Source organism: Leucopleurus acutus, assembly GCF_964270905.1.
Source record: "Leucopleurus acutus genome assembly, chromosome: 1".
Lineage (NCBI taxonomy): Eukaryota > Metazoa > Chordata > Mammalia > Artiodactyla > Delphinidae > Leucopleurus > Leucopleurus acutus.
Genome location: NC_139142.1, coordinates 200,314,609 through 200,424,032, shown reverse-complemented (window position 1 = coordinate 200,424,032; position 109,424 = coordinate 200,314,609). Strand labels below are relative to the sequence as shown.

Genomic DNA, 109,424 nt, shown 5'->3' with positions numbered 1-109,424 from the left:
TCAGTTCCCTTATCCCTGCCCCCATCACTGGGAATAGTTCCATCGTTGAATCTGCTTCCATTAAATTCATTTAGCTGGACCTTTTCCTGAGACTCTGGCTGATACATTTGGTTGTTTTCCTCACCAGCAACAGTTTAGAAATATAACAGGCCTGGGAGTTCCCTGGTGGCCTAGTGGTTAGGATTCTGGGCTTTCACTCCCGGGTTCGGTTCCTGGTCGGGGAACTGGGATCCCTCAAGCCGTGTGGGACAGCCAAAAAAAAAGAAGACAAAAACAAATATAACAGGCCTTTGGTAATACGTTGTGCCATTGAAATTAGGGTTCCAAAGAATACTTAAGCGAAAATAATAATAACCAACATCCTGAGGGCGAGTGAAATGAAAGGAGAAAACACTATATAAAAAGCATGCGTTGTGCCATTGAAATTAGGGTTCCAAAGAATACTTAAGCGAAAATAATAATAACCAACATCCTGAGGGCGAGTGAAATGAAAGGAGAAAACACTATATAAAAAGCAGGGGAATAAAAAAACAACTAGTGCTCAAGCTGTTTGGAAAACATTTAGTAAAGGCTTTTTGAGAACCCTCGAGGTCACTGATGTTTTATGATGTTTATTTGGAGGACTCTAAGTGCTCCTGAGTAGTTGAAGCTTGACAGCAATCCTCCTAAAAGATATTGTAAACCTCCCCAAAGGGAGGTTTTTTTAATAAAAATACAGGTTCGCTAGGAAGCTCTACAGCTGCTTCTCTGCTCTCAGGAATGGCTCTAATTATCGGAATGGAGGAAGGAGATGGACAGAACTTCTTCCTACAGAAAACACAGTCTCAGGACTTCCCTGGTGGTCCGGTGGTTAAGAATCCGCCTTCCAATGCACGGGACACGGGTTCGAGCCCTGGTCGGGGAACTAAGATCCCACATGCTGCGGAGCAACTAAGCCTGCACACCACAACTAGAGAGAAGCCCACAACCGCAACAAACACCCGATGCAGCCAAATAAATAAATAAACGTTAAAAACACAAGACAAAGAAACCCCACAAAAGCACATCTCCACCATCAGGTCCTTACATGTAACAATTTACATCATCAGCTCTGGCACAGGTAAAACCCATTCCCACAAGATGCTAGCTAATGCTCTAGGTATTCAGATTTGTTCTCTCAAATTTCAGTTTCTATAACTTTAAGAAAATTGATTACACTTTTCATTTTTATTTCTACTCAGATACTACTCATTTTCATTTCCAAAAATACAACAAGCACCATCATATGTCAATCACCATTCGCTAGAAGGAACACGTTTTAAGTAAAGAGATGAGTTGTATCCGAATACAGCTAGTTAAGAAAAAGGACATTACCAATTCTTTAGATCAACTCGGCCTAGTTATTGAAGCACTTGCAATGATTGAATTATTGAGGTTTTGAAAGGGGGAAAAAATTCAACTCCCAGGGAACACTGCACTACATCTGTTGATATTATCATGACAGCATTTAGGTAGCTGTCATGGTAACCGGAATTTAATCTTCCATTAGTGTCTAGGAACACCCAGGCGCCCCAGGGAGCAAGGAGGATGATCAGCGGGTGGCACACTCCTGTCCTTGTGAGTCAGGAAAATACCAAAGCCCTCACTCAGCGTTGTGCAGGCACCCTTATATGAGACATAAAATGCAGCCACTGTGTTATCTGTGACACTTTACACAAGAGCAGGGTGTTGGCTTCATTACATATTCCGGTAAAGTGTATTGTCATTGATTCTGAAGCAAATTCTCACACTGTGCCAACGGGCAGATTTTACTTTTCTTTTTGTCTTTTAGGCAAACATGTATTTTTTAACGACGCGCTGCAGTTGTGTTTTCTGTGGTTGTTTGTTTTCGGCTGTGCCTCCTAGCTTGCAGGATCTTAGTTCCCCGACCGGGGATTGAACCCGGGCCTCAGCAGTGAAAGCGCCGAGTCCTAAGTGCTGGACCTCCAGGGAATTCCTTCTTTTCTTTTTTTTCTTTTTTTTTTTTTTACATATTTACGACATATTCTTCATTTTCATCTTTTGGGTGCAAGGTCAATAAGAGAGTAAAACAGCTCTTTTTGCTGCCTTACCAGTTTTGTTTGAAAGCAAGAGACAAGATTGAAACTAATGGCTAAAATGAGGTCTTTTTTGTCTTCATTTCCTGGTATAACATCACAGAATCTAAAATGGTCAGGACTACCAAATTCAAATCCAGAGTCGTGGTAAAGTCGCCATGCTTTGCAGAGTATTCTGCGAAGTCTGTGAGATCAGAGTGAACCATCTAGTGGATCCACACTGTGCAAAATTCAAAAGATTTATTTTAACAAAAGCAATAAAAATAGGCAAATAATATGGTTCCTTTGAAAAATCACCAGAAAAGTTCTTGCCACGTAGGACTTTCTCACCATTTTTTTCAGTTTGATTGACACATTCATACTATTGCACGTGTGTGTATGCCTGCACAGACCAAGAGAGGAGAGAATTTTGTATATCTAAATATATATTGGACTTCCCCGGTGGTCCAGTGGTTAAGAATCCACCTTCCAATGCAGGGGATGTGGGTTCGAGCCCTGGTCGGGGAACTAACGTCCCACATGCCACGGGGTGACTAAGCCCACACACCACAACTACTGAACCCACGTGCCACAACTAGAGAGAAGCCCGCGTGCCACAATGAAGAGCCTGTGCAGACAAATATATATATATATATATAAAATCTTACTTAGGATGGAGAAAACATGTATGATAGAAAGCACAAGTTACTTAATAGTTGAATGGACCTAGAGATTATCATAGTAAGTGAAGTTAAGTGAGAAAGAGAAAGACAAATACCATATGACATCACTTATATGTGGAATCTAAAATACGGCACAAAAGAACCTATCTACAAAACAGAAACAGACTCATAGACATAGAGAACAGACTTGTGGTTGCCAAGGGGGAGGGGGGGAAGGAGAGGGATGGACTGGGAGTTTGGGGTTAGTAGGTGCAAACTATTACATTTAGAATGCATAAACAACAAGGTCCTACTGTAGAGCACAGGGAACTATATCCAATCTTCTGGGATAAACCATAATGGAAAAGAATATATATATATATATATATATATATATAAAACTGAATCACTTGGCTGTACGGCAGAAATTAACACAACACTGTAAACCAACTACACTTCAATAAAAATTTTTTAAAGACCATAATGGATAAGAATATTAAAAAGAATGTATATATATGTATAAATGAATCACTTTGCTGTACAGCAGAAATTAACCCAACATTGTAAATCACCTGTACTTCAATTTAAAAAAATAATAAAATAAAATTTTAAAGTTCTTTAATAGTTAAAGAAATTGGGAGAGAAAAAGAAAAAAACTTGATTTGACAGATGGTCTCGGCTCCCCATCTGAGCACGTGGCTCCATTGGCACCACGTGTCTGAACTCTTGACCGTCTGAGTGGATCTGCTAATACAATGTCCCATAGCGTCACACAAATAAACCGGCTTGCTGCCTGTTCACCCAGTCTTTGATGAAGAAGATTCTCCGATGTACTGACACTCAGTTTCCTTATGGCAATCCGCATCATTCCTGTAGAGAGTCCACACACTTCTCCTTAAACAATGAGCTGAAAAGAAGGAGGTATTTTCTTAAATCACAAAGATTCCAGAGCCCTCTTCCGGAGTAGCTAACAAATTTATTCCTTCTTGTCCTAGTCAACCTGGTGGCATGAGAGTGCATTACCCTCTGCCAAACTGGTTCCACTTCATTTCGGTGACCTTCGTTCTCCTGGGTGTTTCCAGTCCCGCACAGGCTGATAGGGAAGGCTAGTGCCTTGCCAGTGGGAGTCTCAAAAGAAGCTTCAGTTTGATTAAACTCTGCTCTTTGATGCTTGTTTCTTAAAGTTAGACTTATAATGTTTTACATTTACATAAATTCACATTGTTATCAGAAATCTTTATATCCATAGTTTAGCCTGTGTGAAGTCATTATTTTTACTATGAACAAAAATTTAGCTCTGGTAGAATAAAAAGGGAGCTGGAAACAGTGTCTATCAAAGATGATAAGGAAATCAAATTGAATTCTTTACTTGACGCTTAGTAACTTTCTACACACTGGGGGAGGGGAAGGCAGTAGAAAGATTTCTTGAGGGAATTTAGGACTCCTAGATTAACATTCCAGCTCTGTTATTAATTAGCAGTGTCATTTTATACAAGTGTCATCTTGGATAATTCCTCTCACAGCCTCAGTTTCTTCCTCAGTCAACTGAGAGAGTTGGCTGGGATGATTCTAAGATCCGATTCATCCCCAATATTCCTTGATTCTCTTTATGACCTCAAGGTATTTGACAAAGAAAATCATTTTGGGGTCTTGACCTAAGTTTTAAAATAACATTACAATATAATAACATTTACTCTTCCTTTCAACCTCAAAATATTTTTCTTGTATAATGTAATCTTTAAAATACCCCTTGGATAAGAAGAGGAACTATTATTATCCCCATTTCCCAGATGGGGTAATTTGGGGAGTTCAGAGTCATTATCAACACTTGAGTCCCTTCTACTGGTCTTAAAGCGCTGTCATTGCCGATCGGAGGCTTTTCTTTTTTTTTTTTTTTAATAAATTTATTTATTTATTTTTGGCTGCGTTGGGTCTTCGTTGCTGCACGCGGGCTTTCTCTAGCTGCGGCGAGCGGGGGCTACTCTTCATTGCGGTACACGGACTTATTGCGGTGGCTTCTCTTGTTGTGGAGCACGGGCTCTAGGCGCACGGGCTTCAGTAGTTGTGGCATGTGGGCTCAGTAGTTGTGGCTCACAGGCTCTAGAGCGCAGGCTTAGTAGTTGTGGCACACAGGCTTAGTTGCTCCGTGGCATGTGGGATCTTCCCGGACCAGGACTCAAACCCATGTCCCCTGCATTGGCAGGCGGATTCTTAACCACTGAGCCATCAGGGAAGCCCAGAGGCATATTTTTTGAGCCTGGCTCTCAGTAGTCACCAGGTCAAGGTGAGAATAAATAGTTTAGCTCCTGGCCCATCACTGCAAAGCCAAGGAGTCTGTATTTAAATCCCTGTCTTGTACTTGCTCTAGTTGCATCCAGGGAAGAAAAATACAAGGAAATGCCAGGCTTTCAGGAAGTGGTTACAAAATAAAGGATGCTACTCCAAGTTAAATTAAATTAAATAACATCTAAGTCATTTAAAGATCTACTTGGAATGGTGACACTGTGGAACCACCATGGCTTCACAGTGACTCACGCTGAGACATGTTCCTGGTGTTATTACAATATATATAACATGATATTTGAAAATGTGTAGAATGCAGTATTAAAAAGGGAACTGGGTTTAGTGAAGGAAAAGAGCCTTTGTATCACGGTAACATGAACTTTCATTTCCCTGGTATAGCAAAGAAAATGTATCATTTATCTTTCCTACTCTTCCCAGTTTCCCCTTCACTCACTGTTCAGATGCTGAGTCTGAAATGACTTAGAAGGGGAGGAATTCACAGTGTTGCAGACAGAAGGCCTTTCTCTGGGCAGTGCTTGTAAGTCTTCTTTGTAAGTAGGGATAACAAAGACCTCCAAGATATGAACAGACAAAGGACATAAGTAAACAGTTCACAAAAGAGGAAATTCAGCTGTTTGACAAACAGTGGAAAAGATTCCATCTCACTAGTAATCAAAGATATGCAAATTAAAACACTAATGAGAAAGCATTTAGCGAAGCGTTTGGTTGTTTGTTGTTTATGATAATACTCACACTGGCATCAGTGTGAAAGATGCTTTCTGGCCCATGGCTAGGAGCAGTGGAAACAGATTTAACTCTGTTAAAAAGAAAATTGGCAGTGATGCAAATCAAAATTAAAGCATTAAAATATTTTATGATTTTTGAACTAGTAACTTCACTCTTGGGAATCCATTCTAAGAAAGTCCAAATATGGAAACCATTTTGTCTATAGCAATGCGTTCATCATAGGGCTGTTTGCTAAACCAAGAAGGAGATACTAAATAAATGTCCAATGATAGGTTAATTAGGTATGACTTGTCCCGACCAAAATATTGTGAAGCAATTAAAATTGTTTCTAATCACATAGGAAAATACATATGTTATCATGTAATGTGAGAAATTAGGTCATAAAAACCATGAAAACAAATAGCTTTTTCTTAAAGACGAAAAAAAATTATTTCTAGAAAACAATAAAAGAAATCTCTAATGTTAATAGGAGTTGTCTTCAGATTAGTAACTCTTCTTTTTACTTTTCTGTATTTTCAATCATTTCATATGGATCACTTAGGACTTTTTATAATGATAAAAGCATTTTTAAAAAAAAGATAAAAGCTTGGGACTTCCCTGGCAGTCCAGTGGTTAAGACTCCGGGCTTCCAATGCAGTGGGCGTGGGTTTGATCCCTGGCTGGGGAACTAAGATCCCACACGCTGTGTGGCACGGCCAAAAAAGAAAAAAAAAAAAGATAAAAGCTTAACATTTTTCATCATATAGTCCCCTTTAAAATATATTGTCTGAAAGAAAAACTGAATTCCCTGGATCTCATCTCTCATAACTATTACTTTTTTCTTTTTGATTTCTATACTATCCTAACCTCTATTAAATAGATAGATAATTGATCTATTAACCAAAACAAAAAGAAATGTCCCTAACAGTTTCCTCAGAAGTTTTGTATGAATGTGCCCTAAAACACAGCTTTGTTTTGATTCTTTCCAGTTTACTTTGAACTCTCAAATTCTCATCTCCCTCAAAGCTAGAACTTCTTTTTCAATTTTAATTGTGACCATATTGTTATTTTTCAAAAAGAAAAAAAGGAAAATGGTAAAAACAATGATAAAAGATGGTACTATTTAGTCTTCAAAAAAGAACAGCATGGCCTTTATCAGAGGCCTATCCAGTACTTAGAAACAAAGAACCCGGAGGAGGAGAAAATGACAGATATTCAGTGGGAGGGGGAAAGTCCCTCCACATAAGGCCTGTCAAGGAATAGAATTGTACCATGATTTTTTTTTTTAACAGCTTTTTTGGATTATAATTGCTTTGCAATGTTGTGTTAGCTTCTGCTGTATGACAAAGTGAATCAGCTATACTTATACACATAGCCCCGTATCCCCTCCTTCTTGTGTCTCCCTCCCATCTTCCCTATCCCACCGTGTACCATGATTTTGGATGATAGCACATCACGGATATATTTGCGTGAGACTGTGTAGTGTTGGCTTGGATTTTTGTGATGCCACCTAAAATCGAAACCAAGTAGATATACTAGCTGCCCAGATTTTGAAAGACCAACAAAGACGTATCAGCCAGACAGAGAACTGGCTCACAGGTTGCATCAGCCGTTCCTGCAAGTTCCTTTCCTCCTCCTTTTTTTTTTTTTTTTTTTCCTCCTCCTTTTTCTTAAAGTACCCTTTCTGAATTTGTAACTTCTGTTAGGAAAAATGCAACATCTTTTGGGCCCTGAATGTGATTAATTCTACATAAATATCAACAACCTCTCCACTCTGTCAGCTTTCCTTTACTATGTGATTCTGGAAACAAAAAAAAGAAATGGTGCAGATTGTTTCCTTCTATAATTTGACGCTAATAAGTTAAAGATGAATGACGGATCCCTTTTACGATGGTTGTGTGAGCCCCCAGTGGGCCAGACGTCGCAACCCGTTATTTATCCTCTTCTCCTGGGGCTTATCATTTTTCTTACATTACGCGTTGAGAGCTCACAGCCCTTTTAATGCTCACGCCCTCGTGTACATTCCATTCATCGTACTCAGCCATTATGGATTATTGCCATCTGGTGGAAAAACAGGGTTGGCTACCAGATGGTAGTTTTGAAATTTCCGGAAGTAAAGTAAAGTAGTTTTCATCGGAAGAAAAATGCATTCATTTCTCTCAGGCATATCCTGGGGTTCTAAAACAACAAGCGATTGACATGTATACACTGCTATATTTATTTACTTATTCATTTAAGAGATTTTTTGATGTGGACCATTTTTGAAGTCTTTATTGAATTTGTTACAATACTGCTTCTGTTCCGTTTTGGTTTTTTGGCCCCGAGGCATGTGGGATCCCACCTCCCCGACCAAGTGTCACACCCACACCCCCTGCACTGGAAGGCAAAGTCTTAACCACTGGACCAAATGGATAACTAATAGGGACCTACTGTATAGCACAGAAAACTCTGCGTAATATTATGTAGCAACATAGATGGGAAAAGAATTTGAAAAAGAATAGATACATGTATAGGTATAACTGAATCCCTTTGCTATACAACTGAAACTAACACAATATTGGTAATCAACTCTACTCCAATATAAGGTAAAAAGTTAAAAAAAATAATAAAATGACAAGCACTTTTCTATTCCATTTCACTTGGTGGGGGGGGGTGGAGTAAGCAACAAGTTCAGCTACTCAAGAGATGAAAGTGTTGATTTTCCATAATGATCACAAGAACAGTGCTTGTGAAAAAGTTGCACCACATTTTTAAGTAACCTTGTGACTGTAAGACAGAAAAATGACAAAACAAAACAGCTAAAATGTCTCAATTGCCTTTCCCTTCACCAGGGAGAAACACAGTATTAGATAGCTTCCCCTTCTAGGTCTGTAACAGCACACTTGAGTCACTGAGCGATTTTCAGATACATTAGTTCTTAACGTGAGATTTATTCACAGGCAACATTCAACATAGTCTTCAAAGTGACAGGATGAATATCATTCCAAAATAATGAGGCGTTTCTTTTTCCCAAGTTGTCATAAAATTTACTAACACAATTATAATTTCTAAAAAATCTAAATTCAACAAGATGTCAGGCCTGAGCCCCTCAAAACCGTCAACAGTATAAAAGACAAAAATGGCAGGGGGATTGTTTCAGAGAAAAAGAGCTTCATGAGACATAATTACCAAAGGCAGTGAATGATTCTTGACTGGACTGTGATTCTGGAAAAAGGAAGCGTAATTAGAGAAATTTGAATACGAACTATATCGGAGCCGATATTATTGTATCAGTGTTAAGTTTCTTAGGGAGGATAACGCTACTGTTATGTAAGAGAATGTCCTTTTCTTGAGTGATGCAGGATAAATATTTAGGTGTAACACTTACTTTTAATTGGTTGAAAAATAGAGAGACATGAAGTATACGCAGCAAAATATTAATCATTTGTGACCCTAGATGAAGGGCTATGGACTCCATTGTTCAAGGTTTTCAAATTTTCCATAGGTTCACATTTTTTAAAATAAAAAGTTGAAAAAAAAAAAAAAGGTGGCATCAAAACAACTGAAGAGACTAGTCTTTACAAAAACTTTACAGGGAGCTTCTTTGTCAGCCCATGAAACAGAATGTCCCTGATACACAGTAGATAATTGACTGAGTGTATCCGTCTAATTATAGGCCTGTTTTTCTCGTTCTTTGGGTTTTGTTTTCTTTTTCTTTTTTTCTTTTTTATGTGGCTATGCCGTGTAGGATCTTAGTTCCCCAGCCAGGGATCAAACCCGGGCCCTTAGCGGTGAAAGCACCGAGTCCTAGAGTCCTAACCACTGGACCACCAGGGAATTCCCTGGGCCTGTTTGTCTTGTTACTAGATATCACACCATGAGTAAGGTCACTTCATGGGATCAAAAAGCATCAAGTGGTTTATGCTTCCAGCCGTGATGGAATAGGAATTGGATTTACCCTCTTACCTTAACGAAGAAACTGGACAAAATATATGGGACACTGGTTCACAGATATTGGCCCACAAGAATCTTAAGACAATGTTCCTGGGACTTCTCTGGCAGTCCCGTGGTTAGGATTTCACTGCCGGGGCCCGGGGTTGCATCCCTGGTCTGGGAACTAAGATCCTGCAAGCCAGGCAGTGTGGCAAAAAAAAAAAAAAAAGACAGTGTTTCCTCAGAGAAGGAAACACGTGAGGGGAGCTCTACCATCGTCCCAGCTCACTGTCTGCACTTTCCAGGCTGTAGCTCAAGGAGGAGAAACACAAATGGCGCCCAAGGGCTTCTTTGAGTCCAGGAAACAGAGTTGAAAATGATAGAGTGAGATGAAAGTGGTTAGAATTTGCAGGAAGGAGTACTGGAGAGCAAAGAAGACTACAAAAGAGAGCTTTTGGGAATTGCAGAGGGTTCCCCTCAGGTCTTCATGTGTGTGATCAGCACATTCGTGTGAGGAAACGGCCTGAGGCTAGAGAAAGTTGAGAACACTCAAAGGTGCGAACGTGCGTTCCATCAATGTCTGGCCTGAGTGAAATGGCAGCTTGCCCTCGTCTCCTGTTGCTGAGGACCCTTCACCTCTACCATCGCCCACCTCCTCTCCCTCCTCCAGTCAGTATCTCTTCTTGCCTGTTCACTCGATGCCAGCCCCTGGACGCCAGCTGTTGTAATGGACTGCTGCGCTTTTTCAAGGTACAGTACTGTAAGATTAAAAATGTTTTCTTTATTTTTGTGTTTGTTTGTTTTTTATGTTCAATTTGTGTGAAAATTATTCTAAACCTATTACAGTACAGTACTACAGAGCTGATTGTGTTAGCTGGGTACCGAGGCTAACTTTGTTGGACTTAAACGAACACGCTCTCGGATCAGAACTCGTTCAAATGTAGGGGACTTACTGCAGAGTTCCCTGTGCTATACAGTGGGTCCTAGTTGATTATCCATTTTATATATAGTAGTGTGTACATGTTAATCCCAAACTCCTAATTTATCCCTGCCCCCCTTCCCCTTTGGTAACTAAGCATAAGTTTGTTTCTATAGTTTGTGAGAGTATTTCTCTGTTGTAAATAAGTTCATTTGTATCCTTTTTTTAGATTCCACATGTAAGTGATATCATATGATATTTGTCCTTGTCTGACTTACTTCACTTAATATGATAATCTCTAGGTCCATCCATGTTGCTGCAAATGAAGAGTTTTTAATTAAAATGCAGATACTCCAGAGAGAAAGAGAGAGGGCGCATAACAAAAAGTAATGTTTGTAGAAGACTCTGTTTTAAATTTTACTGCTTTGGAGAATTAGAAAAGATATTAGTTGACTTGGAAAGATGCAGGGTGGGAGGAGATTACAATTTACAAAATAGCAGGTACGATGTAAGATACATATTATAGGGCTTCCCCGGTGGCGCAGTGGTTGAGAATCCGCCTGCCAATGCAGGGGACATGGGTTCGATCCCTGGCCCGGGAAGATCCCACATGCCGCGGAGCAACTAAGCTCGTGTGCCACAACTACTGAGCCTGTGCTCTAGAGCCCGTGAGCCACAACTACTGAGCCCGCGTGCTGCAACTACTGAAGCCCGTGTGCCTAGAGCCTGTGCTCCACAATGAGGGAAGCCACTGAAATGAGAAGCCCGTGCACCGCAACAAAGAGTAGCCCCCGCTCGCCGCAACTAGAGAAAGCACGTGTGCAGCAATGAAGACGCAACACAGCCAAAAATAAATAAATAAATAAAATTAAAAAAAAACACATATTATGCACTTTGTGATTGATATATAATACACTCTGAGTGGTGTGATGATAGGTGATTATTATTTACTTGCTCATACACATATTTTGTTTCTTTTACAGTTAACATGTCCTATTTATGTCAGTTGTTTTTCAGGTAAATTTTGTTTTGTTTGGTTTTGTGGCCACGCTGTGCAGCATGTGGGATCTTAGTTCCCCCACCAGGGATTGAACCGTCGCCCCCTGCAGTGGAAGCACGAGGTCTTAACCATCGGACCGCCAGAGAAGTCCCAGTAATTTTTTTTTTTAATTTATTTTTGGCTGCGTTGGGTCTTTCTTGCTGCGCACGGGCTTTCTCTAGTTGTGGTGAGCGGGGGCTACTCTTTGTTGAAGTGCGCAGGGTTCTCACAACGGTGGCTTTTCTTGTTGTGGAGCACGGGCTGTAGGCGCACGGGCTTCAGTAGTTGTGGCGCGTGGGCTCAGTAGTTGTGGCCCACAGGCTTAGTTACTCCGTGGCATGTGGGATCTTCCCGGACCAGGGATCGAACCTGTGTCCCCCTGCATTGGCAGGCGGATTCTTAACCACTGCGCCACCAGGGAAGTTCCCCCGGTAAATTTTTTATTTAGGTTAAAAAAGAAAGCACTGAGGCCTCAAGTAGGTTTAAGCTCAAACTACACAGTGTGCTAGAGGTCTGGGAAGGGAGATGTGGGGCATTTTACCATACAAGAACATGTGTAGTCCAGGAAGGACACATGATGGAATCTCAGAGGTCTAACTCCCAACAAATCTAATGTCAAACTTTAGCATCTATTTCCACTGAGTGTCCATTGCACCTCCATAGGCTCTAAAGCACTGCTAGAGATGGTGGTGTGACTTTGATTTGAGTCAAGGAAGTGTTTCACCACATGAAGAAGCAAATGATGAGGTTGTTCGCTTGGAGTTTGCGGTTGCAGTCTGCTCAGCGTGGGCTGTAAATACACAAGCCGTTTTTCAAAATCTGTGACACACTGAAAATATCTCATGTTCAACAAAAGCAACAAACCAAACGCACAGACATATGCCAGCCGTCTGCCACCCTCCTCAGTAGGAGGGCTTGAGAGATACGCTTCTAAGTAAACTACTCTGTTTGAGAACCGCCTCAGTCTGATGGCTGAGAATTTTGCTAATGACACACTTGACTCAAAGACATGTAATATCAGAACTTCAGAATAGAGGAATGTTTAAGTGATAGCCCATTTTTGCAGGTAACAGCTTATAAAATACTGTGAAATAAACAGCGAAGATTGTTCTCTGTTTGGGTGTAATTATATACAGTTTTCAATTCCTTTCACCAAGCATATGTTGAGCACCTGTTGTGTTAAATTCCAAGCTACAAAGATGAATTAGCTCTGATCTGTGCACACAGGGCTTGGAGTTCATTGAGGGGACCAGCCTGCATGGTGTGTGAATGGTGTCGTGGAGCACAGAGGAAGGATGCTCGTGCAGGCGTCAGGGCACTCGGAAGGTTTGGGAGGAGCTAATGCCAGAACTGAGTCTTGCCAGGCAGACAGGGTGGAAAGGAAGGACATTTCAAGTGGACATAAAAGTGCACAGACATTCAAGAGCCCAGAGTTTTATCTTTTATTTTTTTACTTGTTTGGGCTGCGCTGCACAGCATGTGGGATCTCAGTTCCCCGACCAGGGATTGAACCTGTGCCACCTGAAGTGGAAGTGTGGAGTCTTAACCACTGGACCACCAGGGAAGCCCCAAGAGCCCAGAGTTTTTAGAAGCTGCAAATAGTTCCCAAAGGTTCAACTGGATTTCTACTTCTGGCCAAGATGGAGTGACAGCGACTGGCTTTACCCTCCTCCCTCTGAAACAATTTCCAAAGGAGGAAGAATGCAGAAAACAAGTGTTTTCAGACACTGCATACCAGGCAGCAGAGGACAATGGTCCCTGAGAGGGGGCAGACAAATGAGATGAGCGCCGTGATTGTCTCAGCTTCCTGCCCGGAGAGTCTCCAGGGGGCACCTTAGAGAACGGGAGCCAGTGTGGAGCCTGGGTGTCTGGGGAGGCCCTGGCATGGAGAGCTCAGGCAGCATCACAGGGCGGGGAGCACGGCCCAGGGACAGAGCCCCAGAGACCTGCACAGGGTCCCCGAAAGTCTTCAGTGAGTACTGATCTGCACCTGAGTGTGGGGAAGCTACTCAAGGGTAGGGTCAGAGGGAATAATCTTGGAAGGAAGAACCTTGTAATTCACAGGGCATCAGGTAGAGTATGCGTAAGAGCATTGCCTCAGTGGAATGGCAGAATGAGCTCCAGAATAAAGGCTGTTCTCATCCTGCCTGACAAAGTTTAAGAGAAGCGTTGAAACGATTGAACTGTTTCCAAGTCATTTAACTGCTTCCCAGAATAAAGCTCAAGAAGACATTTATGGGAGTAGAAAGATATCCAGCACCTAAGACGGTAAAATTCACAACATCTGGCATCCAGTGGCAAATGACCAGGCATGGAAACAAGCGGGAAAGTACACTGAATAATGATGAGAAAAAGCAAAATCCATAGAAGCAGACCCAGAGATGACAGAGACATCAAGTTAGACCAAGATGGAATCAGTGGACAAAGACGTTAAAACAGCTGTTACATTAATAATTGTATATGGTTATATATTCCATACGCTTACGGAGCTAAACAAAAGATTAAGCTCATTAAGTAGAGAAATGGAATAAAGTAAAAAACCAAGCAGCTTCTAGACACAAAAAATATTATATCTCCAGTGAAAAATATACTGGATGGGATTAGTAGCAGATTAAGACACAAGTGAAGAAAAGAGTAGAAATGCATAGTAATAGAAACTTTCCAGAATGAAACACAGAGAAAAAAGGTTGAACGCAAAATGAGCAGAGCATCAGTGAACTACAGCACAGCTTCAAGTTGTGTACATTGTAACCCTGTATGTGAGGCCAAAGTTGATTGATTGATGGGTGGATACCTTGGCCCTGGCCAGGCCAATGACTTTCTTCTTTGGGATTTTGAACTGAAGACCCAGAAAGAATCAGGTCAGTCTTGCTCTGTATGACTGAAGCAGGCAAAATGGAAATCTTCTCTGTTTCCCACCAGGTAGATGGAGAAGCAGAAGAATTTAGTCTGCATCAAGGGGAGCTATGAAACAGATAAATGGGGGAATGTAGAGGTATAATTTGGAGAGAGAAATCATCAGGATTTTAGGTCCTGGTTCCAGGTCTTTCTGATCCTAGCTGTACTGCTATCCTGTTCAGATTCTCCTGAGACTCCATGAAATATGGTGGGTTTCTTTTTGTTGTTGTTGTTTGTTTGTTTGTTTTTGGTCACCTATAATGAAAAAGGCCTCAGGAATTCCCTGGTGGTCCAGTGGTTAGGACTCCACACTTCTACTGCAGGGGCATGGGTTCAATCCTCGGTCAGGGAACTAAGATCCCACAAGCCGTGCAGTGTGGCCAAGGGGAACAAAAAAGGCCTTAAATTATATAGAGATAATGCATTTGATTTTGGGCCTGTTAAGATGTTCTTTGGTTTTTGACACAGGTTTGGAGCCTCTATGGGCTATCGACATGGAAATGTCCACTAGGCAGGTGAATAGACTTACCTGAAGCTCAGAGAAGAAGTGCGTGCCTGAAATTTACACATCTATGTATTGTTGTTATGACTTACATTTCTATCAGTCTATGGAATGAATAGACAACCTAACTCCAAGGGAGGACATGACATTGACAATGGAGAACATTAGAGGGAGGCACAATAAAACCAAGGACAGAACCTGGAGAACAACCACATTAAAGAGACAAAAAGAGCCTCCAGGGAATGACTGAGAAGGAACATTTTCCAAGGCAGGATGGAAGCATGAAGAAAGGGGAAACCAACGACACTATCAAATTCCTAAAGGACCTGAGACATTCCTGACCCTCGACTGGCAACCACCAACTTCCTATATTTCTAACCTAACTTCCTTTTTTCTGCCCATATTGACCACACCTGAGTCCCTATATCCCTGTTTCTGACCTCAACATGCTAACTTAACCATAGTTATTCATCCCTTTTTAGGAGAGTGTGATTTTGACATTCTCCACCTTATATGATTCTACAATACCTGACAAGGATCAATGACCCGTCAAAGCAGACCCACAGAGAAGATCTGAGCCCTTCTCCCCCAAAGACAATTGTACACCAATTCACCTGGGGGAGGCAAGGAAGGAGCTGGAGGGGAACGTATGGTTTTCCAAGAGGAAATCAGGCCTCATCGATCTAATAAAGCTCTTGTAGGAGGTGCATATGCGTATGGACAAAAGCTCATGAATGGCATCTATTAAGATTTTCAAAAAGCCTTTCACAAAGTTCCACACAAAAGCCTATTTTAAAAATTGAGTCATCGTGGTATAATGGAGACTGGGGTGATGCAGAGGGAGGTTGCCTAGAGATGAGAAACAATGGTTTAGGATTTAGGGCATTTCTTGCGGGAAGAAGTGTAAACATTGGCATTCTCCTGTGATTAGTCTTGCTTAATGCTTTCGTGAATTATTTGGAGCAGTGATTATGAAAAGCCTAAGTATATAGGAATAACCTGAAGTTAACGTGAAAATGCTGAACGGGTCTTCATATGGGCAAAAGTTAAGTCTTGAACTTAGGGAACAGTAACCTCAAGGATACTTAAAAGATTCGTTTACTCATTCATTCATTAAACACTTACTGAGGATCTGCTATGTGGCCAGCTATTACGCTACAAGTTGGACAGGAAATAATAATTAAGAAGGCATTCTCCCTGCTCTTAGGGAACTTAAATGGAACAAGAAGACATTTCCTGAATCCTGAGAAAAGTAAATTTAAGGTGAATAAAGGAAACGGTTCACACAATAGGAAAAACATGGAGCTTGACTTTCCAAGCATTATGCTGATAAGGTTGAAAATTTTAAATATACTATAAGTAGTTAGATAATTCCACAAAAGGTACTGCTATGATGGTTTTATTAAGGGGAGATAGAGTATTTGGGACCCCCTCCATGTTATTGATGGGGTCCCAAATGGTTCTAACATATGTTAGAACCATTTTTCTACTGCTGTTGTAAGTGATGAAAACCCAATTCAAAACTAACTTCAAAAAGAAAAGTTAAGCCTGACTTGAGGCAAAGCTGGGCACGGAGGAGCGGAGATGTTACGAGGATTTGGTGTGTTTCACTCACCCTGCTCCTCTCAGCTCTGTTTTACTAAGAATTTTCTCACATGGAGCAAAGGAGTCCTATATATAGACATAGAAGCCAGAAGAATTCCAGTTTTCCATGTTTCACAGCACCTGTGAGCTTAGGAGACCCTGTTTCTCCCAGCACCCCTGTCAGTTCCTGAAAAAGGTTCTGAAAGGCTCATCCTTGAATCACTCCCTCCGGCCACAAAGTTGCCCACCCCCCAAAGAGCCAGGGTGAGGGGAGCTTTCGGTCTCCAGAGCCACACAGACTGAGGAAGAGGAAGAGGTCTTTTCCCAAATGGACAGTAAGCAGACAAAAATAACAGCGCAACTCGCTACTTCCTCTCCACAAGGTCATCATAGGCTGATTCTGGTCGCGGTAGGACCCTCTGAAATCATCCCCCTCTGATCCCCGCCTCCCTTGCACGTGGGCTAGACTTGGTGACTCACTTCTAGAGAAGACAGCATGGCAGAGGCGATCGCCTCTATGCAGAGATTAGGTGACAAAGGACTGCAGGTTCCATCTTGGACGCTCTCTTTCCAGCTCTCTCTTGCCTGGTTCGCTTGGGGAAGCCGGCGACCATGTTGTGAGTCAGCCCCATGGAGAGGCCCAGGTGAGAGAGCTTGGAAGCCGATTTCCTGAGACTGATAATAGCCAGGTGTGTGAGCTTGGAAGTGGCTCCTCCCCCCACCCCCCACCCCTGCCCAGGTCCAGTCTTTAGATGAGACCCCAGACCTGGCCGTCAGCTCACCTGCAACTTCATGCAACTCAGCTCAGCTGTGCCCAGATTCCTGACCCACAAAAAACGGAAAGATCGACATTTTAATCTATAAGCCACTGAATCTGGGGGCAATTTGTTAAACAGCAATAGATAACTAATACACTGGGGTTGGTGCAATAAGATAATATTTATGTTCTTATGACCAAAAGTAGGTAAATACATACAGGATCAGGCAAAAGCATCTGTTAAGAGGTCATATGTGATTTCTGCCATATGTGAAGAAGAATGGATATATGTACATGTATAACTGAATCACTATGCTGTACACCTGAAACAAACACAACATTGTAAATAAAATATACTCCAATATAGAATAAAAATTAAATTAAAAATAAAACATTTTAGCTAACCGAAGGGGAAAAGAAAGCTCTTTGGGGTTCTTATTAATTCTTAAGAGCCTAAATGGGTCCCAAGATAGAGTAATGCCATTCCCTTTGGCCTGGGAATGTTCATGTAGCCCAGGTCTGTCCAGTGGATGGAAGAGAAAGTCTGCTGGGAAGCTTCTGGGAAAAGTTTTTCCTCTCTTAAAAGAGAGTCACAGGAAGATACTGTCTTCTTCCTCTGGATATTACTGTGTCTGAATATGATGCTGAGATCTTCCTATCAGTCTGTCGAGCAGAAGAAACACACCACTGAAGATGGGGTGTTGTTTCCAAATTTCATCACTGCAGTGATTCAGTGAACATCTTTCTACACAATGTATCTTTGCACATTGGTGTATTTTGGTAGAATAAATTCTTAGAACTGGAAGTTCTGGAGACTAGGACATAGACATATAAATTTTTAATAGATGTCGATTTTTGATAAGTTGTCTTGAAAAAGTTTGTATCAATAAAAACTTCCAGCAATATTTATTTAACATTTATATAAAGCTTGCTGTATGTTTACTAGGCAAGTGTCCTAAGGTTTTCCCAAATATCAACTCACTAATATATGTGAGTGCCTACTTCTCTATACTTTTGCTAACTTATTTTTCATCCATGCTCATCTGATAAGCAGAAAACATCTTCCTATTGCAAAAAGCTGCATTTCTTTGCAACTTGCAATTAGTATGGTTGAACATTTAAAAATGTTATCTTTGAATGGTCTATTCATGTCCTCGGTCCATTTTCTTTTCTTTTTTTTAAAAATATTTAATTATCTATTTACTTATTTGGTTGCGCCGGGTCTTAGTTACGGCGTGTTAACTCATTTTTTAAAATTATTTATTTATTTTATTTATTTATTTTTGGGCTGCATTGGGTCTTCGTTGTTGCATGCGGGCTTTCTCTAGTTGCGGCGAGCAGGGGCTACTCTTCGTTGCAGTGTGCAGGGTTCTCATTGCGGTGGCTTCTCTTGTTGCAGAGCATGGGCTCTAGGTGCGCGGGCTTCAGTAGTTGTGGCTCACGGGTTCTAGAGCGCAGGCTCTAGTTGTGGTGCACGGGCTTAGTTGCTCTGCAGCATGTGGGATCTTCCTGGACCAGGGCTCGAACCCATGTCCCCTGCATTGGCAGGTGGATTCTTAACCACTGTGCCACCAGGGAAGTCTGTGGCATGTGAACTCTTAGTTGCAGCATGCATGTAGGATCTACTTCCCTGACCAGGGATCGAACCAGGACCCCCTGCATTGGGAGTGCAGTCTTAACCACTGCACCACCAGGGAAGTCCCCTCCTTGGTCCATTTTCTTCCTGGGTTTTCATCTTTCTTTTTCTTGTTAATTTCTAAGAGCTCTGTGTATATTAGGGATATTAGCCCTTTAATGTCATATGTGACAAAGTTCAATAATCACTTATTCACAACTCCAATAGCTAAGAGGCTCTGAAAATTAAGTTTTTTGTGAGTTTGGTGCAACTCTTTTGATAATAAAACATGACTTCAACTGACATGACACTTTTCAGCCTTTGCATATTCCGCTAATGTGAATAGTGGTACATTTTGCTGAAGAGAAAAATCATGTTTGATTCCATGGTACTGGCCTAGACCTCACTGGTGCTGTTATATATATACTATGTATTATCTTTTCTAAATTCTGAACAACTTAAAATTCCATAAAACATTTGTCCCCAAGGATTTCAAGTAAGCAATTGTGGACTTTACGCACATGACGCCAGGGGTCTTTTCAGTTCACTTTGGACGTGTTGAATTGCACGTGCCTGTGGGGTCTTTAAGTGCAAATGGCCTGTAAGCATTTGGATACATGAGTTAGGAATTTATGGGAGCAATTAGGCTTGGAAAAGCAGATTTTGGATTTATCAGCGTATAGATAATATTTAAAGTCATGAGGGTACATGTCAGAAGGCATGTTCTGCCAGAAGAGTGATGGGAACATCTAAATCCAAGGAATGGATGGAGTTCTTGGAGGAAAGGGACAGAGGGAAGAGTGGCAAAGAAAGTGTGAATTGGACAGGGCAGAGGTGCCCTCGTTCTGGGCTGGGCCCAAGGCTGCAGCCGTGAAGACACGGCAGTGGAGCTGCCAGCCACAGAGTTCTCAATGGAGCGATTGTTAGACAGCAGAGTGAAAACAGACCCTGGAGTGTGTGTGGCGGGCAGAGTAGCAAGGCTCTCTGATGGTTGCCTCTGTGTCCAGGCTCAGGAACCAGGACCTCAACATTCCTGAATAACCAAGCATCCTTTCATCAGGCTTCCGAAGCAGGGGTCTCCAGCCCTCCTTCCTCTCCTGTGAAAGTCCTCTTAAAGGGTCTGGAGCAGAAACGCGGATGGACCAAGAGATGATCATACTGAGTGAAGTAAGTCAGACAGAGACAAACGTCATATGATATCACCTATATGTGGAATCTAAAATATGACACAAATGAACCTATCTATGAAATGGAAACAGACTCACAGACATAGAGCACAGCCTGGTGGTGGCCAAGGGGGAGGGGGGTGGGGGAGGGATGGAGTGGGAGTTTGGGATGAGCAGATGCAAACTATTATAGAGAGAGAATGGATAAACAACAAGGTCCTACTGTAGAGCACAGGGAACTATATTCAATACCCTGTGATAAACCATAATGGAAAAGAATATGAAAAAGAATATATATATGTATAATGGGGTCACTTTGCTGTACAGCAGAAATTAACACAACACTGTAAATCAGCTATACTTCAATTACATAAATTAAAAAAAGAAGGGGTCTGCAGCAGTGTCCCAGCCCCGTCAGACCTCTGTGGGCCCCGCTGTCCAGCAGGCGGCTTGGACCTTGGGGTGAGCAGGTAGTTCCAGCGGTGGGTGCGGGGAGGAGCTGGCCCTCATCACCCCCCCACGGGGCGGGGGGATTAGAGAGAGGGCCCCGCCTCTTCCTGTTTATTCCTGCAGAGGGGCCACCTCGGGACCCCCGACGGGGCATTTAGAAAGTCGTTGCCAGTGGGCAGCCGCCTTGCAAAGAGGGGACTGCTGAGAGGCCTCAGGTCTGCCCCCAACCGGCCTGCTGCAAAATTTTTCCAGCTGGTTTTCTATCAGAAGAAAAATCCGTTTTTCATTTTCAGTTGAATGTTCTCAGCCTTAAAATGTGTGCCTTTTGTTCATTCTAATTCGCCTGCATTTGCATAAAACAAAAGTTCATTTTCAGAGCGGTATGCAGGGCGGCTGTGCACAATTCCACTTATTGTATAGAAAAGCTGTGCCTAACTTTTTATTCGGCAAGAAAAGAATATATCTGAGATGGTAACGTGGGTGTTTCCTGGAGCTCATACTAGTGATGTTTCTCAAGAAACAATGGGCGCTTATTTGGGATTTCTCAGATTTACTTACAGTATTCTGATTTTTCATTTCCATTGGCTCTTGACTGTTAAGTGGGTGAAAAAATGGTTAATTTCTTGAATATTTTAAATAGTTGTCCTCAGTTCTGATTTTACCTACAGTGGAAACATCTGAAAGTTTATAATGTTAATAACATCATTCCATCAAGCTAATATGAACTGAAGAACATTAAATAAATATTTTGGTGTAGATCATGACACAAATACTTCCAGTCCTGAGCTAATTTCTATGTACACACACACACACAAACCCCCAAAGCAAACACTTTTCTTCCAACACACTTAAAAAAGCTTAAGATGGTAAATTTTATTTTATGTGCATTTTAGCACAATTTAAAAAAATCCACTTCTCTTCTAAATCTTCAAAATTTGGAAGCATTCATTTAATGAAGAAAGAAGTACTTTCTGGGAATTCCCTGGCGGTCCAGTGGTTAGGACTCAGTGCTTTCACTGCTGAGGCCCGGGTTCAATCCCTGGTCGGGGAACTGAGATCCCGCAAGCAGCACTGTGCGGCCAAAAAAAAAAAAAAAAAAAGTACTTTCGAGAACTGCTTACTTCAGCTTGAGAGACCTGTGGATTTGTTTCCACATAAAGTCGGTGATTATGAAGGCTTAATTTCTTTCTTTCTTTTGCAGCATGCAAACTCTTAGTTGCGGCATGCATGTGGGATCTAGTTCCCCAACCAGGGACCAAACCTGGGCCCCCTGCCTTGGGGGCGCAGAGTCTTAACCACTGCACTACCACGGAAGTCCCTGAAGACTTAATTTAAAATAAACAAAACTTTCAGATGTGATCTACATATATATATATTTTTGAACGCAGAGGACATTTAATTAAAAGTAGGCAACAGCTCCACGAATTTGTGTGTTATCCTTGTGCAGGGGCAATGTTACTTAATCTTTGTTGTTTTGTTCTAATTTTTAGCACGTGTACTGCTGAAGTGAGCACCAGATGTTATAACTCTAGACCAGATTACTTGGCATCTCAGAATTACAGAACAAAAGGCCTAAGGGTCACCTCGAGGTTTTCAAGTGTTTTTCTGCAAATGGGCAAGTTGAATTCTAGGTTGGGTCAAGAACCGGGGACATGCTTCTGAAGCCATCCTCGGAGAGCCACCCTACAACAGGATACAAACTGAGCCCTGAAAAGTCAAACACGCTCTAGAAAACTTGTTTCAAAAACAGTGGTTCCTTCTACCCCAAACAAAACAGCGGTCCCCTGCCCCACTTCACCTCTTTCCCACTCTCCAGAAGCAGCCACTGTCATTTTGTTTCATCTCCAAATCTCTGCTACTTATTGATTAGTCATGGTTAAGTGGAGCCAGTTGTCTTATTCTGTGGAAGATGAGGATTGAACCCTCTCTCACCACCATCAACACATAGACACAACCCCTCTTCCTCTCAATAGGTCATGTTGTAAGTTTAGTTACCGATCCATGTTTCCATTACTACTATGATGAAATGTGCCAATCACAGCTGAGTCATGTAATATACTATGGTGACTTTTCCTCTCTTGCTTATCTTAGGATTCTTTTTTTTGGCACTTATTTTAAAAGAATTTTAATACAATTTTTAAATGTTACTTCTCATTTACAGTTATTACAAAATATTGGCTATATTCCCCATGTTGTACAACACATCCGTGAATCTATCTCATACCCAGTGGTTTGTGCCTCCCACCCCCACAATGGTAACCACAAGTTTGTTCTCTGTATCTGTGAGTCTACTTTTTTGGGTTATATTTAGGAGTCTTTTTTTTTTCTGCTTTATCATTTAAATTTTATTTAGTTTTTTATACAGCAGGTTCTTACTAGTTATCTGTTTTATACATATTAGTGTATATATGTCAATCCCAATCTCCCAATTCATCACAGCACCACCACCCCCGGATTCTTTTTTGAATAAGTAATTCTTTTATTTAAAAAACAAATCAATTTATTTATTTATTTATTTATGGCTGCGTTGGGTCTTCGTTGCTACGCACAGGCTTTCTCTAGTTGCAGCGAGTGGAGACTGCTCTTTGTTGCAGTGTGCGGGCTTCTCATGGCAGTGGCTTCTCTTGTTGCAGAGCACAGGCTCTAGGCGCATGGGCTTCAGTAGTTGTGGCACGCGGGCTCAGTAGTTGTGGTGCACGGGCTTAGTTGCTCCGCGGCATGTGGGATCTTCCCGGACCGGGGCTCGAACCCGTGTCCCCTGCACTGGCAGGCGGATTCTTAACCACTGCGCCACCAGGGAAGTCCCTCAGTAATTCTTTTTTCCCTTAGTGTTTTATGTACCATTTAGTCAACCCTAAACTCATCTTCAGTTACATAAATTTTTTTCTCAAAATCTTCACACATCAATCACTCTGATTTGTCTTGGAAACGTATCTCTGCCAGTCTTCTGACTGATGGACTCCCATCTGGACAGGTTGCTTTTGACGCTGTCACCTTGGTGCTTCCCTTCTTTTGTTGGTCTCTTCTTTTGTATGTCCCACATCTTCCTCTTTGTTAGTTTAATTTCTCACTTGGTTGAGCAATAGCTTCCCAATAAATGATACATAAGTACATTTTTTGAGAACTTGTGTGTTTGAAAACCTTATTTTACCTACCTTTATACCAACTGAGGTTTGAGATCACTTTCCCTCAGAATTTTGAGGGTACTGATCCATTTTCTTCTAATTTCCAGTGTTGTTTGATACATTCAGATTCTCAGACCTTTGTACGAAATTTTTTTTTTTTTTTTATGGTTTTCTTTGTACTGTGCCTTAGTGTGGTTCTATTTTTATCCACTGTTCTGGGCATTGGCAACAGATGGCCTTCAGTTACATTTTCTTATTTAACTTATTCAGACCTGAAGCCTTGTGTTGTGGTCTTCTAATTTCTTTCCTATTTTCCAACTTGTTTTTAAATGACCTTTTATTGTTTTTTAAATTAATTATTTTTGGCTGCATTTGGTCTTTCTCTAGTTGTGACGAGTGGGGGCTACTCTTCGTTGTGGTGCGTGGGCTTCTCATTGCGGTGGCTTCTCTTGTTGCGGAGCACAGGCTCTCGGTGCACGGGCTTCAGTAGTTGTGGCTCGCGGGCTCAGTAGTTGTGGCTCATGGGCTCTAGAGTGCAGGCTCAGTAGTTGTGGCTTGTGGGCTCTAGAGCACAGGCTCAGTAGTTGTGGTGCACGGGCTTAGCTGCTCCGCAGCATGTTGGATCTTCCTGGACCAGGGCTCAAACCCGTATCCCCTGCATTGGCAGGCGGATTCTTAACCACTGCACCACCAGGGAAGCCCTCTGACTTTTTTGTGTGTATGACTTTGTCGGCAACTTTCTCAACTTCATCTTCTAACCTTCCTATTGTTTCTATTTTCAAGACTTTTTTGTTTTCTCAGTATTTCTTTCTTATGACCCCTTGGTTTTTTGTTTTGTTTAGTGGAGACAAACTCTTTTTTCACTATGTCAAAATCTTGAGGTTCTTACTATTAGGGTTTTTTTTCCCCCAAGTTCTAGAATTTATATACCAGTGCTATTCTCAATAGACACAAACTGAAAATCACTCATATTGTAATACACATTGGGATAAACTGTTAAATGTTTACACTATGGAATCCTATGCAACAGTGGCAATGCATGATCATAACAGGCAAGCATATAGGTATATTCACAGACAACATAAGGAATAAAAAAGCCCAATCAAAAGTGGTTATACTGTATCATAACATTTATATAAAACACAGGTAAAGTGATCTTTTTGTTAGATACCAGAACAATATTAAACCTTAAGGGGAGTCACTAGAATGGGCCCAGGGGGCCTCTGAGTATCTGGTAATTTTGTGTCTTTATCTAGAAGCTATGTATACAGTGTATTCAGATTCTGAATTTTCTGAAATTTGTTATTTCCTCACAAACCGTGCATGTTTTTAGTTGTTTTTTATACATAACAAAAAGTAAAAAAGACATACTAGGGAAGGTAATTATATTAGCACTTTAATATCCATGCTCTTCAAGGTGGAAGTGAAAGGTATTAAATTTAGTATGTTTTTAAAAATGTTTTCTTCCCCTTTCATAGTTCCACTTTCCTCCATATTATTATTATTTTCTGTTTTGATCCTGTCATTGTAAAGGCTTTCTTCACATGCTTCGTGATCCTTGGCTGTCTGCACCTATGTAAGGCGGGGACACGATGAAGCTGACTGGAAGCAATTGGTTCACAGGAGTAGGACTGTTGACTGTGGCATTTCTGAAACTGCTTCTTGGGGTACTCCTTGTATCAGTTGTCAAACTTTTCACCGAAGCCCTCTCATCTCCTGGCTGGAAAGCATAAGCCTGGTTGCCAACATTCAGGTGACCAAGCAATGGAAGAAGGTTGGGCTTCTAAGTATTCCGATTGCAAACGTTCATATTACCCTCTGTATCAGGCCAGGTCCGAGGGGATGAACTAGAAATGGGTACAGAGAACTTTCAAGAACAGTCTAAGGCTAAGGGAGAGTACCCAGGGAAGGAACAGACTTGGAAGGGGCTCCTGCCCCATGTCTGGGGTTCAGATCTCATTGCAAAGGCATGGCTGCTGCCCAATGGATGGTGGGGAAGCTTGCTAGGTTTCCCAGGCTAGAGCTGGTCCAATCACTAGGTGAGCGGGAAGCATCCCTCTGGGGTGCGGGCAGGCCAGGTTGAGACCCTGGCTGGGACTGGTGGTGGGGAGGAAACACCTCACTGGATCCTAGTGGGCCAAGGCTGCCCTTCCCCCGCCCACCACCATAGATCAGGTGGGCAGGAAGCTCCTCTCTGAGGCTGAAGGGCAGGCTCCCCGAGGGAGGCCACCTGCTGCTGGAGAGGTGGCCATGTGGCCCGGACTCTTCGCTCACTAAGGGACCGTGTACGCCTGGTGCCCCTCACCGGCCCCCTTCACACCACTGACAACTGGATGGTATTAACAAGACGCAAACCGAAGGAAAGAAAGGAGGAATGCTTAGAGGGCCCAGCTCGCTGCCAGTGTCGGCAATCACACTGGTCTGCTCGGGCTGATGAACGCAAGCACCACAGACTAGGCGAGGCAGTAGAAATGGATGGTCTCACAGTTCTGGAGGCTACAAGCCCCAAACCAGGGTGTTGGCAGGGTTGGCTCCGTCAGAGGGCTATGAAGGGAGGACTGTTTGTCTCTCCATGGCTTGTAGATGGCCATCTTCTCCCTGTGTCTCCCTCCATGCACCTGTCAAATTTCTCTTTTATGTCACAAGTCACATTGGCAAGAGCCACCCTGATGACCTTTAACTTGATTACGCCCGAAAAGGCCCTACCTCCAAGGAAGGTCACATTCTTGAGGTCTGAGACTTTAACACAGGAAGTTTGAGGGTACACAATTCAACCCCTAGCAGCGCCAAAGGGGAGCTGTGGCAATGAGGGGAGACACTGCTAACGGGCGCACTCCTCGTTTCCAGCACATCACCCCACCCTCAACTGCCGCCAGCACTTGCATCTGGAGACCCTCTGCTTTACCCTTCCGAGAGAATACACAGGCTCACCCTGGGATGTGAGAGGGGCAGTTGGCAAGCTGTGCAGCGTTGAAGAAGGGATCTGCGGGTCAAACGGAAAGGTCTAGATAGACTTTCGACTAGTCCTATTTCAGCCTCCTTCCACTCCTACTTCCAGAGGTACGGAGGTCACATTCATGACCATTTAGGGGTGCTCTGGGGGGGATACTGAGCTGCTCCCTGGCGTTCCCCACTGCTGGTTGTCAGGTGTCTGCTGAGTTTTGCTTTCCTGCTTGTGGTCTCCTCTGTTGTTCTTTGTGGCTTGCTGCCTTATAAATTAGTAAATAAACCTTTTATTTCAGAATGATTTTAACTTACAAAAAAGTAGCAAAGGTAATACAGGGAGTCACCCTCATACTCTCCCTCCTAATGTACCATCTCACATCACCACTGCAACTTTGTCAGAACTAGGAAATTAACCGGCACACTACTGCTAACAGATTTCACCAGTTTTCCCCGATGTCCTTCTACTGTTCCAGGGTCCAACCCAGGACACCGGCCTGCGTCACTGCGCCCGGCTGCCAAGTCTCCTCAGACTTGTCTTCCTGGTTTTCCACGACCTTTACACTTCGGAAGAGTACTGGTGAGGCATTTGGTAGAATGTCCCTCCATTTGGTTAGTTTGATGTTTTTCTCATGATCAGACTGGGGTTAATAGTTTTGGGGGAAGAATAAGACGGCGAAGTGTCCTCATCACGTATCAGGCTACACTGATGTAAAATAACATAAGGGAGACTGATGGTTCATCTCTAGCTCTTAATTCTTCAGCCTACATATTTAATACTTGATGTCCAAAGCGTATGCAATACATTAGGAGACAAAGTACACATGAATATAATGACATATTACTCACTGTTCTGTCAAGAAAGAAGGCCACTTGGTCATGTAAAATCAACCTAATACGTCACTGAATTGAGTTTTAAGAAAGTCATGACATTTCAAAATGTTCAAATGTTCAAAATGTTTTCCTCTTTATTTGAACACAGAAGACATTTACAGCATGCAGGTTAGCTATAATTACATGGCGCCTTCCCAAACCAATTATCTTTGAATGTATCTTCAAGCACTGAAAAGAAACCAACACATTCCACAGGTGGACTCAGACTCTTTTCTATCACCTCCTGTCAAATTGAGAGTTATGCACAGTAGTTTTCTTAAATTAGGCAAATAATTTAATTGATCACCATGAATAAATATTTTTATTTCACTGAGTTTCTCTTCTGAACCATTTATCAATACCACTCAGAAGAACATTAATATAGTCAGTCAAAAATAAAAGACACTGCAAATTGAAATAAGTGTCAATGTTCCAGATGATCAGAAATTTTCATTTGTAAGAGTAAATGCTGTGTTTAATGACCTACCATAGCAAAAGCAGTTCAGTGAAAACAAATTTAGGAAATTCTCTGTACATTTTGTGAAAGTTTGAAATTATAAATAGAAAAGAACCATTAAGATATTTTAAAAACCCTAGCACTGTATACTCTGAACCACATGCTAGTTACAATTCATCGTTTGTTACATAGTACCAATACCATGATGTATCTTATAAGAATGAAACTACCAGACAAAAGAGAGAAAAAAAATTCTGCTTCATCTAAGAATATTGCCCAAAAAGCAAGCTTTCGTTTGAAAACAAAATACAAATGTCTATGTGAATGCAGCCAAACATTTCTCCATTTAGAAAACTATCATCACAAATAGGTGGTAGCACTTTTTTTTAGTGAACTGCCCTGCTTCAATCTTGCTGCTCTACAAGGTTTCATCTCAATTTTTGGAGTGTTTCTTTTGATCATTCCTAAAAACAATACAATCATTTGTAAGGTTGCAGATCGTAACAGCAAGGATTTTTGACTGTTAAAAAAATAAATTTATCTTTTAAATCAAAACTATTATAAAAGTGGAAATTGCAACAGTTAAGGAAATAGAAAAATACGCCAATTGTGATCTGAGTCTTCTGACTACGGCTCCAAATTTAATACAAATATCTGTATATAAAACTTTTTCGAAAAGTTAATTCTGCCACCCAGATCCTAACAGAACTTTCCAACTTTCTCTTCTGAGTAACCTTAAATCCCCATTCTCTGCAAATTTCTGCTAACACAGTTGCAGTTACCCACCCCCAACTGATGAAGCACATATTGAAATCTCTTCCCCTGTTACTTTTATAGCTTCTAAAACAAACTGCTGACTTAGTTTAATCATCTGAGGAAGAAGAACAGGTACACTTAACAACAAAATTACCAGCTACTGCCAACAAAATAATTTATTTGAGGATTGTTAGTGACTTGCAAATAATTTACTACTTCTAGACTAAACAAGAAATAAATTATAGTGTTATGACTTAGTGTACCAGGTAAAAAAACCTCAGGGATTTCAGACCAAAATTTAACCTATATATTTATAAATTTACCATATATTTGTCTTGTCCTTCCACATTTTTTCTCAATTTCCATAGGCTATAAATTTAGATCAAACAATACGGTACTAACAATATAAAATTATGTTTAATCCTATAATATCTTAGTTCACTTCACTATAGTAAGATGACAAATCATTATCCATCCAATTCTTCTATTAATTAGTGGGCTCACCAAAACAAAGCAGGGTGTTTCCATTCCATCAATCTATGTGGATTAAAGCACTGGGAAGAACAGAAATAAATTCCTTTTCCAAACTCTCCTTCTTAAACAAAAGCAGAAGATTTGCTTTTGATATTGTAAAGTATTTCTATTCAGGATAATTCAAGAACAGTCGTTTCATGAGATAAGTAAGTAGCCTTGCTCAGTCTCAAATGTCTAGTTAGGCAGTTGTAAAGGTTTCAGTGCTCAAAGAGTAGTTTTCAGAAGCAAACTTCAGAGATGATACAGATAATTTTTAACTCCGAAGTCATTTCAAGGGATTTTAATGTACAGTACTGACCTGATATAATTTGTGGGCATGTAGTGTTGTAAGTGGTAAAATTTAAGACATTTAATCTAAAGGTTCCATTTCCCCTAAAATATTGTTTTAATAAGAAAAGAAAAACAACAAGCAGTAGCAGCTAGGTAACTTAAACTGAGATTAAAAAATAAACACAAAAAAACAAGTACAAAAAGCACAGTCCTGTATGACACAGTTAGGTTGGCACAGTGAAGACTAAATTTAAGACATGAAAGACAAACTGTGTAATAAATAGGGCCACAGTTGTAAACTGTCGTTTTTCCCTTCTAAGACACCAAAATTGCACTCTAGTTGTGTTGGGAAGCAGCAGAGTTTACGAGAAGAGAGGGCAGGAAACAGCTGTACAGGCCAGGTACAATTTATACACTAAAAAAAGGTTATAATTCTAAAGTTCCCAAGGGATACAGGCTATAGTCATTGATATAATGTCCTCTTCATACTTCAATTACTTTTAACACCTGAAGATGGAAGAAAGCACAGAGAAAAATATTTTTATACAAAACTTGTGTTTGAGATAATCATGAAAAGAATTAAATAAAATATACTAATGAGTTTAAAAACATTTAGCCAACAGCTTTGACCATTTTCCCCAAAACTGAAAAGATGGCAACATTAAATGACTGAATTTTTCCTTTTATATGCCTCCTAAGCAGAGCCATTTAGGGACAGTACAATATTTAAAGGAGGTCACCCTGCATGTTTTTACTCCCTGCAAGAGCTATGAGTGAGCGGATGTATAAGTTAGATTTTTTTAAAAAAGAAAAAGATGATTAATAAAATGGCAGCCAGTAGGCAGTGGCAGCGACATGAAGCCAAGGACCACTAACTAACTGGCAATGTTACACACATGGTAGCTGTAAGAAACAAAAAGGGGTCGGGTAGGGATAAGCAAGAGGTACATGTGGTGGGGAAAGTGACAGTGAAATAAACAATCCCAGGGACTTCCCTGGCGGTCCAGTGGTTAGGACTTGGTGCTTTCACTGCTGTGCCCCGGGTTCAATCCCTGGTCTGGGAACTAAGCAGCTGCAAGCCGAGCGGGTGTGGCCAATAAAATAAAATAAAATAAAATAAACAACCCCAGCAGCAGGTGTCACCTAGAGGCATCCCGTGTTCAGCTGCCTATTTGCCTCAGTGTTTATTAGAAAACCTCCACCTGTCCAAAGCATTACGCAGTTAGAAGAACCAGCCATGTAAAACTGGGTACTGAAAGTATCAGTATCATTCATACATTGCCACCTTTTCCCAAAATAAACCAAGTGTTTTGAAATGTTTTTCTTAATAATTAAAAAATAATTTAAAAATCTCTACAAAGTATCTAATTTTTCAACAATTTATCACTTATGTAGATCATATACTCCTCAATCATGGGTTAATAAGTATGATCGATGCAAGACTTTAAAAAATAATAACCATTATCCTTTGGACAAGCAATGAAACAAACCTGTAAGTGGTTATACTTTTATAGTTACTTCAAGTCTTGAAAACCTGGGTTAGCCAGGTTAGCCATCTCCCTCATGTGCTTAAGTGCTGTCATGACACTGCGATCAGCATTCTACTTTCAAGCTAAAACCTAGCTATATTTAACAAAGGCCATGGACTATCCTCTCTGCAAATGAGATAGGAGTTCAAAGTTCACATGTGAATTTTAATGTGAGAACAATATCCAAAACGGATAAACTTTTACCTGTATTTATAATTATCCTTTGAAAACTGCCCAGCTCCACTTCCAGAAAAGGCAGCTTGCATCTACTCAGCACCCGTGCTGTACTAGGTAATGACATCTTAACTTGCGTAATTCTCAAGAATGACTTTCATTTTATTAGTAAAGGGGCTCAACAAGTTATTAATCCAAAGGGGGAAAAACACAGGCCATCTCTTAATTGGCAGGAAAATTCCTGTAATGTCTGCTGATGTGACACAATATTAAACACGTATCACCCACGGTGTAGTCTGTAAACATGTTTAAAAGAATCCAATAAATGCTTCTAATAAACAGGGAATAGAGGAACAAGGCAACTACACACAGAAACAACCGAACACAACCGAGGAGGCATATGCTCAAGGACACTGGCCTAGTCTATTCAGTAAGTCAGTGTCATTAGAAAAGGGGGGGTGTTACTCTAGATTACAAGAGACTTAAGGGGAATAACCGCATGTAAACATCAGTCCTGGGTTACTCCCTGGTGTAGACAAACCAGCTGTAGAAGACTTAACCACAAATAAATAATTAGAAAAATCTGAATATGGATTGGTATAATACTAAAAATGTTTTGTCAAGTGTGATAATGTTATTGTGGTATGTAGAAAAATGTTTTATTTCAGAGATACATTAAATAGGTCATAAATCCGTAACTTACTTTTACACTTAAGAATTTTTAAAGAATTTTAAAAGGAATCAAAACGAGACAAATTAACTGTTAAAAAGTAACTTGCTCAAGCTCATAAAAGTAGAAAAATCAGGACGCAAACTTAGATGGGACTCCAACATCTGTACTCTTTTCACTGTATCAATCCTCTACCGTGTGGACAAAAAACTGTATTAAATTTATGGAAATATGATTCTTCCAGAATACTGCATAATTTTCCACTCAAACTGAGAGCCAATATTATGCAAAAATGACAAAGTAAAAAGCAGGATTAAAATAAACTGACTTTAGTACTGTTAGAAACAAAGCCAGTCCCTATCTCAGAGTTATCTACTGCTTTTAGTTTCCAAACCACCTACACACTTGGGATTTGCTGAAGAATTTAATCTGAGTTCCTGTCATATGATAAAATATTAGGCAGCTATAATCAGTCATGCTGTTTAAGAATATGTTCAGAATATACTGCCAAGTTAAAAAAAGCTGGCTACAAAGTAACATATATAGAATAGCGTAGTATGTTGGTAGTATGTTATATTAGAATGTTTACTAGACACTTCAAACTTTCTAATTTAAAAGTTATAATATGTAAAGAAAGCTCCAGAAGGATCTATACAATATATTGGGTGGTGTCTCTGGATGACATTTATCTTCTTGATAATTATCTTTTTGATAATTCTTCATCCCCCTACAGGGAACAGATATTACTTGTATTTAGAAAGAAACAAACAAGAACTCATAAATCAGTTAGAAAAACCACTCACAACAGGTAAATGGGAAAGGACACAGAAATAATTCATAAAAAACATACGTATATAAGTGGGCCAATAAATATATGAAAAAATCCAAATTCATTAATAAATCAATGAGATGCTTATTTTAGCCTATTAAATTAGAAACTTAAAAACTATTAATACTCAATACTGGCAAAGATGCAACAAAATGCAGTGTCCTTGGCTAAATACAATTTGGTGCAGTCTTTCTGAAGAGCAGTGTGTTAGTATGTGTCAAGAGTCTTAAAAATGTTCATTTTCTCATAATTCCACTTATGGGAATCTTCTGGAAATAATCTGAAAGTGAGGAGGTATAAAAAGATGTTTCATACTTCAGATTTCATACATGGAAATTTCAATTTTGGAAAATTTCAAGTATGGAAAAACTGACATAATTAAATGTCCAGTAAAAGTTATAAACCATGGTATATTCATCAGACAATAGCCAGAGCTTTGAAAAATGACCCAATATTACGTTAAAAACAGTAAGAGCACAAATTTGAATATACATATAGTATGATCTGAACTATGAAAAAACTAGACGAAACCATGCTAAGTTACTTTTATAATCCCATACATTATGAAGAAATCATAACACTACTGTGAGAATCCAAAACACTGCTTAGCCACCAACGGCTGAACATCCCCACGGACAGCTGCGACTCGGAAGCCAGCCAGAGAGCACAGACCCGAGGGCGCCGCGTGAGGCCACGCCTGCTCACCTCCTCCGCCTCGCACGGCCGCCGGCGGGCCGTTCTGCACAGGTGCGCCTCCCCCACGAACTGCACTGGGATGAGCCGGAGAAGCTGCCGGATGTTGCCCAGGACGAATAGGTTTAGCTGGGATGAAAAACAAACACTGACTTCAGAACAAATAACACACAACTCCAATGACTCGTTAAGTCTCTTTTCTTATTTACAACAAATTCCCAAATGTCTTGTTTTTCTTTGCCTTCTTGTTTCTCAGTGAATCCCTCTATCTCTCTTTTTCTTTTTCAGTTACATCCTTTTCTCCAGGACCTATACAATCCTTAGCCTCTTAAAAACCTTATTCCTGCATCAATGCCTAGCAATTAAAGCATGAAATACCGTGCAGGACATTTTCTTGCAAGTCTCTTCTTGCTTTCATAACATCGCTCTACACAGCTGCTCCTACACCTGACCAGTCTTGCTTGTCTAGTTCTGATTTATCTCCTTGTCCTGTTAATTAAGGTGGCTATTCCTCAATGCTCTGCATTCCCAACAATGCCACTCTGGTAAATTAGAAAATACAGACAAAAACCACTGTGACATCACATAACAAATCAATCAGATTACGTTCTCAAGTAAATAAAAACATTCAAACCAAAGCAAGGTTTAAAGTTTTTTTTTTTTTTTTTGCTTTAAAGGTTTTATTGTGTCCTACTAACCAATTTGTGCAGAATGCCCTCTTCTGGCCATATTCTTTGACCTGACTGCTTCCTTTATACGATCTACTTCCTGCTGATAGCGTTTGCGATCGCGAGATGCATTTTCTTTGGCCTCTTTCAGTGCCGACTCCAAAGCTTTCACTCTCTCAGCTGTAGCTCTGAGTCGCTTTTCCAGCTTAGGAAGCTCACAGCGAAGATCTGCGTTATCACGTACCAGCTAAAGGTATACAGGAAAAATAAGGATTCTGACTTTAACGATGATTTGAAAAAACAGAAACATTTCATAATTTCTCTTGAAAGAAAAACTACATTTTATACTAAGGTTTTTCTCACTTAGCTAATTTAAATAATTTAGACAGCAACAAAGAATACATATACCCATAAATATCATCCTCACATATGTTTCTCCCCAAAATATAACTTCATTCAATACTGGGGGATTGGGGAGACTGTTCTTTTTCCCTATGACAATATGCTACAACACTGTGTTAGGTCTCTTCATTAAGATACTAAGCTGGTGGAAACAAATACCTTTTTAGATACAGCAAGATCCACAATTACACATAAACTTGGCAAGTCCCTTAATAAGCACTGCAAGCAAGAAAGGCTAAAATTCCCTTAACCTCACTCTACTGCAAACATCAGGTTTCTAGTAACAAAGGCATACAATAAAGTATGCCAAGAAACTTAAGAAGTAAGTAACTGAATCACATATCAAGCCTTAATAAAAAATAAGCAAAAAACCCCACAGTAAGCATTACTTAAAAGAAAATACGAACTCCCTCATTATTGTAGTATTTCAGACTCTGGGGCATTAAATGTATAAAGATCAAAAAAAAAAGGGGGGGGGTATTTTAACTCAAAGACTTGTCTTCCAGAGATTTAAAAATGACCATGAATAAATTAAGAAAACTAACAGACCTGAAACCCTACAAAGAAAACAACACGTTTTCATTGACCTCTTGCTAAAGGCTGTTAGGAATATTAACTCCCATAAAAACTGCTAGTTGTTTGTTTCTACAATTGCGTGATAAAATAATGGAATGGCTCAGGGTATGAAAATCCTTAGGACTCTGAAGACTCAGATACATGCCACTCCTCAGATTTTATTGCAGCGAACACAAAACATTCTCCTTGTTACCTGTTTGTGGACTTTGGTGAGTTGTTCAAGATTATTCTCGAGAAAGGAGATTTTTTGCTTCTGAGCAGCACTGCCTCCGGTGTCGTCCGAATCAACCTCGGCGCTCTAGAGAAGACGGGCAAGTGCTATGAGACCAAGTAAGGGCAACGCTTACCTCCTCACTCTTATGACAGTGTGAGGCTACTCCACTCAGAATGCAATTAGACACAGTAAACACAGTAACACCGACCCAGTATTATTTTATTACCTTTTTAACCCTGGTGGCCAGGTCCTGAACAAAGAGCTTCCGCAGGTTGTGTAAAGTCTGAAGTTCCTTCGCCTTGAATTAAGAAAGCAGTATTTTTAGAAGTAGGTCTTCAAACTGAGTAACTAGGGGAAGAACCCATTAAATATTCCCCAATCCTATTTATATCCAAGTTTTTCTTACCACCGTCTCTTCCAAACCCTTCAGGTCTTGTCTCGCTTGTTCTCGTCTATCTTGCATAACCCTAAACAGTGGAAGAATATACAAATACATTTTCAACTTTGAGTCCGTAAATTCTATGTTTAGCAGAAATATTGAATCAAATATTTTTATCTGACAGGATCAATGCTTACAAATAAGTAAAAGATTATCATAGAAAAAAAAGATCATCATAGTTTTAAAAAACAGCTTACCAATGTTGTGTCTTTCAAAGAAATTTCTATATGCCTTGTAATTTTCTAAATCTATGGTTTATTAGAAAAAAACTGTCCTAATATAGCAATGGAAGCGATGAAAGAAAACATGGCAGAATTCAAGGAATAAGGAGCGGTTCTTTTTATATTTTAAGAATATGCATTATCATATAGCATACTGATCTTTATCCAAAATAATTCTGATTAACTGAAAATTACAGAGATTATAAATTATTGCAGACTAAAACATTTTATGCATTTTAAGTTAACGTTACTCTAAACAAAATTATGGTTGAGATTCAGCAGAATTGTTAAAAAATTAACTCTGAGCTGGTCCTGTGGGTGTGCCCATCCTAACCAACTGTTCCTTTATAAATTGTCTCTGATCAATTCAAGGTATGTGAAAGTTATAATCGTGAGTTTTCTACCTGCTCAGATTATAGAAAACTGTGAGTTGACTATACTTTTAGTCAGTAAATAAAAAAAATAATAAATGGCAAAAACCTCTGTTCAAAAGGCAAGGCTAAAACAATAATGGTCTTTTATTTATGCAAGATCAAATCTGACAAAAATTCCGTCTTTGTGGCAGATCCTGAAATCTTCTAAATTACCAAATGTCATGTTTTAGGTGATTACCAGTGAAATATTAAGACCTGGCTTTCACTAAAGTACAAGAAAGTATTGCAAGTTTTTAGGTATAAATCAAACCAACTCAGAGGGTTTAAGGAAAACACCCTTTAGCCTACACGAAGTGAAAACTTTATCCACTGGATATTTCTGAGAGTACTGCCAGTAACTCTCGCATCTAGCTTTCACTTTTATCCTTGAACCAAGGGTCTACTCACGTAAGTTCACGTAGCTTTCTGCTTTTGTCCTGCTCCGTAGCTTTCAGCTTCTCGTGCTCCGCTCTCAGGCGCCCTTGCTCTAATGCCATCTTCTGGTTCTGGCTGACAAAGTAAAAACCTCGCAGCATCAACATCCCCATCTTCTAGAAGTTCCCATTAAAGCTTTCCAACGCTCCAATTCCACAGTCTCACCATTCAAACACGGCAGGCCTCCTCTGTTAGGATGTGACCCCCAGCAGCAAAGAGGACTGGGCTACGCCCAGCCCACAGTACTTTTTATACTTTGGTTTGAAACCTTAACTTGATTTTGTATCTTTCATCTCCCTGAATTCTTATCCCTAAATCCATTAACAATAAGCCCATGTCCCAAACTTTGCCATCGTTTTTGGTTACTCTCCTCTGGTTCCTACTCAAATCATGATTTGGTCACAGATCTCAAATTTCTATAAATTCTGTGCTATACGCATATGGTTCTGGAAGTAGGAAAATGTGTCCCAGAAAAATGGAGACGATAACTCCTATTAAAACACACACTTCTAAAATCCACAATTTCCAATAAAGTTTGTCTCAGTTAAGAATATTTTTTAAAAGTTAAGGAAATGATTCGGAGGAGACAGTAGTATCTATTTGTAATAATGGCTGAAGTTGGGAATTCTTTACTTTTTACTGAATATTTACATCAAAAGACCTAAGACATTTTTCCAAAATTTCCTATGGAACTTAGAAGTTCCACTCATAAATGAAAAGATTCTTCATTTTCAAGTCAAAAATTGTTTCAAAGAAAAATGCAGGTTTCTAATAAGGATATACTGTCCACCAGTAGTTTCTGCTATCTCAGAGGAAAGCATACTTACTCTTGAAGATCAGTGATAAGTTTTTCTTTTGCCTCGACTTCATCTCTCAAACTACTGATCTGTTTTTGATGTGTTTCTCTGTGGCTTTGGATCTGCTGTTCAACGGCTTGCTAAAATCATTAGGGGAAAGATATTACGTCAGATTACTCAAGATTAACAAGGATGAATGAAAACTGTGAGGATCCAATGCTACGTCGAACTTGCCTTGACTTCATTTGCAGTCTGAACTTTATTCAAATGCTCCTTTTCCATTTCATGCACCTTCTCTGTTTGGGTGGGGAGAGAAAACAGAAGAGAGGAAATGGGCCTTAGAGTTCTTTTTTTTTTTTTTTTTTTTTTTTTTTGCGGTACGTGGGCCTCTCACTGTTGTGGCCTCTCCCGTTGCGGAGCACAGGCTCCGGACGCGCAGGCCCAGCGGCCATGGCTCACGGGCCCAGCCGCTCCGCGGCATGTGGGATCTTCCCGGACCGGGGCACGAACCCGCGCCCCCTGCATAGGCAGGCGGACTCTCAACCACTGCGCCACCAGGGAAGCCCCGGGCCTTAGAGTTCTTGATATAAACCAAGGGGCAAATGGGTTTTATGAAGCTATGTTCCTTAACAGTACTCGACTTTAAATTATCCAAATGCCAAACGGTAAATCTTGCTCTCTATGCTCAAGACACACTGACTTGTAACTTTATATTCTTTGTGTTTCCTTTTACTTTCTTTGGTTTCCTTTACTTTCTTTGCCGAATCCTGGAACAGATGGGTTAGCACATGGTAGGGAAATGAAACAGCTTTCCCCTATGTCAGGCCACGGACACACACACCCCACTTTATAACTTTGCGGGAAATTCCTAGACTGGCCACTTGAATATTCAAACACGATTTCAAAAATATGTTTCAAAGCCACATTAAAATGTGTTATTTGTTTACTATTCCAAGTTACCTGTATTCCTACTAATCTCTATCAGTGTGAATGTTGACTACAATTATACTAAAGTAGGTAATAACTTACAATAGAGATATAACTCATAAATAACCAGAAGTGAGTACCTTGTGCTCGAAGCTGGACTAGTTCTTCACTGAGGGAATCCACAGACTCCTCCAGCTGTCTTTTCTTTTGCTCCACATTTTGAAGGTATTCAGTCAATGATCTGATTTTGGCTTCATGCTTTTGGGAAAAATATACTGCTATGAGGTGGAATAAAATCTCTGACACATACTTTGTTGTCCAGAATATTTGAAAGTAAGCAAGTTTTATCGACATTATCTAAACATATATTTACAGAATAAGATATTTAAACCTAAAATGTTCAGGGGCAAGATTTACAATGATAAAGAATTTAATCAATGAAACGGTCATGTGTACAAGTTTTTAACACTTATAAAATAAGGCACTAAAGGCTGACATATGAGATAATATTCTTACTGTTATCTCCAACTAACATTATTACCCTCATCGCTCCTGCTACAATTCCTATCTTGGTGAATGGTCTCACCCATTTAGTTGCCAAAGCCACAAAATCAGCCCCGCATTTTTATTCACCCTAGAATCCTTCTAGAGTCTTCAACAGTCACATCAGTCACAGCTCTCTAGTAAATTCCCATACGTAACATACACGTTACCAAATATAACCCACTTAAATCATGCATGTTATTTTACTGCAGCTAGAGTAAGAAAAACTAATTGAATTAACCTCTTAATGTTGTTACTCAAAATAACCTACGGAAGGCCATTTTTAGTAACACGTTTACAATAGATAAACTTTACACGCGGCTGTTCAGGAAAGAGGACCCTGCTCTGCGGCACGTACCTGGGAGATGCGAAGCTGGCACGCCGCCAACTCCTTCTCATTTTCTTCCACTTTTCTGCTGCTCTCAGTCTGTGTGCTTTCTAGCTGTCTGCAGCGCTTCACCATGGTTTTCACTTCTGACTTCATTTTGCTAATGTAGAGCCTTGCGACAGTGAACTCTTCATCTATCATGCCAGTTCCCTCAGGCTGCTGTGAGAAAAAGGGAAACAGAAATGAAAGACAGAAATGTCTAGTTAGTGTTTACCCAATTAGACTCTAAAATATTAAAACAAAATTAAATATTTTAATACTACTCAACATTTGTAGGAAGTCTGGAATTTTTTCTTTTATTAAATATTGTTTTTAATAAAGGGTAAGTAAAGCAGAGCTTGATTTTTGCCTTCCTTACTTTCTAAAACTTAAAGTTAATACATGCCTACAAGGAAGATGGATGTAAGCATAAAAACAAACAAACAACACTAATGAACCCTGCCTCTTTCAATTTTTGGATTTCCTCCTCAAAGGCCCGCTACAGTAAATTCACTGTTAATCATGTATATGTCCAGTTCAAAACTTAACAAATAATGATGTTTAGCTGGCAGGGAAATGATGACTTTTAAGTTCTCCAAGGAGGAACTTTGGTCAGTGTACATTCCTTAGAAACTTTCATTACAAAATTCCAGTACAATACTCAGTGTCAAAAATAAGGAGCTCAGGGGAATTCCCTGGTGGTCCAGTGGTTAAGACTCAGCACTTTCACTGCTGGGGCATGGGTTCAAGCCCTGTTCAGGGAACTAAGATCCTGCAAGCTGCACAGCACGGCAAAAAAATAAGAGCTTTTTGACCTTCCTGCTAAAATCTGGAGCAAGACAAGACACTCTCACCAATTCTATTCAACACAGTATTGGAAGTTCTAGCCAGAGCAATCAGACAAGAAAAAGAAGTAAAAGGTATCCAGACTGGAAGGGAAGAGGTAAAACTGTCATTATATGTAGATGACATGATATACACTATATACAGAAAACACTCAAGACTCCACACAAAAACTACTAGAATTGATAAATGGAATTCAGCAAGGTAGTTGGATACAAGATAAACATATAGAAATTGGTTGCATTTCTTTACACTAACAATAAAACACCAGAAAGGGAATGTAAAAAAACAGTATCTTTTAAAATTGCACCAAAAAATTAAAATACTTAGGAATAAACCTGACCAAGCAGGTAAAAGACTTAACTGCCAAAGCAATCCTGAGGAAAAAGAAAAAGGCAGGAGGCATAACCTTCCCAGACTTCAGACAATACAAAGTACAGTAATCAAAACAGCATGATACTGGCACAGAAACAGACATATGGAGCAATGGAAAAGAACAGAGAGCCCAGAAATAAACCCACACAACTATGGTCAATCACACAGCTTTGACACAGGAGGCAAGAATATACAATGGGAAAAAGACAGTCTCTTCAGCAAGTGGTGCTGGGAAAGTTAGACAGCCACATGTAAATCAATGAAGTTAGAATACTCCCTCACATCATACACAAAAATAAACTCAAAATGGCTTAAAGACTTAAACATAAGACACGACACTATAAAACTCCTAGAAGAGAACATAGGCAAAACATTCTCTGACATAAATCGTACCAATGTTTTCTTAGGTCAATCTCCCAAGGCAATAGAAATAAAAGCAAAAATAAACAAATGAGACCTAATCAAACTTAAAAGCTTTTGCACAGCAAAGGAAACCATCAACAAAATGAAAAGACAACCTACGGACTGGGAGAAAATATTTCCAAGTGATGTGACTGACAAGGGCTTAATTTCCCAGATATACAAAACAGCTCACACAACTCAATATCAAAAAAACAAACAACCCAAACAAAAAATGGGCAGAAGACCTAAACAGACATTTCTCCAAAGAAGACATACAGATGGCCAAAAAACACATGAAAAGATGCCCAACATCATGAATTATCAGAGAAATGCAAATCCAAACTACAATGAGGTACCACCTCACACCAGTCAGAATGGCCATCATTAAAGTCTACAAATAACAGATGCTGGAGAGGGTGTGGAGAAAAGGAACCCTCCTACACTGTGAGTGGGAATGTAAGCGGCTGCAGCCACTATGGAAAATAGTATGGCAGTTTCTCAAAAAATTAAAAACAGAGTTGCCATATGATCCAGCAATCCCACTCTTAGGCATCCTCTTGTGGTTGCCAAGGCGCAGGAGGGGAGAGGAGTGGGAGTTTGGGATTAGCAGATGCAAACTATTATATGTAGAATGGAAAAACAAGATTCTACTGTATAGCACAGGGATGTATATTCAATATCCTGTCATAAACCATAATGGAAAAGAATATGAAAAAGAATGTACGTGTGTGTGTGTGTGTGTGTGTGTGTGTGTGTGTGTGTGTATAAGTGAATCACTTTGGTGTATAGCAGAAATTAACACAACATTGTAAATCAACTACACTTCAATTTAAAAAAAAAGAGAGGAAAAAAATAAGGAGCCTGAGAAGGAAGAAATAAACTTGTCTTTGTCTGCAGATGACACGGTTGTTTAAATGTAACATAGTATGTGTAAGATCCAGATGACAAAAGAAATCAAAGAAGGACTACATAAATGGGAGACGGTCCATATTCATGGATAGAAGACTCGAGATGTCAGTCTTTCCCAACTTGACCTATAGATATAATATAATCTTAATCAAAGCCCCTCCAAGTTATTTTGTAGATATTGACAAAGTGATTCTAAAGTTTAAGTGGTAAGACCTTGAATAGCCAACATAATATTAAAGAACAACAGAGTTGGAGACTTCAAGACTTCAAGACCAACTTCAAGACTTACTATAAAGCTAGTAATCAAGATGATGTGGTATTGAAAAAAGAACAGAAAAATAGGTCATTAGAAATGAATGGAAAGCCTAGGAATAGACATAAACAAATACAGTCAATTAATCTCTGACAAAGGGAATTCAATTCAATAAACTGTGCTGGAAAAACTAGTCATCCACATGTAAATATAGAAAAATTTAATTTCAGAAAAATTAACTCCAAATGGATCATAAACCTAAATGTAAATACAAAACTAAAAAACTTCTGGAAGATAATACAGGAGAAAATCTAGGTGACCATGGGCTTGGAGGTGAGTTTTTAGATATAACACCAAAACCACAATCCATGAAAGAAAAAAATTGGTAAGTTGGACTTTGTTAAAATTAAAAACTTCTGCTCTACAAAAGACACTTAAAAAAATGAAAAGATAAGCCAGACTGGAAGAAATATTTGCAAAACACATACCTGATGAAGGACTATTATCCAAAACATACAAGGAGAACTCTTAAAACTGATAAGAAAACCAACAACCAAATGCAAATTAAAACAACAATGAGGACTTCCCTGGTGGTGCAGTGGTTAAGAATCCGCCTGCCAGTGCAGGGGACACAGGTTCGAGCCCTGGTCGGGGAAGATCCCACATGCCGCAGAGGAACTAAGCCCATGCACCACAACTACTGAGCCTGCGCTCTAGAGCCCACGAGCCCCAACTGCTGAGCCTGAGTGCCACAACTACTGAAGCCCACCCACCTAGAGCCCGTGCTCTGCAGCAAGAGAAGCCACCCAATGAGAAGCCCGGGAACCGCAACCAAGAGTAGCCCCCGCTCGCCGCAACTAGCGAAAAGCCCGCGTGCAGCAACAAAGACACAAGGCAGCCAAAAATAAAAAATAAATTAAAACAAAAAACCCGCACAACGAGATAATATCACACATCTGTTCGAATGGCTCAAACTAAAAAAACTGATGACCTCAAATACTGGTAAGGATGTGAATTAACAGAACTTTTATTCACTGCTGGATGGAACAAAAAATGCTATATAAGCCAGTTTGGAAGAGAGTTTGGGAGTTTCTTACAAAGCTAACATAGTCTTAACATATGATCTAGTGAACCATAATGTAAAAAACACAGAACAAGTAGAGCTCAAGCAGCACTTACCGATGTTTATTAACAGGACAAGAACTACATGCAAAACACAAAAATATCGAGGATCCTGTTTTTTTTTTTTAAAGAACCTGTTTGCAAGGCTGACTTGTTTTCAAAATACTGTAATGGTTTAGTGAAAAAAGCAGTTTAGGTGTCAGGGTATCTGTACTATTATCACTCTGCCACTAGACATAAGCCAGCCTTACTCTTTATTTTCTCTATCTTTACCACTTTTTCACTTAAATTAAGATTATTTGAACATGAAATGGAAGGATTTTTCTAAAAACAAGTCACAAATCTACAAAGCAAATTTTGAACAACACCTTTCTAGTGTTCAGTAATATGAAGGAAATCTACTTTTTCATCCCAGAAGATTCCCACAGAGCTCGATCAATCTCACATTGCTTCACCATAAACAGGACAGGACAGGATGTTCAGACTGATGGGGAAGAAAGAGCAAGCCATGTCATCCAGCATTTAATAACAACACTTTGCTCTGTTTCGATGAGGTGAGCCAGCATTAAAAAATGACATGATTACGAGAACGAAGGCCTGCCTCCATCAACAAACAGTAGCTCTGAATAACATCTAACAGAAGGAATGTGTGCTCCACAGCGAAAACTTTTATTTCATTTCCAACTCTTGTTAAACGGCTGCTTAGTTGGTTCTCACTATAAACCCAAGTTTAAGTTTGTTCTCTTTGTTACTATAACTAGACTTTAATCAAAAAAGGAAGTCTAAACAAATACCTACTACAACACACAAATCTTTCACGTTATGTGTATGTTTTTGAAGTTAAGAGTCTTTGGTTTTTTGGTCTAAGTTTTAAAATCTACCAGGTCACAATTTTTTTTTTTACCACAAGCTAGTGCTAATATAACCAGTATTAGCATCCTGAAAAAGATTATTAGAAAAGAAAAAATAAGTGTGGCAAAATTTTGATTACTGATTAACTCTAAGGTTCATATTATTCTCTTTACTGTTATATGTTTGAAATTTTTCAAAATAAAGAGAGAGAGAGCATTAATTAGCAGTACTCACCTTTCATCTTTTTAAACATTTAAAGCAATCAAATTCATTCACAGTTTACTCCTTGAGCTAATTTTCACTGCTGTTTCAATTACATACTTCCTGTGTGGTAATTTATTAACATAACTTCTAAGCGCAAAATCTTTACAAAGAGGAAAAAAACAAACATGGGGTCCAAATAAATGCTACTTACTGAGCATGTCTCCCCAAGCACCCCTTATTCTCCCCCTTGTTCCTCGGCTATTTAAAATTAAGTTAATACCATCTACTACAAACGGCTGTTGTGAGGAGGAGATAATGGGTATGAAAAGAACTCTGTGAAAAATGAAAGTATGAATCGTGTAAAGATTATCATGCTTAATATTTGGTAATTACAGTTACCTTTACATCGTTGTTTCCTACAGCAATCCCTATTTCTGCCAGGTCTTTCAGTAAAGATGCCATCATCTCCGCTGCTCGCTTTTTCTGGTGGTTGGTCATTTCCTTAAGTTTCTGAAGCTCAGCATCTATACTTGCTAAACTTGCCTAACAGAACCAAAACAAAAGGTACTGTTAAATCTATTAAATGAAAGATCAATTCAAATATTGACAGGTATTTCAAGTTTTCACCTAGTACTCACAAAACCATTATTTTCTTTCATTTTCTTGAATTCTCTACTGAGTTCTGCGAAAGCTCCCAGCTCAAACTTAAAAAATATTTTAGGCCTAAGAGACCATGTAAAGTAGCTATATTGTAATTGCATTAAGGGCAAACAGTTTGTATTATTTCACTCATTTTTGAGATTGGGTAATGTTTTCTACTTAGAAATGGAAAACTTCCAAATTAACTATATTTGCCTTTCATTTATGACCATAGTATGGTATGCTTGTGGAAACTGAGTCTGAGAAAATAAGTGTTAGAATGCAACTCACAGTCTTCTAGATGGCTGGTATGTTTTCTTCATCTGCTTTTTATATACTACTTAGTTTCTGAAAAGAATCCACCTGATAATTACTACTACTTTTGTACTAGGATACAAGCAATTATCCAGGAGAGAGTGATAAAGTAGCATTACCATCTGAGCTAAATTACTATAACTATAAATTTAAAACACTAGCTGGCTTACCAGCAACAAAGTCACCACAATTTTGAAAACCCAACCGAATCTGGTTGCTGTAAAACTATTCATTATATCACAGATCAGATACTGCATTTTAAATATAGGTTACTTTTAGTCAATTATCTTTTAGTAAAGATACCATCATTTCAGCTGCTCATTTCCTTAAGTATCTGAATAGCGGTATATTGTGTGTTCACGCAGTTTGACCTACAGTGTAATACCAGGTCTAAATTACCAGACATTTTCTCTAGCAGCTGAACAGCAATATTGTAAGCATATAAAAAGAAGCAGAACACTCTAGGGGTTTCTAACTCCTTACCAATACAGTGCTGATATATAAACTGGGACACAAACAGAACTGTCTTAAAGACTGCAATCAGTGACCAAGGACCCACTTACAGTTTACAGAGTTGTAAGAGACTCCTACTGTTCTTCCAAACAGAAGTTAGGTTTGCTAATAATGCAACTCAGTTAAGAGTTATAAAGGTGTCTTGATCTCCATGGTATTAAACTGTAACTACAAGCTAACTGTAAGCTGGGAGGTTAAAAAGGGAAAAGGAACTTCTCCAGGGGCAGGAAGCCTTTTTAAAAATGCCATTTCATAGTGTTGACTGCTTTCCTTTAGACACTTGACACGGATAGGGAGATAAATAGTGAGCAGTGATCCTGGGTCCAACTCTAAATGTGATTCCTAAACAAGAAGTTAGCATTAACAACAAGAAAACTTTTAAGAAAAAGAGCTCATCCATGGTGATACTCAAAATACTGCAGCAGCAATCACAGCTATATACTATTTCTGGCATCACTGTTGGGGGGCAGCAATTCCCGCCTTACAGCTATGAAAACAAAACCCTCATCCCCTGGGGAATCACAAGGAAGATCCAACTACACTGTCCTAGGAAGGCACTGGTCCGAGTGCTGGAAACGTAACAGTGAACAAAACATAAGTTACATGAAGTTACATATCCTGCTATTTTATTTTTACGTGCACATTTTAAATTCTAGTTTGAACAATTAGCTAATAACTTTACTGAGCAACTAGAAGCCAACTTTTTTAACAGTAGAATAATATGTGGAATAGTCAATATGTTTTAAAATAGCATTTAATTACGTATTAATAGATGTTTAGAAACTAAAAAGATAACCCTCCTCCCTCCACCTTTAAGGCTTCATATATGGGAGGAAATAAAGTTGACACTGAGTTCCTTAAGAACTGAGGTTATCAATCTTGACCTTATATAGAAATAAGTTACTTAGGTAATTTTTTAATTAAGAATACTTGTTGTATAGTATTAGGAAAGAAAACTATAGCCTACCGATTTCTGATTCAGCTCATCACTAAGTAATTCATATTCCTTAGTTTTGTCTTCAACTTCCTGAGACTTCTGATCATAGTTGACAGCAAGTTCCTCTAAGGCTTGTAAAACTTCCTTTACTTCTTCTTTAGAGGCATCATTTTCTGCCTGAAGACGATTCAGCTCAGCCTGCATATTATCTTGATCCCTTCTGGTAGATGCCAGAAGCTATACAAAGGAATAAAAATAACTGTTTTACCCAGGTTTTTAAATGTACACAGGTTTTTAAAATGTATACAAACCAAAAATAACCTATTTCCGTTATCATTTGCAAATCACAAAGGGAATGAAATGTGGATGTTATTATGCACGGTAACATTTATTCATTCAACCGATTTCTGAATGCCTACTATGTGCAGGCTCTGTGCTAGACACTGTGGGAGATGGAAAGGAAATCAAAGATTCCTTTGAGGAATCTAGTAGAAGAAAGACAGGTACACAAATAAATGCAATACAAAATGAAATGTAAGAGCCATAAAGGAGGTAGGACATGACAAACTGCTTGGTAGTATAGGAAAAGGGGGGGATATTTCTGGACAGGTATTCATGGAGAGGTGGCTATGACAGGAAGATTTCTGTCATGTACAAACTAACATAACAGAAAGAAAAAGGCATACAAGGCTCACAATAGTGGGCACAGAAAAAGAAAGAAATCAATAATGTTTTAAGAGTTTAGATTTTCTTTGGGCAACAGAGGGTGGCACCTGAGCCATGCCTCAGGAAAACCTGTTATCAGTAAATAAAATTTGAACTGGAAGAAGCCAAGAGACTAGTTAGGAGAATACTGTAGTCACCCAGGGTCGGTGGCTTTTAAGTAGGGGCATCTGGAAATGTATAGGAGTATTTCTAATGGGGCAGAATGCCAATGGCACTTCCAAGTGGGAGCCAGGGATGCCCACTGTCCTACTATAATGTGCAGGACAGAACCATATAAATGGAGAATTATGCAATGTTACTAGTGCTCCTTTGAGAAACAATGCGAGAAGTCAAACAAGAATAAAGATGATCTGACCAGGATTAATTTCACTGATGCTGGGTATCTCTCACTGAAGCTGTATAGTCTTTGCCCCCTTCCCCAGAACAAACCTTAAACAAAGGACCATTTTTCAATTATCCCCCCATTCTGCCAAGTGAGATGAAATGAGGGTCCAAAGTGAAAAACTAGAGAGAAGGAACTTGAAAGAAATAAGATGAAAGTGAAGATGACAGAAATGAACAACAAGTTAGATGAGGGTAGAAATGGTGAAGGGGTAAAAAATGATCTTATTCACTGACATTCTCATTTCCTCGATAAAAGTCATACCCTAAACTACAAATTACTAAAATCAAAGCCAATATAATTCAGAAATCAGTATTTTCTTTAATAATCCCTTTAGACATATATCTGTGTTTAACTGTTTTTTATACTCCTTCCCTCATCATTTCCATGACGAAATATGCTTCATAAAGGGAGGGGGAATCTAAGGTTACTCCAGCTCAGTGTAGTAAGTCTTTCCCAAGGATCAGTAAGAAATGATTTGGGGGGCTTCTCTGGTGGCACAGTGGTTTAGAATCCGCCTGCCAATGCAGGGGACACGGGTTCGAGCCCTGGTCCAGGAAGATCCCACATGGTGCGGAGCAACTAAGCCAGTGCACCGCAACTACTGAGCCTGCGCTCTAGAGCCTGCGAGCCACAACTACTGAGCCTGTGTGCCGCAACTACTGAAGCCTGTGTGCCTAGAGCCCATGCTCCGCAACAAGAAGCCCAAGCACCACAACGAAGACCCAACGCAGCCAAAAATAAATAAATAAATTTTAAAAAAAAGAAAGAAATGTTTTGGGGAAAATAAGACAAAACAGCACTGTACAAGGAAAGAAGACAGAGTTAAAAAGAAAAAAGTCATCCTCCCCCCTCCAGTCAGAACTCAAACTGAAAAAAACCCAAAAAACCCAACCCCCAAACACCTTAAGAGGAAGTCAATCTTTGCTTCAGTCTGTATGATGTACTGGTCTCATAGGATACCCACAGTGAAGCACGAACATATTCAAAACTGTTTTAAATGTACTCGAGTATATTCCGAGCTGTGTAGGTGCCTCCATCTTTTATATTTAAGTGACAAGGACAGACTATAAAGCTTTTCTGGAAGCAATATGACAGGTATTCAGTTTACCTCTTCCTGATCCAACATCTGGGTCTTCAGTTTCTCTACCAATTGGCTCTGTTGATTAATTTCTTCATCCTAGAATTTTTAGTAACAGGTTAACAAAGTAGCTCACAACCTGGTTCTAACTGATTCCTAACACAAATTGTGATTACTTCCCACCCCCCAATATTTCGAAGTCATTTTCTCCAAATTCAACATAGCTTATTCCAATCTCTTATCTTAGGACGGCGTTGAAACAGATGGAATTTCAATTATCAATCATAGTAACATACTTATCACACAATAAGAAAAAAAGGTTTATGTTTATGAAAGCTATTCATTGAATACTTTAAATGCTAAAAAGTAATAAACATGTTGAAAGCTTTGTATTGAAAATAAAGCCATGTAGCCACTTCAAACCTACCTACCATCTCTGTTTAAAATACAATAAAAACATCACCTAACAACAAAAACCAAAAACAAAGCCAGAAAAGTTTTCTTCTGGTCTCTTTACTGTTGTCCTTCCCACCCTCTCTACTTGGTTCAAAATTGTGCTATTTTTCACACTACTGATATAATCAAAGCAAAAGATATTATTTCCACTCAATTCTGTTCCCTCTGTCTAATCTCTTGCATCACTTTTATTATTAGAGCCCTCAGATCCCTGATTCTACGAACATTTCATTAAGGCTCTCCAAGGACCCATGCCAAATTTCCTTTTGAAAGTTCTTTTAGCTTAAAGAAAAGGGAAAAAAAGATACGCCTCATGTACAGTTTCTACATACAAACAGAGATTGTGATTTCATATTTTTTGTTAATACAATGATCTTGAAAAAGTTAACAGAAATCTAGGAAGATGTATATAGGTCACAAGGACCCATAATATTGAAATTAGAACATAAAAATTAGAACATAAGAAAATCAAAAATGTTCTAAAACAGAATTGAACATGAACAATACCTACCTTGTCATCAAGTTGTTTGTACAACTTAGCAATTTCTTCTTCACACTTCCTTCTTTCAGAATCAGTAAAGTTCCCAGTAACTCCAATTGTGGCTGCTGGTTTATCATTGGTAATAGTAATATCCTTATCCACTGCAAAAGCTTCCAAGTTGGCTTTCTCTTTGTCAAACTGTTCATCAATAGGCACTGTCTCTCCTAAAATAAGACAACAGAATGGTTAATAAAACCCACCTGTCTAAAACTAATTTCAATTTTACTCAATTTCAGCAGCTCTTACCAACTTTATCTGCTCAGTCCCTGAGATATGAAAAGTTGGAATTACCTTTTCTTTTTTTTTTTTGCAGTACGCGGGCCTCTCACTGTTGTGGCCTCTCCCGCTGCGGAGCACAGGCTCCGGACGCGCAGGCTCAGCGGCCATGGCTCACGGGCCCAGCCGCTCCGCGGCATGTGGGATCTTCCCGGACCGGGGTACCAACCCGTGTCCCCTGCATCGGCAGGCGGACTCTCAACCACTGCGCCCCCAGGGAAGCCCTGGAATTACCTTTGACTCTCCCCCATCTTCGAAAGCCAGTCACCAAATCTTATCATTTTAATTGATTTCACCCTAAGCTAAGCATCTTGCCATCTTGAGACTTCTATGGCTAGCTAGTTGGCCTTTATGCCTCTATTTATTATTTCAGGTAAAATCAGAATTTAATGTAAAAGATTTTATTCATTTTTATCTGCTGATCCCTAATGCCTTTTAAACTTATAAAACAGGTCTAAATCTGGATTCAGCAAACTCAAAACAACAAATTCGTAAGTTATTACCATTACGCCATCGGTTGAGTTCATTTTCAAGCCACTGAATGGTGTTCCGCAGGGTCTTATTTTTTTCTTTTTCTCTTTCATACTTCTTTTTCCACTGTTCTGCAGTTAACTCTACATTGACACAAACTGTGTTCTTAATTGTTTTGGCCCTAAGAGAAGTAGTTGGGGAAAGGGGAGGGGGGAAGAATGTGACATTACTTTCAATTGGTATCTATATTTCTGTAATATATGCATGTGTGGCTGGTAATTTAACTTAACTATTCTTGTCCAGTTATCTTTGACTAAATCCTAAGAGCTATAATTAGTATGGTGCTTATTTACAATCCATTAATTTTGGGTCAGTCCCAACATCTGTAAATAGATTAAAAAACAACAACAACAAAACCTGATGAGTATAAAAAAACACGAGTCCATCATTTCTCCAATTCATTTATAAGGCTGAATTAAGAAAAGCAATTATCAATGATGGTCAGAGACAGAGTCATCATTATTGACTTTCCCAGGCTAGCCATCTCATATATGGTTATCTCACTACGTGAACAGGTCACATATGTCAACAGGCTTAACATAGGAGATTATGTGTCAGGTTTTGCTTTATTATCTGATTCAAATGTTTGTTTTCTTTAATGCTGAATTGAAGCTTCTCACATAAATTTGACTCAAGTTAACATTTGACTGTAATGTACTAAAACTTAAGTAGTAAAATTAGTACTTAATAGTACTAACTTTAGTACTAAAATTTAAGTACTAAAACTTAATTCAAACCCAAGCAGCCTACACGATGGACCTTGGTTATACTATCTGCCTCTCAATTAAAAAACTGTGTCTAGCACACTAACAATACACACTGATTTGAATATCTACCCGAAACTTTCCTAGATTTAATAAACAAAAGGCCTATCTACATTTAGACTGCATTTTCTTTTCTTTTTTTGATATCCCATTCAATTTTATTTAATTCAACAAGCATTTTCTACAGAGGGTATGTAAATGTAATACTTGGTTTTCAGGTGATTCTAGTCCAGAAGAGGAGACAAAAATATAAACCAGTAAGTTAAAATATGGGTGATAGTATCAATCACATAAAGACTTCTGTTGCACTTACAACAAGATAAGAAGCAATTGGGATTAACATATAGACACTATACATAAAATAAAAAACCAACAAGGACCTACTTTACAGCACAGGGAACTATACTCAATATTATGTAATAACCTATAAGGAAAAAGAATCTGAAAAAGAATATATATATAAAACTGAATCACTATGCTGTATGCCTGCTGTATACCTTACATGATATTATAAATCAACTATACTTCAATAAAAACATTTTTTAAAAAAGATAAGCAGCAATCGCAGCAGAGAAGGAGGCGGTATAGACTGCATTTTCTTAACAACAAACCTCTGACCAAACAGGAGTGTAGATTTTGTTTCAGATTCATTGTATGATGATGGAGAGCAGCAAATTACAATAGTGGTTCTACAGTTCCCACCTAATGAATCTTGAAGGATTCTTGTCATTTTACTATCTCGATATGGAACATATGTCTATGTACAAAAACAAACAAACAAGAAAAAAAAACAAAGAGGACCAATGGATTTCTATGTAATAAAATTGTTGTAGAAATGTTACTTTACAATAAACTACAAAATGATTTCAGTTGTTTTAAATGCTAGTTATTAAGATGGAAACTAGGATATACATACTAATACTATAAAATAAATCCCTAAAAGACAACTTATTCATACATACTGATTCAGTGAATCCCTCTCTCACTCACACATCCATGCACATGTAGGTATCTATCTGTAATTCTCCACTAACTAACGACAGGGAAATAGAAGACAAGTATACTCACACTACCCTCAGCCAAAGCAGAAATGACATTTCCAAGAGCAGAAAGGGACTTGTTGATGTTCTTAGCTTCATCCAGCACAGCACCTTCAGCTCCAGTTTTACTAACCTATACATAAGATTTAAAAAAAACGAAACAAAATTACGAGTTTAGGTGATTTTCTTTGATTTTCTAAAAAGCTCAGAGGTCATCAATAACTAGTAAAAAAGAAAAGGGAAAGTTTCATGATTTTATTTGCCAAGCATTTACTGTACGTTATCATTATTTATTGAGTATGACTCTTCTGAGACCTTGGTCAAGTAACTAGCTGCATGACAAAAATGGGATTAAGAAGATACCAAATTTTATTTTTAGGTGTGCTCCTGAAATTAACCAATTTACACGTACATTTGTAGTTTACTAATTTGTTACCCCCCCCTTTTCTTGGCTGCGGGATGCTCGCTGCTGCGCATGGGCTTTCTCTAGTTGCGGCGAGCGGGGGCTACTCTTGGTTGCGGTGTGCGGGCTTCTCATTGCGGTGGCTTCTCTTGTTGTGGAGCACGGGCTCTAGGCGCGCGGGCTTCAGTAGTTGTGGCTCACGGGCTCAGCAGTTGTGGCTCACGGGCTCAGCAGTTGTGGCTCACGGGCTATAGAGCGCAGGCTCAGTAGTTGTACCTCACAGGCTCTAGAGAGCAGGCTCAGTAGTTGTGGCGCACGGGCTTAGCTGCTCCACAGCCTGTGGATCTTCCCAGACCAGGGCTCGAACCCGTGTTCCCTGCATTGGCAGGCGGATTCTTAACCACTGTGCCACCAGGGAGGCCTGTTAACCCCCTTTAAAGAGAAACTTTAAAAAATTTACTGAAGCATAATGTTGATGTTGTAACTGTTAAAGAGAGAGACCAAATTTATATTATATAAGCAAACCTGCTTCTATTAGAAAAATATAAAATATATATTAAAGATAATAGAATAATATGTTAGCAATGATGGCTGAAAAAACAGCCTCTCAGTATTCACAAAATTAGAGACGGGCTTTGAAGTATGTGTATAAGACTTTGCGTAGAAGGGAACAGGTATGTCATTCTAATCAGAAGAAACAACAGATTAGCAGAACAGCAAAAAAGTTTCACTTATAGGTCAATATTAAAACATTTGAACTTATTTTGATTTTGACATAAACTAGAATCAGATTGTATACGACTGGAATAGTTAAATAATCGTCGGAAAGAAAGAAGTACAACAAAATCCGAAAGGACTAATGGATAGTTACCAGTTTTCAGAGAGAGCTCACTGCCAATATGAATAAAATAGATACTAAAAATTAGGAAAAGGATACCTAGTAAAATTCTTAGTGACATACACTCAACACATTCTCAATAAAAGTACACACCTTAAGTCAAGGATAACACTTATTGGTTGAACTGGACTGTGGCCCAAATGACAGTAAATTTGTAATGACAAAGCATTGGCATAAATGCTTGTAACTCTCAAAAATGCTACCAAATTCAATTTGATATACATTTTCAATATATAACAATAAATAATGCAAAAGCCCAAATCTGAGTTAAAGTTCGTAAAAATGCTTAGATATCTATCAGAATATAAAGATTTTACCTTTTCACTACCAGCCAAATCAACCAGATAAAGTTTTCCACTCAGCTTTTGTTCCGTTTGCGTGTTCTCTTGTTTTACATTAATAAGAAATATACTGTGACTCCTAGAGCTATGTTCATTCATATCTGCAAAGAAACCACACAAACAACTATCAACAAACACGGCTCTCCCTTACTAATAGTTTCTACAGCATTATTTCACCTAAGAAAAATCTTACAATTAATCAACTTGATAGATATTTTAAGGCAGTTTGTACATTAACTAGTGTTTATACATAGGCTACTTACTTGTAACCGCTACGTGTCTGTTGGATTTTCCTTCATCTATGGTGTCCATAACTTCATCTGGACTACATACGAAACGCTCTGTACACCCCTGTAAAACAAATGTTTAAAGTATGTCACTATCCTAAAAAAATGTTATTGTAGGGCTTTTCTAAATATTCTGTATTATACATACCTTTACATAGGGAACTCGGTTTTTATCTTCATGAACTGAAAGATTGGTCTTTGAAACTGAAAAAGAAAAATAAATAACATTAACAACATTTCCCTAAACTCTTAACACTGGCTGTGAAATAGTCAATCAACTGTTTCTCTCCCCAAGCAGCCTAATAATAATACATAAACTTCAAAAATATGTAGATATCACTATAAAAGCAAAAGCCTATAGAAACAGTAGGAGATTTATATAGAAACCAATGCAGCAATATAGAATTTTAGGTCCAGGCCAACGTCTGCCACCCACATTTTGGAGTGGTTCAATGGTTTGCCAAGGACAGTGTCTCTGACCGACAGCTGACAGATGATGAGCGCTCAAGACTCAGGCTCCCGGACTCTAGTCCAATGTGCTAATTACTACTTACAAAGCGCCCACAATATATGCTTTCAATAAGTCCAAAGGCATTCAATTAAAACTTTTTCCTATAATTTAAGTTAATTTCATATAGGCTACTCAGAAATGGTCTCACATTTACTACTAAAAAAAAGCAGTATGTGGTATATTGAAAAACGATCGAAGAGCAAGAATTTAACTTACCATCTAACAGGTCCCTTATCTTATCCAAATAAATTTCAAAATATGAAACCTAAAGGGCAGAGGGAATAAAGGAAAAGAAAAATCAACCATTTAAAATTACAAAGTAATTTATTCACCTATTCATTAAATATTTACTGGGGTCTGAGTTGCAGGTACCATCTAGACTACAGGGACAACTCAGCCACAGCTCTTATTCTAATGAGAAGCCCTAAATCCACCAAACCCCTTATGTAACTAAAGTACATTTTCCACTCTGTATCTTCTCCTAAAATTAGACAATTAGGTGTAATTAGTCAGAACTTTTGAGCTTTGTAGCCAAACTCCCTTATCTTACAGAGAAGGCAGCTAAGGCAAGAGAGGCTCAGCTTACTTGTTTACCATGGCAGATGAGGGATCTGAGTTTACTAATTCTAATAATCTTTCAGCTACACCTGCCTGTAAGATAATTTTTAAAATATTTAAGAATACTTTTTTAAAAGAAAAAGTACTGAACAGAATTATTCTAGGAATAAAATAAAATACAACCTTTCCCCAATGATTTTACCTTAATATGAAATTCCAAATTTTCATCCATGGAGTAAATATAATTAAAAATATCTTGCACTATTCTTGGAATAATTCCCATGCCTTCTGGATCATGAAGTTTACCCTAAACAGAAAACAAAACCAGTTCTTAAACAAACTGTAACATACAAATTAAAAATCAAAACTTTTAATCTATAATTTACAGTCAACAGAGGATAGGAATTCTAATTGTTGCAATTTTTTGTGAAACAAAATGTGGCTGTACAAAATACCTAAAAAACCTAATTCAACTGTTACATATTTTCGTAAGTTACACATAAATAATATATGCCAACCGTATGGGTTACCAACTGATCTTAGCCTTTTATTTAATTGTTAGATCAGATTATGCACATTTGTAAATGAACACATTCTAGGAAAATGTTTGTTAGTTGCTCGGCATATAAATCTGCATTGTTGCATCTACTTCAAGTCAAATTCATCCAAATGCTAGGAATGTGCTTGTTCTCTGACGTTATGGAAATGAGTAACATGAGTGACACTAAAATAAGCCAGTCATTTACTTTATATGGAATGCTCAGATAAATGATAAAAGCAGATACTCTGTAGCAGTGGCAGAAAATTACAGGCTGTGTTCTAGAAGCAAAGCTTGAGCAGGTTCACATTTATTATTAACAGCAGCTCTGATAATTTTGGAGACCTTCTTATGAGAGAAGAGCGGCAAGTATTTGGCTGGGGGTGGGGACACAGGACGGACACATGGACACGACCAAGGAGAGGAGGAAAAAATTAAGTGCTCTGAATAGAACTGAAAGTACACAAACATTAAAAATTTCCCATTATAAGGTGACAGAGAATTCTTACTTAATTCTAAAACATTCATAATTTTGTGGTTATGTGGATAAAACAAAGCTAGATATAATTTCAAATATACGGTTTCACCATTCAAACTCAGGAACTGATTAGACTGCAACAACGATGTTACTCATGTATAACGCGTATGAGACAAAGCAATAGATTAAATAAAGCTGTTTAAGCGTATGGTAAAACGATGTCACAGATAACGAATGAGTGCCCTGTGCACAGCAAACTACATCTAAGTACAGACTGTGAGATGTTACCTCCATTGTGTGTGTCTTCCCGGAGGAGGTTTGTCCATATGCAAATATGGTTCCATTGTACCCCTCAAGCACATCTATGAAAAAATCAGAGATTTTATACATTAGGGATTTTTTTACCCTTAAGCAAGGCATTAAAGGAAACAAGAATATATTAATAGTAATCCTCTTAGTGATGATTCACCTAAGGAATTCCTTTCTCTCCAGCCCAGATCACTTTCTGTTGTCAGGAAGAAGGAAATTTTAAATTCCACTGCTTATAATCATCTCTCCTGTCAATGTACATCTCAGACGTCATTACACCTGTATTCCAAAGCTTTATGTGACCGAAAAGAAAAACAGTGCTCTGGCAGCTTGCATACAGATATGAAATAGCTTTTAGAAGTAGGACTGATTGGTGGTTAACTGGTGGTTAAGCCTCACAAACCCACACAACATACCTCCTTATACCAAGTGTAACAAGCCCAGTCCTACTTCAAAACCGATTATCAGGGAGGTCCCGTGGAATTTTAAAAAAAAACAGCGAAAAACTTTTCTAGCCCTTTGTGTATCCTAAGGCCTACCATTAACATTTAAGCATCTTCCTTTACTAGGCTAAAGGGGGGGTTGGGAGGGATGTGAGTGAACAAGGTGACCTTTTAATTTCCAGTTTTCAGGGATTCAGTATGTTTGGTTTGGTTTGGTTTGGTTTTTGTTTTTGTTTGTTTTGGTAAAAAGAAAGGTACTATAAAATTACATTCTAGGACTTCCCTGGTGGCGCAGTGGTTAAGAGCCCCCCTGCCAATGCAGGGGACATGGGTTCCAGCCCTGGTCCAGGAAGATCCCACATGCCATGGAGCAACTAAGCCCGTGCACCACAACTACCGAGCCTACACTCTAGAGCCTGCGAGCCACAACTACTGAAGCCTGCACACCTAGAGCCCGTGCTCCACAACAAGAGAAGCCACCACAATGAGAAGCCCGCGCACCGCAATGAAGAGTAGCCCCCACTCGCCACAACTAGAGAAAGCCTGTGCGCAGCAACAAAGATCCAACGCAGCCAAAAATAAATAAATAAATTTATATATATATATATATTTACATTCTATTTTAGAGGAAGCCAAAGTAAAAAGAGAAACGTCAGTTGGAAATAGCAGTAAGCAAGTCAATTCTTGTCTTTTTTTTTAAATTATTTTAAAAAGGAAGAAGAAAAAAGAAAATAAATTTTTAAAGGTCCCAACGTTGGGCACAGCTAACTAGATAACAGATTTGCTACAGAAATATTTAATAAGGAAAAGAAGGTATTAGTACTTCTTACTTCCCTGGGAAGATTTTAGGAGATTTCAAACATTTGAAACTTTCATTCAAAATCTTTTCAGTTTTATGAAGGGAAGCAAAATAACTTCAAAAATCACATTTAAAACAGATAAGACTGGACTTCCCTGGTGGCACAGTGGTTAAGAATCCACCTGCCAATGCAGGGGACACAGGTTCGAGCCCTAGTCCGGGAAGATCCCACATGCCGTTGAGGAGCTAAGCCCGCAAGCCACAACTGCTGAGCCTGCGCTCTAGAGCCCATACTCCGCAACAAGAGAAGCCACTGCAACGAGAAGCCCGCGCACCACAACGAACAGTAGCCCCCGCAAGCCGCAACTAGAGAAAGCCTGCGCGCAACAATGAAGACCCAACGCAGCCAAAAATAAATAAAAATATGGTACATTTGTTACAATTACCAAAGCAATATAAAAAATTTAAAAAAGAATAAAATAGATAAGATTACAATATTTCTGTAATTCTGAAGAAGCAATCACCTGGGGGAAAAAAAAGCACCAGACCCTTTCCAATCCACTTCCTTTACATATAATTGTTCTCAGCCTGTTGGTATCATACCCTCTGCTTAAGATCTTTTAATCAATCACATAAAACCTAATTTTGTTAGATCTATACATGAAAGGTTCATTCATGATATGATCCAATTACCTAGCAACTACCACAATAAGTACTTAATAAACACTGGTAGGTGAATGAGTAAGTGACCTTCCCAAGATGTGTTAGGTGAAATACATCATATGAGGGCTCATAGGATAATCAATGTATGCTACATGTCTGTATTTGGGACTTCAAGCAAAACTTAAAAATTTTATATGATTACAGAGATTACGGAACAGTCAATGTTCAAGTATTTGCTGAGCACTACGACCTAGGCTCTCTGTTCTGGGAGCAGGGATGTAACAGTGACTAGGTGGTTTCTAGAGGCACCAGGCTATAATTAAAGTAATAACTGTTATCAGTTAGGAAAATAATAATCCCTTCTTGCCTACCTTCAAATCCATTCCTGACCTTTGCTTTCTATAGTGATTTAACTGCCAACACTTTATTATGAAAAAGTCTAAACATACAGAAAAACGGAATGAATTTTACAGTGAACACCCCTCTAACCACTACCAAGATTCTATCATTAACTTATCATTTTACTGTTTGCCTTAATCATCTTAATCTGTCTTATTTATTTAATGCATTTCAAAGTGAACTGCAGACTTCATTTCCACCTAAATACTCCACATGCATACACCATTGGCTAGAATTCAGTGTTCTGCAGTTTTATTCTTCAGAGATAAAATTTACATACAATGAAATGCACATATCTTAAAAGTACAGTTCTTTTAAACACACACACACACACACACAAATATAATACTCATCTCTTTGAAAATCCCAGAAAGCACACATCTGTAATCAGATAAAATTAGGCACCTTTGGAACTGGCTCTTTTTTGCCTATTCAGCTCCATCTCCCACTATCCTTCCCCTTACACTGCTGTTTTTGTTGGTAAAAATGGTTGAATCTGACAATTTAATACGGTTCAACGTCACAGTCATATCATAATGTATGTTCTTCCCTACAGAGGTGATACTTTTCTCATGTGGGCTGCCTGTTAGCCCACATGCATCTCTCTGTCTGGAGTAAATCCCTCACTCTCCCTCCCACTCTTGTGCATCCTTAAGACTAGCTTAGGCTTTACTTCTCTCCAATCCAATTCCACCCCCAAACGAATCTGGGAAAGAGTCCCAAGGTGTTCTTGGAGCACCTGCATTTAATCATAATACTGATCACTGTGTATTGCAACCATCAGTTTACTTGTCTGCCTTCCTCACTAGCCTGTAAAATCCTTGAGGCCAGGGCTGTGTTTAACCCCTAGCACAGTGCCTGGCACTTAGTAGGAACTCAAATGCTTGCTGAATGATTACTACTATTACTCACACAGCATCTTTCTAAAGCGTCCCTCCCCTTCTATAATATACTTTTGCCTTTCTTGTGAGAAACAGACAGAGGTGGAACTATGGACAAATATTACTTTCATACTTTGTAAACAAGAAAAACGTATTTAGCAAGTGAAGGAACAGCTTGTCACCTTCTAAAAGTCACTTAATCTCTCTGAACTTCAGCTTCCTCATCGGCAGAATGTCTGCTTAGGGGAAGGCTGTGAGAATTAGAAGTCATCATATAAAATTATTACTGCTGGGCTTCCCTGGTGGCGGTAAATGCCGCAGAGCAACTGAGCCCACGTGCCACAACTACGGAGCCTGCGCTCTAGAGCCTGTGAGCCACAACTACTGAAGCCTGCGTGCCTAGAGCCCGCGCTCCGCAACAAGAGAAGCCACCACAGCGAGAAGCCCGCGCACTGCAATGAAGAGTAGCCCCTGCTCGCCACAACTAGAGAAAGCCCGCGCACAGCAAAGAAGACCCAACACAGCCACAAATAAATAAATAAAATAAATAAATTTTTAAAATATATACATTACTGCTAACATTTGAAAGCATTATGTGCCAGGCTCTAATAATCTTTCATATATGAATGTACTTAATCCTTACAAAACCCTATGGAAGGTACTATTTTCAGTCCCATTTTATAGATGAGGAAACTGAGAAACTGTGGCCTACAGTTCCACAGCCAGTAAGATAGAGCTGGGATGCAAACCCAGACAGTCTTGGTTCCAAAGACAAGCTCTTAACTACTACATTATATTCTCAAGGAACAGAGGAACCAAAATAGATACATGGCAGGCTACACCTGGAAAAATTAAGGTGGATACAGTGGCACACAGTCCAGGTCAGGAAGCTATGGTGGGAAACTGGGGACTCCCTGGAGGCCTGGTAAGATGCCTGGCATATAGCAAATATTGAATAAATGACAATTACTTTATACCAGGGAAACCAACTTGTAGACATCACTCGGGTTCAGAGTTCAAGAGAATACAAGTGGATAAAGCATGCTCAAAAGAAAACAAAAAAAATCTATCTGACGAATCTACAAAAAGGAAAAGGTAACAGCCCTATACGTAAGTTATATACTTGTACAGATATTTATGAAACGATGCAACCTCGGTGGGCTGTCCGGAGCCCAGAGCACACAAGCTGCTCTCACCTCAGTCCCGGCAGCTTGCTCATCGAATCCACGTCTCAGAAGAAATACCAGCCCACCCATCGTTTTGCCAGTCCTTGCCAGCAGTTTCTTACCATGGCCTTCCACTTGACCTGTGTGCCAGTGAATAGCCCAAGTCCAGCGTGCCATGCATTTAACTGCTTTCCTGCCCTGACACCTCACCTAGCCCCCACCCCCATCACTCTCCTTAAAGCTACGTGTTTACTGGCAACTCCGCCACGTTTGTGTCTTGTCCAGGGCAAGTCAGTACTTTTTCATGAATCATCTTTTAAAATCCTCACAGTACCCTTATTTTGCAGCAGAGGAAATGGAGACTTAGAAAGGCTGGGGAACTTGCTACAAGTCACAAGCTAGAAAGTGGCAGAGCCTAGACTTCAACCTAGGTTTGTCTGATTCCAAAGTCTATGCTCTTAACCATATTGCAAAGAAGGGAACTGCTATCCAGAACTCGGTTCCCAACAGTAAAGCAGGAATCTGCTGGTAAAAGGTAAAAAGTAAAAAGTATCAAAATGTTGAGAAAAGGAGAGAGATTTCAAAAAAAGAATGATGTCATCTCAGAGTTGTAAATAGTAATGAAACAGTATAAAAGGTAGTAGAAACAAGTACACTAGATGTCAGGACCACAGACTGCAGAGTTCTGAGAAAGGCAGGTATGAGCCTATTGTTAAGACGCTTCATAACTGAAGATGTACAAGAGATAAAAATCACTAGAACAGTATGAGAAAGGAAAAAGCCCAGGATAAGTGAGTCTTATAAAAACAAAACAAAATAAAAAGGCCCTAAAGAGAGCTTTTAAAATATTCAGAAGGGGCTTCCCTGGTGGCGCAGTGATTGAGAGTCCGCCTGCCGACGCAGGGGACATGGGTTCGTGCCCCGGTCCGGGAAGATCCCACATGCCCCGGAGCGGCTGGGTCCGTGAGCCATGGCCGCTGAGCCTGCGCGTCCAGAGCCTGTGCTCCGCAACGGGAGAGGCCACAACAGTGAGAGGCCCACGTACCGCCAAAAAAAAAAAAAAAATATTCAGAAGTGAGTAGACCTGCACTGCCTAGAAAAGGTGACTATGTCAACAAACGATGTATTACCGTCTTCTACAACACCATCTGCAAAATGAACAACAGAAAAAACACTGCTGAGGGCAGCTTCGGGTCTGAGGTGGGTAGGATGGCCAAAGAATGGCTTTAAATGAGCCCAAGTTTCTAGTTGTAAGAGGATTACATCCCATGGATAAAAATTTCACAAAAGCCACAGGGAATGGAGGTAAAAGATGACTAACTTGTAAATGCTACACTCGTTTTCTAAAAGCAAAAAGTCAATCGATTCTGGGAACCTCAGACAAATGTACCAAAATTTCACTGAGGAAAAGCTATGGCTGAACTAATCTCATTTCCTGTTTGGGTCACTCAACTAGTACTTTGGGGGAACACCAGAGTCATGCACCATGATTTCACAAAAGGATGCAAGCTTTTCATCATATTCTTGTGGATACGTTGGTAAGCTAAGAACTAGACAACTGTACAGGTAAGAGAATCTGAAGTTGGTTAAATACCAAGTATGATTTAATAACTGCCAACAAACCTGTTCCATTTTTAGAAGATTAGGCTAAGAACCATGGCCCATTAAGTGCTTTATAAATGATTCATAGTAATACTTTCCAAACTCCACTGTGCGTAAATAAAGACCTTAAAAAAAAGCCTTCAATATCCTTGTCACCATAACAGACATTAAAACATGCTGATAGCCAACTCAGATCCCTTGTAAGACAACTGTAAAAACAAAACTCTGAACAGGATTATGAGCTAAAATGAACAAAATGGAGTCTGCACTTTAAAGGCCTGTGCAGACGCCAGATGAAAAATATGCGATGCTGGCTCCATGCCTGATGGAAGACACTCCAACATTTAAGTGTGGGTTGGGGTCTAACGTTGGCTGCAGCGGATGTGAAAAAGATTCATACATTTAAACTGCCCATGAATTCATGAATCAACAACTTCATGTTATTAAAAAAGCGATCTTTTGCTATACTGACGACAAAAGTAAGTCAAAATCAAAGAATGCAGCATAACTGCGTTCCATGACAGATCCATCTGGAAAACTATTTGATGCTTACAACAAAAGATGACACTGCCTGTTCCTCTTTCTTGCAGTCGTTTACAGAATCACCCATTAATTCTCCCTCCAGTTCACTGTCTCTCACCAATTCCATACCTGTTGTAATTCTTGGTGGTTTCATGTCCACGTAGTGGGTAATCCCACAACTAGACGTCCATGTACTAGATGATACTCTGGCCTCTAGGTCCTTGAACCTAATTTTCTCCATGATCTTATCCTTTTCTCCTTCCAATGCCAAGTCCATGGTCACACTCTAGACCTTTCATTACTAACTGCACTGCCTTCCTAACACCAAGTATCCACTTCCTTTTACTCCTTCTATTACCCTGATTCCAAAAAACCTTTGACTCCACTGAGACTATAACACACTAACCTTACCACCTTTTTTCACTGTCCCTTAAATCCTGCCTCCCCCACCCAGGCAGCTTGGATTCCACGGTTCACCATTAGCAGCACTCTCGACTACATCGCTTGCCCTTCCCTCCCTCTTTTGTACTTGCCTGGCAAAATACAACTGGGTAAATTCAGCTCTCTGGCAGCTAACCACAAGTGGGCTCTTAACGTTGCCTGGCAATGCTGCCACACCTCCCTAATCCATTCACTTCCACACTGCTAGAAGACTCTGTACCTTTTCCTAGAACCTCCTCTCCCATCCTCACTCTCTGTGATGACTTCGCTCCCTACATCAGAGACAAACTGGAATTAATATGAAAAGAACATGTACATTTTCCCGCCATCACACGAATGGACCTACTTCTATCCATAAACTCTACGTTTCCTCCTGTTACTAGACGAAATGTCTGTGCTCCTACTTAATCCTAACCTTCCACTTGATACTGGATCCCAACCCCTCTACGCTGGTGAACACTATAGGCAGACAGATGTTGCCTCTATCTCGTAAGTACTCTTTAACAATTAGACCTGTCAAAAAGTGCTATAAAGCATTTCACGAAGTAATGGCTATTTAATCATAAGATCCCTTTGATGTAAGATATTTCTGCAGTAACTGGAAGTAAGTCCAGATAATCACTTAACACCCTCTCAGCTCTAAGGTTCTATGGTTTTAGAAAACATAAACCTGAAAAATACCTTAGTATAGGTTAATAGTATTAACTGGAATGTACACACACTATAATTCTCATAACACCCTTTAAAAGGTACTGTATATAAATTAGTTCATGGAATATGAGCAATAGATTTACTAACTATATTTGACCTTTTCATTATTTAAACAACCGCTGCAATTAACTAAAGGGAAAGGGAACGTAAAATGAAAAAGAGAACGTTGGGTAAACAGGAGAGATCACAAACAAAATTTGACTTATTGCTGGAACAACTCAGCAGGTTAAATGTATTTACCTTTAACAATCTTCTTTGCACAGTCATTATACACTTGCTCTTGAGATGTGTTTGACTGGAACACCCGGTCAAATGCATAAGGCTTGGACTGAAAAACAGAAACAAGGGTTTCAACTACACAGATTAAAGGTGAACAGACATTTCTAAGCTCCTTTAAAGATGTCATCATATATTTAACCTTCAAAATAGGATACCTACTATGCCTCACTTCATGTCACAGAATCTTTGCAGAAAGGACCTTAGGGCCCAAGAACAAATCCACTAGAATAAACTCCACAGAAACAAGCATGTCTGTTTTAGTCTTTGTTGTATTTCCAGAACCTAGCACAGAAATTAGCACTACTGTGGTGGGCAATCATATTGCTGAGTGAATTTTTATTTAATGCATATCTTTTCTGGCAGATATTGAGACCCTATTTTCAATACTAACATCATCTTGCAGATAAGGAATTAGAATCGTGAAAGGTCCAAAAGTTGTAAATGACAAAATTAAAATTCAAACCCAAATCTCCTGTCTTTCAGTTCAGGGCTCCTTCCACTACTCCATTCAGCTTTCAGTTTACTGCAACAGCATTTCAACCGTTCATCCACTTAATAAGTATTTATGGAGTGCCGATTATGCCGGACACCATGCTAGAATGATGACCAAGACAGATTCATTCTCTGCTTTAGTGGAACCTAAGTAACAGTGAGGCAGACATCAGACAAATGGTCAAGTGACTAGAATTCCGACGGGCACAACGGAGTGCTAATGAAAGTGCTATGAGAGCACTTAGAGGAGAACCTGAGACTGGGGAAGGCAGAAGAATGCCAGAGACACACTCTGGAAAAGGGATGTTAAAGAACTCAAGAGTAAGTAGCACCCAGCTCACTGTCATTCTCTTCAATGTTACTCATGAGGGAGGGTGAGCATGGGGAAGTACTCCAGGCATTGGGAACAGGAGAGGCTGAAGGGAACTTGTAGCATTCAAGAAACCAAAGGATGTTGTAAGTTTGAAGTGCAAGGATACAAAAATCAAATGCAAATGTCAACACGGTGAAAAAGGCAAGTAACATCTTAGTGTTATTTTGAAAACAGTTTTGATTTTGTGGGCCCCTTAAAGGATCTTGGGGACACATTTAGAGAACTGCTGATGTAGCCTGAGAAGGAGCCAGAGACATGAAATGAATAAAATCAAGAGTATGATGTCCATGCAAGTCAAGGAAGAATTTTCAAGGAGGAAGTGATTGTGTCAAATTCAGCTGTGAGGACAAAGCAAAACTGAAAAGTATCCAACCACCACAAAGATCAGATTGGAAAAGGATGAAAAAAGAATAGGAGGTAACTGAACAGAAATCTGGCTGTGACTCAAAGAAAGCTGTCTTTTAAGATAGGCAAGACCTGAGCAAGTCTAAATGCTGGCAGGAACAATCTAGCAATCTGAGAGAGAAAGTGAGCATCTAAAGATGAGAGAGGGAGCAAGGGGATTCCGGTATTGAAAGTAAGTGTGCGGCGGCGCTCTAGTCTCTTCTAAAGTAAAGGACGGGAGCTGGGCCCCAAATAAACAATCGCGACCCCGGAAACAACCCTTAACGGTATCGAATGCTTCCTAGGTCTCAGCTGAAAAGGACCATACTGTTTAGAAACTCTACCCCACAACTCCCCTCCCTAAAGCCTGGAACAACAGTAAAGATGCCGCAAACAGCCCCTAAAGACCTGTCCAAAGCCATTCGCAATTCCCGTCCCCTTCTGGCCTCCCACCAGACAAGCTGGAAGCTAACCACCTGCTAGCGGAGTCTCCTTGCAAGTAGGGTCACATGACCCAGCTCTAGATACCACGAAGTGATGGTCTGCTGGGAGGTTTCAGAGAAGGGTTTTGTTTTCCTGATAAAAAGGACCGCCTCAGCTGAAGCTACCCTTTCTCCTTTCTGGAATGAAGGTCTGGAACTGGAACATCCATCTTGCAAACACGACAAATATGACAAGGGAAAGTCAATAACTTAGGATGACAGAGGGTAACAGAGTCAGCAAGTAGAACTAAAGGCCCATCTCCAGACTTCCTATGTGAGAAAAATAACCTCTTATTTATTTAAACCACTATTAGTTTGTTTTCCCTCTGCAGCTGAAAGCATTCCTGAAGGATATACTCAGATGACCTCACTTCGCCATCAATTACATGTAGGCATCTCAATGGCTGATTATTCTTTGGCTACGACATACATAAAAGTGTCCTTTTGCTAAGATTCTGAGACATTAACTAATCTACAGGTGTGGCTAATAAAAGATAATCTATTGTTTCACTGATTGTACAAGATGTATTCATGATAAACAATTGTGAAAACAAACACAAGTACAGTCAAAATAACAGAAATAAACCATACTAATATTTTTCTATCAAAAAGAAAGTAATTTTCCCTATTCATTTATCCAGCAAACATTTATTTAGCACCTTATAAGGTATCAGATATTGTAAATGAGTAACAATTTTAGAAATGATACTAATTAGTACAGAGAATAAGGTTCAAAGAATAATAGAGGATAAGGTTGGATAGATTCTTGAATACTAAGTTAAACAGCTATATACTAGGATCGAATATAAGTGATCAAGTAATGTTAACTAAATCGAAATGGAGACCGCTTCTAGGGTTAAAGAACTCATGATTATTATTATTATTTTTTTGGCAGTACGCGGGCCTCTCACTGTTGTGGCCTCTCCCGTTGCGGAGCACAGGCTCCAGACATGCAGGCTCAGCGGCCACGGCTCACGGGCCCAGCCGCTCCGCGGCATGTGGGATCTTCCCGGACCGGGGCACAAACCCGTGTCCCCTGCATTGGCAGGCGGACTCCCAACCACTGCGCCACCAGGGAAGCACTCATGATTAAGTTTACTTGCAAGAAACAAGTTAACAAAAAACAGGTAATAGTGTGACAACTGCATCTCTCCAAAATAATGCAAATAATATTTTTTTTTGGGGGGGGAGATTTTGTTTGTTTGTTTAATTTTTGGCTGTGTTGGGTCTTCGTTGCTGCGCGTGGACTTTCTCTAGTTGTGGCGAGCGGGGGCTACTCTTTGTTGCAGTGCACGGGCTTCTCATTGTGTGGCTTCTCTTGTTGCGGAGCACGGGCTCTAGGTGCACCGGCTTCAATAGCTGTGGCACGTGGGCTCTAGAGTGCAGGCTCAGTACTTGTAGCTGATGCACATGCTTATTAGCTGCTCCACGGCATGTGGGATCTTCCCGGACCAGGGCTCGAACCCGTGTCCCCTGCATTGGCGGGCGGATTCTTAACCACTGTGCCACTAGGGAAGCCCTTACCTTAGATTTCTTAAGTGAAGTGGTTCCTATTTGAATCTGCACGGACCAGGCTGAACACCAAATTTGGTTACAAAGGACACCCTCTGGCAGAAATATGTCTTTCTCTGGAATTCTGAATAGTGATTTTCAGATAACATAGGATTACATCATATTAGATTTTCCTTAGTTAGATTCCTTAGATAGATTATGGGTGAACATTCCACAATTGTAAAGGTATATTATGATGGCTTCTTCTCTTTTAATTTTCGTATTTAAGGTAATCAGGATCAAACACCAAATCATCATACATTTGAAAGGGGAAATCGTGTTGTGCTAGAGGTAAGGAACTGGGTCTAACTTCAATGAACTACAACAGGCTGTTTTGGGTTCTGTCCTCTACAGTATACCACATAAGGAATGATGATTAGTAAAGATGCTTAACGATGCAAATATGCACGTTCCACTTTCACGATGCATAAATAAATGTGGGAATAACTTTTTCTATTGATTTTTTTATTTGGTGTTTTCAGCAGGCTCCTTTTAACTATATAACTAGGTGTTGCCCTGGTCCCCCAGTTTTTGTGGATAACAAGTTTGCATATCTAAAGCAAATAGTTCTATCTGTATCATTCAAAGTTGTTCAAAAAATAATGCATTTATTTCATTCAATATGTGATATTTATAGCACTTCACTGAGCACTTAATTACAAAAAACAGAATCTGTACAAAGGCTGTAAAGCACAGAGAAACACTACAAGATTACATTGCCATGGGGTCACATTACATTAAAATCACTGATTACATGAGTAACAGGAAAAAAGTTTGGACAAAATATTGGAAACTGAATTTATAGGAAAATCAGAATCCTAAAAAATTATCTTCTGCGTGAGCACTGATTACATGTACAATTCAGTTAACACTGTAAACTAAAATACTTATTTTTTTAATTTTGATTTAACCAGAAAGCTGTGTACAAAATGTTGTAAAATTGTTTAAGATAATTTAATTTTAAATGAAGCACTGCAGCAATTCCTTCTTAAACTATTTACTTTGAATCAGGGTCAGGATCCAGTAAAATGAACAAAACAAACCATGGGATGACTTTTACCTGGAGATTTTCTGATTCCACTCCTCCTAGCTGCCCTTATAAATTCCCAGACAACTTTTTCAAAAGATAAAATAAAGCACTTTAAAAAATTGGGGGGGAGGGGGAAAGACCTCAGAGTAATTAATGACTTACTATATGCAAAACACTGGTTTCAGAAAATAATGAATTAAACATGTTGCCTTACACTTTTAAAGCTGTATCACACTCAGTTTAATGTATTTTTGCTTATACTTAAACAAAAACAAACGACTAAAATGCTTATCAGTTTATCTAAAGGCCAACTGTACATTACTGATTCACAACTCAAATCACTCACCCATGATTTCTAATATTATCACTTAAATTTATTTAAATGCTAAGGAAACCTAAGTAAAGAAATTCAAAGGAAACAACCTAAAATAAACGTTATGCTTCCTGTGGTAATTGTTTATATTCTTTTAACTCTTTCCTCCTATCTTATGTCACATTTGGCCTGCGTTAGAAGGTTGCCTTCTAACCTAATCATAAAACATTTTGTGAATCCTAAATTCTATCATTCCAAAACATAAATCTTGATAATACTTACAGATTTGTGTAAATATGCATACAAAAAAATATCTGAAGTACTAAGACATTCTTACTACCAATCTGAAAGGAAAACAGCTTTGATGTTCAATCACTGTTGAGAGGCTGAATAACCATAAAAACTCTGTGAGAAACTAGCAGCCTACTAGTGTTTGCCAACTAACAACCCAGGCCTTGCAAGCCTCCTCTGATTCCACACACGCACAATGTATCACCCTAAACGAAAAGGATGACTACTTTCGTGCTTAACTTCTTGGCCTCACCACGATGTCATTTATAGCCTGAGTTTTTCTGTGCACTTGTTAACAAAGAACCAGCCTGACAGTCCTCACACAGTAGTAGCTGGCACTTGTTAGGAACCTAACGACTTGTTTGCCAAAACCCTCCTGAGCTACGTGGAGCTATGACATTCATATTCTAGAGCTGAACTTTGGAAACGTTCACATAAAAACTCTAAAGAACTTGAGTTCTGTCTTACATGTCAATGCTTTTCATCTTCAACGTTCCATCTCCCGTGATCCCTTTGTCTGGTTTCCAAATTAACTATCCAAACATATGCCAAATGTGGAATACCACTAGAGAAAAAGTCAACGTTAACACTGGGTAGCATGACAGCCATGTAGAAGCAAGTTCTGTCAAACGGCATCACCAAGAAAGATGACTTTCATTTCCAGTCACAGTTCACCGTTCTGTGGGCAGTATCTTGCCACCCATTTTAATCTCCTTGAGCTGGGGATGTTATTTTCAGAGACCTTTCAATACCAGAGATCAGACCTCAAAAAAAAACAAAAACGAAAAAAGACAGACACCAACCCCACCTTACTTTCTGGTTATCAGAAGTTGACAATGATCCGCCAAGCCTAGTCATCTCATGGTTTATACTACGAAGGACAGTATCTCACCATCCTCGGCATATTATCAAGTTCTTCAAGGTAGCTCCTCACCGTAGACGTAGGAAGCTGACACTAACAAGAAACCTACTTTACTGGTCCAATTTTACCTTTTTCTCCAATTTTACCTTTTTCTCAAAAAAACCTAGTTTACTGGCCCAATTTTACCTTTTTCTCAAAAAACTGGTCCAATTTTACCTTTTTCTCTTTTCCCTTTTTCTGTTATAATATTTTAATATACACACAAAAGAGTTCACACTCTTTCCCATACCGTTACCCCGTAAAACCCAATGAGAGTGAGACTCATTTATAACCCAGAGCGAATCGGCCAGATCCGATGCAAGACGAAACGAAGTCGAGCGCTCCGAGTTCAAAAGACACCTACTTCTTTTCGCAGCCCTCCCCGTTCGCCGTGTGTAACTGTAAACCCGAAGGCGGGCTGGGCGACCACCGAGGGCACGGGTCCAACTGCGCTAGGTGCAGTTTCCCTTTCCCCGTAGGGGAGACGATGCAGTCTAACGCATACGGCTTTCCCCGAGACCATGCATCGTGACTATTTAAGGTACGGAGGGCAGGTCTCAGAGCTCAACGCGCACGAATGGGAAGTCGTGGGGAGGCGGCGGCGCGACCCCCCGACAGCACCTGCACCAGGACCCGCAAGCGCACGCAAGCCGGCCCCGGTGCCCGCAACCCGCGCCCGCCCCGCCCCGCCCCTGCCGCGCGCGCCCCAGGTGCGGGAGGGCCGCGGACCCAGGGCGGGTGCTTCCCGTCGCCGGCGCCGCAGACCAGGGCGGGGCGACCCAGGAGTACCCGAGGAGGCGCCGCGCCCCTCCCCGGGCCATCGGGGCCCCCAAAGCTCGCTCCCCGCTTCCCTGAACTCCAGGAGCGGCCGGGCCCGAAAGAGGGGGCTGGGGGCACTCACCGCGATCATGATCGTGTCTTCTCCCTGAAACTTGGCGATGTACTTATCGCCGCGGTTCACCTCGGACTCGTTCAGCGGTCTGAAGCGACACATCACTTTGATGTTGCACTCGGCCGGGTCCGCCATCTTCCTGGCTGCCGGGGCCGGAGGCCGGGAGCCACTCCCCACCGCTCAGTCTTGGAGAAAACGGGCCGAGCCAAGGGGCTGGAGTCGCGAAGGCCGAGGGCCCGCGGTCCGCGGCGTCGCGCTTCCCCGGCGGAGCGGCCGGGACCGGGGCTGCAGCGCCCGCGCCGGCACCGTGGCCCGCAGGCTCACTTCCGACCCATCATGGCAGCCATGGCGGCGGCGCCGGGCGGCGGCGGCTCCTCAGCTTCTCCTTCGCCGGCGGGGCAGGGTGCGGGGCTGGAGGATCCCGGAGACCGGGAACACGACCTCCTCTTTCTTCCTCGGAGAGAGCAGGCCGCGCTCAGCGTCGGCCCGCCCTGGTGTCCCCTCGCCGGTTCGCCCGCTACCACCTACTCATTCCAGACTCCCCGGACGGGCGACGGGCGGTGGGAGGGGCGGCGCGGGGCGGGAGGAGCATTGCGCACGCGCGGCGGGCCCGGCGCCCCGGCGACCAATCCGCGCCCGCGCCGCCGCTCCGCGCCGGGGTCGCAGGGCCAAGTTTCCCGACGAGCACGCGCAGAGGGACCTGTGGATCCCGCCGGAGGGTTCGCCGGAGTTGGCTGAAGCGCTAGCTTTATTTCCTTTAGAGTACAAGGGACTCGTTAAGACTGCTTGATGTTGTGGTTTAAGTAAAACACTATATTCCTCTTGGGAAGTGTTTGCTTTCTATTTGGTCTGGAGATACATTGATTCCTAGCCCACCTTTTTAGAGCGCTTTGCCAGAAAAAGGAAAATTTGAATGAAGGGCGGTACCTGGCTTCTGATTCAAGCGGTCGCTCATTCCCGAGAAGTGGGTTGGGAAGACAGGACTTAGCAAGAAAAAGGACATTTCGTCTGAGTAATACAAGGTGCGAAGAAATGTGGAACAGAAGGCCCTCGGGGAACTGGGGGTCCCAGTGACCCCGTCATAATCGTTATGGAACTCGTCAGTCTCGGTACCTGGAGTGTAAAGACGGAAGAACTGCAAAGACAACTAGAAACCCTTCTCCTGGTCCCCAGGATTTGTCTGTGAAGTGGTGGAGTGTACTGTGAAAGCCTCCGATGCTCTCTGTCCTCGCCCGATCGTCCCAATACCCCCAGAAATGAATCTAGAGTCCACAGATGCAGGTTTATTGATCCACGGTAATGGGGGAGAGTTCGCATCTAAGGAGCCCTGGGGCACAGAAAAAGATGGAGTTGTTACAGGACTTTCGGGGAAGTGTGGAGTTTAGGTAAAATTTAAATGAAGTTGTGTTTTGATCGGTCCCAACAACGCAGAGCTGTGAGTGGCATCATGTCTGGACTACAAGTGGACCCAAAATCTTGTTTCCTTGGAACTACAAGGTTAAGATAGATGTGGAACGTTGTCTCCAGAAACCCCTTACCCACAGCTCTGCACCTGGCTTAGAAATCATTCAGGGCTGCCTCTCTGTGCCTGAGACTCTGCGGCAAGAGTGGGATGTTTTCTTCTTACTGATGTACTTTCAAGGGGCAATTTCTGATAGTCTGTGATTTTAGAGAACAATGTTTTCAGTAAGAAAACAACAGTCACTCAAGGAGATTGACGTGGCAGGTGGGTCACCAGTTTTCATCCTTCATAGCAGGGTCTCATAAAGCTTCTGTTCTCAGCCCTCTGCTCTGTTCTCTCCGAACTCCCTTCTTCAACAGTTATTGGAATCTCTTATCTACAGCCCTGACCTTTTCACCTGTGTGACATTCCCATCTCCCCAGCTGCTTCTAGGCCACCTTTTTAGAATGCTGTACCTTAACCTCCAATTTAGCATTCCAGAGATGAAATTAATTATCCTCTGCTCCCTGGAAATACTGAGTGCAACTACTCAGCTCTCCATTTTTGATGACCAGCATCAGCGTTCTTCCATACTCCCAGGCTTAAAAAGTCCCAAGCACCTGTCATTCCAATGTTTCCCTCATCCCCTATACGTGCAGAAGAGAAACATGGGAATCTGTGTATCTGAAGTTCCTCAACTTCCATTCCACCAGTCCCGACTGTTCCCCAACTCAGAAGAGCTGAGGAATAATTGTTCTAGAGCAGTGATTTTCAGATTCTGCTCCATGGAGTAGAGGATCCAAAGAAGTGACTCAGGAGGTGTCACGGGTCTGGTGAGGGAATGGAGGTGGATGGAAAGGCTAAGCCATGAAGCTCTGGGAACCTCTGCTGTTCAAGGTCCTTTTGTTGCCTTTCGACTCTCACCTTTCCCCTCTTCCTGCACGACAGATTCTGGAAGCTCAGGCTTTATGAAAACAAAATCCAGAAAGGGAAGTGTCTGCAAGAGTCTTCTGCTTTCGTGTCTGACATACACACTTCTCCTGTGCGAGGGAGCACAGAGTGCCTGACTGCAGAGAACCAGGAAGGAGAAGAAGGCTATGTGAGAAACAAAATCTTTCTTTTTCTTTTTTCTTTCTTTCTTTCTTTTTTTTTTGGCTGCACCGTGTGGCTTGCGGGAACTTAGTTCCCTGACCAGGTATTGAACCCGGGCCCTGGCAGTGAAAGCGCCGAATCCTAATCACTGGACCACCAGGGAATTCCCAAAACCAAAGTATTTCTAAAACTTGCCCTATCACACGAGTGAGGACTATCAGGCAAAAGGGTTTAAGAAATATTTTCATAAGAAAATAAAAGAATGATTTTTTTAAAATGGTTCATCTCAGTTTTTCTTCCAAATATAGAAAAGACCACCATTATTCAACATTAGCAGTGAAACAGTAGGTTTCCTTGAGGGTATAGTTTGAAACTCATCAACGTAACTTTTTTCTTATGAAAATGTGAGTGGTACTTTCACCTATACAGATTTTTTTTTAATTAACTAATTAATTTTTATCTGCATTGGGTCGTTGTTGCTGTGCATGGGCTTTCTCTAATTGCAGTGAGCAGGGCACGCAGGGGCTACTCTTCGTTGCGGTGCACAGGCTCTAGACCCGCAGGCTTCAGTAGTTGCGGTGCATGGGCTTCAGTAGTTGTGGCTCATGGGCTCTGTAGTTGTGGCTCACGGGCTCTAGAGCACAGGCTCAGTAGTTGTGGCCCACGGGCTTAGTTGCTCTGCGGCATGTGGGATCTTCCCGGACCAGGGCTCGAACCCGTGTTCCCTGCATTGGCAGTTGGATTCTTAACCACTCCGCCACCAGGGAAGCCCCACCTATACAGTTTTAGAACATTAAGTCTCCACTGTTCAAGTTAACCTCCAAAGCATGTCCTCCAGTAAACCATGCCTACTTGGATCACACTGTTGTGTAGCCTCTCTCCTTGACTCTTGGCTGGCCCTTTTATTCACTTGTAAGCAGTACAAGGTGGCAGAAGTGTGATCCTGTGGGCTATCTGAAACTGGGTGAGAAGAAGCCTGTAGCTTCCACTTAGTTCTCTTGGAACACTCCTTCAGGGGCATCTGAAATGCCACATGAGAAGACCAATTACCCTGAGAACACCATGCTGGAGTCAATAGAGCCCAGCTGATCCCAGCCTTCCAGCCATCCCCACCCAAGCACCAGACTTGTGAAGGAAACCACCTTGTACAGTCCAGACCAGCACACCCACCGCTTTAGTACCAGTGAGTAATCCCAGTTGGTACCCTTGGAGGAAAAGAATCACCCAGCTGAGGCCTGCCCGAATTCCTGACCCATGGAATCATGAGATGTAATAAAATGGTTATTGTTTTAAGGCACTCAATTTTGAAAATTTGTTACATAGCAATAGATAACTGGAATAATCACCTACAACTTGGAACTTAAAATTTATCTGCTGGAAATAATCCTATAAAATGTTACTTATGTATAATAGGTGTATTTAGGTTGGACTGTATTTTAGAGTAATTATAAATAGTTGGAGGGGGTCTGAGAACATAACCACTGTTTATAACATTACTATAAGAAAATTTGTTTCATATTTAATGTGAAGTGACTTTTTAAAAAATGGGCATTTTGAATAGGAAATTAGAGTATTTCTCTTTTTCAAATGTGTTCAGGAAATACCTGTTCCTTTCCATTGCCACTACTCATTCCTGGTCCATGGCCCTACTACTTCATGCTTATATTCCTCCAACACCTCCCAGCCTCTTTCACATTTGATCATTCAGGAAATACAGGTTGAGCTCCTATGAGCACCCAATAGGTGCTGGGGATGTAATGATGAAAAAGACTGAACAATTGCCTCCCATATCCACTAGTTGCATACAATTTTCAGATTAAATTTCCTAAAATACTGCTTTTGTTACATAATTTCATTTCTCAAGAATCTACAAGTCCCTTTTTTCTCAAACAAGTTCAAATTCCTCTACTTAAATCCCAAGTCCTTCTTCCATCTGACTTACCCTTATGTAAGCAGGATTTTCCCACTGTTCCACAACTTACTTTCTTGACTCCTGGCAACTGGCCATATCACTGACCGCCGCCGCCCCCCCCACCCTTATAATGTTCTAATTTCAAGGTCATGTTGATCCCACCCTGAATGTCTCTCCCTTGTGTCATCCAAATCCTACCCATCTTTGGTCAAGTCTCCCCATCTGCAAATGGTTTTTCAGCACAGAATTATTTTACAGATCAGACAGAAAACCCCTGTACTGTATTTACTATCATAGTTTAATTCTTTAGGACATTTAAAAAATTTTTTAATTAATTAATTTATTTATTTTTGGCTGCATTGGGTCTTCGTTGCTGCACACGGGCTTCCTCTAGTTGCAGAGAGCGGGGGCTAGTCTTTGTTGCGGTGCATGGGCTTCTCATTGCGGTGGCTTCTCTTGTTGCGGAGCACGGGCTCTAGGTGCACGGGCTTCAGTAGTTGTGGCATGTGGGCTTCAGTAGTTGTGGCTCGCGGGCTTACTTACTCCACAGCAAGTGGGATCTTCCCAGACCAGGCCTCGAACCCGTGTCCCCTGCACTGGCAGGAGGATTCTTAACCACTGTGCTACCAGGGAAGTCCCTAAAATATTTTAATAAAAATAACACATGTGGGCTTCCCTGGTGGCGCAGTGGTTGAGAGTCCGCCTGCCGATGCAGGGGACACGGGTTCGTGCCCCGGTCCGGGAAGATCCCACATGCCGTGGAGTGGCTGGGCCCATGAGCCATGGCTGCTGGGCCTGCGCGTCTGGAGCCTGTGCTCCGCAACGGGAGAGTCCACAACAGTGAGAGGCCCGTGTACCACAAAACAAACAAACAAACAAACAACATGTTCTAGTTTAAAAGTAAAATTACAACAATGAAAAACAGAAGTTCTTCCTCCACCCAGTCCAATCCCCATTTCTATTTTTTAAAGCAATCACTTTAACTCTGAGCAATCTCTTCTGGTATTTCCCTTCATATTTGTTTTCTTTTCTTTCTTTCTCTTTTTTTTTTTTATTTTAGATTTTGCCAAATGCTTTCATTTATTTTTTTTTCTTTATTGAAGTATAGTTGATTTACAATATCATGTTAGTTTTAGGTTACAGCACAGTGACTCGGCTATATTTATGTGTGTGTGTGTGTATACTTTTTCAGATTCTTTTCCCTTATAGGTTATTACTAAATATTGAGTATTTTTGTACTCAATAATACCTTGTGCTATACAGTAAATCCTTGTTGGTTATCGGTTATCTATTTTATTTATTTTTAAATTGTTTATTTATTTATTTTTGGCTGCATTGGGCCTTCACTGCTGCATGCAGTCTTTCTCCAGTTGTGGTGAGCGGGGGCTACTCTTCGTTGCGGTGCACGGGCCCTAGGCACATGGGCTTCAGTAGTTGTGGCACGCAGGCTCAGTAGTTGTGGCTCACGGGCTCTATAGCGCAGGCTCAGCAGTTGTGGTGCACAGGATCAGCTGCTCTGCAGCACGTGGGATCTTCCCGGACCAGGGATCGAACCCGTGTTCCCTGCATTGGCAGGCGGATTCTTAACCACTGCGCCATCAGAGCAGTTCCTTCCCAATGTATTTCTATCACCATTTTAATATTAGTGTACAGTGTTTACATCCTAAATAATCGTTATTCACAGCTTAGCCATGTAATGTACTATGATTACATTTTCTATCTTGTACAATTTTTTGTTTTTCCTGGAGTTAATAATTGCCTCACTTTCCCCCAGTTGTTTGCTGCTGACACATTCCAAATCTTCATTAGAAGAATAAAGCTACTCTTGATAGTCTGAAGGCATTTGTCCACTGTCTTCTAGCTCTTATTGCAGTGGTGGAGAAGTCTGATTTCCCCTGAGTCCTGATCATTTGTGCGTGATCTGCATTTTTCTTCCAGGCAGCTTTTAGTATCATTTTATCTATACTTCTCTTTTCTTTCCTATTTTTCCATTTCCTTGGTTTTTGTTCTCCTTTTTGAGAGATTCTCTCAACTTTATTTTCAACTCTTCTGTTGTGTGTGTGTGTATATATATATATATTTATATAGATATAATTTTCTGAATTTTTATTCTCTAAATGGATGTTTTTAGTGAAATTGGTTCTTGCTTCATAGAACAATATCTTCTCTTATTCTGAGGCTCTATTTTGTTTTTGAATTTTCTGAATTTTTTCTGTGGTTTGTTTTGGTCTCTGTCACTCACGTTAGAGGATTTTCTCAAATGTGTGGTGGCCCTTGGTGTCCTAATACGCTGAGTGAGAAACTTAAACACTTAGAAGCTCTGTACATGTGAGTAGGGTTTGGAGATTGATGGTTTCCACCATTGTGTGACTGGGCAGGGCCTAGCAATTTCATCAGGGAAACTCTAAGCTGTCATTTTACGTAGATATTTCTTTTGGACTGGTTAGTTTCCTGAGAGAGGAATTCTCCAGTTTCTTGGGAGGTGAACATGAGTCTCGTGGCCAGTTTTCTCTGAGGTGAGTAGGTTTGGGTGATGTCAACATTCAGTTTGTATACTTTTATTGTGTCTCCCTATTTTCAGTCAGGCAACTCACCCCTCTTTTCAGCAGAGTCTGGTGTCCCAGACTCCACAGGTTTTCTGGTTCGACTTCTCCACAGTGAGCTTCCTTCCCCGTGTTGTCCTGGGGAAGCTGCAATCTTCTGGCGCTTTGGTTGGGGGAATTGCATTTTAACAGCTCCCTATATAAACTTCCAACTAACTCTTCCTATTCTCAGCTCTACCCTGCACGCCCGCCTCCTGATGTCTGCAAGCTTTCTGGGTTTCTGTGTGGAGAACTGACTGACTTCTGGCTTTCCGCCCTGCAAGCTTAGGTTTTAGCAACCTCGGGGCTTTTGAGGCAGTTACACACTTCCAACGTTTTGCTGAAATCCTGTTTGCTGGTGATCTTTTCTCAAGTTTTCTCTACATTTATGGCTTTAGGAGTTTTGTAATTCTGTACTGTTACTTTAGTGGAGCGTCAGGGGAAATCAAAGATAAATGTGAATATTTAGGTTATCATATTTAATTGGCCACCCTTAAATGGTCTCTAGCTGTTTAAGTGGGTTATAACCCCAGGAATATAACATGTTCCTGGAGGGTAGTAACTGTGACTCATTTTCTCAAACAATGTTTAGCTTGGTGCCCAAGATCTCATAAGTGCTAATAAATCCTCTACTGATTGAAACTGGAATTCAGTAAGGGCCTATTAATTACTATGCTCAAGAGGTAGAGGGATACAGATGTGCATAATTTCCCACTGAGGAAGGCCTAGTCTAGTGGGGAATTAGAAGAAGTATACATCACAGGGATAGGTTCTGTAAAAGCAGTGCCACGACAGCACAAAGAATGGGTATTTGGGGTAAACTTCCTGACATTTTTTTTTTTTTTTTGCGGTACGCGGGCCTCTCACTGTTGTGGCCTCTCCCGCTGCGGAGCACAGGCTCCGGGCGCGCAGGCTCAGCGGCCATGGCTCACGGGCACAGCTGCTCTGCGGCATGTGGGATCTTCCCGGACCCGGGCACGAACCCGCGTCCCCTGCATCGGCAGGCGGACTCTCAACCACTGCGCCACCAGGGAAGCCCCTTCCTGACATTTTGAAGTTGATATCAGGGATGACTGTCAAGATCTTTCACAAAATCTGCCAGAACATTGGACTGGATGTACCATGATTTGACCAGGTACATCTTGGTCATGTCTTCAATGCCCAAGGTCTCATTCTTTTTCAGAGAGTCACTCCATATTAACAATTAATTGTATTATAAGGAAAATACACATAATTGAGAAAGTAGAAACTAAAGTGTCTCCTATTCATTCATATATTTACTGTGATTTGACAAGCTTGTTAATTCTATTTTCTAAAAACCAGACTTGTATATATTCTACAATTTTTTATTTTTGCAGACTCCTTTTCAAATGAACATATATACAACCAAGTCTGTACCCCTAGGATTAGGCAGAACAGGTCCACAAGAGAGCCATCAGGAATTTAATTGCAGCCAGTCCATTCAGCTTAATTGAGTAATAATCTGCAATGACATAAAAATGGTTATCTTTAATCCTACCAAAGAATTTTGCCTTATGTCTTAGCTGGGTTTGATGGGGGAAAGTCTCTGAGGCAGAAATTTATTCACAGGAGGTAAATTGGGCAGTGCTCTCGACAGCACTGCCTGCAAGGGAATGCGGGAAGCAGGTTTAAAGGGGAGTTGGCCTGGGGTGCTGTTGGCAGCAGAGGCCTCAGCTGATTTTATGGCAAAGCTTTGGAGCAGGGAGTTATTCTAATCGAGACAAAGGGCTGATCATTGGATGTTGGCTGCCCCTGGGGAGGGGGCCTAATCTTAGGTGAGGCAGCTCCCTCTGTGGAGGGCAGTTCCCACAGATGTGCTGAGCCACCGTCAGCCTCATGCAAGAATGGGAAATTCGGGAGTTTGGATGGTACATCACAGCATCCACTACACCAATGTTTCGGGTCACTTAGGAAGTCTCTATATTGTCCGTTTCTGTTAAAGACTTGATTTTTAACATAGTAAGGACAGTCTGTCTGTGCCCTTCCATCAACTGCTCTTTTCTTAACCACTGCGCCATCAGAACAGTTCCTTCCCAATGTATTTCTATCACCATTTTAATATTAGTATACAGTGTTTACACACAAAAAAACACAACAAAAACAAATGTCTGAATAAGCTGAATTACAAGGCAGACAACTCGAAATCCATTCTCAGTGAATACCTTCGTGGAGTTCAGATACTTCCAGGTTTTCTAACTGGTCAGCAGAATCAACTCCTTCCAAGTATGTTTCTTAGTGTTGAAGAACCTTTGGAACCTTGAACCTTGATGTGTCAGCACTGCCCACCTGCCTTTCGATTCTGTTCATTACTGTCACTCCACAAGACTAGAAGTCAGGACAAAGCCTATTTGGAAAGGTAATGAAAACTTCTCTCTAATTTTGGAGGCCCTGAAGTATGATAATGATCAAGAATAGAGTCTGGTATTTTATCGTAGGCATCTTAGTTACAGACAGGACTAAACGAAGAGAATCTTTAAGTCAAGAAGATGACGTATCTCTTACCCTAATCCTAATCGTGCTGTAGCATGTCTATTCCGGTTAAACCTTTTACAGGAGTGTCCTACCTTTGGGTTTCACCTGTACAAATACGCAAAGTAATCAAGTTAAAGTACAAAGCTGTATAAATACAATCTTTATAAGGGTTATGGTCTTTTTCAAGATCCGGGATGGTAAATATATCCTGTACGGGTGGTAATTATAAAGTCGCAGTAAAATAGTATTAGAATAGCTTGTTGGCTGGAGGAACCTCTTAGGTTTCAAACCTTTTATTCAACAACATTTAAATGGACGTGATTGTTTGAAGTTTCTAAAGGTGATTTGTACTCAGCCCATTTGCAGCTGGTAGTTCTCATGCTCATGAGGATAAAGAGCTACTTTACTACGGATGAATGAGGAAACCACTAGAAGGAAAATGTGTCGTTTCATTCAAATCAACAGTAAAAACAAAGATTTTAGGTAGGAGGAATCTCTGGCATTAAGCTTTTTTTTTTTTACTGGCAACTCTTCATCTTCTTTGATTTATCCTAAAGGTTATATAGATTTATGTATTAAAATAAAGGGAAGAGTTATTTTTTAAATAAATTTATTTATTTATTTATTTTTGGCTGCATTGGGTCTTCGTTGCTGCGCGCGGGCTTTCTCTATTACACACGTATCTGTAATGCATACTTTATGTGCATATAATCTGTAATTTGGGGTCCATCATTTATTTCTACATTATTATTTCCTCCTTGACCCCCTCAACTCCTACTTCCCTGTCCCACTTGTAATAACCTTAGGAAGAACAAACAGCCACAAATTCTGTTCCTGCAAATCTTCAAGGGAGCTCTGTCAGCCACTGAATGAAGTCAGGATAATCTCGCATTACTCATCACTCATCATTGAGTTAGTTTCTTTGCCGTCAGAAGTCAGTGTGACGGTTGCATTAGCTCAGCTGATGAGGAACAGAAAAGAGGGTGGACTCGGGACTCAGCTCCCTGGCTCCAAACCTCGGCAACAGCACGGATCACGGAAATCCTCCGATCCACAGCGTATCTCCCAGGACTGAGGTCTTCATTCAACAAATATTTACTCACCACCTAGTAGACACCAGGCCCTGGAGTTACCACAGAGAAAAAAAAATAGGCCTGGAGCAGTTCAGTGCAAAAGACTAGACCATGGGGATAATTGAGGTGGGGATCCATTTTTTTATGGACAACTGCTTTTCACAGCACCATTTATTAAATAGTTAATCATTCCCCACTACTTTATATTGCTAGTCATACGCTGAGTTCCCATATACTCCTGGGTACGTTTCTGGGCTGTCTATGATTAAGGATTCTATTGATCTATTTGTGTATTCCTTTGCCTTTAATTTTTAAATTTACAGCAAGTTTTTTTTATATAAATTTATTTATTTTATTTTATTATTTATTTTGGGCCGCATTGGGTATTCGTTTCTGCGCGCAAGCTTTCTCTAGTTGCGGCGAGCGGGGGCTACTCTTCGTTGCGGTGCACAGGCTTCTCATTGTGGTGGCTTATCTTGTTATGGATCCCAGGCTCTAGGTGCACAGGCTTCAGTAGTTGTGGCACATGGGCTCAGTAGTTGTGGCTTGCGGGCTCTAGAGCACAGGCTCAGTAGTTGTGGCGCACGGGCTTAGTTGCTCCGCGGCACGTGGGATCTTCCTGGTCCAGGGCTCAAACCCATGTCCCCTGCATTGGCAGGCAGATTCTTAACCACTGCACCACCAGAGAAGCCCTACAGCAAGTTTTAAAATATAAAAATAAAAATTTAAACTTACAGCAAAGTCAACAGAATTGTATAGTGAACACCTGCATAGCTACGATCAAGATGCTACATTTACAAACACTTTGCTGTACTTTATTATGTACCCGTCCAGCTGTCCATTACTCCATCCATCCATCCATTGATCCGTCTTCCTTTTGGTGTACTTCCAAATAAATTGCAGATATCAGTACACTTTTCCCTAAATACAATACCACACTTTAAAAATTATAATTTTATAGTAAGGTTATAGTTTCACTGCTACCACAACTGAAATTTTCAATTACATCTCAGAATTTTTGATATTTAAAGTAATTTCCTGTTAAGACTATGAAAAATGAAATAGTTGGGACCTTGACGACTTGCTGGGTCAGGGTAAATGGAGCTTATGCTGCTCTCAAGCTCTCTTGATTCTAGACCAACTGGAAGGAGGTGAGCTCAGATAACTTTACCCTGATTATCTGGGTCCCTGGGATCTTTAAAACTGCGAGATACTTGTAATTTCAAAGATTCCGTTTCACATCGCCAGAGGAGGAGGCTTGAACTTAACTCTGAGGGCAGACTGTTCCCTTGTTCCCCTGTTCTTGGACAAACATGTTAATGGACTTTTTGGTAAAGAAAGATCCTATTTTGTAATAAAAAGATCCAAGAAAATGAGGAGCTATACTGTTCTGAGTAATATTGATATTTCCAACATTTGTCTTCAATGTGGGCATTACATCCCTGCAAATCTGAGTCCTTCCATTCTTTTCTATAAAGAAATATGATTTCTTTAGAATAATATTTATTTATTTATTTTTGGCTGCGTTGGGTCTTTGTTGCTGCCCGCGGGCTTTCTCTAGTTGCAGAGATCGGGGGGCTCCTCTTCGTTGCAGTGTGCGGGCTTCTCATTGCGGTGGCTTCTCTTGTATCGGAGCACGGGCGCTAGGCGTGTGGGCTCAGTAGTTGCGGCACATGGGCTTAGGTGCTCCACGGCATGTGGGATCTTCCCGGACCAGGGCTCGAACCCGTGTCCCCTGCATTGGCAGGTGGATTCTTAACCACTGTGCCACCAGGGAAGTCCCTCTTTAGGATAATTTAATGTTGACCAAAAGAACCATGCTGGTAAAATAGCCACCAAAGTGAGTTTACTCAGGAATAGCAGAGAATTGTAATTTGGGACAAGAAAAGTAATGGCGAACCATAGACACGGCGGGAGAACACAGGAGAGGGGCTTGGTCATATAGGCAGAAGTGGAAATTGGGGAGGGGTGGTTTTTCATTTGCTGCAGGTGGTGGGCCGCTGCACTGAAGGTGGGGTCCATAAGCTGCGATGAGTGAGTGCGCCCCCTTCAGGGCTTTCCCGGCCGCATTTAAAAGGAGGTCGCCTTTATCCATTTTCAATTTCTTTCTTAAGTGTGCTTTTGCTCTTTTCTGTCCTTGAAAATTACTGAGTATTCATGCAGATGTATATGTGTGTCTGTGTGTTCTTGTTTAAACTAAGATCAAAGTACCCGGCACATAATAAGTCCTCAATAAAAGTTAATTATTATTAATAATAAGAATCCTGGACTTCCACTGATGATACAGGATGGAAGCTCAGACTATTCCCATTTCAGCATAAAGGAAGTGAACTCTTACCAGGTTGAGGCATTGGGCATATCTGAGTCACAAACTATTACAGAATATTATTGCCTTATTGTCTAGTTATCATGGTTAATTTTTCAGAGAAATGAATGCTACCTATTGGGAGACTATTGGCTAGGGATTTGTGCTTGAGAGTTAGGCAGATAAACAAAGGAGAGCTTTCAGACATGGAGGGAGACAGAAAAAATTATGGGAAAAGTATGGAAGGACACAGATTTCCCAAGCTCCCACCCTCTCGTCTCCTTCCCCTTCAAAACCTCTCCTCAGTAGAGGGTTTTATTTAGTTTTTTATTTAACACATATATATATATATTTGGCTGCACTGGGTCTTAGTTGCAGCATGCGGGATCTAGTTCCCCAACCAGGGATCGAACCTGGGCCCCCTGCATTGGGAGCACGGATTCTTAACCACTGGACCACCAGGGAAGTCCCCAGTAGAGGATTTTAAGCTTAGTCACAATAAGGTACAAACTAATAACAGTTTGAAGTATTAGCCTCCCCAAGGGGTGTTTTCACTTTAACTGGGATTCAGTTTTAATTTAGACTCTACGGGGCTGCCTGTAACATGTAAAACAAGTGAGCAAAACAGCCTAGTCCAAGACCACAGGGTCTGGTGGAAGCTGTGTAAAAATTCAAGCTCAAGTTTTTAAAAATCACCATGCTAAACAAGACGTGTTGCTGGACCAGATTCAGTTTGTCGCCTGCTGGTTTATAACTCGTGGGTTAAAGAAAATCTAAATGTGGAGTAGGGGAGAGATAAATTGGGACACTGGGATTGACATATATACACTACTCTAAATAAAATAGGCAACTAATAAGAACCTAGCACAGGGAACCCTACTCAATGCTCTGTAATGACCTGTATGGGAAAAGAATCTAAAAAGGAGTGGATATATGTATACCTGATTCACTTTGCTGTACAGCAGAAACTAACACAACATTGTAAATCAATTATACTCCCATAAAAATTAATTTAAAAAACAACAACAAAGAAAATCTAAACGTGAAATTACAATTATCATCCAGTGGGTAGTTGAAAACAGTATGTATGTGGGTCTTTCGTTAGGCGGGGTAGAGAGGGAAGGGTAGGAAGAATAGAGGGTTTAGTAGTGTCTCCAGGCCCTTATGTGGTTCCTGGGAGGTTCCCTGCTCTTAATCAATGGAGAGAGTTCAGGCTTACAGGGCTGTGTAGCCCTGGTTTCAAACTCCGATTGGATGAAGCTAATTACTTGCTGCAGGACCTTAAATAAGTCACTGCAACCCTCTAGTTTACTCATCTGTCTAATGAGAATGATTCATACCCTTTGGGCTCTTGAGAGGGTTCAATGAAATCACACACAAAATGCCGACCTCATTATGTAGCACCAAGCACATTCTGTCAACCGCTGGTTATTGATTTCTAAACGTGCCAGGAACCACATTAAATAAGAGACACTCTCCCCTCTAGTGAGCAGGGCAGGCTTTAAAACAAACACTTGCACAAATAGGCATCTAGTAAATGTTGGAGCCATTCCACATTCACATAAGAAGCCATCCCCTCCATCATGTGTGTGCAGATACATGTGAACGGGAATGAGTCCCATTTCCCGTGAGATGTTTCATTCTTACAGAGGCATCTATAAAAATATAACTTCTGTGGTGACTGTAAGTCTGCTCCAATTTGAGAAATGCCTTCATGGTTTTCCAAATCAAACAAATACTCTAGTCAAGTTCAACCAACCAAGAAATAATTGTACTTCAGGTAAGAATAATGCCCAGGGCTGGACACCATGGGAGATAGAGGAAAGCATGAAATCCATGGCTTTCAGGTATCAGGCGCTTTTAAAAATAAGCCATTATGAATGTCTGACTGGGGCATGTTTTGGGTTTCTTTTCCCTTCCTGTGGATGTGAGGTGTATAGTCTAGGTCAGGAGATTGATGAACAATTTGCTATTCATCTCTGAGACTTATGGTCTGTAAACTTTAACATGGAAGACTGCCTGCTAGCTAATCCTGTCATATTTTATGTAACTAACTCATTCTATAATATAAACAAGCATTATGACCAAGAAAGATCCTAATACCTGAAAATCAGTGGTATGAATTCTAACAGGAAAAGAAGGGTCCTGATATCTGACAGCAGTCCCGTCTGGGACATCTCTCCAGGCTCCTAGGACTTTCCTAACTTCTCGGAGTCAATTCTTCTCTGTGAAGCAGGGATAATATCCTCTTCTTCTCAGGGACTGAGTGGGGGTTAAAAGAGACAATGGGTGTTCACACTGAGTGAATGAGAGCTATTTCAATCACCATCCCCCTTCTCTGGTGCAGTTTGAAGTCACCCATTTCAACCCCCAGCTCTTTGTTCCGATTCTGGCCTGTGCTTGCCTGGGTTCCTGTGATAGCCTCCTTGCTGATCTCACACCAAGCCATTCCCCATCCTGCTGCTGAAATAATGTTCCACAGACTCTTACACAGGAACTTAAGAGACTTTCAACATCTTCTTTTATGAAGGTATTACTTACATGCGGTCAAATTCATGTATTTTAAGGTATTTGACGAATTTTGGTAATTGTGTAACCACCATCACAATAGTCCCCCAAAATGCACCAACTGCCCCTCTGTAGTTGGGTGCCGCTCCCTACCTGCTCCTCTAGGCAAACATTGGTGGACTTTCTGTCACTATAGTTTCTTAGAATTTTATATAAATGCTTCCCATTACCTTTATTTTTATTTATTTATTTATTTTTGGCTGCGTTGGGTCTTTGTTGCTGTGTGCAAGCTTTCTCTAGTTGTGGCGAGCGGGGGCTACTCTTCGTTGCTGTGTGCGGGCCCCTCACTGCAGTGGCTTTTCTTGTTGTGGAGCACGGGCTACAGGCACATGGCCTCCAGTAGTTGCAGCACACAGGCTCAGTAGTTGCAGCACGCAGGCTCAGTAGTTGCAGCACGCAGGACCTAGAGCATGCGGGCTTCAGTAGTTGTGGCTTGGGGGCTCAGTAGTTGTGGCTCATGGGCTCTAGAGCACAGGCTCAGTAGTTGTGGCGCACGGGCTCAGCTGCTCCACGGCATGTGGGATCTTCCTGGACCAGGGATCAAACCCGTGTCCCCCGCGTTGGCAGGCAGATTCTCAAGCACTGTGCCACCAGGGAAGCCCCAGCTTCCCATTACCTTTAAAAAATAAACTTTAAAATTTTAGATTTGCAAAAGAATTGCAAAGCTAGTACAAAGAGTTTTCATACACCCCAGACCCATTTTCCCCATCACTAACAACTTACATTAATATGGCATATCTGTTATAATTAACAAACCAATATCAATACATTATTATTAACTAAAATTCATGCTTTATTCAGGTTTCCTTAGTTTTTACCTAATAGCCTTTTATTGTTCCAGGATCCCATCCAGAACACCACATGACAGTTGTTCGTCATATTTCCTTGGGCTCCTATTGACTGTGACGAGTTCTTAGGCTTTCCTTGTTTTTGGTGATCGTGACACTTCTCCTCATTCCTTTTTAATTTTAGATACATATTCATTTTTTTTTTTTTTGCGGTACGCGGGCCTCTCACTGTTGCGGCCTCTCCCATTGTGGAGCACGGGCTCCAGACGTGCAGGCTCAGCGGCCATGGCTCACGGGCCCAGCTGCTCCATGGCATGTGGGATCTTCCCGGACCGGGGCACGAACCCGCGTCCCCTGCATCGGCAGGCGGACTCTCAACCACTGCGCCACCAGGGAAGCCCTACATATTCATTTTTAATTGTGGTCTTGGGGGCCCTCTGATAGCCTATCCTACCTGTATTAGATTACTAGGGCTGCTATAACAAGGTGTCACAGGCTGGGTGACTTGGACATTTATTTCTCACAGTTCTGGAGGCCCAAAGTCCAAGATCAAAGTGTCAGCAGGTTGGTTTCTTTTGGGGCCCCTCTCCTTGGCTTGCAGACAGCCACCTTCTCAACGTGTCTTCACAAGGCTTTTCCTCTGTGCCTGGGGTCCCTCTGTGTGTCCAAATTTCCTCTTCTTATAAGGACACCAGTCAGATTGGATTTGAGCCCACTTTTCTGGCCTCATTTCAACTGAATAACTTCTTTAAAGACCCCATCTCCAAATACAGTCACACTGTGAGGTCCTGGGGGTTAGGGCTTCACCTGTGGATTTGAGAGGGACACAACTCTGCCTGCAGCATTACCTGGTGGTCTGACCTTTCACTCTCCTCTAGCCCCAGCCCCACATTCCTCATTCCTTTCTCCAGCATCCATCTCCAAGCTGCCCCAAGTTTAGCAGCGTTTCCACCAGTAAAGCTGACCTAGAGGAGAAACAGGTCACTTCTGCCCTGCGGCCACCACCAGTCAGGGTGCAGTGTCCCTTAGAACTGCCTAAGAAATGGCTTTATTTATCTGGCGGAAGGAGGTACTTCTGAATACAGAATCGCCATTCTTCTTGTTTGCCAAGCCATAAAATGCAACTACCTAATCCTTGGAAAGTGTACTACAATTACCTTTTGTATAATTTATGTTGCTGTTTCTTTGCGAGTATCCTGAACTCGTGGTCTTTCCTGGAATCAACTTGGCCTAACTGCATTAAGGATAAAGTGTATTGTTCCAGAGGCCCTTTTCACAGTGGGAGACTCTTTAAAGCAAATTGCTTTGCCCTTGAGCTCTGTTTCTGGCCTCCTTAAGGACATCCTTGTTTTTTGGCAAAACATGATGTTCCAAAACCGTCCTGATTTCTCTTGTCCCAAGGCACAGAATCTGGTACCCTCCAGGATTCCTTTCTCCTATTAGTAGAGAATAATATTAGGACCCAACAGTTGTGATTAAGTAAATAAATAAGGTGCCATTGCTGTGGGACCAGATTTAATTGTGACAGAGCTAGAAAATATATGTCTTTTTTAAAACCAGAGTCCATGATGATTTTTCCATCTTTACATCTGTTACTATACTTTCCTTTTCTTCTCAGAAGGGAGTTTCATCTTTGTATAGTGAAGAAAAGCCATTCCTTAGCGACAAGAAGGAAAATCTCATTCTAACTGCTGAAAATTCAATTCGCCAAAACCACTCCTGGGGAACGTTAGCTCCTCCCAAATCATCCATTTTGACTTCTTACCCTATTTAATTAAACCAGTGCCATAACTCGAGCATGCTGAACTCTCTGGGGCCGAAGATCATCTCCAAAATCAGCCCACAGGCGCTGTCAGTGTCACCATAACCAAGCTTAAATGATTTTCCCTCTGTTTTCTAGGGACCTTGGGGGCACAAGCAATGAAAATTTTAGCTTTGTGCAAACATTTTGCAGACGGTTCTCAATTCTCATTTAAGGGCTTTGTGTCATCTTAATTTGGGGTTTCTTAGTTATCCAAAGGCTGAACGCTCTGAATCAGTCACATGTCTCTTTCATTACATTAAAAATTGAACACTTTCATTTTTAGAGCAGGAAATTTACTTCCATTGGCATTTCTTGGGAAGTCTCCCAGCCTTCAGGACAAGTGACTTACTTCAGCTCTGTTTCTGGCCTCCTTACAGGTATTCTTGTTTTTTGGCAAAACATGATGTCCCCAAACCATCCTGATTTTTCTTGCCCCAAGACGTGGAATCAGGTACTAACTGAGATCACAGCCACATTCTCAACTGTGAGCTTCCATTGCTGTGAGTTGCCTAGCCTAGACAGGGGGAACTCTTCAGCCTGTCAATACACACTTATTGAGCCTTTAGGACACTCCTGGCCCAAACATATATAGGAAATAGAGGTTGGGAGATGAAAACCATTTTTTTCTTTCCTCTAAGACACCTCCAAAAGCTAGCCTAGTCTTTCAGAGCCAAGGATGCAGTACAATACTTCTAAGAGGACCAGTTCAACTGTTCAGTGTTCCGTGGGAACGGGGTCAGTCCTCGTGATGACTCATGGTTTGAATCTGACCTTGGATATATCAGCAGTGGCCCTGATTGTGTGTTTGTTATACAGTGGGAGGAAAAAGAAAGGGGAGGTGCGGCATAAGGAGGGAAATCAGGAAGTGAAAGGACCACAGACATCCAGACAGGCCCTTCTGGAGGGATTTGAACGCCAGATCTGGTCCCTGGAGGACCCCTTCGACCACACTGAAACAGACTCAGAACCCCAAGGCTGGAGCTCTTTTCCCATCCAGGGAAAGCTGATCGGAGGCTCATCTCATTCCATTCTATCTCACATGAGTCCAGGCAGCTGCTCACACTGGCACCGCCTCTTTCCTGGGATCAATACTGCACCTGCCGAGAGTGTGTTTCCTTGCACTCGGAGTGTTTAGGGAGCTAGCAGGAGAACTAGTATTTCAGACGTCAAAGAAGTTGTGTTTGTTTCAGAAACAAGTTTCAGCATTTAATCCTTTGGTATCTCCAGATGATGATATTCTCTTCCTTGCATTTATTCCTTCACTAATTCATTGACTTAGCAAATATTTATCAAGATCTTTATGGGCACAGAGCAGTAATTAAGAAGCTACAGGTTCAACAAGAGCAAAATGTATTCTGTACATAGGTAACAGCAGGAATTCTAGAGTGTGACAAACCCACAATTTAGGGACAAGTTTTGACAGTGACGTTCTCTGAATTTGAAGTTAATTCGAACAAAACGTAAAGTGCATAAGATTAGCCATCGATAGAAGTTACTCCACCTGGATGATACGAATGTATCAGTCTCCCCTGAAATAAAGTCACTTTATTTGTGACTTGGGGAAACAGAACACGAGGCTGTGTTGTAATGCCGTAATGACAGAAGCATTATTGTCTGGGAAAAAAAGTTGGAAAAGAAAAGTATTTACCTGCCTGACTCCAGTGCTGTCCAGGGAAGAGGAAATCATACATGAATATTCGTTATCTATATGGAGAAACCTCCAGAGACAAGGCTGATAACGCTTGCAGAGTGCTTTAGTCTACGAAGTGGCTTCCTGTACATGATCTCTTTCAACATTCACAACTGCCCCATAAACTCAGTGCCATTATCAGGTCTGTTTTATTGAGGTGGAAATGGAGGCTGGGAGGCTACGTGACTTTCCAAGGTCACACTGCTTGGGGGGAGCAAACTACGAGTGATCTGACTTCACAACAACACTCCTCTCCACCACCCCTTAGCTGTCTAGCATACACCAGAAAATCCCACCACCCTAAGTTAGTGGGACACGCACAGCTTCTCAGCTACACCCAACTTCCTATCTGACTCTAGGCTCACCAAGTCACCTTTTGATCAGTAACGTGGTCTCTTGGGAGAGGCCAACCTCCAGAACATTATCATTGCACTCAGGACATGCTTCATGGGTATATAACCAGTATAGTTCCCCAGGCCTCTGTGCTTGGAAGGGCCTCTTGGTCTAATGCTTTGCTGTCACTGTCTTGAAATTTTTAAGGATTTTTGAACAAGGGGCCCAGTATTTCCATGTTTTCAGCAGATCCCACAGATTAGGTTGCTGGACCTGAGTGCACAAATGATGGCTTCCATCTGGGCACGGGTCCCTGGGTCATCAACCAATGCCTTGGGAATTTAAGGGGATGTGGGACTTAGGAATGAGGACAGGAGAGGAAGCGGAGGACAGTCTTGCCGGGGGAGAAACTTTGGGAAGGCTGAGTGATAGAGCTGACAAGCCATGTTCTCAGCAGTAATACCATGTTGCAGGCTTGCTCCCTTTGGTTCATTCCAAAATACCAGACAGAAGAGTTCTCACAGCAGGTCTGTATGCTTACTCTTACATGTCTCCAAAGGAACCATGATTGACCTTTGACCAACACCTAGGAATGCGACCCCTGGAATCTTCTTTATGTTAGCCATTGATAATTTTCTTATATATGCTTAGAGATAATGGATCATGCTATACTGGCTGGTCAGGTTGCTTTGCACAGATCTCAAGAGTGATGATGTGCACCTGTATTGATGAGTCTTGATTTTGGTTGTCACGGCTGGTTGTGTAGCAGAATATACTTATGTGACCTGCCCCCTATAAAGGGACAGGGACATTCCACATAATCCCAAACAGCTCTGCCAGAGAGAAAGTGGTCCTGTGTGATCTTCAGGGAGAGACATCAGAAGCCTGTGCTGAACCTCTCTGGACACACGGACGCACATCTGTTCCCTGCTCCTTTTGCTGTGTATGCTTCGCTGTAATACATTTTAGCCATGAGTGTAACCTGCCACTGAGTCTTAAGAATTCTTCTGGTGAGTCACCAAACAAAACAGTCTTCTACTAACTTCAAAAACAGTTTGTGCACCATGAAAAAATGCTTGACATCACTAATTATTAGAGACATGCAAATCAAAACCACAGTGAAGTACCACCTCATGCCAGTCGGAATAGCCATCATTAAAAAGTCTACAAATAATAAATGCTGGAGAGGGTGTGGAGAAAAAGGAAACCCTCCTACACTGTTGGTGGGAATGTAAATTGGTGCAGCCATGGAAAACAGTATGGAGGTTCCTCAAAAAAATAAAAATAGAGTTGCCATATGACCCAGCAATCCCACTCCTGGGCATATACACAGACAAAACTATAATTTGAAAAGATACATGCACCCCTGTGTTCATAGCAGCACTATTCACAATAGCCAAGACATGGAAACAACCTAAATGTCCATGGACAGAGGAATGGATAAAGAAGATGTGGTATGTATATTTAATGGAATATTACTCATCCATAAAAAAGAACAAAATAATGCCATTTGCAGCAACATGGATGCAACTAGAGATTATCACACTAAGTGAAGTAAGTCAGAAAGAGAAAGACAAATGCCATATGATATCACTTATATGTGGAATCTAAAATACGACACAAATGAACATATCTACGAAACAAAAAGAGACACCGACATAGAGAACAGACTTGTAGCTGCCAACGGGGAGGGACGGTAGGGGATAGGGGTGGGAGTTTGGGATTAGCAGATGCAAACTATTATATATAGGATGGATAAACAACAAGGTTCTACTGTCTAGCACAGAGAACTATATTCAATACCCTGTGATAAACCATGATGGAAAAGAATATGAAAAATAATATATATATATATATGTATAACTGAGTCACTTTGCTGTACAGCAGAAATTAAATACAACATTGTAAATCAACTATACGTCAGTGAAGTTTTAGAAAACAGTTTGTGGGCTGTTTTCTGCTTTTTTAGTGATCAGAGACATGTGTTTTTATGGAATGTAGTGATTTAATCATACTAAAAACAGATAATGGCAATATTTATAAATTATAAACTGTAATCCCAATATATCTTTTCCCTTAAACCCCTTTCTAAAATTTGAAAATTGTTTGTTTTACTGAAGATTTTTAGAGTCTGGTTAGACTTGAAATGATTTTAAAAGACTTAAAAAAAACAAACCTATATGATTCAGATGCCATTTGACCACTTGGAGAGTATCTTTCATTTTGCAGACATGTGCACTTGCTAAAATAGACTTGGAACAGCTCACAGAGCACATACCTTTGTGTCCTCTTGGGTTGATTACTGCCATTCTTTCTTCTCCAACATTCCAGAGGTACTGACTCATAGATTACAAGTGTTTCAAAATTGTATCACATACATCCCTGCCAACCATAGCTTAATTTGTCTATCTTTGCAAAAACTTGGCCTCTAATGAGGTCTTAGGTTTATTTTATAATCCTTTTAGTTAAAAATAATGAGTTAAATTTCCTTTATACAATATTTGTCTCTATACTTAGCTCTTATATCAATAGTATCAGTTAAGACTACAATTAAAAAACCTAAAGGTATATTTAGAAAAGGTCTAATGTCTAAGTCTTCAAAGTTAATTTCTTTCACTCTATCTCTCCTGGCCATCAGGGATGCCCTTATTGATATTATGTATATGGCTATTTTACAATTTTAACACCTTTAATTAAAACTTCTTACCGAGGGACTTCCCTGGTGGTGCAGTGGAATAGAATCCACCTGCCAATGCAGGGGACACGGGTTCGATCACTGGTCTGGGAAGATCCCACATGCCACGGAGCAACAAAGCCCGTGCGCCACAACTACTGAGCCCACGCACCACAACTACTGAAGCCTGCCCGTGCTCCACAACAAGAGACGCCACCACAATGAGAAGCCCACGTACCACGACGAAGAGTAGCCCCTGCTCACCGCAACTAGAGAAAGCCCGCACACAACAACAAAGACCCAACGCAGCCTAAACAAATAAATAAAATAAATAAATTTATTAAAAAAACCAAACTTCTTACTGAGTGTTGAAATAGAGCTTTATATATATATCCCTTGCTTTGCAGAATATGTGTATTGTAATCAGTTGACAATTAAAGGCAAGTTTCTGTAAACTAAATAGAATCTTTATACTTTCATCATCACAGCTGAGGTCTGTGTAGAATGCTCACTATTTTACTTGATCTCTCAACTATCCTAGGAGTCAGGCATTATGTGAAGTGAAGGAAATTGCCACTGTCCAGTGGTCATTCACTGGAGAAGCTGAAGTTCATTTTGCTATCTCGTAATTCAGAAATCTTCAAAGGCTCTCCATTTCCAAGCAAATCAAGTTGGAACTCCTCTGCTATGATTTTTTTAATAAATGTATTTATGTATTTATTTTTGGCTGCACTGGGTCTTTGTTGCTGCGCACGGGCTCTATCTAGTTGTGGTGAGCAGGGGCTACTCTTTGTTGTGGTGCGTGGGCTTCTCTTGTTGCGGAACATGGGCTCTAGGCACGCGGGCTCAGTAGTTGTGGCGCACGGGCTTAGTTGCTCCGCGGCATGTGGGATCTTCCCCGAGCAGGCCTCGAACCCGTGTCCCCTGCATTGGCAGGCGGATTCTTAACCACTGCTATGAATTTTAATATCTTCTGTAATCTGGCCCCATCCAACCTCCTTGACCTCATTGCTAACCATTTCCTGACATGGGCATTTAGCTCCTCGCTGTGCTTAGAACAATGCCGAGTACATAGTAAATGTTCAGTAAATGCACACTTCTTGATGGATTTTTAAAGGTAAAGACAAGATATTCCCATAGGCTATCAATGAGATACAACTTTGAGGCTATTTTAAAATATATTTCTAAGACAATTGGGACAAGTTGAACTTTGACTAAATGTTTGATATTAAGAGATTACTGTTACTATTTTTTCTTTCTTTTTTTAAAAAATTGAGGTATAGTTGATGTACAGTATTATATAACTTTTTCAGGTGTACACCATAGTGATTCACAATAGTTAAAGGTTATATTCCATTTATAGTTATTATAAGATATTGGCTATATTTCCGTGTAGCTTATTTATTTTATACATAGTAGTTGATACCTCTATTGTTATTATTTTTAGGTGTGATAATGGTATTGTGTTTACATTTAAAAAATCGTTGTATTTTGGACTGAACTGTGTTCCCCCCAAATCCCTGCCTTGAAGCCTTAACTTCCATGAGAAGATAGGGCATTTAAGGAGGTAATTACGATCAAATGAAGTCATAAGGATGGGGTCCTAGTTCAGTAGGACTGGTGTCCTTATAAGAAGAGGAAGAGACACCAGAAATGCACAGAGGAAAGGCCATGTGAAGACACAGTGAGAAGGAGGTCGTCTGCCAGCCAGGGAGAGAGGTCCCACCAGAAACCAACCTGTCGGCATCTTGATCTTAGACTTCCAGCCTCCGGGACGGTAAGAAAATGTGTTTCTGTTTAAGCCACCCAGTCTGTGGTATTCTGTTGCGGCAGCCTGAGCAGACTAATATACCTGTTTTTAAGATATCTACCTATTTATCTATCTACCTATCTATCTACCTACCTACCTACCTATCATCTGTCTAAATGATGTGATGTCTGGGATTTGCTTTAAAATGCTTGTTGGAGTAGATGGTGATAGATGAGACATCATTGATAACTCTTAAACCTGAGGGATGGATATTTGGGAGTTAATTATACTGTTCTTTCTACTTCTGTTTATCTTTAGAGATTTTACTTTAAACGTTTTTAAGTTTTGGCAAAAATGAAAAGCTAGGGCTTCCCTGGTGTCACAGTGGTTGAGAGTCCACCTGCCGATGCAGGGGACACAGGTTCGTGCCCCGGTCCGGGAAGATCCCACATGCCGCAGAGCGGCTGGGCCCGTGAGCCATGGCCGCTGAGCCTGCACGTCCGGAGCCTGGGCTCTGCAGCGGGAGAGGCCACAGCAGTGAGAGGCCCGCATATCGCAAAAAAAAAAAAAAAACTAAAAATAGAACTACCATATGATCCAGCAGTCCCACTCCTGGGCATATACCCAGACAAAACTATAATTTGAAACGATACATGCACCCCTATGTTGATAGCAGCACTATTCACAATAGCCAAGACATGGAAACAACTTAAATGTCCATCAGTAGATGACAGATAAAGAAGATGTGGTACATATATACAATGGAATACTACTCAGCCATAAAAAAAGAATGAAATAATGCCATTTGCAGCAACATAGATACAACTAGAGATTATCATACTAACTGAAGTAAATCAGAAAGAGAAAGACAAATACCATATGATATCACTTATATGTGGAACCTAAAATACGACACAAATGAATATATCTGTGAAACAGAAACAGACTCAGAGACACAGAGGACAGACTGTGGCTGCCAAGGGGGAGGGAGGGTGGGGGAGGGATGGATTGGGAGTTTGGGATGAGCAGATGCCAACTAGTATATATAGAGAATGGATAAACAACAAGGTCCTACTGTAGAGCACAGGGAACTATATTCAATATCCTGTGATAAACCACCATGGAAAAGAATATATTAAAAAAGACTGTATGTATATGTATAACTGAATCACTTCGCTGTACAGAAGTTAACATGACATTGTAAAGCAATTATACTTCAATAAAATTTTTAAAAATGAGAACAAACAAATGAAACTTACCCTGTTTATAAATATGAAGGGTATACCTACCACATCCTCCTACCTGAAGAATGGGTTTACAGGTGATTTTGATTTTTCTTGCCTGTACTTCCTGATTTTTTTCTTTGATGAACATGTATTTCTCATGAAATAAAAATTCAGTATAAAAGAAATTTGAAGCAAGCAGGCCTTAAAAGGAAGACAAGAGGATTCCAGATAACCAACGAGGTCCTACTGTAGCACAGGGAACTCTACTCAATCTTCTGTAATGACAGACATGAAAAGAATTCGAAAAAGAATAGATACATGTCTAAGTATAATTGAATCACTTCGGTGTACAACTGAAACTAACACAACATTGTCAATTAACTATACTCCAATCGAAAATAAAAATTAAAGGGACTTCCCTGGTGGTCCAGTGGTTAGGACTCCGCGCTCTCACTGCCAGGTGCCCAGGTTCAATTCCTGGGATCCCAGGGAACTATGATCCCGCAAGCTGCGTGGTGGGACCATAGGTAGATAGATAATAAAAATTTTTTGAAAAGAGGATTCCAGAAACACAGTGTGAGTACTCTTGAGCTCTGCTTGGTAAGCAAAGGTCTCTACAAAACATGTTCTCTATACAAATAAGCTATAACCATCCAGAAAACAAGACTGCTTGTTGGTGGAGAAAGAGAATGCAGAGTCCAGCTATTAATGGTATCAAAATTCGTATTCTGAAGAGAATTCTGGACTGCTTCTTGCCCAAAACAAAACTAAAATGAAGAATAAAAATTCAATAAACTTTCCCTAGACAACTTTACACATGGAACCTCTTTCAAGTCCCATTTCAGGTTTCATTTTTTAAAAATAGAACCTTGCTTTGCCTTTTTTCAACGCATTCTTTTCTACTCAAACCTAGTGTTTTGGCTCTAAAACTCAATCCCATGGACAATGGAAGAGAGCCCAGGCCCAGAGGTTTTTATCAGTTGGATCAGGAAACTGCTCCGTTTTGTTCTTTTCTAAATACTGGAGGACTATGGTTAAACCAAAGTAACAAAACAAAAACCAAAACCCAAAAAAACCCACTCCACCGAATGAAAACATAAATGTCCCTTTGCTGCAGTTTTGTTTATATTGTGCTTACTTACTATCTGCAAAGCGCCATGATATTGAAAGTGTTGTCTCAGGGATAAAACGCAATTTAACTCGAGTTGTTAGACACCGAGACAAACCGGGATGCTCTGGGCGTCGGTCGTCAGGAGCCAAGTGGTGGCTTTTGCTTCCCACCGGAGAGGCACCGCCTCCCTAGGTGAAGCATTCGGTGCCAGGGAGCCCTGAGAACTGACAGACCCAGGCCCTGGTGTGCACCCAGATGGGAAAGCGAGTCCTTTTGCACCATGGCTTTTGGTAGGGGAACCATGGCTGAACAATGGCGATAGTAGCTGAAGTGGATGGTAACACGACCCTGGGGAGTCCTTGCCAGGGTAAGTGCCCCCCAACCCGACAAGGGGAGAGAGTACACGGCTGTCTTTTTTCATGAATCTTTTAAGCTTACGGGGCACTGGCTGACCTGCTGGAGGCTGGTGTCTGGGTGGGAGTGTATGGGAAGTGGGCCAGAAGAAAGAGGACAGACACAGCACTAGCTGTTCGGATAAACACAGATGATGAGAGGGGATTCTTTCTTTTTTTTTTTTAAATTTATTTATTTTTGGCTGCGTTGGGTCTTTGTTGCTGCATGTGGACTTTCTCTAGTTGTGGGGAACGGGGGCCACCCCTCGTTGTGGTGCACGGGCCTCTCATTGCGGGGGCTTCTCTTGTTGCGAAGCATGGGCTCTAGGTGTGCGGGCTTCAGTAGTTGTGGCTCGCGGGCTCAGAAGTTGTGGTACGTGGGCTCAGTAGTTGTGGCACACGGGCTTAGCTGCTCCGCGGCATGTGGGATCCTCCCGGACCAGGGCTCGAATCCGTGTCCCCCGCATTGGCAGGCGGACTCCCAACCACTGCACCACCAGGGAAGTCCCAAGAGAGGGGATTCTGAAGGCAAAGACTGGAGCTGATTGTCTCTTTGTTTTTACTTACAAAAATATAGCACAACACAAGGAATACATGTGAACCTGTACTGTTACTTAATGGGGGTTAAGCTTTCGATTCTGTGATTGTCTTATTTGACTTACTGTTTCTTACTAGAAACCCTCAGATGTCACAGGAGAACAAATTTCAAAGGAAGAAATTTTGAAAAAAAAAAAAAGATGCTTTTTCCTACATCCTACTTACTCTTTGAAGTTGGACAAAGAGGGAGGTGGCTCTTGATCAAGTTGGGATCAAACGGCGCCTTAAAGTCACTAAGCTGGATATTGTGAACAGTGCTGCTATGAACATAGGGGTGAAAACTTTAGGATGGATAAACAGCAAGGTCCTACTGGATAGCATGGGGAACTATATTCAATATCCTGTGATAAACCATCGTGGAAAAGAACATTTTAAAAAGTCAAAACTGAGTCACTTCGCTGTACAGTAGTAATTCACACAACATTGTAAATCAACTAGACTTCAATAAAAAAAAAGTCACCAAGCTGGGCGCCAGTACAGCATTTCAAGGGCAAAACTTGGTGCTTAGATATTTAACACAGGGACAATGGGAACGTTGAAAAGAAGATGTAACATGACTTTGTCTTTTCAGTGTTCCTCTGAGTCATTACTTTACGTCTTTTTCTACCTACAAAGATGGATTTTCATGTGTCAAAGCTATCTCCTTGTTTGACTTGGGCACAAGCTCTTTGTGGCAACCCCCAGACCTGTCAGTGTCATGATGATTCATGTGAGGTGTCCAGGAGGGCTGGCGGTCCACCTTGGGAAGAATGGACCTGCTGGATCAGATGTGTTGGTTTGGTTCAACGTGGTACATGCTTATTAAGCCACTACTAGGGGCCAAGGCTGACCATGGAGAGAAATTTAAAAGATTAGTAACATACTTCTCAGTGCAGACAAAGGAAGGAAAGGCTAGTTTGGGGTAGAACAGTTGGGCAAGATTTTACAGATTTCAGCTGGTCCCTGAAGGGTGACTAGGGTCCCAGCTGGCAGAGGAAGCGAATGCCCTGAGACGCCTTTGGGGTGTGGTCAGGAGCCTTGCAGGTTCCTGGGATTCCTGGCGAAAGGTAAGGCAGCAGAGATTAGGATGTAGTACACTTTATGTATCTCAAGTCTTTGGGGCAAGGTACAGAGTAGGCTCACCTCCGCAGGGGACCTCTGTGCTCCTGCGGTCGTGATTAAGGTAGGATCCAGGACCTGGCTGGCTGAGTTAAGGAAGGAAGGGGTAGATGTTCACCAAGCAGGAGCAGGATGCTGCCAGGACCTGAGAGCCTGGAACCCTTCCTCCCTGAGACCCAGCATCGTTTCCTTCCTCGGGCTCCATGAGACACTTGTACCCTGGAATAACTTTCTCTTAGCTTTGGCTAGTTTGAGTTGGGGATAATATACTCCTGATCAGTCCAGTATCATTGTTTTCTCTCATTAATCAACAATTAAATCCAAGTTCTGATGCCTTTTCATTCCTTTTTTTTTTCTGTTTAATCCCATTTCAAATATATTCACCCGGCTAGAGAATCACGTTGACCACTCATGGCCTTGGGCCATGGGAATGCAGAGTAACAAACAGCCCCAATATGGGAAGGGTGGGCAGTACATAGAGAGCTCTCAGCTTTGGGGGTCACACAGAGCCAGGGATCCTTTCTGAAAAGTGTGCTTGGGTAGGGCTCCATAATATGGGACATATCCTGGGACTCTAACAAAAAATACTGAGTTGCATTAAGAATTGTCCTGTCTTCTAACATACACACACTACTATATATAAAACAGATAACCAACAAGGACCTACTGTAGTACAGGGAACTCTACTCGATACCCTGTAATAACCTATATGGGAAAAGAATCTGAAAAAGAACAGATACATGTATATGTATAATTGAATCACTTTGCTGTACACCTGAAATTAACACAACATTGTAAATCAACTATACTCCAATGTAAAAATTTTTTTTTAATTTTAATGGGAATTCCCTGATGGTGCAGTGGTTAAGAATCCGTCTGCCAATGCAGGGGACACAGGTTCAAGCCCTGGTCCGGGAAGATCCCACAGAACAACTAAGCCTATGCACCACAACTACTGAGCCTGCACTCTAGAGCCCGCGAGCCACAACTACTGAGCCCGCGTGCCTTAACTACTGAAGCCCGCATGCCTAGAGCCCGTGCTCCACAGCAAGAGAAGCCACCGCAATGAAGAGTAGCCCCAACTAGAGAAAGCCCGCACGCAGCAATGAAGACCCAACACGGCCAAAAATAAATAAATAAATAATAAATAAATTTTAAAAAAATTTTAATGAAAAAAATAAAGTCAACTGATTAGAAACATTAAAAAAATAACATTAAAAAAATACAGGGCTGCCCTGGTGGCGCAGTGGTTGAGAGTCCGCCTGCCGATGCAGGGGACACAGGTTCGTGCCCCGGTCCGGGAAGATCCCACATGCCGCGGAGCGGCTGGGCCCGTGGGCCATGGCCGCTGAGCCTGCGCGTCTGGAGACTGTGCTCCGCAAGGGGAGAGGCCACAACAGTGAGAGGCCCGCGTACCGCAAAAATAAAAAAATAAAAATCTGTTCCATAAAAAAGAAAGGATTGTCTTCTAAACTGCCCCGACTTGTTCCTCCCCATTCCCCAGGGATTCTCAACAAAGGCTGAGTCTCAAGGACCCTTGAGACAAAGGCCTATTCACCAATGCAGTGGGAAAGGCAGCAATCTAGGCATCTGAATAAGTGAAGAAAATAATTGTTTGTGTGAATTTTTAACCTTTCAAATCTGTTTGTGTTGCCATGCAGACACAATCTCACTGGTGCCCCTTAGTTCTCAGACTTGAAGAAGATGTTTTTGTATCTTCTTATCTCTGCTATTGTAGATTTCAACATGGGTCATTTTCGATTTGATCTCATTAACTTATAGCCGTGAATTTTTTAAAAAAATTCTTAAGTGATCATAGCATTCAATATTTTTCTCTCGTTTATTCTCTACGGTTTCATTATTTGTCAAGACCAAACTCTTGTTTCTTATTCGTCAGTTCCTGTAGCATTTTCTAAGACCTTGACTGTTCATGGGCTTTTATTTTCTGTCTTCTTTTACCCTCAGCAACATGCTTTTGAGAACACACTTTATCGAGAATGCACCTCACAATGCCAAGATACAACTCCAAAAGTACTATGTAAAATTACCATAGGTTTAGTCCAACCTTTTCCCCAAGGCTGATGGTCAAAGAAGTATCCTTACTTAGACCCGGCCAAACATTACCCAGCACCTTCCCTGAAAGGCAATTAATGAAACAAAAGGAACTTGCGTCTTCAAATGACACAGAAGAGCTTGGATGAGATCCTGATGACCCAGCTCTGCCTGATTCTGGTCCAGGCACCAGATCCCAGGTCCCTGCATTACTCCTGAGTTTGTGATCCCTATAAGTACTTCTCTAATTCTTCTAAGCAGATGTCCAGGTTATCATTGGTAGGTCCAGGTATCACTGAAGAGCGAGAACTAGCCTGTCCATACCCGACAGTGTACAATACAAGCTTTGTCAAGGACTTTTTTTCAGGAGCGCTCACATTTGTGGCCTTGTGCCCAGACTGCTTCTGCCTAAATGAGCTATTATTGCCAAATAAACTTTTAGTCTTAGAGGCTTAGCCTCTCCCAGACGCTCAGTATATCAGCCTTGTTTCCTGCAGTTACTTCCCAGCCCTTAGCCTTACATCACGAATCCTCACGGAGATTTTTTTCCCTTCTCCTTTTTGTGGTCAAACAATCCAGCTTTCTTATGTGAGTGGTTTTCAATCACATATTTACTTCTGCTCATCGCTTCGTACATGCAGGGTTGTCTCCCCAGATACAGTCTAAATTGCCTGTGGGAAGGGATCCTGGGTGTGTTGTTTACAGCTCTCTGTCACATCTTGCGTGGGTACATCTGACGGCCAGTTAAGGGGAGACATCTTTCCAGTGGAAGAAAATATTGGATAGACAAAGAAATAAAGAAAACCTTTCTAACAGCTGAAGAACAGAGATAGCTAGAAAGGGAAATTAAGGACAGGGGAGGCAATAAAAAGAGAAAAGAAAAGAGAAAAATGCACCTTTATTCCATGGACCACTAGAATTCTTCCTCATCTGAGAGTTAATCTAGTAGGTGCTCTGTCATAATAAACAAAATGTTCAAGCTTCCTATATTTTATAGTCCGTTTCTAAGGCATTTTAATGTTTAATCCCACTGTAATTTCTATGTGATGTTGATTGTAAAGGTCCCCATTTCACTATTCACTACAGCAGGAAACTCAGTTTTGTTCTTGAATAAGAATCAAATCGGGGCTTCCCTGGTGGTGCATTGGTTAAGAATCTGCCTGCCAATGCAGGGGACATGGGTTCAATCCCTGGTCCGGGAAGATCCCACACACCATGGGGCAACTAAGCCCGTGTGCCACAACTACTGAGCCTGCCTTCCAGAACCCACATGCCACAACTACTGAAGCCCATGTGCCTATAGCCCATGCTCTGCAACAAGAGAAGCCACCGCAATGAGAAGCCCACGGACCGCAGTGAAGACCCAACACAGCCAAAAATAAATAAATAAAATAAATTTATTAAAAAAAAAGAATCATTCAACACACATATCTTGGTAGCATAGTATGAGGGTATATATTGGATAGTCTCTCAATATATCTCATTCCTATAACATGTTTAATAAAAGCAATGCAGGTATAGAAAGTACTTTCTAGTATCATAAAATAAAAGATGATAAACCATAATGGAAAATAATATAAAAAAGAATGTCTACATGTGTCTAACTGAGTCACTTTGCTGTACAGCAGAAATTAACACAATATTGTAAATCAACTATACTTCAGTAAAAAAAATTTTTAAAGGTAAGCGTTAAAGGCCTAGTTGTTATTAAATTCAATTTTGTATTCTTTTTTGCAGTAGGGATTTCTCATAATTGTAGTTATATTTAACATATAACTATAGCTAATACAATAGCTCTTTACTTTGACCTATGTATAAAGTGTTGCCTATAGTTCCAAATATTCACATGCTAAAAATGCAAAGTGTCAAAAAAATGCCATGTCATTTCTAAAATCAGTACTGTAACTCGGAGACAATTGAAATCGATCTCTTACACGTCACATCCAAGGCAGGTAAGAGCAGGGGCACATTTCTCATAAAGACGCATTGAAACGCAGAGCTGCCTTTCTTTTCATGTCCATTTTAAAGCATCTATTCAGAGTCCAGCTCCGTGCTCTGGATCAGAGTCAGTTTTTGTCACCGATATGGGTGAAAGTCTCATCACTATTTATCCAGGATGTTTGACAAGTGAACCACATCCAAGAAAGTGCTGGCAGAAATCAAAGATTATTTGGAACACCCTGGAAGAAAACTAAAGACTTGGATGTAATTTTTAACCAGAAGAAAATTCCTCTTCACTAAACATTCCAAGTTCTTACATTATTATTTATCAATATAGTCAGAGAAAGATCTTTTCACCTATTTAATTTCATTCAGCTTTCCATTTTTTAAGTTCAGAGAATGTCTATTTCTATTATGTGTGTGGATATCAAGGGCACCCACTGAAGACATGCAGGAAAAACAACTAAGGATTTAAAATTATGGAGCTGAGGTTATCGCTGATTCAATGTTAATTAAGTACCTTCTTTTTATTTTTTCTTTACCAACACAAAGATGATAAACAGTGGTTCTAGCCCCAGGTCCAGAGGTGAAGGAAGGGAGTTGATCAGACAACTCTGCTAGGAAGTTTGTCTGCAAATAGGAAGGTTATTTTTACCAACAACTACAGATGCCAGAGCATATATTTTGACTGTATTTTCTGGGTGTGTAGGTGTGAAATCGAGCAGGACACTGTGGGGGCCCTCCCGGGTACAAAAGCCCCTCTGTGTCCCCCATTTCTTGTTTGTAGAAAAAGGCTTTAGCCTCCTAGGCCTTCCCTGAGTTCCAAAGAACAGACTCAAACAGTTACTAATTAGGGAAGTGAGGGATTGCAGACACAAAGGAAAAGCAGGTGAGCAAAAAAAGTAATGATACCTAAAACAGAGTTCCTCCTCAAGAGATATATATATCAGTCTTATGCATCTCTCTGAGTTGTTCTTCAGAAACTAAGACTCCCACCCATGTGGAGGATGCTGACTACATGCTGACAACAAGCACACAGACCCCAGACTGGTTGGAACCAGAAGGTTGATGGTTAAGATTCCTGAAACATTGCCCTGTTACCTCACCACCAGCCAATCAGAAGAAAGTCAACAAGCTGCAACCCCCACCCCAAATGCTGCCTTTAAAAACCCTTCCCCAGGGACTTCACTGGTGGCGCAATGGTTAAGAATCCATCTGCCAATGCAGGGTACATGGGTTCAATCCCTGGTCTGGGAAAACCGCCATGCTGCAGAGCAACTAAGCCCGCGCACCACAACTACTGAACCTGTGCTCTAGAGCCTGTGAGCCACAACTACTGAGCCCGCAAGCCACAACTACTGAAGCCTGCGTGCCTAGAGCCCGTGCTCCCCAACAAGAGAAACCACCACAGTGAGAAGCCCACGCACCACAACAAAGAGTAGCCCCTGCTTGCTGCAACTAGAGAAAGCCTGTGCACAGCAACAAAGACCCAACGCAACCAAAAAAAACCAAAAACCAAAAAACCCTTCCCTGAAAGCCATTGGGGATTTTGGGTCTTTTAAGCATTAGCTGCCCATTCTCCTTGCTTGGCGCCCTGCAATAAACGCTGCACTTTCCTTCACCACAACCCAGTGTCAGTAGATTGGCTTTGCCAGACAGCAGGTGAGTGGACCCCAGTTTGGTTCAGTAACAGATAGTCTGGGTAGAGCTATTTTCCTCTTTTGCTCAGTTCCCACTGTCATCCAATACATAATAAGTGGTCCTGAACACAGTCTTGTCTGGGACTCTAACAAGGATCCAACTCATGACCTTGACCTCCTGGACACAAGGGTCTAGAGCTGTGCTGATCCATACTGCAGTCACTCACCACTTGTGGTTATTTACACTTCAGTTAAATTTAAATCTTCAGTTTCCAATATCACATTTCAAGTGCCCCACAGGAAAATATGATTATGGCTCACGGCTACCATATTGAACAGTGCAGATACAGAAGATTTCCACCATCACAGGAAGTTCTGTTGGACTGTGCTAGCTAGACCCTGGGGACTCAAAGTCTGTGAAGCAGCAGCAGTGGCATCACCCAGGGGCTTGTTAGAAATGCAGAGTCTCAGTTACCCCCAAATCTACTGAGTCATAATCTGCAGTTTACAAAGACTGCCAGGTGAGTTATGCACCATTCCAGTTTGAGATGCATTGCTCTAGACAGTGAAGGAAGTACAGCCTCAGGTTTAGAACAAGGAGAGAACTGTATCCAGGTTGGGTTTACCAGGTGCAGGGTCACTTCCTGCAGCGAGATGTGTTACTGTGGCTTATTAACACCAGGAAGAACACAAGGTTACTTCCAGCCATAATTTAACAATCAACATCCCTACCAATTGCCGGTGTTGACCCATGCCTGCCTTCCTCTTGATCCCCTCAAAAGAGCCAAACACTGATTAATCCCTTACTCTGAGCTGTACCTTGTTCTAGGTGCCTCATACATTCTGATTCATTAACCCTCACACACAACCCAATAGGTGGCTTACGTTATGAACCTCATTATACAAATGAGGATTTTCGAGATGCAGAGAATGGAAGTAAGCTGAGGTCACCATGGCCAAGCCAAGGTTCCATGGAACTCACACAAGAGGGTCTCTCCAGGCTGCTGGCAGTTCCTGGAAAACTACAACTTTGGGGGTTCTTACCAGGTGCTCTGAGCTCCAAAGCCAAAGGGGTGGAAAGGGTTACTTGTCTGTCCTGTGCTTCTCTTGGTTCAATTATCTCCCTGAGAGGCTCCGCAGTTCAGATTTGCTGTCACCTGCTTTAAGGTGATGGCTGGCAAAACCCCACATTTCCTTCCTGTTTGTCTAGCTCAGCACATCCTAATGCTCAACTCTCTTTCCCCAAATTCCCAGGAAGAACCCAGGAAAGATGGAGAGCTGCAGTTAAACTCCTGCCAAGATCCTAATGCAACCTGTCCACCGGGGGACGCAGGCCCCGCCTAGAATCAGCTGTTTCCTGCCCTGCCTAATGGCTCAGGGTGAGTCATCGCTCTCCCCAGCCCCACTAGGGCGTGGCTCCTCTGATCCCTCACCAGTAAGGGATCAGTAAGGCCGCCCAGTAAGGCTGGAGAGCCAGCTATCTCTCCTTGGCCTCTCATGAATTTTAAATGACTGCACTTAAAGCCCCAAAGTGCCCACAGACCTGAAATTAACTCTGTCGGCCTTTGGCAGACATCAAACGACCTGCATGCATTAAAGCCCAATGAGGGGTAACTGGGGGCTTGCCAGGGCCTTGCCTCTCACATGGCCAACGAGGGACCTGCCTCAGAATCAGCCTTGTGTGGTTATTCACAGTGTCAAGTTTTGTGGAACCAATAGGACACACCACCCAGGACCTTAGTTTCCTCCCCTCCTGTACTCTGCCTGGCTTGCTTTCAGTAGGAAATGGTATGTTCTGGAAGGACAGAGATTGTGTCTCTGTACCCCGTGGGTATCCAGCAGAGGGCCCTGCATGCAGTGGGCGCTCAATAGATGTTTATTAAGAGAAGGAATGCAAATGAACAGGGATTCCAATGATTGCTGTTACTACTCTATAGCCAATAAGAGCAGCAAGACACTCTGTAGCCCTCTAGGAGCCTTCTGCAATAAGCAACGTACTCTATAAAATTTCAGGTGATAAATGCACATACTAGTCTTATCTGATAACCGGGAAGGCTGGTGTTAAGTGAGGTTATGATGTGGCTACCATCGAACCTGGCAGAATAAAATTCAGTCTTTTTTGTTTGTACCTTGAACCTCTATAGTCCGGGAGGAACTGAGATCTAAGAGGAAAAAGGGTCACAGTCACTGCGGCCAAGTGATTTATGTCCGTCTGAGGGTGACCTGAGACAAGACCACTGGATTTGCTAATAAAAAGGGTACAAATGAACTTATCTACAAAACAGAAATAGAGTCACAGATGTAGAAAACAGTCTTATGGTTACCAGGGGATAAGGGCGGGGGGATAAATTGGGAGATTGGGATTGACATATACACACTACTATATATAAAATAGATAACTAATAAGGACCTACTGTATAGTACGGGGACCTCTACTCAATATTCTTTGATGACCTATATGGGAAAAGAATCTGAAAAAGAGTGGATATATGCATATGTATAACTGATTCACTTTGCTGTACACCTGAAACTAACAACACTGTAAATCAACTATACTCCGATAAAAAAAAAAGAACATTGGATTTGCTCTGTGGCTGCAGTATGTTTCAGGGGCAGAAACAAAGCCAAGGGGCAAGGCCTCCAGAGTTGGTGTGAACTGCTGCATTTTTCAGCCTGGAAGGGAAGAAGGGTGAGAGGTCGGGGTGGAGTAAACCAGTGAGATTCCGACGCCACCTTTGGAGGGCACAGGCCAGGGCTGGGCCCTGTGGCATCCGTCTCTGCCCCAACACGCTCTAGAGCACCAGTGAATGGACCCTGACGATAGCACTTATCTGAAATATTTGCCAACAACTTCACCCTCATTGGAAACTGGGAGGAAATGCTCTAGGGAGGAGGTGATTACATCATGCTGGCTTCTGCCCTCCTCCTGGCTCTGAGGGCTGCGCCCTGTATTGTCACCCTGCGTTCTGCCAACACCCATGTTTTGCTTTTCCCTTCAAGCTGGTGAGATGGGTTAAATGGATTCTTTTATGTCCAGAGAGGAGTCTGATCCTTAAAGGACCTCACTAAAGAGAAAGCGTGTTTTGAGAGTCATTGAGTTTAATGGGTCTTTATGTAAAGACGGACTTTCCAAAATCCCTCCTGAAGAAGGCCATTTGCACCACTGTCTTGAATATTTGTGTCCTCAGTACAACCTCTGAGCAACTGACTGTGGATGAGGTCAGTGGGTGACAGAGACCGCAGGGGACTTTCCACTGTAGGGAGGACGCAGGTCTTTGCATGATGGCTTACAGATGACTTGGGCCTTTTATTTTATCTTACTTATTAAAAGTACTAAAAGT

General features: G+C 41.0%; 1 protein-coding gene across 2 annotated transcripts; it reads right to left on the bottom strand.

The window, feature by feature from the left end:
* Positions 1 to 27,329: 27,329 nt before the first annotated feature.
* On the bottom strand, positions 27,330 to 72,064 carry KIF5B (kinesin family member 5B). 2 transcript variants are annotated; one of them, XM_082848873.1, is made up of 26 exons: positions 71,531 to 72,064; positions 64,774 to 64,861; positions 56,886 to 56,959; positions 55,784 to 55,888; positions 55,240 to 55,288; positions 54,661 to 54,716; positions 54,489 to 54,576; positions 54,202 to 54,326; positions 52,612 to 52,716; positions 52,155 to 52,300; positions 50,752 to 50,900; positions 49,943 to 50,136; positions 49,006 to 49,074; positions 46,817 to 47,023; positions 44,782 to 44,925; positions 39,414 to 39,602; positions 38,653 to 38,770; positions 37,816 to 37,881; positions 37,616 to 37,721; positions 36,762 to 36,863; positions 35,687 to 35,747; positions 35,507 to 35,578; positions 35,260 to 35,364; positions 34,119 to 34,335; positions 33,433 to 33,549; positions 27,330 to 30,032 (listed from the first exon to the last, which is right to left on the bottom strand). In XM_082848873.1, exons 1-26 carry the CDS (start codon positions 71,654 to 71,656, stop codon positions 30,016 to 30,018), a joined length of 2,895 nt encoding a protein of 964 aa, XP_082704999.1. In that variant the 5' UTR covers positions 71,657 to 72,064; the 3' UTR covers positions 27,330 to 30,015. The 2 variants fall into 2 exon arrangements, with proteins under 2 accessions (XP_082704999.1, XP_082704998.1); XM_082848872.1 differs by lacking the exon at positions 27,330 to 30,032 and having other exon boundaries at positions 33,182 to 33,549.
* Positions 72,065 to 109,424: the final 37,360 nt, after the last annotated feature.

What these genes read in the sequence shown, in the direction of transcription:
- KIF5B (XM_082848872.1), bottom strand. Translation starts at nt 71,656, where the DNA reads ATGGCGGACCCGGCCGAGTGCAACATCAAAGTGATGTGTCGCTTCAGA. An exon ending in CAGACACGTAGCGGTTACAA is followed by an intron (nt 54,327 to 54,488) that starts GTAAGTAGCCTA and finishes GTTTCTTTGCAG; the next exon opens with ATATGAATGAACATAGCTCT. An exon ending in AGAAAGCTACGTGAACTTAC is followed by an intron (nt 35,748 to 36,761) that starts GTGAGTAGACCC and finishes TCCACTGTTTAG; the next exon opens with GGTTATGCAAGATAGACGAG.